Source organism: Saccopteryx bilineata, chromosome 5 (assembly GCF_036850765.1).
Source record: "Saccopteryx bilineata isolate mSacBil1 chromosome 5, mSacBil1_pri_phased_curated, whole genome shotgun sequence".
NCBI classification, from domain to species: domain Eukaryota; kingdom Metazoa; phylum Chordata; class Mammalia; order Chiroptera; family Emballonuridae; genus Saccopteryx; species Saccopteryx bilineata.
In genome coordinates, this window is record NC_089494.1 from 10,444,988 (window position 1) to 10,589,166 (window position 144,179).

The 144,179-nt window shown below is 42.1% G+C and overlaps 1 protein-coding gene and 1 long non-coding RNA gene across 10 annotated transcripts; both read right to left on the reverse strand.

Moving 5' to 3' along the window:
• Nucleotides 1–29,314: 29,314 nt before the first annotated feature.
• Nucleotides 29,315–105,327, reverse strand: AGFG1 (ArfGAP with FG repeats 1). Of its 9 annotated transcripts, none has more exons than XM_066279113.1 (15): nt 104,418–105,327; nt 85,551–85,644; nt 56,215–56,330; nt 51,697–51,859; nt 50,553–50,706; nt 44,716–44,835; nt 43,996–44,067; nt 42,447–42,656; nt 40,952–41,129; nt 38,389–38,465; nt 37,614–37,706; nt 33,752–33,799; nt 31,886–32,044; nt 30,536–30,621; nt 29,315–29,998 (listed from the first exon to the last, which is right to left on the reverse strand). In XM_066279113.1, the coding sequence occupies exons 1-15, from the start codon at nt 104,582–104,584 to the stop codon at nt 29,939–29,941; spliced, it is 1,797 nt and encodes a 598-aa protein (XP_066135210.1). In that variant the 5' UTR covers nt 104,585–105,327; the 3' UTR covers nt 29,315–29,938. The 9 variants fall into 9 exon arrangements, with proteins under 9 accessions (XP_066135210.1, XP_066135209.1, XP_066135212.1 ...); XM_066279112.1 differs by having other exon boundaries at nt 30,536–30,627; nt 104,418–105,323; XM_066279115.1 differs by lacking the exon at nt 33,752–33,799 and having other exon boundaries at nt 104,418–105,320.
• A 9,015-nt stretch (nt 105,328–114,342) lies between these two features.
• LOC136306307 (uncharacterized) lies at nt 114,343–115,429 on the reverse strand. Its single transcript, XR_010725628.1, has 3 exons — nt 115,173–115,429; nt 114,994–115,079; nt 114,343–114,690 (listed from the first exon to the last, which is right to left on the reverse strand). It is a non-coding gene; the product is annotated as an uncharacterized lncRNA (long non-coding RNA).
• Between the last annotated feature and the right edge of the window lie 28,750 nt (nt 115,430–144,179).

The window sequence follows — 144,179 nt, forward strand, 5'->3', positions numbered from 1 at the left end:
AAAGCTCCGCTATCTGCCCTGAAATAACTCCTTATCTCCCGCAGCCGCAGAGCTGAGATTTCTGATAACCAAACCTAGAGACTCATTTTGCAGGTGACGGAGTTACAATGCAAATCGAATCCCTAACCTTGCAGAATGTCCTCTGATAAAGTGAGGACGTTCACCGGGAAGACATGGAATCCCAAACACTGAAATGGAGACAGACCCCAATAAAGCTGGAGGCATCTAGCCTCTCTGTGGAGTCTTCCTTGCTGACGGAGGCCGCCCGCCCAAGGAGGTAGTCCCGCAACGGGCTCCCCTGCGGCAGTCCCTTGCCAGGCATGGGCGCGTCCCACAGAGCCTCGAGACCTTTCCCACCGTGGATGTCACAGGCTGTTTTCAAGACTAGAGATGATTTAGGTCAGTTTGTGCCTGCAGGGCCGTGTCTGTTTCCTGCAGTCTCTCTGGAGCAGAGCAGTTTATAAACCATAGCACCAGGCAGCAAAGAGCAGTACATTTTTTTAAGAGCAAAGGGGCCCCGCCGTGATACCTCACCTCCAAAGTGAGCCTGGCTTCAGCACTCCATCACCCGTGGGACATTTCATTTCTCTTCGTGTATTTCCACTCTCCTATGCCCACAGCTTCCTTTTAGGCCCAGAACCCAGAAAAGCCCAGGCTTCGGCCTCTTCTGTTCTGCATCTCCGTTCTGTGCCTGGTCCACAGAGGTATGTGTCTTGTCTTTGAGCCTAGCTATGTTGATAATTTCATTTATTTTCATATGTTATTTACTATAGCTTTCTCTCTTTCTCTCTCTCTCTCTCTCTCTCTCTCTCTCTCTCTCTCTCATAGAGCAGCTACATCAATGTGTGAAAACATTGAGCCATTGTGTCTAACATTTCCTCAGGCTTCAGCATCTATCTACTGCAAATAAAATAGAATCAAAACAGTCTGCGGCCTAGCGTGCGGAGGACCCGGGTTCGATTCCCGGCCAGGGCACACAGGGGAAGCGCCCATTTGCTTCTCCACCCCTCCGCCGCGCTTTCCTCTCTGTCTCTCTCTTCCCCTCCCGCAGCCAAGGCTCCATTGGAGCAGAGATGGCCCGGGCGCTGGGCATGGCTCTGTGGCCTCTGCCTCAGGCGCTAGAGTGGCTCTGGTCACAATATGGCGACGCCCAGGATGGGCAGAGCATTGCCCCCTGGTGGGCAGAGCGTCGCCCCTGGTGGGCGTGCCGGGTGGATCCCGGTCGGGCACATGCGGGAGTCTGTCTGACTGTCTCTCCCCGTTTCCAGCTTCAGAAAAATGAAAAAATGAAAAAACAGACAAACAAAAAAAAAACCAGTCTGACCAGGCGGTGGCACAGTGGATAGAGCGTCAGACTGGGCTGTGGAGGACCCAGGTTCAATGCCCCCAGGTAACCAGCTTGAGCACGGGTTCATCTAGTTTGAGCAAAGCTCACCAGCTTGGACCCAAGGTCGCTGGCTTGAGCAAGGGGTCAGTCACTCAGTCAGCTGAAGGCCCAGGGTCAAGGCACATATGAGAAAGCAATCAATGAACAACTAAAGTGTCGCAACGAAAAACTGATGATTGATACTTCTCAACTCTCTCCGTTCCGGTCTGTCTGTCCTTATCTATCCCTCTCTCTGACTCTCTCTCTGTCCCTGAAAAAAAAAAAAAAAAAAGAAAGAATCAAAACAGAAAACGCTGTAGAAAATAATCAAGAAAAGCTATAAGGAAGGTAAAAGAAAAGGAGGGAAGAAGAGAGGAAGGAAAACAAAGGGATGGAAAAGGAAAGGGAAGAAAAAAGCAAAGGAGAAGAAAGGAAACGGGGAGAAGAGGTTACTTACCACTTACAATACAGAGGAAGCCATAGAAGAAAAGACGTCCTCCTTCCAAGAGGCACTGAAGACGCCTGGGCCCTGTGCTTCCTTTCATCAGGCCTTAATTTCATTTGCCACCTCTACTGAAGAGAGTTGAGGAGACAGAGGCACTGGGAGAATCTGTGGCAAGCTAATGTGTTTTACAGTCTCGTGCCACGTAAAATGTCTGGTCAACCACAGACCCCTTATACAACAGTGGCCCCATAGGATGACAATGGAGCTGAAAAGTACCTGTCACCTGGTGATACTGTAGCCGTCAGATTGTCCTAGCCCAGTGCACTGCTCACGTGTTTATGGGGATGCTGGCGTAGACACACCTGCTCTGCTACGCATATAAAAGTACAGCACATACAATTATGTACAGTATATGATACTTGATAATGATAACAAACAACTGTGTCACTGGCTTATGTATTTACCATACTATACTTTTTGTTGTTGTTTTTGAGTGTACTCTTCCTGCTTATAGAAAAATAGAAAAACAAGTTTGCTGTAAAACAGTATGTCTTGTTAAACCGGGGGCAGTCCCCTGCATCTTGTGTTTACTAAATGCATCATTCTTTTGGGCTTGATTTAATCTCATATTGTTTTGTAGAGAAACACGCTGTACAGGTTTGTAGCCTAGGAGCAGCAGGTGATGCCAGTAGCCTAATGCACAGCAGGCTGTACCATCCAGGTGTGTGAGAGTGCACTATGATGTTGACACAATGACGAAATCACTGAACGGTGTGTATCTCGGAACATTTTCCTGTGTTAAGTGGAATATGATTGTATTTTTAAATGGTCCACATGTATTTTATTGAATGCTGCAGTGTACCAAAAAAGATGGAAAAAAAAAAAAAAGATGTCCTGGCTGGTGGCACAGTAGATAGAGTGCCATCCCAAAGCTGGGTTGAGCCCGGAGTCGCTGGCTCGATCCTGAGGGCACTGGCTTGATGCCAAGGTTAGTGGGTTCGAGCCCAGTCAGGGCACATATGAAAAGCAATCAATGGCAAAATGATGCAGAACAATAAGTTGATACTTCTCTCCCTCTCTCTCTCATCCCCCCCCTCTCAAAAAAAAAAAAAGAAATTTAAAAAAGAAACTCTTATGCACAAAAAAAGAAAGAAACAGATGGAACTTATCAATAAAATTAACCCATCAAAAGCCCAAATGGTAATCCCATTGATAAACCCTATATTTGGTTGGTAATGGAAATGCCTGTGTTTGGTTTGTGGGCCGTCACTGAAGGGCCACGTCATGTGCATCAGTCATGCAGGGACCGTCACCCCGAGAAGACTGTGCACTTGGGTGTAAGGGAGGGGGTCTCTGAGGCGAAGAGATGTTGCACTGAGGGAAGAGGCTGGTCACCAGAGACCAGGCCAGAGCTTCTCATAGGCCCTTTGTGTGTGATGATACTATTGCAAGTGTTTTAAAGGCTTTGTTCAAAGATAAATTCTCAAGGTTTATAACAGACAAACCAGAATTCCGTGGGCTCAAACACAACAAAGGCAGAAAAAGAATACTTTGTTTATAAGTATGTAGTTTTTATTTTATTAGGAAATTTGGACATTATGTGATAACTAAGAGACATATGCACACAGAAAAGGAAAGAAAACTAAGCACGTGGACAGAGAAAGCAGCACAAGAACAGACCCCTCCCGCCGAGCAGTAGGAGGCACGACCGTGACTCGCACCGTCGCTCAGGTGCTGAGCTGCACTCGTCATGCCCGTGATATGGTGCCCATGAAAACGGTAAGACAGGAAAACTTGCACCAAAGACAGGAAGAGAGTCCAGGACCATCAGGTGGGGAGAGGACACGAGGATGGAAAGGAGGGCAGGCTTACCAAGACCGGGGACAGCATCGCCCCCGCAGGGCCTGTCCCGGCACGGGCCCCTAGCAGCAGCACTGGTTTGGGAAGCAGCAGATCTGGCAGCACTTCCGCTGACAGCAGCCGCAGCTGCCTGAGCCGCAGCCACACGAGCCGCAGCCACCATAGCGGCGGCGGCAGCAGACCACGGGGACGCTGCAGCAGCCCCCGCAGCAGCCGTAGCAGCAGGGGCAGCAGCTGGAGCAGCAGCCCACCCGGTAGCATCTGCAGCCGCCACAGCCGCCGCCGCAGCCGCCACCGCAGCCACCACAGCGACCACCACCACAGCCGCCACAGCGACCACCACAACCACAGCACCCCATGGTGTCAGCAGAGAGGATCAGGAGAGGTGAGCAGGGATTCTCAGGAGGTGAGCAGGTCTGATGCCCCTCCTGCTGGGGGCGCCCTTATATACCGTCCTGGGAAAAGGGAGAGGGAGTGACCCAGGACACATGACCAGTGGTCACTTCCTCGTTGTTGTCACTACAGTTTCCAGCTAGGGTTACCCAGGTTTATTCCTGTTTACATTCTTCTGAACTATATTTGACATTTGCTAATAATTTCAGCTTTTGTTTTTGCAGGTCACGTTAGACACAAGCCAGAGATGCTACCTGTCCGAGGGGGTGTTCGTTGTCATGGAGACTCAGCTGAATCTTTGAAAGGCCATGGAGGCTGCGTCTCCCCTCCCCCCCAGCCCCCGTGGCTGTCTCTCCGTGTGGTCAGTGGAAACCACTCTGCCTACCAGAAATTTCCGAGCTGAGGGAGAGTCCATCGGGACATCCAAAGGCAACATTTTCTTTCACAAGTTTCTACAGCTCCTACTTCCTACTCCTGCGGAACTCATACCTCAGTACCTTGGCTATTTTGGGTCTCGTGAAGTTGTTCTATGTGTTCAGATAGATTTCTAAGGGGATTTGGACCATTTTTAAAATCAATGACCCCTTTCATTATTTTCTTTTTTTTTTTTTTTAGTGTGAGAAAGGAAGGGAGAGAGATGAGACACACCAATTCTTCGTTGCGGCACCTTAGTTGTTCACTGATTGCTTTCTCAGATGTGCCTTGATGGGGGGGGTTGCAGCTGAGTCAGTGACCTCTTGCTAAGCCAGCGACCTTGCGCTTTCATTTTCCTTAAACCCTGACATTGTACGTGAAAGTCTTGATCCTGTGCTGCCTTCTCTCACTGTGCCTCCCTCACCGTGTGCCCACGTCCACACCCGCGGTTTCAGTTTCCACATGTGCGTCCCTAGACTTGCTCTGCAAGGTGTGCCTCCAGCTTAGAGTCCCTCCAGGCTCCAAACCAGGGGTCCCCAAACCACAGCCCCGAGTCGCATGCGGCCCCCTGAGGCCATTTATCCAGCCTCTGCTGCACTTCCAGAAGGGGCACCTCTTTCATTGGTGGTCAGTGAGAGGAGCATAGTTCCCATTGAAATACTGGTCAGTTTGTTTATTTAAATTTACTTGTTCTTTATTTTAAATATTGTATTTGTTCCCGTTTTGTTTTTTACTTTAAAATAAGATATGTGCAGTGTGCATGGGGATGTGTTCATAGTTTTTTTTATAGTCCGGCCCTCCAACGGTCTGAGGGACAGTGAACTGGCCCCCTGTGTAAAAAGTTTGGGGACCCCTGCTCCAAACCTTCAATGGTCATCTGGTGACTCCGTGCTCCCTCTATGAGCAATTCAGTGGCATCCCCAATGTCACAGGCCCCAGACTTGGCGTAATCGTCCCTGCCCAACCACCAACCACCAGGAACACAGGAGAGTTCTCCTCCACTGCGCCTCCCCCATCAAGGTGGAGAAGGTTGTCTTTGAATCCTCCTTTCTCCCAGCCCCATGTCTAGTCTTCCACCAGATGCTGCTGATTCTGTGTCCTTCAAAGCTCTCACATGTACTCACAAATCTCCAGCCCCACGGTGCCCCTCCTCCAGGTTAAGGACCCCCTTCCCCCAGCAGCAGCGGAAGGGCTCTTTCTGGTCCACTCACCCCTCACATGGTTGGGGATCGTCACTAACAATGCCATCAGCCCTAGGGACAGCACAGTATTTGCTCTCACTCAAGTTCCTGAAGAACAATCCCACCAGACGGGGAAGATGGGCTCCGAGCAGCAAGCCTGATACAGGATGAAGCAGGGTGACCTGATGGCCCCCAGATGTCCCGTCCAGGTCCCCTGAGCTCTCAGGGTGGCCAGAGGGGCTCCCACGTCAGCAGGCCTGATAAAGAGCCCACTTTCACTTGCATCGGTTTTTTATTTTTTGCCTTATGTTTTTCAGCGTTAGTATTGGTCACCATCCCTCATACCCGTCAGGATCTGCAGGGCCACACACAGCGCCCTCACCGCTGCAAACTCCTTCCCTGTTCCCGGGCCTCTCCTGTATCTCTGCTCTCAGCCCCTGCAGTTCCTCAAGGGACCTGCCCTGCTCCAATGTCCCGGAGGTCGGGCCACTGGGCACAGGGCTGTTGCTCTCAGACACCAACTGATATCATATAATCAAGGACAAACTATTGTTTCCCACCCAGAGCAAAACAAAGTAAATAGTACATCATGAAAATGCAAGCTTGTGAGAGGACTTATTTCTGTTTCTAAAATGTCATTAGAGTCCAGGAGGGAGAAGACACATCACAGTGCTCAGCTCCGAACGAGGAGGGTAAAAGTAAACACATCCCCCTATCGACACAGCCCGCGATGCATGCGGCCTTGGGAGTGGCCTTTGACCCTGTTGCTGTTGTCACACCCCAGCTCCCAGTGTTCCTTTGTCCTGCAGGCTCGTTGTGGGCTGGGGCTGTGCCTTAACCTCCCTGAGCCCACCCCTCGCAGCTCACAGGTCACCTGGCCCAGCGGCTGCCCATGGTGTGTGGTCTGTGAGTCCCCCGACAGGTCCCCCGTCCCCTGCCCATGAGCACAGAGAAGTCTGCCATGCTGCTGACAGCCTGGTCCCCACACTGCTTCCCTGGAACTTCCAGGCCTTTGTTCCTCACACTGGGACATAGTTTATGAGAACAGAATGAACAAAACTGAAAATGTGTGCTGACATCCAAAAGGGAAGTAAATAGCAGGTGACGACTCTTCCATGTAAACTGAGCCAAAGAACAACAAGGAAGTGGTCATGTGTCCTCCCCCTCCCTCCCCAGGACGGTATATAAGGGCGCCCCCAGCAGGAGGGGCATCAGACCTGCTCACCTCCTGAGAATCCCTGCTCACCTCTCCTGATCCTCTCTGCTGACACCATGGGGTGCTGTGGTTGTGGTGGTCGCTGTGGCGGCTGCGGTGGTGGTCGCTGTGGTGGCTGCGGTGGTGGTTGCGGTGGCGGCTGCGGTGGCGGCTGTGGCGGCTGCAGATGCTACCGGGTGGGCTGCTGCTCCAGCTGCTGCCCCTGCTGCCACGGCTGCTGCGGGGGCTGCTGCAGCGTCCCCGTGGTCTGCTGCCGCCGCTACGGTGGCTGCGGCTCGTGTGGCTGCGGCTGCGGCTGCGGGAAGGGCTGCTGTCAGCGGAAGTGCTGCCAGATCTGCTGCTTCCCGAACTGCTGCTGCTAGGGGGCCCGTGCCTGGATAGGCCCTGCTGGGGGTCCCGGTGTCCGGATAATCACTGCTGGGGGCCCCAGGACAGGCCCTGTTGGGGGCCCCAGTGCCCAGGACAGGCGCTGCTGGGACCCCCGTGTCCGGACAGACGCTGCTGGGGGCCCCCCACAGGTGCTGCAGGTAAGACCTCTCCCCCCGCCCTTCCCGTCTGCTCCTCTATGGCGCGTAAGTCACCAGCGTGACCGAGCCTTATCACCAGCCCACAGGAACCTCGCCTTCTGCAGTTTCTGTGACCATGCCTGCATTTAATGAACACCAAAGTAATAAATGTGTGTCTGCCAATTACCATTACAGTCATGTCCTCAGCAGACTCGAAATAGTTCATGTTCCACCGTCTTAAATGCTTCTTTATTTATGTTCTGTTCTAACCACTGCATTGTCATCTCTGTGTATGCAAAACAACTGTTACAATATTAATAAATTCTATTAGATCAGCTTCAAAGAGCCATTCCATCTTTTCTTTCCGCTCTTTAAACTGCCTGTTCATGGGGGAAAATATGTTTTGATCCCATCAGATGGAGGCAAACATTATCAGAATAAAGGCGTTAATGAGAAAAACTACATAAACTGTTTGCAATCCATGTAGGTGGGGTAAGGAATGACTGATGTTTTGTGGGTTTATGAAGAAGCGGAGGATTTAGAGGCCCATGCTCAGTGTTCCCACTTCAGTGCCATCAACTGAGCTCTCCCCAGTCGCTCCTGTGACAGAGTCTTAGCTACAGAACTCTGAGTCCTGTGACCGCTTGTACAGACCCGCATGGTCATGAGGTCATGCAGGGACGGGCCACTTTTGAGGTTCGTCATTTGTGATGGACACTTCTGTCTGGTGTCCAAAGTTCTCTCCTACTGCGTATTAATCTTGATTGACCCGGCCTCATTGCAGAGAACTACTCCAAAACACAGCACAAACGGAGGCTGGGTCTCATCACACCTCTCTGTCAGCACTACAGTTCCTGCGGGCTTTGCACTCAGACACCACCCTCACGCACTGAGCACCCGTTCCTCCAGTCCGCTGTCCCAGTGCCAGGAGGCCAGGCTGGCTCTAGTCACAGTGTGCACCATGGAAATGTTACCAGCTCCTCCGCACTACAAAATCAGCTTTCACTTGTAACTGGAGAAGGTGAGCGTTAGATTAAAAATAATCATATTATGAACAACTTTCATACCCCCCACCCCAGCCTTCTCTGAAGGCGTCCACATACACAATAAAATGTATCCCCAAATGCCCCTTCTGTTCACTTCCTGTCGTGCTCCCTGGCCGTTTTCTGTGTCGACTCCAGATTCTTGAGCCATCATGGTTAGTTTAGAGCAGCGGTTCTCAACCTGTGTATTTCCGATGGCTTTAGGCGACCCCTGTGTTTTGGTCATTCGACCCCCGCCGGGGTCGCGACCCACAGGTTGAGAACCGCTGGTTTAGAGCAAGGTGAGAAGGCAAGGGGCTGGTGGGATGCCCCTGCACCGGGTAGGGGCCGGGGGCCACAGGCAGCCAAGCCCCTTGGGAGCGTCTCCCAGGAGAAGGCCATTCTTACACCAAACCCACAAGGGCAACTTAGGGGGTTTCCTTGTCACGCCAAGCAGGGCCTGACAAAGATAGATGCTTAAACAGGTGGAACTGACCGCACAGAATGAAACAACCAAAGGAAACATGAGTTGAATCACTATGCTGGATAGAACTCCCGAAGGGGGCCACCCTATGGAATTCAGAAGATAGGGTTTGAGGAGGGGGTATCAGATGAGTCTCCTCAAATTCTACATTGACCAGGGACTTTGGGTGCCCACCTGGCTCTTTTTCTATTTCTTTTACCAACTGCAAGAGTCCAGAGCCTCAGATGCCCACTGGCCACCCAGAGCCCCTTGGTTATTCGTAGCCTCTAGGATTGATCCCCGGGACCCCTCAGAGTTCACCCATGGGACCACATCTTCTCACATGGCTGATCCCAGCCAGGAGGGAGGGCTCAGGAGTGATGCCCTGTCCACCTACCTTACCCAGCTTTTCCTGGACTCTGTGAGGAAGTTTTCCCACAACGTGAGGTTGATTGGCACGGTTCCGGGACACGTGGCCCCGCCTAGCAGAGAAGAGGGAAAATGTCCTAGGTCCTTGCTCTCCATGCCCGACTCACCAGAAACATGAGTTTGTTCTCAGTTCGTGTAAGTGGAAGGCATGGAGCTGTCAGGATTCACTAAGGTACCGTACGGAGTGCTGGCGCTGATCTGTGAGTAAAGGACCCAGGGACCAGGGTGAATCACTGACATTGGCTGAATGTTTATTTGCCCGGTGTTATGCTGGGCCATTTGAGGGATACTGAGACACAGTTCCTACAGTTAGATAGGTGACAACCTGACAGGGAAAAGGAGATAAATATCAATCCATAATGGTTACTGAAATAAATTTAAAAAAGAACATTTTATATTAAACTTAGGTCATCAGCAAAATCACATTAATTAAAGACAAAGCATACAAAAATCTCTGTTCTGTTACTCTTGTTTCCCCCCAAACACATGTTGAAGTCCCAACTCCCAATACTCAGAACGCAGCTATACTTGGAGATAGAGTTTTTTATTTTGTGTGGCAGAGACAGAGTCAGAGAGAGGGACAGATAGGGACAGACAGGAAAGGAGAGAGATGAGAAGCATAAATTCTTCATTGCAGTTCCTTAGTTGTCCATTGATTGATTTCTCATATGTGTCTTGATTAGGGGAGGTACAGCAGACCGAGTAACCCCTTGCTTGAGCCAGCAACGTTGGGTCCAAACTGGTGCGCTTTTTGCTCAAACCAGATGAGCCCGCGCTCAAGCTGGCGACCTCGGGGTCTCGAACCCGGGTCCTCTGCATCCCATACCAACGCTCTATCCACTGTGCCACCACCTGGTCAGGCTGAAGATAGTCTTGAAAGAGATAATTAAGTTAAAAGGAGGTTATTAAGGTGGGTCCTAAACAAATACGACTGGTGTGGGAAGAAGAAGGAAGTTAGGACAGAGACATGTACAGACACGTACAAAGGGAAGTCTGTGTTGAGGGCACAGCGAGAAGGCGGCGAAGGAGAGAGGCTGCCGAGGAAACCAAACCTACCGCCCTCTCGACCTTGGACTTCCGGCCTCCAGAACTGTGAGAACGGTGTGAATTCCTGTCATTGAAGTCGCCCAGTCTGCGTGACTTTGGCATGGCAGCCTTGGAAAATGAGCACGCTCTTCTGGTCATACGCGGTGAGTGTCCACAGTAAACATGCCTGTGGGCGTGCTGAGCTGTGGGCCGGGCGATGCTGCGGCTAAAAGGGGACCTTTGTGATGAGTCACCCGATGTCTGAATGAGAGAAGCTGCTGCTGTTGTACGCACCGTGTGGCACGTGGCTACAGTGTGGCGCCCGGCTTTCCTTGACATCTTGGGCTCTCTCTTCCTCCCGCAGAGCATGACCCATGCAATTCCCACCACAGGAAGCAGCCGTGAAATTCGCAAGGGAGTCAGACAGGACCTGTGTGTGTGTGTGTGTGTGTGTGTGTGTGTGTGTGTGTGGACGGGGCTGAGGGGCGGACTGACGGGTATGGGAGCAGCATTCGGTGTGCACGCGACCTGCCTCTCGCCTCAGTAGGTGAACGATTGTAGGTTCCTCTCTGTAATATGATTTCAAAGTTGGGTCTTCACTGACGTTATCTGAATAATTGGGCACAAACACGGCCCACGGCCCTTAAGGTTGGAAAGTTACAGGCAGGACCTCTGAGGATTTGAAAGCTCAGTGAGAACAACAGCAGACTGAAAAGGAAAAGGATTTGCCGAGTCCGGCTGAGCTACAGACATATTATTGTAGTCAGGACCCGTGTGCCCTTTTCAGTGTTTAGTCCCCCTGAAAAATGCCCTCCTTGTGATGAAGGGATGCGACACTCACGGCAGGAACAGTGACGGTTGAGTGTCGCAGCGCAGTGAGAACAGCCTCGGCCACTCTCTGGCTCTGGTCCGACATAAACCGAATGTGGTGGAGCGATTATACGCCAAAGAAAGCACAGGGAACAGCAAGCCACAAGGTGCAGCGCTACGAAGTCACTCCGCGTGTTTGCAGGAACCATCTTCCCACTCCTGAGGGGAACACCCATGCGAGGGAGCACACTCCGTCCTGGGTCGTAATAATCTGCGCATGCGCATAACCCACCAGGGAAGTTTCTGTTCCGCTTTTGCCCTGGCCTCCCAACCTCAGGCTGCCTTTATATCCTGGCGTTTCTCAATGAAATTCGCCAACAGGAAAGAAAAGACTCTTCTAAAATATTTAAATCCTAAATACTCCTCATGGTCTGAATTATAAAATAGTATTTGTATTTCAGTTTGTATCTTCCAAGCGAATGATCGTTGTCGAGGATGAACCCGGGTCTAGTTTTCTCTCTAGGTATAAGAGAAATAGAGCTTACCCATCTAATGGTCACCCTCCCAGGACTGACTGTCACAGTCTGACAAAAGGACACAGGTTAGAGGACTGCTGTGGGTCCTTCTAGGCTTGGGGAGAAATAAAACAAAAACATGAATGATGGCCCTGGCCGGTTGGCTCAGTGGTAGAGCATCAGCCTGGCATGTGGGAGTTCCGGGTTCGATTTCCGGCCAGGGCACACAGGAGAAGCGCCCATCTGCTTCTCCACCCCCTCCCCTCTCCTTTCTCTCTCTCTCTTCCCTTCCTGCAGCCAAGGCTCCATTGGAGCAAAGATGGCCCGGGCACTGGGGATGGCTCTGTGGCCTCTGCCTCAGGCGCTAGAGTGGCTCTGGTCGCAACATAGCGATGCCCCAGATGGGCAGAGCATCGCCCCCTGGTGGGCATGCCGGGTGGATCCCGGTCGGGCACATGCGGGAGTCTGACTGCCTCCCCCTTTCCAACTTCAGAAAAATACAAAACAAACAAACAAACAAAAAACCTCATGAATGATGGTTGAAGTTACTAAGTAGGATCTGAAATGAATTTGAAGGAAACCCTAAGCCTTAATCTTTTATTTCAGTGTACTGGGGTAACGTTGGTTAATGACATTATATAAATATCAGGTGTACAACTTTATAACACGACACCTGTATACACGATGAAGCTCCCCACCCGAAGTCTAGTCTCTCTCACCAACCTGTCATCTCTTATCTATGAGTTGTTTTGTTCGCTCGTTCGTGGCTTTTTGGTTTATGTCTCAATTTTGAACAAAATCTTAGGGTTCCTACTATCTGGTTGTTTGCTGAAAAATCTCCCCCACACTGGCCTATTTCATGCAGAACATTTAGTTAGGAAGTTTCGAGTGTGAGCACACTGTTTCTGACCCGACACTCTGTGACGAGTGCAATGCAGAGCGAGTCCGACACCCTTGCTCTCTCACCTCCGACACGCCCCAGCTCCCAGGAGCTTTGGCCCTGGACTTCCTCCTTAAGGGGGATCTGTTCTGTTCCCACACCTGCTGTTAGGTGCTTTTCCTACTTAGTCACCAGTCCTTAGGATCCCTGAAGCCTAGACAGGGTGTGAGAAAAACCAATCTGAAGTAGCCATCCTTCCCAACAGATGAATATTATCCCACGTAGACCATCTAAAGCAGCGTAGAAACAGCAGCGGTGGGGTGGGTGGGGGAGATCTGGACCCACGTGCTACCTCTTCCCGTGGCCAGGATTAGGGTGAAGCGAATGAGGCAGTTGCCTGGGGTGCAAAATTTAAGGTGGCACCGAAAACCTCAAGTTACCAAGATAAATATGTATTTTAAAATGCAAAATAGCCAAGATGAGCAAAATAGTAACGTTACAGAAAGACAGGACCAGACTCTGCCCATGCAGCCCTGCTTCTACTTTACACGAGTCCGACGTAGCTTCATACTGACACAGTGTTTCAACCGGACCATGATCCCGCAAATATAAACGCGACTCTACCTCCCCGCCCAGTCAAGGTTGTAGCTGGCGGGAGGATACCTGGGGTTAATAGTAGGGGATCCAAAGAATTTAAGGTCCCACTTTTCCGTGGAGTAGGCTTTCGATTCTATTCACTACAAGAACTATTTTGGGGAGGCTCCACCACGGACACTGTCCAGGGCCTGAGAGGCCACCAAGATGAGCAGGGCTCGCTCCAACACCATCTTCCTCTACGGCCCACGCCACCTGCGAGCGAGGAAAGCGCGCTTGTGCGTCCACTAGACTGGATCTGGATCCTTGCCCCAACACAACATGCCGTGGCTGGTCCTCCTCTTCCTCCTTCCCCCTCATCCTCCTCCCTCTATGCCCCCCCGCCCCTCCCCGCCCCCCAGCACAGGACCTACAATAGCTAAAAGAAGTCCGAAAATAAAAAATAAAGTGAGAACAATTGCTCGACCTGAGGACCAGGATTATACAGACCTGGTCATCATGACAGTGTGGGGTGGGAAGAGGGACAGACACAGAGATCAAGGGAACAGACCAGGGGTCCAGAAGAGGGCCCACACAAATAGGCTTGATTGATTTTTGACAAAGGAGAAAAAGTAATTCAGTAGAAAAAATAATTATGTTTTCAACAGATAATGCTGGAGCAGACATCCATGAAAAAAAAGATCTTAACCTGCACCTTACTTCAAAAGGATCACTGGCCTTGGCTGGTTGGCTCAGTGGTAGAATGTCGGCCTGGCGTGCAGGAGTCCCGGGTTCAATTCCCGGCCAGGGCACACAGGAGAAGCGCCCATCTGCTTCTCCACCCCTCCCCCTCTCCTTCCTCTCTGTCTCTCTCTTCCCCTCCTGCAGCCAAGGCTCCACTGGAGCAAAGTTGGCCCAGGCACTGAGGATGGCCTCTGCCTCAGGTGCTAGAATGGCTCCAGCTGCAGCAGAGCATCACCCCAGATGGGCAGAGCATCGCCCCTTGGTGGGCATATCAGGTGGATCCCAGTTGGGCGCATGCGGGAGTCTGTCTACCTCCCTGCTTCTAACTTTGGAAAAACACACACACACAAAAATATGATAACTGAACAAATAAAAGATCATTCACAGACTTGACTACCCCCTTACTTGTGTGAGCACCTGCCTTTTACATGATCCGACTGGTACATAGACACTATCAGGCATGTCCTTGTTACAGGTTCTTGAAGTTCTTTTTTTTTTTTAAGTGAGAGGAGGGGAGACAGACTCCCACATGCACCCCAACTGGGATTCATCTGGCAACCCCCATCTAAGGCCCATGCTCAAATAAACTGAGCAATCCTCAGTGCCTGGGGCCATGCTCAGACCAACCAAGCCACTGGCTGTGAGAGGGAAGAGAAAGAAGAGGGAGGGGAAGAGGGAGAGAACCAGATGGTAGTTTCTCACATGTGTGCTGACCGGAAATTGAACCCAGGACATTCATACGTTGGGTAGAGGCTCTATTCACTGAACAAACCGGCCAGGGGCCTGAAGTTCTTGAAGGGCAGGATCTACGTGTCTTTGATTTTGAATTTCCAGGTCCTTTCACAGAAGATATCAATTAATATTTAATGAATGAATGACTTCACCCTCTTTCCAGGAGATGACACAGGTGGTCATTTTACCAAGAACCAATTTAAAGCCATTTGCAAGGCCAGCGAGGTTGGGTATTGCACAGTGTCCTCTGTGAGGCCTGTGGGTGGGACACAGAAGACCTGACCCTTCGCATTGCAGCAGAGGAGCAACTCAGCTGAGCCATTGGGCACTGGGCCAGTGACATTCTTCACAGAAAACTCACCGAGCAAAAGAGCAAAGCAGCACACCAAAAGCTCACCGTGTCTTCAGAAGGATTCTGAATTTTATAAAAGGCACCGACCTGAAGCAGCAGGGAAAGGAAGGCCCATCATAACAATACAACAAAGTTGATTCCAAATAAAATCAATGGTCATGAGGGATACAGAGGGGACCTCTGGGGTCCGTCTCCCAAGCTTCTGGAGGTCACCAGAGCAGGTGACAAAAACTCAGTACAGTGATGCCTCAGTTTTCATCAATAATCCTTCCGAAAACAATCAGCGAAATCCAAAACCAACAAAAACCAAGGCAATTACTTCCATATGACTCAATGTAAATCTAACTACTGTATTAGCACTCGCTATCAATAAAAAAGCACAAAAACACTCAAAAGCAAAGGAACTGTTTGGCTAGATGCTCAGGGTGATGGTCACACAACGAGAAACTATGCCATACTGAGCAGAACTTGTGGGTGGCCCTTTGTTTTTGCAAAATTAGCAGCGAGGTCACATGGGCATGCTGACGAAATCCGAGGCAACCAACAAAAACCGAGACAAATTTTTCGCAGAAAAAAAATAGACGAAAACTGAAACCGTTGATAACCAAAGTCAATGAAAACCGAGGCATTACTATAATTAACATCATCTTAAAATCAGACCTTCCTTTCTCTAACGCATACTACCGTGTTTCCCCAAAGACAGTGTCTTATATTAATTTTTTGCTCTTAAAGATGCGCTAGGTCTTATTTTCAGGGGATGTCTTATTTTTCCATGAACAAGAATTCACATTTATTGTTGAACAAAAAATCAACACTTATTAATATACTGTAGTCATGTCATCACAAACATCAGCATAACCGGCCAAACTCTGAATGCCATCAAGAATTTCTGGTGACTCTATTTCCATGTACAACAATCTACCCTGTTTCCCCCAAAATAAAAGTGTCTTATATTAATTTTTGCTTCTACAGACGCATTAGGTCTTATTTTCAGGGAAAGCCTTATATTTCTAAGCTTAAAAAAAATGCCCTCGGTCTTATTTTCGGGGGATGTCTTTTTTTGGGGGGAACAGGGTAGGAAAGGATCAGGCTGACACCTCTTTTTAAAAGCAATTAGAAGGCTCTCCTCATTCATCTAGAGTTGTTGCTGCTATTGTGGTTTTTGTTGCTTGTTACCAAAAATGTGCAGATAGAAGCAAAATGGAGCTACCAGAAAAACATCAATTCAGGCCGAAGAGTTGGGCAATAAAACCTCTGGAGCCAGGCACCTAGTGTTTGATCTAGGAGGGTATTTCCTAAGACCCTCCAGATTTGTCTCTCAAAGTGCTTCAACGGGCTGGAAATGCGGCCTCTGAGAAGACCCACCTGCCCATCTCCCACCCAGACCCCGCCCACTCTAGCTCAGGGGCAGCGCCTCTGCCCATCTCCCACCCAGACCCCGCCCACTCTAGCTCAGGGGCAGCGCCTCTGCCCATCTCCCACCCAGACCCCGCCCACTCTAGCTCAGGGGCAGCGCCTCTGCCCATCTCCCACCCAGACCCCGCCCACTCTAGCTCAGGGGCAGCGCCTCTGTTCCCTCCATCACCAGCCTCTTGATTCTGGGGTAAGAGTTTTGTCAGCAGGACCAGGGCCAGGACAAAGAGACACGCCTATTCCCTGGAACCCAAGGTCTTCAAAATAGCTTTTGACTACTTTTCAGGGAGGATGTTAGTGAATATTCTTTTTGAGTTGTTCTGACACAGAAAAAAGAATTAGAAATGAAGAACTTTTGCAAGGAACATAAAACAGGAGTCTGGCAAATTTGCTCCCCTGCTAGGAGCCAGTCCTCATCAAATACTGCTCCATGGGAGCCTCAGTATATAGGGCTGAGCCTCTGTGCCCAGAAATAACTAGATCTGTCCTTGTTCAGAAGACTGGGAATGCAGTGTGGGAGGGAGGCTGTCACCACCACTGGCAGCTCTCTGAAGCCTTTGAACTTGAAGTCAGAAAAGAATCTGGGTGTCGTCCAGTTGATGAGCTGCTGGGTGGGTCATGAGGACAGGAGAGGGGAGATGCATGTCAGAGTTCAAACAGGTCACTGAAGGGGTAACATACAGCAAACTTCAAAGGCAAGTGACCAGTATCACTATTCGTCTTTTTCTAACTACAGCAGTTGATGCCTTCAAACAAGCATCCGATTGGAGTGGGGGACAGTGCCATCGGGTTTTGTCCATGTCACTGCGCACCTGTAACGTCGCTAAACCTCGCCAAGCAGCCATTTCTTCCCTTGTAAACGCTGAGTTCAGACTCTGCCAACGGTCCTTTCCAGCTAGCTCCCACATTCTTCAGTGAGTGCAGTGATGATACAGAATGGTTCTTTCTCACTAAAAAGTACATCCTAGATCAGCGGTTCTCAACATATTTTCCGATGGCTTTAGGCGACCCCTGTGTTTTGGTCGTTCGACCCCCGCCGGGGTCTCGACCCACAGGTTGAGAACCGCTGCCCTAGATAGACGCTTATTAAGGAAACGACTGATTTGTCCAAAGGAGGCAGGAGTTATTTTTATTTGATCTGGACTAGATTTCATTGTTACAAACTTGGTGTACACAACTAATGTGAGAAATTATTTCAGTCAAGTTTATTTTCATGATGACAGGTTAAGTAGATAATGTTAGCATTGTCGTTTAAATTAATAGAAGGAATATAGACTCATATTCTATTCTTAAATGTCAGGCCTGATCTCCAAAGAAATTTAGATTCAAAACAAAACCCATGACGACAACAATGAGGGCTTTACCACTTACTGAGGGCACACATATGTCATCTAATTTAATTCCAATGACGATTCTGAAAGATCACACCCCCCCTTTTTTCTGTACAAATGGAAAAACTTACATTCGGGGAAATGAAATAAGCTGCCCAACATGTAAGGCTTCCTGAGGTGCGGAGCTGACCCAGGTCTGGGAGGCTCTGTGCCCTACTCGTGGTTCCTGCCCTTCAAACGCCCGCAGTCCAGGCCTAGGGGGTTGCTGCATCAAGGCCAATGCGGGGAGGGGCGGGCAGCTGCCCTCCTAGGGTTTTAGGAGCAAATTCTAGCTAGCATCGTTCCTTCTCTCTGGACGAGAAAAGCCAATGTATCAGGAAATATTTGAAGGACAAGTAAACTCTTGATTTGAACAGGGTCAGTTTTGTATCACTTTAAAAGTAGCAGATGGGCAGGATGGTTTTCCATTTGTTCCTTGGGTACTCCACCTGTCTCCTCTCTTCTTGGCCCCCCCCCATCTCAACCCACACATGACATGGCAAAAGCAGCTGGCTCCTTTACTGCAGAGACATCCCCCATCTGGTTTCTTCACCCTTTCATCACAGCATCCCATATGGAACCTCAGCATAACCGTCCGTTAAGTGCTGGGACAGCACCAGGGGTGTCTAGGCTGTGCGTCACCACTTCCCTGAGCAGGTGGATGACGTTGCGTAAGGGGCTGATGGCAAAGGCTATTCCGTCAAGGGACACAGGCAGCCACGGCATCGCTGGGAAATGAATCACAGGGACCCAGTTCTATCACACCTAGGAAATGAGTCACAGAATTCATTTTAGGCTCACACATGTAGTTCATTCATTTGGCCAATTCCAAAAAAAAAAAAAAAAAAAAAAAAAAAGAGTGCCAACCACTCGCTAGCACTAGTTTGATGTTAGGGATTCAGATGGTCTTCACAGTTCAGTAGGGGAGATGAACAAATTATTCACACACAGTCCTTTTATCTTATTTTTCCATTTTAAATTGAGATATCATTCACATACCATAAAATTTACCTCTGTAAAGTGTGAAACTTGACAGTTTTTAGTAGTTACAAAATTCACTATTTAATTCTAGAGTATTTTTATTGCCCCCAAAGAAACCCTGTATCCATGAATGGTCATTTCCTATGCCCCCTCAACCCCCGCCTTCCAGGTCCTGGAAACCACTAATTTACTTTGTCTCTGTAGACTTGCCCGTGTTGAACATTCCATATAAGTGAATTATGTGTATGTGGTCTTTTCTGGCTTATGTTAGTATCAGGTTTTCAGGTTCATCCATGTTACAGCATCAATCAGTACTTCCCTTCTTTTCCTTATGGCTAACCCACATTTTATTTCTCCATTCACCAGTGAATAGATGCTTGTTTCCACCTATGAACACCATGTGCCGGTTTTTGTGGAGGCCTGCTATTATTTCTTTGGGGCATATATCTCGCAGTGGGATTACTGGGTCACAAACTCTATGTTGAACTTTTCAAGGAACCGCTAAACTGTTCCCAAAGCAACTGCATCATTTTAAATTCCCACCAGCAGTGTATGAAGGTTCCGACTGCTCCACATTCTCGCTAATGCTGGCTATTGTCCATCTTTTTTATAAGAGCCACCTCAGTAGGTATAAATGTGTCCTTTACTTCTCTCTGTACTTTAAAACTTCAAAGCTGAACTCAAATTATGCTGCAAGAGACCCCAGTACTTGCTGTTTCGGCTTCTGATAGAATAAGCGTCATATATCCTTGATTCTTCAATGTCCCATGTGAACTAGGATAGTGTCCAGTTGACATGAAACTCTCTCTAGTATTACTCCTAATAACCATCCAGAGTTCAAAACTTTTATCAACTTTGAACATTTACATAAAAAACTATAAAGCATAGAAACACTATGAAAATGTATAGGTGAATATTGATATAACATCAGTTTAAGGATGTGAGCAGAAATTCAAAGTTAAAAATTATAGAAAAGATCAATAGATTTGACTCTACATAGAACTGCTGCACATTAAAAAAAATAGGAGAAATATTTGCTAAATACGTAAGTAACTTTACTTTATGTCAATACACCAAAGGTTCTAAAACAATTTTTTAAAATAGGAGCCTACCAGAAAAGCGGGTAAATCTCATGAAACGGGGGTTCACAAAGCATCATCAGATGCTCAACCTCCCTAGTAAAACTGGGGAAAATAAATCGCCCCGGTAATTAAAGAACGCAAGACAAGGCAGAACTTCCTATTCTTTAAATTAGCACTTACTAAAAAGAATCCCCAGAGGTTTCCGACAACCGGAGATTGAAGTAAAAATGGCCCACATGCCTTTTTCATATTTGCAAAAATTAAACGGCCCTTTTAGGTAGCAATTTAATCGAGAGAACAAAATGTTAATGCTTACAAGCCAACAGTATGATTTTATAAGAATTTATTCCAAGATGTAATACAACAAAAGGTTACACACAGCAAGGCATTCAACTAACATTTGAATGATGAGAAAATGATTAGTGACCACGAAGGCCACACAGCAATGTAGGAAGTGTGTGGGACGTGCACTGTTCACTCGGCAATCCCATTTCTAGGACATGAGGCCAAACCACAGTGGGCAAAAGCACAGGGAATGTTTCTGCTGTTAAGACACTGGAAACAACCTCAATGTTCATCAGAGAGATGAGAACCGCTTACTTAAACCTCACTGGAAAGGAATGCAGATCTGGGCTGGAAAGTAAAACCTCCGAGACACCGAGGAAAAGGCCACGAGAGCCAGCAGAGTGTGACCCCTTTCTGTAAGAGGGCTCACATTGACCGACTGCACACGAACAGGACCTGCACCTACATTCACACAGGATTCGTTTTTTAAAACATTTTATTTTCAGATTCTTTACAAGCATATATTATTTTCACAATCAGAAAAAAAAATAATTTCCAGTTTGGAAGAAAATTATCAGAGAAAAGAATAATATTATAAGAACTATGTTCACAATGTATAGTTTCCTATGGGCAAAAACAAATATGGAGGAAAACCAAAATTAGATCATTTCAGATAGAAAGGTTGTAAGATTTTTTTAAAACTTCATTATTATTATTATTATTATTAAAACTGTTAGAACCAGGAGCTTCAAAGTAGTAATACAATATCAGTGAGAGAATTTTAAACTCAGAATCCTACTCTGCTACTTGGCTGTGCATCTCTGGCCAAGTAAATACCTACAAGTCAATTTTCCTGTGGCCAATACCAGGAAGGAGCAGGGTTGTAGCCATTAAGTGACATCAATTATATGAAATGCACGTCACAACGTTGGTAATTAATAGTGGTCACAACATTAAACGATAGAATGTTGAAAGCTGGTGTTTTTATCTACAAAATTCCAGATTCATATGTTCAACCTAACAGCCATTATTCTGAAATGTTTAATTGCAAATCCCAAAGCTAATTACTCGCTAATGTAAACATGTATTCCAAAAGGCGGGAGAGGTCACGTTCTTCCATTTGGAGGAGATCTCATTTTAAAGGTGGATTGCTGGAGGCATTGAAATGACCTGCTCCAACACCAACTATAGTGGCAGGACTTACATCTGGAACATGAGATCCTTGCCTTTGGTTTACTACTTTTCAGAGCCTCAATCCTCAAGTTCCGTGAGAACAACATACCATTTAAGAAAAAAAAACTGATAAAAAGAATTTCAATTCTCATTTTAAATAAGAGCCTAAATAAGGGAGATAAAACAACAATTCTAAAAAAAAAAAATGATGGTGGAAATATTGATTCTAAGCACAGCAATTTTTTTTTCTGGATTCTGGTAATGATTCATGAAAATTACTAAAAATCTACAGAATTGGGATGGGTACACAACAAATAATGGTGACCATTACCAGGAAATGACATTAGGAATGTGAAGAACTGAGGGGTAGTTCACTCTTTACCTTTTAAATTTCTACAGGTCAGAGTAGGTATAGTCTAATCACAATTTAATACTGACTTAACACCAACACCAACATGTAAACCTAAAATAAAACTGTCCCAGGATGGGGTGAGAGGGATCAATACTGGAAGTTCAGTAACAAACATATGCTTCTTTTAAAAATAAAGGTTTTGTAATTTAAAAGTAGAGAAGAAAAGTGATAATGCAGTTATTAATGTATAATTAATGGAACAAAAAAGGTTAAGTTAGAAGTAGATAAGCTTTCACAGAAATGCATAATGTGAATGACTAAAGGTTATGCTTCCAATATTCCACACATCTTAGGATTATGTGACAAAGGAAAAGCAGCTCTTCTCAAATGGCACCCAAATTCAGGAGTCTTATTTTGAATAGTTCTTCTAACAATATTTCACCATGAACAAGAACTTATTAAACAAACTTATCTACCATTCTAAAGGGATTTAGAAATGAACATTGAAATCAGCCTTTAAGGTGAATCACCCAATACCTAAAAGCCTCTCCTACACTAAGACTGGTTCTCACATCATCTTGGCACATAAACACAACTTCCAAGACATACACTGCCGACTGAAAGGGCCTCTTCTTTCTCTGCCTTCTCAGGAAGTTCTCTGGCTCCCAATTTTCAGTCTTCAGGTGCTAAGATACTTTTTCTATCTATAATTAAGGTTGATATTATTCCTCATAAACAAACTATTCCAGGAAGCAAACCCTACCCTGGACTAATGGTAAAGAAATGCTGAGAAGCTCTCCAGACTCTAATCTTGTAAGAAATGAAAAGCAGAGCTTTCAGTTATTAACCAAGTCTTTTCTAAAAAAAAAAAAAAAAAAAAAAAAAAAAAAGACTATGGGTCTGGGCCCTGGCCAGCTGGCTCAGCGGCAGAGCATCAGCCTGGCGTGCAGAAGTCCCAGGTTTGATTCCCGGCCAGGACACAACTATCTGCTTCTCCAACCTTCCCCCTCTCCTTCCTCTCTCTCTCTCTCTTTCCCTCCCACAGCCAAAGCTCCATTGGAACAAAGTTGGCCTGACTCCATGGCCTCTGCCTCAGGTACTAGAAGGGCTCTGGTTGCAGCAGAGCAACACCCCAGATGGGCAAAGCATCACCCCCTAGTGGGCATGCTGGGCAGATCCTGGTTGGGCGCATGCGGGAGTCTGTTTGCCTCCCTGCTTCTAACTTCGAGAAAGAAAACAAAAGAATATGGGCCTGGCCAGTTGGTCCAGTGGTAGAACATTGGCCTGACATGTTAGTCCTGGGTTTGATTCACAACCAAGGCACATGGGAAAAGTGGCTACCTGCTTCTCCACCCCTCTCTTTCTTCTCTCTCCTCCCCTCCCTCAGCAAAGTTGGCCTCAGGTGCTAAAAATGTCTCCATGGTCTCATCTCAGGTATTAAAATAGCTTGGTTGCTCAACAACAGAGCAGCAACTTAGCTGGGCAGTGCATCGCCGAAACTGTCATGGTAAATTTATATTGTTCTTTTTAAAATAGTTGATTCTGAAATAATGTATATAAGGCACAATACCAACAAGTACAGTACTGAATTGCTCTGTAGATACTGGAATCATGGGTAGGGGCAATGGGAAAATTAAGGTGCAAAAATGTGGACTAGGACAATCCTTTAACAAACTGACTCAATGCCTACTTAGTTCAAATAAAAAGCAAAGACTTTCCCAAATATTTGAAGATAGAGTGAATTCCCTTAGTGGAAGCACAGTTCACACTTGAACAGCTGGAGAATCTCCAAACAGAGTGTCTAGTTTATTTCCCGTCAGGCAGAATTGAGTCATCTTCATATATGCATAAGGATTTTCTCATTTTAACAATGTTTTTCTTATAAACAAATATTCTTCGAAAGGGACATCCGCATAATGAAATCTTGGAGCCATTAAAATAATGAGTTAGAAATGGATGTGATAACATAGAAAGATAACCACGTTAAAAAGCAATCAACTTATACAATGGCCATCTAAAATGGGGCAGGGAGATAAGAGGCATATATGCGTATACATGTGTGTGTAAAATAAACTTCCTCCAGGGTGTGGGAATGAGGTCACAAGAAGGAGATACACGTTTTTCACTTCTACACTTTGTATACTGCTTATGATTTTTAAAAATCATAAGCATGTTATTATTTTGATAGTATAAAAACCCTTAAAGTCTTTTAAAGGCCTGATTGTATCCATAGTTTTCTATGAAACAGGTTTCTAGTCCTTTGCTGCCTTTCACTTTATGGTCATCTAGTCTTTGCTTCCTCCATTCCTGTGCTCAAGAGGGAAAATGTTGAGAACCTGAGTTTAAACCTTGCTTAAGCTGCCACTTGGGTAACATCTACTCAACATTCCAGAGAATCAATTAAAAAAAGAAAATCAATGGTCATTTAAGTCATCAAATGAAGCCTTCTAGTCAGAACCACTTTCCTTTACACAAAACCCCAAACGGTAACATAATATTGTCATTCAGCTCCACAGTCCTGAGTCGGACAAGCAGATTTCAACTATATAGTGAATTCTTAGCCATTGGCATAAAATAAGCAAAATACACAGAAGTTATCAGGTTTGAAAAGAAATATTCTTGGCAAATCTTCACTGGAAATGATCATAAATTCAACTACTAGAGGACCTACCCCAAAATCAGAATGAGAAGAGGCAAAGAGCCTTTCTATGTCAACTCAGGATTTTCCAATTCAGTGCCTTAAAGTTCATTTGAATGTTTGAGGCTGAGAAAGCTGGGGGTTGTAGACTAGTGGCACACAGTCCTTTAAAGCTATTCCAAATCCCAGTTTTTAAAACCCTGCCAAAACTGCAGAGAGAATTCAGAATGTATGCCATGAATGTACTGCTTTAGCACACAACCATTGGGCTTAAAACATGGTTCACAATACTTGGGTCTTTCCAGATTAAATACCTCAGGCCCCAGTACACTTCTAAAAACGAATCAATGTCCAAATCTTGCTGAACTAAAAATATAAAACAGAAGGCTCTTCAAATATTGGATATAATCAAGTAACCAATAGGTTTAATGAACGAGTTGCAGACCTCTGTCAGCGTGGTCCAGGAGCAGGCTTAGGAAGGCGTGGGAAGGCTGCCGGCATGTTACCTCTAATTCCAAGTTCAATATCGGACTAGCAGGTGAAACCAGTTATGCGACAGTATTTGCACCACAGTACCAATCAGTAAACACTACAAAACAGGGGCACTTCCATGAGAGAAAAAGTTAAACACTTAATTACATTTTGGTCATATGTTTATTTGTTCAAATATAGCACTTAACAGTTTTAATTAATGATATATTTTAAAATATACAAAGAAAAATTTAAAGAGAATGAATCCAACACAATAGGCTAATTTAATAAAATTTTAATAACAGCATATTTACAAACTTAACTGTCTATCTAGGAAACAATCTATATCAATAAAGTTAGAATGTTTCAAAAATAGAAGTCACTGCGATACTTTTAAAGATGTTGCTCCACTAAATACTCCACGAAGTTACTTGTAAAGTTTAAATGAACCTTAAAATAGAAATTATACTGATTTCATCAAATTACAAATGAAACCCAAATTAAGTGATTAAGTTTTATTGGCTATACAGGATATACAAACTCTCTTAGAATTGGGACAGATTTTTTAAAAATCTACTTACACATAAATGTGGTGGCATTTTAATTCAACAATAAAATATTTGCTCCTCAGAGCAAAAGCTGCCTTTAGCTTAACCTTGAGGTATGAGTCCACTTTAAGGACTGAATGAGGCAATACATGAAAAGCATTAAGCAAGTTTCTGATACATGGAAAGGGCTTAATAAACCATACCCCATAATAACATGTTACTTTGAAATAATGGCTTTTTATTTTTTAAGCTAGTGAGAGAGAAAGACAAAGAGAGACAGACACAGACAAGACAGGGAGATATGAGAAGCATCAACTCATACTTGCAGCAGCTTAGTTGTTCATTAATTGCTTTCTCATAAGCCTTGATGGGGGGGAGGTAGGGGGGGCTTTGTCTAAGCCAGTGACCCCTTCCTCAAACCAGAGATCCCAGGGCCTCGAACCTGGGTCTTCAATATCCCAGGCCAACGATCTATCCACTGCGCCACCACCTGATCAGGCAAAGTTGTGACTTTTAAAAAACACATTATCTTCATAATGGTTCCCTAATGATTAATTTTCCAACATAAGTCTGAGGCTGTGAGTGGAGGCAGAGACAAGGCGAGGCTTCTGAACGCGAGCAGGTACAGGCACAAACGTGGGCAGAGAAGGCCCACGCAGCAAGGCACAGGGGATGGAGACAGGAAATCCGAAGAAAGGGGGCTTTACAGCATTCCAACAAGAACCAAGTCGGCAGAGTGTGCTGACTACCGATCTAACCTACTCTGTAAAGTCACGATTCTTCAAAAGAATCCAGAACATTTTGTTTAGGCGAGAGGCAGCAGCAAGCGCCACTTTTATAAAAGGCCGAGTGTGAAAAGGCACTGGGGAAACACCCCCCTTCACTCACACTAGCTCACTTCCTGGAGGGGAAGAAAGGTTGTTAGAGGAATCCACTTTTCATTAAAAATACATACGTGTGTATAGATCTACAGATATGTGCTAAAATGATTACTTATAAGCTATACTTCAGCAAGGTGTTCAATTAAATTTTTTTTTTTTTTTTTGTATTTTTCCTGAAGTTGGAAACAGGGAGGCAGTCAGACAGACTCCTGCATGTGCCCGACCGGGATCCACCCAGTATGCCCATCAGGGGGCGATGCTCTGCCCATCTGGGGCGTTGCTCTGTTGCAACCAGAGCCATTCTAGCGCCTGAGGCAGAGGCCACAGAGCCATCCTCAGCGCCCGGGCCAACCTTGCTCCAATGGAGCCTCGGCTGTGGGAGGGGAAGAGAGAGAGAGAGAGGAAGGAGAGGGGGAGGGGTGGAGAAGCAGATGGGCGCCTCTCCTGTGTGCCTTGACCGGGAATCGAACCCAGGACTCCTGCACGCTAGGCCAACGCTCTACCACTGAGCTAACCAGCCAGGGCCTCAATTAAATTTTTAATAGCTATTTGGTAGTCTCCCAAAAACAACTGTATAACTTCCATAATAATAAATGATTCCAAAATAAACACAAATAACCATGACCCAGAGCTTGAAAAATCCTTTTAAAATGGAGATTTTCACCAATATCATTATCAAAATTCTATCAAAAAATAGAAAAATCCAGAAAAAAATGTTAACATTTGCAATTTCAAGCAGCATCACAAATTTTCCCACCAAGTAAACAAAACACTTATAAATTCAGTTGTTTCAGAAATACACACATTTAAAGTGTGGCGCAGGGGGTTTTAAAGTCTGCTCGGAGGGCCCTTAAAGGCCCCCAAAACCCAAGGTCCAAACTATTTTTACAAAACTACCAAGATGTTGTGTCTGTTTCACTTCCGATTTCACAAGTGCACACTTATGTCGTGCACACAACATAAAAAGAATCACGACAGTTCAACTGGGACTCTTAAGCCAAATATTAAAGAGATGAATGAGCATAATATAAAATAATGTTCTCACTAACTTTCTTAGATAACTTATTTTTATCAAAACAGTATTCCTATTGCCATGTAATGGGTTTATTACTGTTATATTTAAATAAACATAGCTTTTAAGTGACTTAGTACTAATATCTAATACAATACATTCTGAACAACACACCTTAAATAAACAAAAGCTCTCTGTGGGAGCTCACTAATTTTTAAGAGTTACAGTCCTGAGACCACAGTGTTTCAGAACTGCTGGAGTGACGGCGCCCATCTCACCATTTCCCAGGACCGGGGCCCAGACGGCGTGCTGGGGCAGGCCGTGCACGGGCAAAGCACTGACAGCGTCTTCAAAGTGACAGGAGTTACTGGAAAGTAACTGATTATCTGATTCAACCAGTAAACCAGGAAACGTGAAGGTCTTTAGCCTTGTTACCTTTGAGAATTGTCTCTTCAGTACTCAACACAATTTTGATGGTTTATATAAAACCAGACGCAAATCTGAATATGAAAGACTAACTGAAGTTGATTTAAATCCACTATAAAGCTGGATCGCTTCTTAAAACCAAGTATTTCAATTTTATAAGCACTCATTTTGATTAAGGAAATCACCAAGTTCCCATTTAATTACAGACTTTAGAGTATACCCAGAAAAAAATAGTCCTTAAAAATATTTTAATAACAACTGTTTAATTTACTCATTTCTTAGATGGAAAGCCCAAGAGGTTATTTGGGTAATGGCCTACAATTATATATTATAACTTTGTACATGGATTGGAACCCAATACAATCTAAAACATAAACATTCAAAGACATTTCTTATGTATTCTCTCCATGAAAAAGGGGCTGAAGGCAACCCCACAAATGAAGACATTTCAAGTATACAACAACACACACCACAACCTTTGCAGCATTCATTTAATTCTAAAAGAGAGACATACTTTCAGAAAAGGGGCCAAGGTCTCCCAGTCTTCTTATCAAAATCGTTCAGATAAACCACACACTCAGCTGGATATGCAACAAACAGCAATATTTTAACAAGTCTAAAACACTACAGAGGTTGAATATTGTAGGATAACTCATGTAGCCACCACTGAAAAAGGTATTCAACATGAATAAAATGTTTGAGGAAACTGATGTTCACCTCTTTCAATACCAAAGAATTAAAAAAATTTCTAATCATTTTAAGATAAAACTTTATAAACACATCTTACATATCTGTATATGCAATTTCACCTTTTGCAGATGACAGAGTGGTAGGAATGGGCATTATTAGAAGCCGATTAATACGGGGTCTAGGCTGGGCTGGCCACCCCTACACACATGGTCTTCAGCAGGGTACGCTCCTCACAGCTCGCTCTATCTCCTTCCTTTAAGCCATCGCTTCGGAACTGCTAATATGCTATGAGGCAGGGAATCAGATAATCCGAACAGACTTCGTGACTTATGTAGGTTCCTCAAAGGCATTAAAAAAAATGAGTCGAAGTTTCCCACTTATGTTTGTTTTCATGAGACTGCCAGATTATCTCTGGATGAATGAGGAATAATTGTGCATAAATATTTAAACAAGTTCATTTGAATATTAACAAAAAGATACAACTAAACATTAGTATCATTGCCTTTTTAAACAAAGTACTCTATAACTTTAAGGTAACACTGGGCTCCAGTTTCCTTGCCCCAGAGAGGAACAGAAACAAATGTCCTAGTAATATCAGTTTGTCCAAACAAAGAAGGAAAATCTGAGGTGCAATCATGTCACAGTTAACGCATGTCTGCTTCCAATACATTCAGAGACAATAGTTTTAAAATCAATATTTAAAATAGGTCTTTTGCAGTCTAAGAATTTAAGATACTTTTAAAATGTGTAAATACACATACATGCAAATTCTTTATATATACACATTTCACAAAATTAAGATGTTGCAAAGAAATCAGAAGGGTTATGGTGACTCTGACAAGCTACATTTAAATGCTTTACCACTGACATATTCCTGAATATAGCAGTCATAGTAGTTTAGTACATTTTCTACATGGCCTTTTTATAAAATTTTCTGTTTTAGACATAAAAGTTAGTCACTAGAAGTCTGAAATTCTAATTTAAGAAGTCACGATGTTCTCAATTCACTACTCGTATTTAAGGCCACTTTGGTAAAGGCATTGCAGCAAGAACACAAAAACAATAGCATATTTTCTAATATTTATTTTTTTCACCTGCAAACTGTAGCAAAACATGATCAGCTTTATTATGCAGACAGGTATCCTTCGACATCTTTAAAGAATTTAGGCATGTATAAATAGCTCTTTAGAGAGGAAAATTTCAAGACTGAATAAATCCTTCCAATGCTGATTTCATAACTTTCCAGTAGCAATGGTTAAAATTATTTTAGGTCGTTCATTCCAAGATACATGACAGCACCTTAAAGTGGCTGATCTATTCCCCAGTAACATTTTCCACATAACAATGTGTTAAAAGTTACAAATACTGATATGCACAAATAGCTAATTTCTAAGAAAAATATGTACAGTACTGCAGCATAACAAATGTGGTATCTGCAATAACTTAATATTAGCCAATTTTTAATATACATGATACCGCTACCTTTTTCTGCCAATTCACAGGTTAAAAGTTGTTACTGGAGCCCTCTGTTTTGCACGTATTACCTGGTGTTTAATACACAATGCAGGCTTTTTAAAGACTTCTCTTGTGTTTAAAGCTAAGATCAGTGAAACAAGACAACGGTGCAAGAGGCGGAGAGATGTAATGTGACCACGTAAAAGTCTGTTCCAGTAAAATGTCTATATAAGGCTATAAGAAAGGATTGGTGGATGAGCTTCCTGTCGGAAATTGTCCTGTTGGGGCACCGGTCTAAAGGAAAACATAAGACAAAATAAACACTGTGTGCGGAAAAGATAAAATATTGAACAGTATTTAGATTAGGATTAATTACCGACAATCAAATATATTCATTAAAATTGTTAGCAACATACTATGTCTAATAAAACTATTAGTTGCCAGGCACTTTATATACATTATTTCATATAATTCTCAAAATAGATTCTAAAACGGACTCTAAAAAAATGTACATTTATGATTCAAAACAAATTTGACCTCAAGACCCCTCTTTGTAACGTTCACTAAATCTACAGCCTCTCAGTGCTGCCTGACAAGCAGACTGCTTCATGTCATAAAGCAGCTTACTCACTGTCAATGCTTTGATTTCAACTGATTAATTATTTTAAGTCAAAGATAATCGCACACAGTGGTGACCTCAATTTGTATACTCATCTGCAATATCTTATCAGTAGAATACCAAATCGCATCTAAGAGTCACACCCTGTTTTTTCCTAATTCGAAAATAAAATGCAACAACTTATAAAATGCTCAGCATTACATCTCACTCACCATAAAAGGGTTACTAGAGACTCCAGCAGCTGCAACTTGACCAAAAGGGGTTACCACTGGCTTTGTTTGTCCAAAGGCTGCAAAACCTGCACCTTGTGAAAACAGAACCACTAATTATACTCCAGACCTTTGGGAAACAAACTGATGTTTAAAAAGCCTCATAAAGCATTTCAGAAAACTCCTACCACAGCAACAATAAAATATCAGTGTTAAATTGTCAGGTCTCGCATGACCAGGTGGTGGCACAGTAGACGGAAAGTCAGACTGGGGCACAGAGGACCCAGGTTCAAGACTCCAAGGTTGCTGGCTTGAGCGGGGGCTCACTGGCTTGAGCCCAAAGTCACGGGCTTAAGCAAGGGGTCACTCGCTCTGCTGTAGCCCCCCGGTCAAGGCACATACGAGAAAGCAATCAATGAACAACTAGGGTATTGCAACAAAGAACTGATGCTTCCTGTCTCTCTCCCTTCCTGTCTGTCCCTATCTGTCCCTCTGTCTCTGTCACACACATATAAAACAAACAAAAAAAAGAACAAAGAAAACACCGTTAGGTCTCATGCTCTTTCAAATACAAACTCCCCGAGGTGTGTATTTTGTACAGCTCTCCAGAAATGGTTAATTCCAATGTGTCTCAGCTCTGTCAACTGCTGACATTCAAAGGACTTACTAAATAGACGAGCTTCTGACTATTGGAGAGGAGCCATAAGCACCACACAATGGTTTCTCTGAGAATCACCATATTCTTTAGGAAACATCTCACTAGTCTGCCATGGACCCTATTTCCTAACTTTTCCCTAACCACTGACTTTAAAAAAGAAAATATGTAATTCTAAGATTACCTTCGAATCTATGAACTTATAAGGTTAGCCACAAGCAAAAAAGGGAGAAAAAAAAAGAAACCAAAAACAAACTGGTCTCTAGTGGATCTTCTTAAAAACAATTAACAAAATTTTTCCATAATGTAATTACCTATTTAGAAAATTAGTCTACGCCCCACCCCCTCAAATACCTTATACAAATGGCATACAGTTTTCAGATGCAAAACAAACAGAAACACTGTAGGTCCTTAAAGTTTCTTTTCAAAATCAAGAGATGCATCACAACACAGATCAAAGAGGAAGACAGACACAGGGATTCTGAGAAAGTGTGGGTCCCCCTTTGGAGTCTCTGATTTCTCCTAAATCTATTAACCTGGTCACCAAGACTTATTAATTCAGGCTATTTTCTGAGGCCCAAATACACATTCAGTAGACAGTGCTACAGCATTCTCCAGATAAGCCCTTTTGTGCAAACAAGTAACCTATGACATACCAAGGAGACGTAACGCGGACTTGGAGCGAGGTCTGACCTTACCATTGGGCTGCTGGGAAAAAGCCGTCTGCGGAGGGAAGGCCGCCTGGGCCGGGAAGGCCGGCTGCTGGAAGCTGCCGCTGAAGCTGGTGGGGAGGCTGTAGGGGGCGGGGGTCCCGAAGCCTGCCGGCATGCTCATGGACGCCGTGCCGAAGGTCGCCGCTGACGGGAGAGAGGGTTGGTCACTCACAAGGGTACACTTTATTTCTCATACTCAACATTACAGAAGAGACATCAGTTACCTTGAAAAATGTTAAGATGTACATTAAAGGCATTCTAAATTTCAAAACTCAACAAAGTTAAGTTTTAGCACTATGCAGACAAGGTTAACAACCTATAAATTTTCTTTCCTAAAATCTAATACGTAGAATAAAACTAATAAGAAAATTACTCAAGATATATTAAAGTTCAAGTCTAAAGAGCAGTCTACTTTTAAAACCCATCATCATGCAATTCACATGTATACATACGAGTATACTTTCTTTTCATTTTGTTTTGCTACATATAATAAAACAGCCAAATATTTACTTTCCTCTACCAAATTGTGTGCTGTAACATAACATGTGAATTCCTGGAAAAAATTTAAAACCTCTGCAAAGTAGCTCACTAAAAATAACAAGCTGTTCTAGGAGAAATCAGGTGAGAGGCAGGACTCACAAAACCTATGCAGCTTTGTAACCAGACCCAAAAGGGGGGAGGGGACCGTAACAAAAACACTAATACACTCCCAATAAATCAATTCCAAAATAAATATATGGACCCCGCATTCCTTTTTTTGAAGGTGACTCAAGACTGCTTTGGATAAAAGGTTAAGGAAGCTTAGGACTGCTGATATAAAAATTAGGGCAAAATGAACAGAGAGAAAAAGAGTGCAATAAGCATTCTCAGGAGACAAAGCACACGGGGTGGGTGACCACGCTGCTCCACGGCTGCTCCTCCGCGGTGGCCAGGCTCGCCACTGTGACTCCCTGAACAGGCCAGGAGTCTGGGCGTTACTGCCCATGGGAACTGTGGGCCATTGCTCCTCACTGGTGAGCTCCTTATGAACTCTGCTGCGTCACAGAAACACATGCGGCAGCAGGGCAGTGACCACTTATTGCGAGAGAAGAGGATGTATTTATTTATTCTATGGAAGGTTTCGGTGAAAGAGCCAATAATGCTGCTTTCCATACAGAGCACTAGTCATTACAGACTGAAACAGCTGTAGCATGATGCTGTCAAAAAACGTATTATGCTCAACTGCCTGACTGTAAAACACTTATTTGCTGATTTTAAGCACTGAAATTAATACTAAAATGTTACAAATGTTGTCCAAAGTAATCCTCATGACCTTACTGTTTATACCAATGGTCCTCCCTGAGCCTAATTAGAATGTCACAGGTTTTTGATTACTTCCTTGTTACTGAGGAGAGGAGGGGGCACCAGATCCAGGAAGCAGTAGAGGAAGAACAGGAAGCACACCCCGGGAAAGCGACAACACTGAGCCGACAGGACGGGACACGCTGCTCCAGAAGAAAGCACTACAAGCAAAACGCAACTCCATGGCACAGTGTGGCAAAATGGTTTGGTGCACCAAGAAGGGCCAAAGTACTATAAATTCAAACTCAAGAAAAATAAAAGAGCTATTAATATTCTAACACAACTATGGAGGTAAGCAAGAATGCTTTTCAGCATTAAAACATAAGTCACTACAGAAGAATTTCATGTAACTTTAAATATAAGGTAATCCAATGCCACACATTCGTGCCCACTCCTTTTTAAAACGGGAAAAGTGAACTCTGCATGCAGGGACCCAGGACACTAGCAGAAGCTGCCACAAGCAGGTAGACAAACTGCCACACCACCCCAGACATTCGCTGTGGCACCTACCAAACTGCGCGTGGGGGAACACGTGTGCGTGCAGAGCTCCCGAGAGGCCTTATGGAGAGCCGTAAAGAGACCAAGGTCATTAACTTACGGTAACGAGCGTCAAAACCAAAGCAAATCTGTTTCATTAAGGAGTTCTCAAATTAGAAAGTACTGTTCAAAGTGGGTAGCATAATACATGATAAAAACATATCCAGTCTTTTCATTTGAACTGTATTCATGACACTGTAATATGCACACTGTTTGCAATAAAGGGGCATTAGAATAAATACCAAATGAAAAAGCATTCATGAAATCCATCACTGTAAATAAACACTAACATTTTTTTTACGTGAAGGTACAACTATTGCTATAAAAAGACTTGCAGGCCTCATGAGTTACAGCTACAGTCAAATGTTGGAGAGAGCACCTGAATAACGCTTGATCTTTATTTACACCCTGTACATTACCCAGGAACAAAAAAAGGCAACCCAAGCAAACTACTACGAGGGGAAAGGACTCGCTGTAGTTCATCAGAAAGGTGAGCACACTCTAGAACAGGGGTCCCCAAACTTTTTACACAGGGGGCCAGTTCACTGTCCCTCAGACCGTTGGAGGGCTGGACTATAAAAAAAAAAAACTATGAACAAATCCCTATGCATACTGCACATATCTTATTTTAAAGTAAAAAAACAAAACAGGAACAAATACAATATTTAAAATAAAGAACAAGTAAATTTAAATCTACAAACTGACCAGTATTTCAATGGGAACTATGGGCCTGATTTTGGCTAATGAGATGGTCAATGTGCTCCTCTCACTGACCACCAATGAAAGAGGTGCCCCTTCCAGAAGTGCAGCGGGGGCCGGATAAACGGCCTCAGGGGGCCACATGCGGCCCGCGGGCCATAGTTTGGGGACCCCTGCTCTAGAACATACGGCTGAAAGGAGAAAGCACACCGTGTCCTGTGCACGTCTTTTCCCCCTGGCATGACTGAGGTCACAGGTGACACATAAATAAGTGTAATTAATAGAAAACAAATTTAGGTTATTATGTAACATAACCTTTCTGTGTTTAACCATTTGGAGTGGAATGGTTTCTAAAATATTCTGTCTATGCATTTTATTTATTTATTTATTTATTTTTGGTATTTTTCTGAAGTTGGAAACGGGGAGGCAGTCAGATAGACTCCTGCATGCGGCCAACCGGGATCCACCCGGCATGCCCACCAGGGGTGATGCTCTGCCCATCCGAGGCATCGCTCTGTTGCAACCAGAGCCATTCTAGTGCCTGAGGCAGAGCCCACAGAGCCATCCTCAGCGCCCGGGCCAACTCTGCTCCAATGGAGCCTTGGCTGCGGGAGGGGAAGAGAGAGACAGAGAGGAAGGAGAGGGGGAGGGGTGGAGAAGCAGATGGGTGCTTCTCCTGTGTGCCCTGGCCAGGAATTGAACCTGGGACTCCTGCATGCCAGGCCGATGCTCTACCACTGAGCAAACCGGCCAGGGCCTGTCTATGCATTTTAAATGAGCATACTTAACCAATTAAATTTGGGGAAACAGGACTGAGAGACTGGAGTGGTTCTATGTCTTGGTTCTGTCACCATCTAAGTACAAGACGTTATTTAACTTCTATAGGCCCCACTTTCCTTATTGGCAAATGTGGGGTGCAGGTATAGAAACAACAGTACCTACTTTACAAAGCTGCCGTGAAGATGAAATGTAACATGAATTTTAAAAGTGCTATATACCAAATATTCAATGAATGTATTTTTCTTGCCAACTTAAGATGTTTTTGTATACTGTTCTGAATTTACCAAAATGTTAACTGAAGGGGAAGGAGTCTGTGATTAATAAGTTCAGTTACTTTATGTTTATCTCCTTTCTTTAGAATAAAGTAAAGGCTCTGAAAAGTCCTGCATTAATAATACTAGTTTCTATTTCCCATTTATATTTAGACATAGAACCATTTTCCACAGAACATTAACACCTCAGAAAACATCTTTTACAAATATACTTTGACAAAAACTGACTTCTGGTCATCAGTGGCTGTTAACCAATACTAATGACTATCCCTTACTTAGTCTACAACAATGATGCCCTCCTAAGCTCTAGTCTCAGGCTGCCATAAAAGTGTTTGCGATATAAATCACAGATTATATGATCTGTCCACTTAAAATGAGACTTCAAGGTTTTGAGTTCCATTCCCAGTACTGTACAAGCATCATCACAATCTCGGTTTAGAACATTTCCATCCCCCTGGGAGAAATTCCACACCTAGCCGCTGTCACTCTGTATTTGCTCCACCTACTTTTTGAGTCTATAGATTTGTCTATTCTGGATCCATCACATAAATGAAATCATATTATATGATATATTGTGATTTGCATCTTTTAATTAGCTTAATGTTTTCAATGTTCTATGCTGCAGCATATATCAGTACTTCGTTTTATTATCAAATTCCATTGTACGGCTATACCACATTGTATGGCTATACCACGTTTGGTTTAGTCATCAGCTGATGAACATCTGGGTTGTTTCTATTGTTTGGTTATTATGAATGATGCTACTATAAATACTTATGTACAACTTTTTGTGTGGATATGTGTGTTTCCGTTTCCATTTCCCTTGAGTCTATTCCTATGAATTGAATTGCCAGGTCACATTGAAAAACACTATGCTTATCTTCTTAAGAAACTACAAAACTATTTTCAAAGGGAGTTATACTATTTTACATTCCCACCAGCAACACATCAGGCTTCTAATTTCCTTAACATTTATCACTGTCCCTTGTGATTACAACCATCTTAGTGGGTGTAAGCCGGTATCTCACTATGGTTTTGACTTACAACTCCTTGATGACTAAAGATGCTTAACGTCTTTTTGGGTGCTTACTGGCTATTGGCCATCTGTATATCTTCTTTGGAGTAACATCTATTCAAGTCCTTTGCCCATTTTTAACTGAGTTGTGTTATTAAGTTGTAAGAGTTCTTTATATATTCTGGTTAAGCTCCTTATGAGATATATGATTTGCAACTATTTTCTCTAAACTGCTGTAAGTTTAATTCTTCATTATGTTAGCTTTCAAAGCTTCACTGTCTCTATTGGCTGCCTACAGTGCTGGCTGCAGACTATAATTAAATGCTCTATGAAGAATATGTGGAAGGTAAGACCATGGGGAACATACATCATGTCCTACATAAGCCATGTAATTCAGTTAAGAATTTTTTCTTTGCTTTTCCTCACCCATGACTGTCCCATTTTTGTATTACTCCTCATTTCTGGTATATACCAGACAGAGTACGTGGGCCTACTGAGCATTTACACATAAAAAAAGAATAGCACATAATGCTGATTTCTATGTGTTTCATCAGAGCAAAACTATAACTACGGAGGCTTTCTGTTCTGTCGGCATGGAAATACTACGGGTTTAGAAGAGTTCTGGGTGCCAACATTAGATTCAGTTTTTCCTATTGTGACTGACTGAGCTAGAACCAGCAATCCTGAATGCAGTGCAGCGGATCCGCCAGAATACTGCGTTCACGCCGTCTCTGCATGACCTGGCTTTGGCTCAGAGTGCATCTCCGTGCCCGGGCGCCCTCCCCTGGAACAAGGCTCAGAGTGTATCTCGGTGCCAGGGTGCCCTCCCCTGGAAAATGAGAACTCTCACTGTGGAGTGGTGGGTGCCAGTGACCATCTAAGGTCCTTCTCAATACTAAGTTCCAGGGCTTTATAAACTGTCAACTAGTATCTGTCTTTATGAACAAACTCTTCCATCTACTTCCCATTCATTTCAGTAAGAAAGAATCTTAATTTTCTACTGTTTTTCACATGGTTTTTTGCACTAACTGCCTTCCCCAAGCGTGCTGTTCTGGGCCGGTGTTCTTACCTGCTGCCCCCCGGGCACTGGTCTGAAACGGGTTTGTAGACGATGCCACGGACGGACCAGCAGCCGCAACAAATGGGTTTGTGGAAGGTGGAGCTTTAAAAAATTATAAAATCCCAATACATTTATATTCAAATATTTAAAATATTTGTTCATATATTTATGTAGAAAACTAGAGCTTTCTGATAATAAACTATTACTCTGTCTTCTGTCTCTCCTAGAAAATGCTACACAATATACATCTGGCTCTTTATTAAAGCCAGTGTATACCTTAGTCTCCCCATCCACGAGTCCACTTTCTGTGGTCTCAGTTACTAACAGTCAGTAGCAATCCAAAAGTACTACATAGGAAATTTCAGAAATAAACCACTGATAAGTTCTAACCTGTGCACTAACATGAGTAACACATAAAATCTTGCTCAGTGCTGCTCGACTTTCACCTAATACTGGCCCCAAAGCAGAAGAGTAGTGATGCTGGCAATTTAGGTATGCCAAAGAGAGGCTCGGACATGCTCTCTTTAAGTGGGAAGGTGAAAGTTCTCAACTTAATGAGAAAACAAAAAATAGTATGCTGAGGCTGCTTAGCTCTATAGTAGCAATGAATCTTCATGAAATCGCCAAATTTTATAAATAAAACTTTATCTTATCAAAGGTATGTATTCACGGGAAAAACATGGACCGCATGGGGGCGGGCAGTGTCCACCGGGTCTCAGACACGCCCTGGGTCCTGGCACGTGTCTCCACAGATGGGAGGGGCCGGCGCAGCAAGAGCACGTACCTCCGAAGGGCGCAGGCACGCTGGAAGCAGCAGGCTGTGTCTGTGCGGCGGCTCCCACTGGCACTGTTCCAAAAACACTGACCAAAACAAAGGGGGAAATGTTCATTTTCTTATAAAGAGCAAGGACATTCTATCTACAGTGGCCATAAAAATGTGAAAAGAGATCATTACAAACGTATCAGGTATCACTAAAGGTCTTAAACTTTAAGTCTCAGAACTCATTTACAATCTGAAAAACTACTGAGAGACCCAAAGAGTCTCTGTTTCAGTGTGCTGTATTTACCAATATACACATAATACAGACATTAACATAAATTTAGAATAATTTTTTCATTTAAAAGTAACAATAAAGCCATTACCAGCTAACACAAATAGGATTTTATGACAACTATATTTTCCAAAACAAAAGAAATACACTAAGAAGATAACACCAGTATTTTCTGCAAATCCCTTTAATGGCTGACTTAACAGAAGATCCATCTAGTGTGATGTATTGTTTAGGCTGAAGGACAAGAAAGAAACACTGGCCTCACAGAGATACAGAGTAGAACAAAACAGGAGTATTTTAATAGCTTTTTCAGATAATTGTGGATATTTTCTTTGTTATCCTACCAAAAATAGCGACCATGTCTTAAGATTAGTGGCAATATGGAATCTGAAACATTATCCATGAACTTTACTATACTCAATCAACATTCACTAGTCTATTTTGCACTTTACACGAATCTTTTACCAATGTTATATCACCTGGGAAATACTTGATGCCAAGCTTCCAAATGTCAACACATTTCTTTATGGAAAATAAAAAAACACATTTATTAATATTACCATCCACTTCATCAGAAAAGTAATGGGAAGCTGTCAAGTTCATGGTGGAGTCACTAAATTTTCCAAAATTCTAATATTTGCTTGAATGTATGAATACTGTCAGTTATTTTCCTTAGAGTAGCAGGCTTGAATACTTTATTTTTTAGAAAACATTGCCAAAATATCCAAATCTGAATAATCATGGTTTGCCTATCAGTCATCTTTCCAGGAAAAATGGTGTTCCCTAAGTCAAGTGGCTGGTTTATTCCCACAACAACCAAACAAGCTCATCTTCCTCATGACAGACCTCGCACCTCAACACGCAGCATACCCAACTGACGCATACCGTACTCAACACACAGAAAGTAGACGTGTTTAAGGATCAAGACTTAATAAATTAATTTTTACTGCTTCATCATGAATATTCCTAAAAAAATTAAATCAAGAATATTCAGGCCCTGGCCAGTTGGTTCAGTGGTAAAGTGTCGGCCTGGTGTGTGGAAGTCCTGGGTTCAATTCCCAGTCAGAGCACATAGAAATGACCACCTCTCCTCCACCCATTCTCCCTCTCTCTCTCTTTCCCCCCACAGCCATGGCTTGATTGGTTTGAGAACATTGGCCCCGGGCGCTGACGCTGGCTTCCACCTCAGGTGCTAAAAATAGTGCAGCTGAGAACATCAGCCTAAGATTGGGATTGTCAGGTGTATCCTGGATGGAGCATATGCAGGAGTCTGTCTACCTCCACTGCTCTCACTTGGAAAAGAAGAATAAAAATAAAATATTCATAAGTAAAACTGAATGTGCAGTGACAACAGAAATATGACTCTTTGATGACTACTTGTACAGTTTGGTGCCAACAACCTTCATTCAGGCTAAGGTGCCAGCAAGTTTCACCAGCCACTAATTTTGGTCCATCAATACAAATGTCAACTAGTGAAACACATGACTTGCTCTAAATTACTATAAATAATCTTTTGGATTTACTTTTTCCCACCCAGCATATAGAAAATTTATTACTGGAGACCCCAAGTAGTTAAGTGTTACAATCCTACCATTCTCTCTTGATAAGGTGCTCAAGGAAAAGAAAAAGCTTCTAGAATAACAGAGACAATCCGCAAGGATGAAAAAGAGAGGTGGATAAACAATGGATGGGGAGTCACCTATACTACTATGCACCGTAGCTCTAAAATGAAGAAGTCAAAACTGTAAGTTTTTGAAGATCTAATGTTAAAATTTTTGTTAGGCTTCCTGTTGCCAAGAATTCCTTTATACCAAACAGATTTGAACACAGGAACAGATACGTCTATCCATAAATACCAGTATGAGACTGAAGAGATACAGAATCAGTATGGGGTTCTGGTGCAAGCATTTCTAAACATGTGTATTTACCACTAAGACTACAACATGTTCCGGTCCGTGTTTAGTCTTCATGACTAAACACTGTACCTTAAAACTATATAATTTGCTAAATGGACTCAATGCTGAGTATAATTAAACCTGTGTATAGCTGTTCATATTGAGATGTATACAAACTCTTAGTTACATTCTAGTGTTCAAGAAAGTAACAAAACATTTGATTAAATAAAAAAAGTTAGGCAATTATTCAAGGATGATATTTAAATTACAAAAACTCTTAACTAAAATTTATAAAAACATTCAATAACTTTAAGGTTGTGCCGCAGTCATTACTGAACAACACTGTTACTCAGAGATGAAGAAAGAACTTCTGCCTGAAGCAGAGCACCTGGTCCCGTACCTGCTGGCGTTGCTGGTGGACGTGTAAGCGTTGCTGGAAGTGGCGGCAGAGCTGAAGACGCTGTCCAGCTCCGCCAGCGCCGCGTACTTGTCTGAGGACACGCTCGGCTGGCTGGGGACCGGGACCACAGAACCCACAGGTGCTTTACCTGCGGTCCCAAAGCTTCCCTGATCACCGCCTGCGAACAAATCATACCAAAAATGTAAAGGTATACTTCCAACTGATCAAGCACATCTGCCATGCAACACATGTCAATTTAAAACTGACTTGGAGCTAAGCAAATAAATGGACAGGATTCTAGGGTCTTATTTAATAATCTAGAAGATACTGGACAAGATTAGTTGCGATACATACCACTGTGGTAAAGACAGGATACTGATTTAACAACAAAAACTAGGACTCTGTACCAACAGCATATCTAGATTGTGCGTAAAGAAGAAATTCTCAAAGTGCTACTTAACATCTCTAAGACAGGCACATTTCATTCAAGTAAACATATAACAAATTCATAAAATGCAGGACTCTGATGTGAACAATCTAATATCATTTTCCCAGGGCTGTCCATGAATAATTAGAGATGGTAAGGACATGAGCACTTACAATGCGCCAAGCACTGTTCTACAATGCCTTACACTCAGTAATACATACACTACACCTACACAGGCCCAAAGCTGTGCCCTGCCCTGCTGTCAGAGATGAGAGCAGGCCCTCGCTCCTCCCACTGCGCTGGGTGGCAAGACACTGGCCTACGACCAACACTTAGTATAAAAATAGTCTTAAAAAAATCATCAAGGCCCTGGCCGGTTGGGTCAGTGGTAGAGCATCAGCCTGACATGTGGAAGTCCCGGGTTCGGTTCCAAGTCGGCACCCATCTGCTTCTCCACTTTTCCCCCTCTCCTTTCTCTCTATCTCTCTCTCTTTCCCTCCCAAGCCAAGGCTCCATTGGAGCAAAGTTGGCCCAGGCGCTGAGGATGGCTCCATGGCCTCTGCCTCAGACACTAGAATGGCTCCGGTTGCAATGGAGCAACGCCCCACAGGGGCCGAGCATCACCCCCTGGTGGGCATGCAGGTGTCAGGCGTATGCGGGAGTCTGTCTGTCTGCCTCTCCCTGCTTTCACTTTGGAAAAAAAAATCTTAAAAAATTACCAGGATGTCAATAAAAAATAGTTCAAAATGAATTTACAATAGAAACCACCATAACCTTCCAACAATTCTATTAATAAGATTCCGAACCCTGTATGGGCCTTAGAACAGAAAAGTTTGGTTTCTAAGACAAAAATTTGTCAATTATTTTCTTTTAAAACTAGCAGTATGCAAATTTGTTTCTATACCTTCAGTTTTATAGTTACTTCAGATCCTAAAAGTCTTGAACATTTAATGTAAACAAAATTTCTATACAACCACTAAGAAAAGCATGGTATCCTCAGATTTTATTAAATACAATCAAATTTCAAGGGCTGTGTAATATGTAAGTCTGTATTTGTTATTTGATTACCTTGCCCAGCACTGAAGATGTTGTCTAAATTAGCCAGTGCTGCGTATTTGTCTGCAGTCTGATGACCAGCTCTACTTGCTGAAACTTTACTAACAGTGGCTGCTGTTTGGTGACTCTGGGAAGTATTGAAGGTTCCAAAATCAGCACTGGAGGATTTGGGGAAGTTATCAAAATGAGCAAAATTAGCATTTACTGATCCAGCACTTCCACCTGTAACAGAATAGACAGAACACTTGAAATTTCTAGACTTTCCCCAATATCCTGTGGTAGAACTTATGAATATTTCTTCCAAAATTAAGTGTTCTATAAGCAATCCTGCATTTCTAAAAATAACAAATAGCATCCAACTTTTACCATGAACACGTGACATTTTATAATTTGACAAACAAGATCTCCAAAGGCCCTGGCAACATGAAGATTGCAAATTTCTATGTGTAACTGTCTACCCTGGAATAAAGAATATAATTCACCTGGTTTGAGACTCATTACTTTATACAACATTCAGTTATAGCCTATAACCTTTTACTAGTTCTGCTAACAAGATGCAAAGAAGTATCGGATGCTACAAGCTTTTGTAGCTCTAATCAACACTTGGCTGAAACAAATCCCAGTGAAGAAATTGAAAATGACTAAGATGTACTATTTTGATCCAGAATTTCTTATAAGGTAGTCTTTGAGTTCTAGACTTACTTTATTTGAAGAGCTATTATTTAACTCCGCCTAATAATTTAATATGCATATAACACCATGGTATCCTCATTAAAATCATGCCCTATTACATATAGTTCAAGGGATAAAAATTACAGTATATTATATAAAAACAATTTAAATATTATAGCAAATTTTTACTTTATAGAACATAATTCACCCAATGGTCACTATATATATATATATATATACACACACACACACACACACATACACATATACATATATATATCTCCTAAGAGTTGAAAGTCTGTTCTGTAATCTAGAAACTTCTTGAAAATACTAACAGAAAATTAAAGCCAATATATTTCATTCTATGCTTTTGATCCTGCACTTCAGATCCATTTCTTTATACCTACAACTTAATTTCAAAACAGCATATATTTAATATAGTTTTATAATCAAGTAATAGCAAAGTACCCACATACATTTTAAAGTATCTATTTAAAAAAAATACTTGCCATCAATTTGTTTTTAAAACAACATGTAACAATAAAATTTCTCTAGAATTGAAACTCGTTTCCAACTAAAAATTAAGTAAGGTGTGCATTTAAAAGACTGCGATCTGTGCTACAAGGAGCTGGTGAAAAAAGTGCAATACTAAAGCTCTCAAAGTTTGTATGAAAACATTTATTTCAAATTTTTAAAAATAGAATTATTAAATCAACTATCTTATTACATACACTTGTGTTCTCCGAGTTTAGTTACGGAGAAGGGAAGGTAAAAGTGAGAACTTAGGAAGACTATTAAAAGCTAATTAACATTCTATAATTGAAAAGCCCAGGAGAGACAGCATAAAACACACAAATTGGTAACAGAGCCTACGTGACCACAGACTTACTGTTGGTAGCCTGGAGAGGAAAAGCTGAGGTAAACTCCCCAAAACTGCAGCTAGGTGAAAGCATTCTAAATGCTGGACAGCCAGAAATTATGGAAATGATGAAAGTTAAGGGAAAAAAAAAAAGAAAATTGAAAGAAAAAACTTTAAGACAATACACAGAGTTCAAGCTGAAAGCAATCACCAAAGATCTAAACAAGGATTCAGTGAGTTTCTGAAAACAACAGTTTACAGAGCAGTGCTGAATGTTTAAAACCCAATTCCTGCACAGAAAACTATTTCCAAGTTTGATTCAAGTGATCTTTAAATAACCTACTATTGATGAATAACATTTATTTTTTCAAGTTCGTTGCCCTGAAAATTACTTACACTTTTAGTTCTATGGAAGCAATTTATTAGCTTCCTTTATTTAGAGTCTAAATCAATGTGTTCCGTGAACCTAAAAAACTTTATACTTTAAGTCCTCCTCGCAAAGAAGTTTGAGGAAGATTCCCATGCAGGAAAAGGAGAACGGATGTTGTGACTGTGACAACATACCCAAGAGTTCAGGAAAATAAATGAACACAGAAAATAATAAAGATTTCAGGTTTCCCCAGAGCTTTGTAAGATAAAACTATTTTAAAGTCAGAGAATTCGAGAAGTTGAATTTTGAAAACTACATCCAGAGAGTTTTACTCTGTCTCTGAAAGTGACCGTTCACGCGGAAGGCTGGCGCAGCTCTACCTGTGGTCTGGGGCTGAAAGGGAGAGTGACTCGCTGTGGGGAAACCTCCAGAGTGACTCGAGCCACTAGACTGTCCAAACGCATCAAAGTTTGCAAAATCTGCATGTGCAGAATTCTGAGCTGTGAATGGCAAGGAACAATATATGTTAATGAGTATGAAAACAATAAATAAAAAACATGACAAATGAATTTAAGAATTTTATGAGAGGTTTCTATGGCTCAGAACTCACTTTAGACATTTAGAAATCAGATTTTAAATCCTACCAGTGTTTACTGAGCCCAATTTCAAATAGTTTATTAAAGAGTATCCAGAAATTTCCAAAAACATTTTATACAATCATAAATTTGTACATAATACCCTTTGAGTGACCTCAGGAAGTGTACCATAAATATAACTCTATTAAAAAGAAAACTGAATTAAGAGCACTAAACATATGAGTTACAGTAAAGCAGACATTTAAGATATAGAATACATTCTGGAAAATTCAGATTTAAAATGACAATGAGTAATTCATTGGCTGGATGATCTAAAATATTGACATAAAGATGGTTTAATTACATTAATATTCCCTTTTTTAAGTTCACAACTTTGTCATAGCATGTCATATAAAAATAAAAAACTTGAATGCCAAACACAAAGAAGATATTCACATTCTGTTAGAAGCCTGACAGTCTCAAACACATTAAAATGTAAACTAGTAAAACATGTAAGTGCATCTCATACTCTGAAAAATCCCCACCAGTCACTGACCTAAGAGGAAAATTCTAGGTTTCTCCAAATTATGTAACTAAATAATTCGAGACATGTTTTTTACTATTATTAAGTGAGTGGCGGGGGGCAGAGACAGACTCCTGTATGCACCCTGACTGGGATCCACACGGCAGGTTCTGGGGCCATTGCTCTGTTGCTCAGCAACTAAGCTATTTTAGTGCCTCAGGCGAGGGGCCACAGAGCCATCCTCAGCACCCAGGGTCATCTTACTTGTTCAAACCTTTTGTGCCATGGCTGTGGTGGGGTGAGGAGGGAGAGAGAGAAAGAAATAAAGAGAGAGAAGGGGGAGAGGTGGAGAAGCAGATGGTCGCGTCTACTGTGTGCCCTGACCAGGAACCAAACCCCAGACTTCTACACGCCGGGCCGATGCTCTAAACGGGCCAAGAGATTTTTTTAAGGGCTAAAACAGATTCTGTAAGATTTCTATAGAGGACATGATGCGAATAAGAAGCGGCTGATACGAGGGAAAGGGAATGCTAAGTGGTAAGAATGAAAACAATGTCCAAAAGACAGACATCAACATGAAACCAGCCACTTGAAATCCTCCATAGGCATTTGTACTTCTACGAAGTTTTTGTAAAGAAATAATGTTGCAAATGAGTATGGCTGTAAGTAATCACTAAGCAATGTGTTTTTTTTTTTATGATGAAATATTAGAAACTCAAATAACCAGCAATGAGGGAATTGCTGAAATATATTATGAAAAATCATTTGATGGATATAATGCAGCCAATAAAAAAATCATGTCCTGATTGGTGGTGATGCAGTGGATAGTGTCGACCTGGGGCGCTGAGGTCCCGGGTTCAAATCCCTGAGATCGTCACCTTGAGTGCAGGCTCACCAGTTTGAGTGCAGCGTTGCCAGCCTGAGCATGGGATCATCGACATGATCTCATAGGCGCTAGCTTGAGCCCAAAGGTTACTGGCTTGAAGCCTAAAGTTGCTGGCTTGAGCCCAAGGTTGCTGGCTAGATCCCAAGGTCACGGGCTTGGGCAAGGGGTCACTGGGTTGGCTGGAGCCCCAGTCAAGGCACATATGAGAAGCAATCAATGAACAACTAAAGTGACACAACTACAAGTTGATGCTTCTCGTCTCTCTCCTTTACTGTCTCCATTGCTAAAAAGAAAAAAAAAGTTAAAATATTCAATCCTATACAAAAATGTTTATGACAAAGGTAAACAGGTTAATAAATTTCAGATACATTTTCACCTGCCACTTTTTAGGCATTATATACATAGAAAATCTGTATTTTAATTAGCTGGAAGTAGGAAGATTTCAGACAGGTAACATTTCCTTCTTTGTTTGCCTGAGTTTACCAAGCTTTTGTAATAAATATGTATTCTACTTGTAAAAAAAACAAGAAAAGTTATTAAATAACATTTTCCATTAACAGAGCAGAATATATTACAGAAAGAAACCCAGGAAAAGCACAGCACTTGCTGTAACTGCTGCTCTGCCCGTGCCCGTAGGGGAGGGACGGACCTACGCAGGCCTTTCTCTAGGCCCTTCCCAGGGTGCTCGCTCACAGCCTCTGAGATGTAGGTGCTGTCTCCCACGCCACCAGGCTCACACACACTCTGTGCTTGGAAACCCTATTTAAACATGTCTGTCCTCACTCTCAAACACTACACAGAAGTACCTAATTTAAAAGGCCGCTTATTGGTTAACTTAATAAATTCTGTTATTTGCTGGATACTTCAATCTTTTGTCATTAGGTTTACTTAAAATTCAATTTCTTTATAGGTTGAAATTTTATTTTCCCAAAAATAAATATAATGGAAAAAATACAAACAAATAAGTAACAAATTTTAAAATTAATTTCTTGAAAATATTTTGGAATGTCTGCACAAGTTTAAACAATAAATATACTACAGGTTTAAAGAGCATTCCCACCAAGTACCGCTGAGAACAGCAGTGAGCATGCTCAGTGTGGTTGGTGCACAGGCACCCGAGATAAGACCCAGAGGATTCCACCCCCACACGAGTCACTGCGGGGTCTTCGCCCAGTCCCTCCACTGCGCAGCTCCACCTGTTTCCTCACTAGCAAAGTGGAAGATTCACCAGGTGGTCTCTCCTTACAAACCCAGCTCGATTCTACAACTTATGAGGCAACAGAAATTCCTTAAGAGCTTTGAAATACCAGGACAAAAACAAAAAAAAAAAAAATTCTAAAAGGCCAAATAAATTTATATGTCCAAAATGCATAATATACATATAGACAATGCAACTATAAGCCAAACGAAGAGACGACACAATACAGGTTTTCAAATTTAGAGTGAGCTATATTCCAAAAGGTAAGTTTCTAAGTTTCTTAAATAATTTAGTCATATATTTGAGAACAAATGAAACACATCTGTCCCTTATAGAAATAGGACTTAGGTCCCTAAACTAGTCTGCCACTTATAACCTCAAATATATATGAATATACAGTATACACTGATATATATTCTACATTTATCTTATACTTAGAACATTATAAGGAGAAAAATATTTACATTTAACATGTTTCGATCGTTATCACAGGAAAATAATCAGTTCAATACAATCCATTTAGTCAAGTCTACTTCATCATTTTTACATTTTACCACTGATTTCTGACCAGAACATAGCACACATTAATCAAATACCTATTGTTATGAAAACACAGGGCTCTGTGGCATTTCTATCAGTTTTTATTTTTAGACCCTACATCTATTCATTGTCTTCAACAACTGGTTATCGTAACTTTTAAAATTTCTCAGTGCTAACTTTGATAAACACATTTCAGAAATTAAATTCTAATAAATTTAATAATACGAAAATTACTATCTGGAACCTGAAGCAATCTTTACACAAAGAAATCCAAACTAAAAAAACTGACAAAACAGTAAAGATGTGTTTTAAATAACCTATGTCATAAAGTCCAAAGGAGTCAACCAAGTTTAAAATTTAAGGTAGCATATGAATGAGTCTGAATCTCGCTGAGAGCTGTTTCCTCTTCAATGAGAAATAGGTTCCATGTGAAAGAAAGACAAGGACCAGAGGATGGAAACTGACAACCCTCATCAAATTCAGTTGACAGATACAGTTTGTTTCATCTATGAAAAAATTTAAAAATTTTTCATCAATTTCCAACATTTAAAAGAGAACACTTTGCTTTAAATAAGACTGCTTGCTTCTCTTAGAAGAAAATTAATATATTAGTAACCCTGGCCCTGAACCTGTGTTTTCATGTGGCAACAGGAGATCAGAACATCCCCCTTAAATAGGGCCCCGTGGCTCCTTACACACTGCATTATGTTACTACTCATTTGTGTTGAACTGGGTACCAATGCAACTGAGTTTGATATCCCTAATCTAAGATGTGACAAAATTAAGTTCAGTTTACAGTTTGTAGGTTTTGTGATATATCTATTACCGAGAAAAAGAACTATTAAATTCTGTAGGTAAATTATATTTCTAACTACATGCATATTCTGTAGAAGATCAAGTTTTCTAAAGTACTTCAGCTGATAAGAATATCATAATTTTGCCCTGGCCGGTTGGCTCAGTGGTAGAGCGTCGGCCTGGCGTGAAGTCCCCGGGTTCGATTCCCGGCCAGGGCACACAGGAGAAGTGCCCATCTGCTTCTCCACCCCTCCCCCTCTCCTTCCTCTCTGTCTCTCTCTTCCCCTCCCGCAGCCGAGGCTCCATTGGAGCAAAGATGGCCCGGGCGCTGGGGATGGCTCCTTGGCCTCTGCCCCAGGCGCTAGAGTGGCTCTGGTCACAAAAGAGCGACGCCCCGGAGGGGCAGAGCATCGCCCCCGGTGGGCAGAACATCACCCCTTGGTGGGCATGCCGGGTGGATCCCAGTCGGGCGCATGCGGGAGTCTATCTGACTGTCTCTCCCCGTTTCAAGCTTTGGAAAAATGCAAAAAAAAAAAAAAAAAAGAATATCATAATTTTGCATACCAGATCCTGGCATTTGGCATCAACACTAACATTACCAAAACAGACAATCAATAGTAAGTGCTTCTTAAACGTTTAGTAGGCTTGCCCCCTCTGCCACCACCCTCGCTCCAAAAAAAGTACCTGTAACAGATCAGAGAAACCTGGTAAAGGACCCCACAGTGGTGCAATCAACAAATTTAGACTGCTTAGAACTCAACAGGACAAATAACCTAGTTTCTTTAGCAAATATTACAAAGAAGAAAAAAGGGGTAGATGGAGGGAGGAAGAAGAGCCTACAGGCTGAGAGACATACCTCACCACTGCAATGCGCTGACCTTATCTGAAATCTGATCTAAACAAACTCTGTGTGTGTGTGGTTAAGCTGGAATGAAAATTTGAGTACAAATGAGTTATTATTACTACAGTGGTACCTTGAGATACGAACAAATACCTTGAGACCAACAAACAATTTTTTTAAGATACGAGCTGCGACTTAGTCTGTATTTTTGTTCGAGATCCCAGCAAAATTCCGAGATACAAGTCGTGATTCGGGAAGGTGATTCGGGAAGCTGACGCTAGTTGGCGTATTGGTGCACCGGATTCAGAATCGGCAGTTTGATATACGAGTTGACTAATTTACCAGCTCGGTTACAAAACGAATTAAACTCGTATCTCAAGGTACCACTGTATTATTTAGGGAGCAATACTACCATGATCATGTGATCATGTTTTAAAAAGAAAATCCTATTTCATAAATATATATAAAATAGGTTATTTAAAGATAAACTAATATGCCTAAAATTTGCTTCAAAACAACTTGAAAAGGAAATGACGAGAAAGAAATCACACCGGATTTGCCATTAGTGATGAGTACATAAAGGTTATATTTACTTACTTCTGAATATTTGAAATTGTCCATATCAAAGGGTTAAAAGAATATTTAATAGTCTTTTCCCATTTTTCTATGGAAAGAGGTCGTGTCAATACCTGACATTAAGTATAGTCTCTTTTGGGATTACGCATATACCTCAACAGGTTTGAAAGACCAAACATTCTCAATGGAGTATGGCTATTGGTACTTTTAAAAAAAAATGGTTATTTTTTTCTTGGTGTCTTACATCCATCTCTGGTAAAAGTTCTTGAAAACAAACATTTACCTGTATGACTATTGAAATGTGCAAAGTTAGCAAAATTGGCGGTAGCGGTTGACTGAGGAGCTGGAGCAGCAAATATGTCTGAGCCAAGGTCACTTAAAAGGTCAAATTGCTTCTTTTCCTGCTGTTGTCCTTGAGAGCGACCTACAACAGGAGACTGTAAACCACATATTAGCTATTGTAACACGTTTCCAGTGAGAGCTGCTAAATTCTTATTACATTATTCCCAAATGACCAAGCTTAAAACATAGTTTAAAGATTACAAAATTGTGTTTTTGAGTACTTTGACATTTTTAGGAAAGCACCAATTTTCAACATGTATTCCTAAATTATTTCTCAATTTTAAGTAGGGTCAAAAGCAAAGAATGCTAATTACGTAGTTGTCACAACTCACAACACAACAAAGTCGGACCTGCGGCTGAGGTGACATAGGAAGTTACAGTGCTCTTAGTAACCCTGCTCTTCATTTTTCACTCAGACTTTTTGTAAAAACAGAGCAATTTATCCAGATGCATAATAATAGTATGCATTATTAAAAAGAGTGAGGTTTAATTCAAATAGTTTCATGTCTCAAAAACAGTTCTGGTCCAGGGTAGATGCAATGCCACACAGTAGCATATCTGTCACAGCTCAGTACACTGTAACAAAGTAGAGAAATGTAAACTTGAGGCAGTGACATATGAACAGCCTACCGGCTGCTCAGTTTTTCAAATCAGGTCTATAAGTGCAAAGCCACCTGCATTCCCACACACATGCTCTACAAGTCAGGCACAAAGGAACATCTACTGCTTGGGAGAGCCTTTCTGGTGTAAGCCCATCACAGAGGCTCCGCTGTTCTGACCCTGCTGGCTCTCAGACTCAGGTTTCACTAAGTATATGTTATAGGGCAGACAGCTATGGCAGCGTTCTCGTATACCTTTACAAGACTGTGGAAGATTCAAAGAAACTCATATTAGCAACAGCAAAAAGAGCAAATACATACACATTCCAACCACTTAACCAACAATCCTTTAATGAATTATACAAACCATTGGTACAGAACCCTACTGGCATACAAGGTTATACCACTATCTTAAAAAACCCTCAAGTTCATGGTATTCGGTCCTCCTGAAGTTGAAGCCTCTACAAAGACTTCATGACTGCTCACCTGACTAGGTGTGCCCTTATTTAAGTGCAGGGCTGGTGCTGAATCTCCTAGCAGAGATTTCAGTGGTTTGACCTCAGGTGTGCTGCTTGTGCTGCTGGCAGACGACCCTGAAATAGACGCGTGAACTGAGGCCACCACTTTGGCCTGCTCTGGCGGGACATACCTAAAACACACGGAAAGTTGACAGGCAGTTAACAAAGCAAAAAACAGGAAACGTTACACTCAAAAACAGTAAGCATAATTCCAATTCTGTACAAGACTATTTTTTTTAATTTATTGATTTTATAGAGAGAGGAGAGAGAGAGAGAGAGAGAGAAAGAAAGAAAGAGAGGGTAGAGGGGGAGGAGCAGGAAGCATCAACTCCCAATGTGCCTTGACCAGGCAAGCCCGGGTTTTGAACATGCGACCTCAGCGTTCCAGGTCAACACTTTATCCACAGCGCCACCACAGGTCAGGCTCCTGTATAAGACTATTAATCTTCAAAACCCTCCTGGAATTGATAACTGAAGACTACACTTAACTGAAAAACTCAGTGAAAAGGGTAATAAAGACTAATACAAAACTTGGTTCAATTATTTACTTAGTTTTTCTAAGATAAATACAATTGATTAAAAAAAAGTGGACTTATCATGATGAATAGTTAATACCATAATTTTTAAAAACGGAAGTATCATAAGATAAGTAACAATTAGAAACAGAAAGGAAAACATTTATTATTACATTCCAGTTAAATTAGTAGCTCTAAAATATAAAGACCTACTACAAATCCAGTTAAGATCAACAGCCCAATTTTTAAATGGGCAGAAGCAATTCACAAAGGAAGACATAAAAATGAAAACACTTGTAGCCTGATTCATTCACATCTGACTTAAGTGTAAACATTACAAATTTTGTTACCATTTATTCAAATACATATATAAGTATGCTCTGTGCTCCAGAAGTATCACCTGCAGAAACTCCTCCTTAGGAATTAACAGAGTAAGTGTACACAGTACATGTACATATAGGTTACCACAGCACTCTGAAATCTGTTTAATAGAATATTACACAGCTATTCTTCTGACACAGGAAGATGTCCATATTACTCTGTGAGTCTTTCACGTTTGGTCCCAGCCACATAAATATAGGATTCACAGGAGGAAGGGAGTATTGGAAGGAGGAAAGGCAGGAAGGCTATTATGCCCAACGTTGGCAGTGCTGACCTCTAGGCCTGGGACTGTGTGAGTGTTCGCTCTCTGTATTTCTGGGTTTTGTACTTCCTCCCCACCGCCACACCATTTTAAGTAGGTGGACAAAGCAGGAAAACAGAATGGTTAAGAGCACTTGTCTGTTCTAGAGACAGTTCAAATCCCAGCTCCAGTACTCAACAGCTGTGAAACCTAAGGCAAACTACTTCAACTCTCTGTGCCTACGATTGTTCAGCTATAAAACAAAGACACAGTTGCTGTGAAGTATAAATGGGCTAACATTTATAAGGTACTTCAAACAGTTCCTGGTACAGGTGTTAGCTACATAAGTGTGAGCTATTATCAAATTACATAATAATCACAAACAATAGAAATGCTTTGCTTTTTCCAGTAAATGGGAGATGATGGAGTGTGACAATGAATACAGGAAGTTACATCTTCCCATAATTTGGCCTATCATTGATGCTATCAACTTTGAGAACAGCAACATCTTAGCAAAGGATAAAACCAGATCACAGTATTCAGTTCAAAAGACTCATCTGACTATAAGTAAGCTAAACTTAGGAAACAGGCTTAAAAACTGGTCTAAAAACCACTTTTAAAATCCCTTTAGACCAGTGGTCCTCAACCCCCAGGCTGCGGACCGGTACCGGTCCGTGGGCCATTTGGTACCAGTCTGCAGAGAAAGAATAAATAACTTACATTATTTCCGTTTTATTTATATTTAAGTCTGAATGATGTTTTATTTTTAAAAAATGACCAGATTCCCTCTGTTACATCCGTCTAAGACTCACTCTTGACGCTTGTCTCGGTCACGTGATACATTTATCTGTCCCACCCTAAAGGCCGGTCCGTGAAAATATTTTCTGACATTAAACCGGTCTGTGGCTCAAAAAAGGTTGGGGACCACTGCTTTAAACGACAATATTCTCACTGCTTTAAGGATAGTTGCTCAAAGTAGGCGTCCTTAGGGCGAGTCAATTTGGAGAGTTCCTAGGCCATATGAAAAACCAGCCAGCCCGCTCTCCACTCACGTCACAGGTGTGCAGGAGAGCGGGTTTAAACGCACAGGTCCTGGCCCTCCTGAATGGTCACTCCCCTCTTTCCACCCATATTTCTTATTACTCTTGTTACTTCCACCTTGTTTCTCAGGACAGAAAAAAATAACAAAAATTATAATTATTTATAAGAGGTTTACAGTTACTTGGGTTATGGTTTGAATGGATAGGTTTTATTATAGTTTATTATAATAATATTATAAACATGAGAGGATATGTGGTTTTAATTATATCAACTCTTATTCACAAAAACTTCTCTTGTTAACTGAAGCTAAAGTATCTCAAAATCAAGCTAAGTCCTATCCAAACTAACACACTAAGTTGGTAACGGTAAAACTGTTGGGAAAATAAAAAATTAAGCTGGGGCAATGTCACCTCATTAAATTTAATTTTCTAAATAAAATTAAAAAAAAAATTAAGCGAGCCCTGTTGGCTCAGTGGTAGAGCATCAGCTTGGTATGTGGATGTTCCGCATTCAATTCCTGGCCAGGGCACTCAGGAGAAGAGCCCATCTGCTTCTCCACCCTTCCACTTCTCCTTCCTCTCTATCTCTCTTCCCCTCCCGCAGCCAAGGCTCCATTGGAGCAAAGTTGGCCCGGGCGCTGAGGACAGCTCTTTGGCCTCTGCCTCAGGCCCTAGAATGGCTCCCGTTGCAAAGGAGTAACACCCTAGATGGGCAGAGCATCGCCCCCCCTGGTGGGCATGCTGGGTGGATCCCGATTAGGCACATGCGGGAGTCTGTCTCTGCCTCCCCAATTCTCACTTCAGAAAAATACAAAAAATACAAAAAAAAAAAAAAAATTAAGCCAGGGCTATATAAGAAGAGAGGTCTTAACTATGGAGTGGAAGATCTATGGCAAACTCATTAGTCAACAGAGCCAAATATCAAAAGTACAACAATTAAAATTTCTTTTGAGAGGCAAATTTTTTAAACTTAAACTATATAGGTAGGTACATTGTTATTAACTTAATTAGGGTACTCCTGAGCTGGCCAAAGAGCCACATGTGGCTTGTAAGCCGTGGTTTGCTGACCACTGGTCTAGGAAATTAAAATGATAAAAAGATAATTATATACTCATTTTAAAGAAATCATTTATTGACACCATGTTTTTACTCTCACCCCTTCTAAAAATTTCCTCTTAAACTAAAATGTTGCTGGTATGTTTTTATCTATATTCAGACCTAATGTATCTAGTGTGGCTGAATATAGCCCAGGCTAATCTTGCCTTGCAAAGAGCAGTCTCCTCGAGAGAACAGTCAGAATACAAAGTTTGCAGAGCACAAAACTCAGAGCTACTTCTTTCTAATGTGCTCAGTGAGTGAAGGTAGAGAGAGTTCACAAACCACAGCAAGTACTCTCTCAGGACCAAAAGAGGCTCCTGACTCTGTAATTCTCTGGGTGAGAATAGAGTTGTTTTCCTCGGGAAACAACAGGGCATGCGCTTCTTCAGGATCTATTCTGTCTGTGACTCTCTCCTTCATCTTCGTACCCCCCCCCCAAAGGAAATATACTATTGAAGGTGGATAAAGAAACAACCAAGGGTTCATCATTAATGAGTCTTCGTAAAAAGACTTAGGTTGTGCTCATATACTAAAAATTAAGAGCCCCACGTAGTAAAACACTAGCTCTAAGTATATAGTCCCTGTTCTGCTTTTAAAGGGTTTACTAACCACATGTCCAACCTACTTTATTTCTTTATTAAAATTACCATCTGATAGATCTAGTTAGGGGAGTATACATGTTTCCTTCTTAACCAGGTAGTGAAATGTTTTCTTGGATGGGAAGTGAGGGATATTCCGAGCAAAGAGTTACTGCAAGATGGAATTAAGCAGCTGGACTGAGGGTGGACTAAACGAGAGTTTAAAATAGTGCCTAGTATTTAAAAGATACTATATAAATACTTGCTAAATGAATAAGTATTTTAGGAAAGAAGGCTTGTAAGACTAAGACTGTCTAAAGAAGCTATCAGGGCTAGAGAAGGATTCAAAGGAAGGATCCCTAACTTTCCAATAAAGGGTGGGAGGCCTGGTAATTATAAGGAACAGGCTGCTGAATTAAGATAAAGCAGAAGTAAAGGTTTTTAGAAAACAAAACCAATAAAAAGCCAAAGTACAATGGGTATCTATCTTCCTACCTACTTCTTTATTTCCTATCTACCTGACCTGCCTACTCCCTTGCTCTCTCCCTCCCACCTTCCTTACGTCAGACTAATCTTAACCACAATTACTGTGATTTGGGGATCCTTTGCTCTAAATACAAACTATTCACTCACCATCTTTTCTTTTCATATTTTTCTTGTAGGAACTCTTTCACTTTTTGTGGATCCCTGAAGTCTGGAATTGCTGAAGATCTATCATCAAATAATCCTAGCCAAATCTGTTTACAGACCTTTGAAAAGAATTAAAAAAAAAAGTGTTAAAAATCAACATCTTCACTTAATGAAATGTTAAGGGAAAATTATGATCTCTCAGAAAACTAACCTACTTAATTGTATTCATACTGCTTTCAATAAGGATATTTATCACAATGAGAAATAAAGATGCAACAAATGAACTAAATTTATTCAAATATGTTACAGTACGCAGTAAAATATTGGCAACAGCACCATAAAAAATTGTACCTCATAGGGAAACAAATAGCGAAATGGGATTTGAGAGGACCTGGAATTTTTTGGTGTTGGAATGATCAAAACTGTACTCCCTTAGCAACGCCATGCAACTTTTATGAGCCTCAGTTACCTCACCCCATAAACCAGAGAAAACTAGGCCAGCAGCAATTTCACAAACCCTTGACAGGTTCAAAAAAATCAGCCAAAAACAACAAACAAAAATTACTAGAATCATAAACAATTTACTATTGAAGTGTAACAGTAACAAAAATATAAGGCAGATACAACTCTAACTTTATAGTTGCCTCCTTTTTTCTCGCCCTAATGGCTAAAATAGTAGAACTGGAGATATTTAACTTTTTAAATAAATCAAAGAAATGAAATTATGCAGAACTCAAATAAGACGCAACATAAAGCAAACAATAAATAAAATTTGATAAAGTGGCCATCAAAATTAAAAACTGCTGCCCTTCATAAAACTTAAAAAATAAAAAGGCAAGCTACTAGCTGATAAAAAGTACTTGCAAAACACGTAAGAACTTGAAAAAAGCTGAATCCAGAATATATTATAAAATTCTTAAACCTCAATTATAATAAAGACAAAAAACACTTTTAAAGAATGGGCAGAAAATTTTATAGCCACTTTGCCAAATACACCGCCCAGCATCATTAGTCAAATGGAAAAAAACAAATTAAAACAACATGGAGACTCAACTACATAGGATAACCATAGATATCATTAGAACGGCTTAAAAAAAATGAAGACTGACCATATCATGTGTAATAATGTAGGACAGTTAACTCAAGAATGTAAAATGGTACAACCACTTTGGAAGAGAACAGGCATTAAATATACACCTACCATATGACCCTGCCATCCCATTTCTAAATAGCTACCCCAAAAAATAAAAGCATATGTCCACAACTCAGATTTGTACATAAATGTTTGCACCAGCTTTATTGATAATAGCTCCAAACAGGAAAACACCCATTAACAGTTAAATGGATAAATTTGGAATACCCAAGAAGGAGACTCATCAGCAATAAAAAATTAAAAACAAAAATAAAAAAAACCTATTGATACAAGCAACTACATAAACCTTACAATAATTATGTTGACAAAATCAGACATCCACCCCCAAAAGTACATACTATATGATTCCATTCACTTCAACTTTTAGAAGATACAAACTTATCTATAGTGATGGAAAGCAGAGCAAATGGATGCACTACAAAGGGACATAAGAAAACTCCGGGGGACAAATAAAATGTGTGCTAGGCTTATTATTGTAGTGATGATGGCTTCATATATGTCAAACTCATCAAATTAGACACAAGACCACAAGTTTCCAAAATTACATTATTTTAAAGACGAATTGTAACACTGTGAAAAGAACACAGTATCTAGCTTCAAAACTCTTGACAGAAACTTGAGAAATCAGGGAAGCAAAGCATCACCCTTCTCGATCTTACCTGCTCATGGAAGCAGAGAAGGGAGGACAGGAAAAAGAACCTACCCTTTTCCTCTCCTATCACAGTCCCAAGCATGTTTCAAAGCATTTCTTGTGGCTCCTCCTAATCCAGGCTCACTACAGAAACTACACGGTCATAAAAGCAGAAACAGCCGGCATGTCCCCCGCGAGGCGCAAACTAAGACAGAGTCTCATTATAAACACATTACAGAGGCAAAGCCAGAAAAGTGCAGTCACCCAGTGATGGTAGAGCAGCTTACTGCCAGAAATACTATATACCCTCTAGGGACCCTGTTTCTGCAATAAATATTTAGTTACTTAAAAAGAACCACATAGGACTATCCTTAGGCAGAAAGCTGCCTAATAATTCTCCCAAAATGTAATTTTAAAAGATTCTTTGGCTTGACAATTACATTCATAAAGGAAAAATTAGAAGTTTTCTAATTCTTCTATTTTAAAAATTCCCAAACAAAAAAACAAGAGACATGAAAATCATTTGTCCAAAGCCAAAGAATTAACTGTAACTGACAAAATCAGTCAAGGATACTAAATACTATAAACATTTAAGGCTTTACATTCCAAAACCCCTATTAACTACCACATACAAAATTTTAAAGTAAGAGCAATTAATGAATAATAAATAATAATCGACATACAAATAAAAAGAAGATGTGTTGAAGACAGGTCATAAAACTACTGTCCTGGCATTAGCATGAGACTATAAAGCAAGACGGAGCGTTTGATGGTAACATTTATAAATATTTGACATCAGCAGCCTGTAGGATTCATTCAAATTCTAACAGCAATGGTTCTGCTCCTGGTCTTGGACAGGCCAATCTACTAGGGAAAAATCACAAAACCAGCTGCGTGGGCCCACTACAAATAATGCTGTCTCTCTATCCCAGTTCCTTGATGTTCTAAGTCCGCTTTTGTCTGACCTGTGGTGGTGCAGTGGATAAAGGGTCTACCTGGAATGCTGAGGTTGCTGGTTCTAAGTCCGCTCTTATTTCTAGCAATGTTACCCCACAAGGGCTATTTCCTCGGTTGCTCACAATCCTACACCTACTTGCCACTCTTGGCAGTTGAGGTTTTTGTTTGTTTTTTTAACAGAGACAGAGAGAGAGGGATAGACAGGGACAGACAGACAAGAATGGAGAGATGAGAAGCATCAATCATTAGTTTTTCGTTGCGCATTGCAACACCTTAGTTGTTCATTGATTGCTTTCTCATACATGCCTTGACTGCGGGCCTTCAGCAGACCGAGTAACCCCTTGCTCAAGTCAGCGACCTTGGGCTCAAGCTGGTGAGCTTTTGCTCAAACCAGATGAGCCCTCACTCAAGCTGGCGACCTCGAGGCCTCGAACCTGGGTTCTCTGCATCCCAGTCTGATGCTCTATCCACTGCGCCACTGCGCCACTGCCCAGTCAGGCTGGCAGTTGAGTTCTTACTCAAGTGAAGTGGCTTTCAAAATGGGATTCCTCAATTCTCTAGACTGACAGCATATGGGTCACCTAAAAATTTGACATAATGCACATTTTTAGGAGCTACACCAAGGCCCAGAAAATCAGAACCCCTGGAGGCAGTGTCCAGCGGTCTGCTTTAGTAAGCCCTCCATGAATTTCTGAAACCAATGCTTTAGTCAAATCTGGACCAGCAAATGGAATCTTCCTCTCCATATATATGCTATACACAGCTTGCAGCATTTCTCAAATCTGCTTAGCCACTAACCCTGTCATTGGGCAAGGCTCATTTAACAGAGATAATGTTCCAGGGACACATCTGGGATAACCTCCCAGTCTCTGTAACTCCTTGTGACACATTCATATTATAGTCCTTGAAAAGTTGACTTCTATTCCCACTATTCTACTAAAATTGCTCCTTCAAGTTTGCAGATTTACTGATAGGAAAGTATTAAGTTCTGTTTTCTGCTCATTTTACTTTATTTTTTATTATGTTTTAGCAAAATAGTAAACATCACCAACTGGAAAGGGAGAGCTTTCCGAGGCTGAAGGACAGCATGACTCCACTAAAACCGCAGGCGGCGCTCGGGACCTGTGGCCAGGAGTCCTTAATGTCACTAGTCACTGCAGTGGTTTCCTCCAGTCTCACCTAGCTGTTTAGGTACAAAGTGAGGGTTGGCTTTCATCAAGTAAAATAGGGCACGAGTTAAAAGGGAGAGGTGAGAACACACCACGGAATCCAAGGTAGGCTAAGAAAAACAAAAACATGATGAAAATGATGGACAATAAGAAGTTTTGCTTCAGTGGACTGGAGGTGCTGACAGTCACCCTAAACTGCTGGAGTTAGAAAAATTAGAGGGAGTAAGCTGGGAAGGGGAAGCAGTCGTGGTCAGAGAACAGGACGCTTGACCTTGAAATCTGAGGTGATCTAGTTATTGATAAAGTCTGAAAAAGAATTAACACTCATTAGAAATAAGAGGTCAGGAACTGAGGAAACAATTATTATGATACTCATGCGGCGTGTACAGACACTGGGATGGGCAGGCGTGATTAAGACCAGTGGAAAGAGTGTGCACGGTGCTAACATCTACACGAATGAGGGGAGCTGACTGGTATGACTGCAGCAAAGCATGCAAGTGATCACATCTCCTGACGAGCAGCATGGGACTGCGGACTAGAAAGACACTGAGGACCCGGTCCCTATATGCCAGCAGCTGGAAGGGCTGTCCACATACTGGAATTAGTTGGGATGGCCTCTTGGGAAAGGGGGTCGTCAGTCCGAACTCTGGTATTATGCAGGGTTGTGGTAGTTACGAGCCTAGACTGGGGAACCAGACTGCAAGAGTTCAAACTCCAACTCTGCTTAATGACAGTACCTGCGCTTCACAGGACTGTTGGAAGGACTGAGTTACTACCTATTTTATCCTCAGAAAGGCAGACAGCATGAACCTGAAATACTACCAGTCCTTATTCCTTTTGGGCCTGGTCTTTAAGTGGGCTGCAGTGGGTGTGCAGTGGTGGTGAAGTGAGCAGGTCCTGGGACGCAGAGGTGTCACCGGGAACACGGGCGCAGGGTCCCCCTTCACTCCTGCTGCAGCCAGGGCCACAGTGACCCTGAGGGCTCCCTCCCTCCTCTGAGCCTCCGCAGCACTTGGACCTCTCACAGCAAACTCATTACAAACAGCCCCTATTATGATGACTGAGCATGTATCTCATTTCCTTTCTAAGTCCCCACAATGCTTAAAACAATGGTTAGTGCCATATTAATTGTTTAGTCAAGAGACTGATAATCCTCAAAAACAGATCTTTCAGAGGAATTAAAAATAAAATCACATAGCAGCCAAGAAAATACATTCATAAAAATTGTCAGAATTTTTTTTTCTTCATCAAGGGCTAATCTACTTTAGAATTGCAATTGTAACAGTCACTGATAGAATCTAAAATATTTTAAAGTATATTTATCAGTCAGGACTTCCATAGGAAACAGAGAAACAGTTCAGGCAGTTAATAGATTATTTACAATGTGTTCAGTAGGCTGTGAGGAAATGACAAGTGAAGTGACAAGTGACAGACTAGTGCCCCAGGGCTGTGACAGGGCTGAACCCCGCCACTGGCAGTGCTGGGGATGAGAGGAGGTCGGCAGACCCTCACACTGAAGGGCCACTTGGTGGAACAGCACCCGTCAATGGACGGAGATGCCAGGCTCTCCCACAGGGAACAAGTGAAAGAAAGCACTCCAAACCCTCTCTCCTTCCGTCCTTGGATCTGCTGACACCATCCCACTCAGGTGGACCCAACCAGAAGCCGGGCCAGACAAACAGCTGCCCAGAGCCGGAGCATGGTCAAGACTCAAGCTAGAAGAACAGACGGAGATATCCCGACACAGTGCCCAAATCATGTAATCAATACATGCAGTGCCAGCATTTTAACCAACTCAGTTATTCACATCTGAAGTAGGAAACAACCATACCGATTCTTAACTGCTCGTATAAAAGGTAGAAAACAGCGTTGTATCAAGTTGGAGACAGAAAACAGATAAGGATGGTGGTAATATAGCTTTGTAATCCTCTCAGGGACAGCAAAATAAAGCAGAAAATTGCTGGGATGATGTTGACGTTTATTCAGGCAAACCCTTATTTTCGCAAAAAGGACACAATGAATAAACGATGTGGCACGGCTTCTTGCAACCTCGAGGTAGAAGGATGTAAACATGGAGAGAGATGCGTGGATCTATGTATATACTAGATTTCATACTCTCTCTTTTGTCCTTTCTCTCCTTGGTGGAAAGACTGAGAATGACTGCCTCCTCCTGTGTGTGAGATAGAATTACACTATTTCATAATACAGCCCGAAAATACAGGAATAAATAGAACACTTAAAGAATTTGAGGCCCTGGCCGGTTGGCTCAGCGGTAGAGCATCGGCCTAGCGTGCGGAGGACCCGGGTTCGATTCCCGGCCAGGGCACACAGGAGAAGCGCCCATTTGCTACTCCACCCCTCCGCCGCGCTTTCCTCTCTGTCTCTCTCTTCCCCTCCCGCAGCCAGGGCTCCATTGGAGCGGAGATGGCCCGGGCGCTGGGGATGGCTCTGTGGCCTCTGCCTCAGGCGCTGGAGTGGCTCTGGTCGCAATATGGCGGCGCCCAGGATGGGCAGAGCATCGCCCCCTGGTGGGCAGAGCGTCGCCCCTGGTGGGTGTGCCGGGTGGATCCCGGTCGGGCACATGCGGGAGTCTGTCTGACTGTCTCTCCCCGTTTCCAGCTTCAGAAAAATGAAAAAATAAAAAAAAAAAAAAAAAAAAAAAAAAAAGAATTTGAACAACTGACAGATACGTGAATTCCAAACTGCCCTCTTGATGTTCTGCTTCTCTGTCACTATCCCTTACTGGACTATCCCCCGGGGACAAAGGAATTCAAGGAGCTGGCAAGTCACCCCTAGGAGGAGCATTCCAGACATACTAGGACTTCTGAGTCAACATCCACATACTTGAAATTCTTCCTTACCCTATAACATTCGTCCTCCTGGCTTGTACCGGTGCCCTTCTCCCTGGAGAAGTGCCTGGCAGGGTTCCTTTCTTCCTTTCAATAAAGTCTGTTACGCTGGTCTTTTCGGACTCCCATGGATTCCAACACTAACAACTAACTAATAGACACTTTTTGGAGGAAAAAAAAGGGAACTGATATAAACATTAAAACATAGGAAATACCATTAGAAGCCCTCTAGAGATCTCCCATGAATTTATACAGAATTCTATCACCAATATTATTATTTTGCCCTGAAAATAAGAAACAAGTTTTGCCTAACTTTTCCCCCCCAAAATTACACCATCAGGAAGCTATCTCAAATATATGTCAAGACTCAAGTTAAATATTGAAAAAACAAGGACATTTTTAACATTTCCTACACTCAGCCAGCCTATATTTATACAGTATATTAGTATGACTAAGCTAACAGTCATAAGTATTTCTCAGTAACAAGCTAAAGAATATATACTCATTATATGCTTGCAGAAACACCACTATCCACATGCCTTATGCAAGAGAAACGGATAGTCATGCATTTATCTTTTTAAGTGTGTGTTATGTGCCCTGGAAATGGCTCTGACCAACCCCTGGTGACTATGAATGAGTGATGTCCACCGTGTCCTGTCCTCAGCAGCCCTGCTCAGCTCCTGGGGGCTCACGCCTATAGCTTCTTCTCTGGAGTCCCTCCATCTCATACTTGGTCTTCCCTTTTCTCACTGCCTTCTGTTTCTCCAGCCTTGCTGTCGTTTCCCAAGTCCCCTGCCTTCTCATGGTGTGCCCCCGGCGATGTTTCAGGCCTAAGTGGCTCTAGGACACACCTGTTTCCTCTCTGGCGTCCAAGGTCTGTACAGAGCACTCCTCTAGCACATTTCATATGAATTTTTTTTTCCTATCAGCCTTCTTCACTGTCCAATTTTTGTATCCATACGTAGTAACAGGAAATCTTTTTAGGACTGTGAAGGGGACCAAAATTTTTCCCTTTGGGATACTGAATTTAAGCTGGTTAAGAAACAACTGACCCTCCCCCTTACCTGCTCAAATGAATTGAGAAAAACCTGAGATCACCTTTGCATCATACCATAAATTCAACAGAGCAGACAGGGAGAAATCTGGCAAAGCCTGTTCTGAGACTTCCTTCCCTCTGTGTCTCACTGTTTCTGGTGGCTCAATAAGAACTGGTTTACACCCTGTTTGCTCTTTCTTCTCTACCTGTGAATTGCCTACTTTCCCTTTGAAATCCTGGACCCCTGTTTGTTCTTCTCCTTAACCCAGAAATGGCATATAAGCTTTAACTGCCCAGTGGGCTCCGGGCCTGACATCCTTACTGCACCCCATCTGTGTGTACATCCCTAATACCTTTTAGACATTTTCTCCTGTTAATCTGTCTCATATGCATTTATTAGCCCAGTCAGAAGAACCTGAAAAGGTGGGAGGAAATTATTTTTTTGCATTCCACAACTGTATGGTGTATTCCATCTTAAAATTTGGTTTTATAAAAATGTTCCAGTAAGAACTGGAAAATATGCACCCAAGTCACTGAAAACATGCACAGACAAGCTAAATGTGCAGATCACGGAGACTCCAGAGCCACTGTGAATCAGAAACAAACTAAATATGTGAAAGATTGTATCAGATTCATGAAATATCAAATTCAATTAATTTAATCGTGGTGCTGTATTTATTTACTTATTGGTGACAGAGACAGAGAGAGGGACAGATAGGGACAGGCAGGCAGGAAGGGAGAGAGATGAGAAGTATCAATTCTTTGTTGCAACTCCTTAGTCGTTCATTGATTGCTTTCTCATATGTGCCTTGACGGGAGGTTACCACAGAGCGAGTGACCCTTTGCTTTAAGCCAGTGACCTTGGGCTTCAAGCCAGTGACCTTTGGGATCAAGCCAGAGACCATGGGGTCATGTCTATGATCCCACACTCAAGCCGGCGACCTCAGAGTTTTGATCCTGGGTCCTCTGAGTCCCAGTCCGATGCTCTATCCACTGCGCCACTGACTGGTCAGGCTTTTTAGTTATTTTTTACTATAAACACAAACTACCTATCTAATGGCTTCCCTATTACCATAAGAATTAAATTCTTTAACATAGCCAATGTGGGTCCCACAGGATTCTGGCCCCTTCTAAATCTCCAAACTCATCCTGTGTCATCACCATTCCTTCCAGCCGCATAAGCCTCCTCAGAAAGTCCTCCCTGACCAACGGACCCAGAGGGGCAACATCCCCCACCCCAAACTTCAGATTCAAATGATCACAACTACAATTTACTTTCATGCCCTTTATATCACAGTTTCTGAATGAAAATTTAACAAAGCAGTAACCTTCTCTCTCTGATTCACCACTATTTGCATTCTCAATGCCTGACACAGCAGACTCTAAATAAATATCGGGTGCATGAGAGAAAGCAATTTCCTAACAGTCCTGTATATATGTAAGTGCAAATTATGTTTTTTTCCTTTGTTTTTTCTGAAATATACATGCTGACATACAATATTTAGTTTACCAACTTACTCATGCAGAAGTAATAAATTAACTGATCTAAATTCTAATCCTATATAGGCCAGAGGTTAGCAAACTGCACCTCACAGATTCAATCTGGCCGAAGGCCTATGTTTGCAGCTCAGGTTCCACTGGCACACAGCCACACACATGTTCATCCTTTGTCCGGGGCTGCTTTGCTGGGCAGTTACAACAGAGACCATGGGCCGCAAACCTCAGAGTTGCTATCTGACTCTTTATAGAAAAAGTTTTCTTACCCAACTTCCCTGCAAGCATGGACTTAGTGCAGGGGTTGGGAACCTTTCTGGCTGAGAGAGCCATGAATGCCACATATTTTAAAATGTAATTCCATGAGAGCCATACAACAACCCGTGTATGTTACACATTATCCAATAAAAATTTGGTGTTGTCCCGGAGGACAGCTGTGATTGGCTCCAGCCACCCGCAACCATGAACAGCAGCAGTAGGAAATGAATGGATTGTAATACATAAGAATGTTTTATATTTTTAACGGGTTTTTTTTGTTTTGTTTTGTTTTAGATTTGTCTGCGAGCCAGATGCAGCCATCAAAAGAGCCACATCTGGCTCACAAGCCATAGATTCCTGACCCCTGACTTAGTATGATGTCATCTCAGCATCCAAGAATACGTACTAACAAATTTAAACAGGATAATAAATAAAAGCCTGTTTTACAGGCCGGTTATAAAAGGTACAGGGGGAATGACAGAGAGAGAAGCATAAAGGAAGAAAGCCTCTCTGCAGGAAGAACTTTCCAGGAGTGAGGAATTTCTAAGGGACAATTTATTGGGTATACCTATTCCCTTGAGAACACAAGAGAAAAAGTACCAGAGTAAGTTTCAGGGGAGAGTAATAGATATTTACACTTGTTTTCTAAATAACTGATAAGTACAAAAAGATAGAAAAGACAAAGGAAGCAAATATTTAGAACATAAGAAAAATTTAGTGAAAATAGCAATAAAACTTACTTGCAAGTGTCTGTGGACTGTGAAGGAGACCAGTCACTCTAATTCAGACACCTACTGTGGACACTCAGTAGAAGGCAGTATACACAACTCAGCATATCCCCCTGCCTTATTTCACTAATATCTTTAGTGTCAGAGCTGTGTTCCAGTCAGGCTGCAAAGAACCAAAATCCAGCCAAACCAGGTTGGATAAAACAAGTTGAGGGAAGCATACAGCAACGCCTGAAAACAAGACGGAAACTTGATGGGAACCTGGGTTGCAAACAGGAAGCCACTGGGGACCTAGGTAGTCTGAGTATCTGTTAGCAAAGCCTTCTGCATGCCCCCTCCCAAATACATAGATTACCACTTCTGTCTCTCATACTGAATCTAATCCCTGCTCTTGCTATCTTAGTACAATTTTTCTGTTTATTCATAGCCGGCACATGGCCCAACTACATACGCACTGCCTTCGGCTCAAGTGATTCACTCTGAAGTCAGTCTCTATGAGCCTTAATTCAGTTTCTTAAGGGAGGTTCTGATTAGCCACTGGCCCTTAAGGTTAGGTGTCCATTTCTGGTCCGATCAGCAGTGTGGTGGTTTTCTAGGGTAGGGAGTCCTCCCCCTTTCTTCCTTGAGCGAGGAGCATGAGCTTAGTAAGTACCTTTCACCCCTAAATACACACATTTATTCATGAATGTGCTTTGTAAACTATAAAGTTTTATAAATGTAAACTTTATTTTATTTTTGAAGTCAGAGTAATTTAGAGAAAAACTATCAATTGCCCTACTTTTGCAAACTAATGTCACATGTAAATTGCCCTGGATGGTAACAAAACAATTGCTCTGCTTTTTCATTTTATTAGCTATGTCTTTCCCAAGTTTCCATGTTTTAGCTAGTTGCACCTATCAATTCACTTTTTTTAATTTCTTCCAGTGCTTTTAGTCTAGACTGGAGTCCTTACACATTTACATGTTAAATACAGCAAGCTATATTTCCTACTAATTTTTATATAATCACTTCTTTGTGTTTATTACTGTCTACCCCAAGTGTATATATATCCTTAAACACTACAATATTGTTTTGACTGGTTTTTCTTATGAAATGTTTCTCAGAAAAGTTGCAAGAGTAATAGGAAGAACTCCTATACAATCTCTACTCAGTCTCTAGCACTGCATCATCCTCTCAAAATAGATAAAATATTTTCAGATCCATTTAGAGACATGAATAAATGCATGTCTCCTAAAAATAAGGACTCTTTTATATACCACAGCTAAATGATCAAAATCAGGAAATCAACATTTTATATTATCCAATCTCTGGACTATTATCTAATCCACAGCCTATTTTAATAATGTCCATTACAGCAAAAGGAAAGGGTCCTCCTAAGTGCAGAATCCGTAACTGTCCTGACCCTCATTTAATCTGGAAAAGTTCCTTAATCTTCTTTGTCTTTCATGACTTTGCTCTCTTTGAAGAGTCCAAACCAGTTATTTTGTACTTTCTTCTTTCTTTCTTTCCTTTCCCTCTTTTCCTTCCTTCTTTCTTCCTTCTTTCCCTTTTCTTCTTTCCTCTTCCCTCCCTCCCTCCTTCCTTCTTTCTTTTTCTCTTTCCCTCCCTTCCCCCCTCCCCCCTTCTCTCTCTCTCTTCTCTCTCCTTCTTTCTTTTTTTCTGACAAAGAGACAGAGAGAGGGACAGACAAGAAGGGAGACAGATGAGAAGCATCAATTCTTCGTAGCAACACATTACTTGTTCATTGATTGCTTTCTCATATGTGGTTTGACCAGCGGGGTACAGCCGAGCAAGTGACCCCTTGCTCAAGCCAGCAAACGTATGCTCAAGCTAGATGAGCCCGTGCTCAAACCGGAGACCTCAGGGTTTCAAACCTGGGTCCTCCGTGTCACAGTCTGATGCTCTATCCACTACACTACCGCCTGGTTAGGCTGTACTGTTTCTTAATTTAGGCTTCCTCATGATTAAATTGACATTATGCATTTTGGGAAAATATATCACATAAGTTGATGGTGTATGCTTCTCAGTGCATCATGTCAGAATGCACATAATATCAATTTGCCCCATTCTTGGTGATGGTCCAACTTTGATAACTTAGTTAAAATGATATATGCCAGATTCCTCCAGAGTAGAGTCACTAATTTTCCCTTAAGCATTAATAAGAATCTTATAGGGAAATATTTTGAAACTATTTTCTATATTTTTATGGCTTTAAATTTTTAACTTTCCAGTTTTCCTAAAATTTATTTTGGTATACACATTGGTTAACATTCTGTTCTATTCTCCATTTGTTGAAAAAGCAATTCCTCCCACAATGGACTGCTGACCTTCAGTTATTTTATAATAATGTCATATACATTTAATATATATAAAGATTACAGTATATCTCAGGATCTAGTCTATAGATCTGTGCCTATTCTTTCACTAATTTCAGATTGTAATTACTGCAAGTTTATATTGCACATTATTATCTATAAATATAGAAATATATTTAGTATCAAAGTAGAGCCAATCCTATTTACTCTTCATTTTGCAAATTCTTCCCAGTTAAGTTTTATTCCATTCTTTTGGATGAAATTTAGAATCATTTCCTCTAAAAAAAACATTCTGCCACCAGTGTTTTGGTTCCAACTGGTCTGTGAAGCCTCCCCAAGCAAAACATCCTTATTCCCAAAGACAGTCTGAATCTGATAGGAAAGCTTGCCAAGGACAAATTAACCAGAGGTTTTTACACTTCTTTCTTGCCACAGAGTATTAAGTTTTTTACATTTTCCAGAACACAACCAGAATGAAAGAGGAGCTGAGCAAGGAAACAGAACAGTCAAGCTGGTCTGATCATCTTTCCTGCAGAACTGCGTATTAAGAACAGTTCTACTTATTTGTCTTGATATGAAATAACTGTTTGTGTATTAGTCATGGTTTAGGGATGGCATTAATACCAGTGTACCACCTCTAACATGAACACTACTCATTCATTGTTTAGGTCAATCTAAGGCTCAATGAGAATGATTGATCTGCAGTGACAGTCTATTGTCCGGTTGTCCTGGTAACTAAACACATTCATTTGCCAGGCAACTGACTAAGGTTGGGAATGCAGCCTTCTGGCTGAAAAACAGAGACTAACTGGCCCAAACGCAGAACAAGCCTCTGAGACATAAACCTGGTATGTACCATATTCTGTGCAAAACAATGAGAAGATCATTTAATTTTCTTTGAACAACTGCAAATATATGGGTGGCTTACAGGTTAATTTAAAAAAAAAAAAAGAAAAAGAAATATGCAGGCAAAGCTCTTCTAACTAAAAAATGAGATTTGCAGAAGAGGTGAATTTTTAAGAAGGTTTCCAAAACATTATCTCAGTGTCTAAAGGGGACAATTTGAGCATCAATAACAGTAACTGCAATGGACTGAAACATATCAAATACTAAATAACTTTATTATTTTGAGAACAGTTAAATACTGAGGACCACAAATGGCTTTGTTTATGTGCACTATATCTACTGATAGTTGGGAAGCAGTTTTAATGTACTTACATAGCAATAAAACAGCTGCGTATTAAATTCACTTAGCATAATACCCTGTAGGTTCATCCATGTTATTGCGAATGATAAAAATTCAGTCTTTTTTTATGGCCAAGTAATATTCCAGGTGAGGGCAAAAGTAGGTTTACAGTTGTTTGTATGGAAAATAATAAAATAAGTAATAAATAATAATAGAAGAATAAACTCTGGGCTTTGCATATTCACAACTGTAAACCTACTTTCACCCCACTCTGTATGTACCACATCTTCTTTATATAATCATTTATCAATGGACACTTAGGTCTTGTTTTCTTATCCATTCAACCACTCAGTATCTTTGGATTGGCATATTACTTACATTTAATATAATTATTAATAAGCATATAGTTTCTGCCATTTAATTATTCATATTTTTCTTTTTCTTCTTAAAGAAGTTCCTTTAACATTTCTTGTACTAGAGGTTTGTTGGTGATGAACTCCTTTGCTCTTTCTTGTCTGGAAAGCTCTTTATCTCTTCTTTGATTCTAAATGACAGCCTTGCTAGACAAGTCATCTTGGTTGTAGGTTCTTCCTTTAATTGCTGTGACTGTTTCATGCCAATCCCTCTGGCCTGCAGTGTTTGTTGAGAAATCAGCTGACTGTCTTATAGGAGCTAACTTGCAGGAAACTGATTTTCTCTTGCTGCTTTTAACATTCTCTGTCTTTAACCTTTGCCATTTTAATTATGATGTGTCTTGGTGTGGGCCTCTGGGGGTTTATCTTGTTTGGGACTCTCTGTGCTTCCTGGGTTTGTATGTCTGTTTCCTTTGCCCAGATAGGAAAGTTTTCTGTTGTTTTTTCTTCATATAGGTTTTCAACCCTTTGCTCTCTCCCCTTTCCTTCTGGTGCCTGATATGATGCAAATGTTGTTACACTTGAGGTTGTGCCAGCAGTCCCTAAACTATCCTTATTTATTTTAAAATTCTTTGTTCCTTTTACCTGTTCTGACTGGGTGTTTTCTTGACCTCCAGGTGGTTCTGAAGGGCGCTGTCCTATAATCTGGCTGTAATATTGGTGTGGTCATGAGAGCACAGCACTTACCTACTCTGCCATCTTGACGGGAAGGCTCAAAAATAGCTGTATTTTCTAAAACAAAAATATTAATGAAAGCAGTGGCACTGTTTTACATTTCTCAAATTTCATTAATACCTGGATAAAGAGAAGACAAGTGATTTCTCATCTGCTTCTGTATATTTATGTAATGTCTCTGGAAAATACTGTATACTCATAAAAATGGGAGCAAAACCAGCAAATCGAATCTCAGAATTGTTAAAATTTTCTGACTTCATGAAACTCCTAAAAAGGTCTTGAGGATCCCCCACAGGTTCCCAGACTACACTTGAAAAGTCACTAAATTAGAATATCACAATTTTCCAATTTCTAATGAATGAACATAGGCATAGAGTTAGTATTAGCAGCTAATATAACCCTTGTCACCCCCGTAAAAATGTTTCTCCATAAAAAAACACACCCAACCTATAAAACAGTAGTACTTCCCCCTTCCTCAAATTAACTGTGGATCTTAAGAAGCTATTAAATCCGCCTGACCTGTGGTGGCGCAGTGGATCAAGTGTCGACCTGGAACGCTGAGGTCACCGGTTCAAAACCCTGGGCTTACCTGGTCAAGGCACATGTGGGAGTTGATGCTTCCTGCCCCCCCTTCTCTCTCTCTCTTCTCTAAAATGAATAAATAAAAATAATTTTTAAAAAAACAAAAAGAAGAAGCTATTCGATCCAACTATCAGTTTACAGGTAACTGAGATGACAGTGACTCTGATCTGACACTACACAGAAGCAGCTGGGGAACCCGCAACAAGTGGCTGGGCTTGGAGAGGGAAGAGGGAAACAGGGGAGAGGAAGGAGGAAGACAGGATGGACAGGAGTAAAAAACTGGAAGTGAAACATATAGAATAAAAAAAGACTTAAAAGATAAGTAGAATACACTCTGTAAATATTGTCAGATTCAGTAGTGTCAGAGCGGCTCAAATTAAAACCCAGCTCTCCAGCAGATAAAAACTCTGGACACATTATAAAATCTCTCAAAAGATTCTAGAAAGCAACCACAAGCAAACTGGAGTAGAGTTGTAAGAAAGCAACAACAGCACTATGTATTTACTGTCTCAGCACTTGAAAGCAAGTCCCAGTGAGTGCCAAGCAGAGATGCTAACACTCAGTAGAAATTCATAATGCTTAAAGACAGACTTCATCACCACCACAGCAACCAGAAAAGAGGGGTAAATCCTAAAGGAGAGAGAACCCGAGAGTAAGAGCTGTAACCCTTGTATATCAACTTTGCCCGAATCTCTGGCTCCCTCTTTGACCTACATGCGAGTGCCAGACTGACTCCCAGCAGTTCAATAAGAGAGTAAAAGAACTGAGTGGGAGTTTCAGCTTGCACACACCAGGAGGAGCAGAGTTTGTAAAGTAAACATTGAATAAAACAAGCATAACCAACTTTTTGGAAAAACAAAAATGTTTCTCCATAAAAAAACACACCCAACCTTTAAAACAGTAGTTCTTCCCCCTTCCTCAAATTAACTGTGGATCAGAGGCTCAAATTAACACAATACAGAGGCTCTATTCCCTAGCATTTCCAATATTCTGAATATAATCCAAAATCACTAGATACTGATAAACAGGAAAGAATGACCGATAATCAAAAGCAAAAGCAATCAGTAGTGACATCGGAGATGATAGAGACTTTGGAATTAGCAGACAATTGTTTAAAGCAAATAGAACACTCATATTCAAGAGCATAGAAGAAAACTGTACAAAGTGTCAGCAGGGAACATCAACTATAGAAAAGACCCAAATGTAAATTCTACTACTGGAAAATATATCAAATTAACTCCAAATTAAAAACTGGGGTTTGCAAGAACAAAAGAGTCAGGTTGGGATAAACAGAAATTATTCAATCTGATGATGGGACAGTGGAGATTTTAAAAAGTATAAATTAATAAAATCTGACTAGAAAGATTGAGAAAAAAATTAACATGCCCCAGGGAACTGTGGAACAACAGCAAAATGTCTATACAGTTGAAGCTTCAGATGTAGAGTTAAGGGACAATGAAGCAAAACAATTTTTTTGAAGGAAAAAAATGGTCAAAAAATTTTCAGCTTGATGAGAAACAAATTTACAGATTAAGAAGCAAGCCTGACCTGTGATGGCTGGCGCAGTGGAGAAAGCGTAGACCTGGAACACTGAGGTCGCTGGTTCGAAACCCTGGGCTTGCCCGGTCAAGGCACATATGACAGTCAACAAACAGCTAAGTAAAGCAACTATGAGTGGATGCTTCTCACACCTCCCAACCCAGAAAAGCAATAAATAAATTCTTAAAAGGAAAAAAGCTCAGCAAACCCTAAGAGGGATAAATATACACACACACCTGACACATGAGTACATCAAAGAGATACTTTGAAAGTTAAAAAACTCCATAATGCCATAGCACTAAGAACACAATTAACAGATAATACTCTATATTTTGCACTGAATAAAATATAACAACATTTTTGCTAAGCAGTTAAAGCAGAGCTTAGAGAGAAATTTACTGCGTTACAATAATATTAAAAAACAAAGTTCTCAAGTCAAGGACCTCAGGCTCCATCTTACAAGGGGAAGCAAATAACCCAAAGTAAAGAGATTAAGAACAAAATTATTATAGACCCTATATACATTATAAAATAGAGACCACTATGAATAACTTTACAGCAATAGATACAACTTGCACAAAACAGGCAAATTCCCTAAAAAATACACTCATCAAGAAACAGATCATCTGAATAACCATCCTGGGTCACTGTCCTTCCCTGTCCCAGTGGCTCTCAGATCCCACTGCTCCTTTCTGTCCTCCCAGAGAGCCCAGTCACCCCCATTTGAGCATCTGACCATAGGTGACTGGGTCATCAACTCCCAAACAAGACTACACCGTTTGGTACCAGCAGCTGACAACAGAGGAAGGAGGTAACAAGGACAGAAAGGGACAACAGAACTTGCTCTCCCTGTCAAACAGCGGTAGATCATTCAAGTGGCCATATATCCATTTGACTTTGCCAGCCCTGACCCAGAACTTGTAAAGTCAACTTTTAAAAAACGAAACTGGAGGACCTGCACTACGTGACTTCAAGATCTCAAGACTTCCTCTAGCACAACGTGGGACTGGTATAAAGACCAGGGAATTAATAAATGACACTGAACAGAGTGTGTGTGACACATACCAATCTGTATAAAGTCATTTCCATTTGACCGAGGCTCCAAGTAGTCCACTAAAGAAAGCGTTCTGAACAAACGTAGCTAAAACAACTACATAGATTCATGGAAAAATAAGAACCAGGCCTCAATCATACACACACTAAAATTAATTTCAGATAAATCATAGATGTAAACATAAAAGCTAAAGCTTTCAAAGCTCCTAAAATATAAAATGAGATTATTTTCATAATTTTCAGAGAACTCTTAAGAGCAGGCAGAGATTTCTTAAGCTAGAACAGAAAAAGCAGTAATTATAAAATTACCAACTAATACATTTTAATCAAAAAGACAATCCACTTATCAAGACACCAATAAAAAAGTAAATAAAAAAGCCAGTCTAGGAGAAAACATTTGCTAAACACAGATCTGACAAAAAAGAATAAATTCTGATATATTCATGTAACAGAATAGTACTCAGTAATAAAAAGAGCTACAGGCAACCACATGTACAACTCTCAAAAGAAGTTTAAACAAAAAGCACATTCTTTATTAGTTTACTTATATGAATATGAATAAAAATCAAAACAGTGGTTGTCTCTGGAAGAGAGAGCTTAGGAAGAAATGGCAGGGAACTTTCTGGGACAATGGTCAGGTTCTGTATCTTAAGAGGGCTTTGGGTTACCAAACTAGATCCACTTATCAAAACTCTTCCAAAGGTACGCTTAAGATTTTTACATTTCACTGCATTTATACCTCAAAATATTATACTTTGCCTGACTGTGGAGGTGACGAGGATAGAGCATTGGCAGGGTCACTGGCTTGGGCACGGGACCACTGATATGATCCCATGGTTGCTGGCCTGAGCAAGGGGTCAGTGGCCCAGCTGGAGCCCCCCAGTCAAGGCATGCACAAGAAGCAATCGATGAACTAAGGTGCCGCAACTACAGTTGATCCTTCTCATCACTCTCCCTTCCTGTCTCTCTCTCTCACTTAAAAAAATATATATACCCCAAAAATTACCATCAAAAATATTAACAGCCTGACCAGGCGGTGGCGCAGTGGACAGCGCGTCGGACTGGGATGCAGAAGGACCCACGTTCGAGACCCCGGGGTTGCCAGCTTGAGCGCGGGCTCATCTGGCTTGAGCAAAAAAAAAAAAAGCTCACCAGCTTGGACCCAGGGTCACTGGCTCGAGCAAGGGGTTACTGAGTCTGTTGAAGGCCCGCGGTCATGGCACATATGAGAAAGCAATCAATGAACAACTACGGTGTCGCAACGAAAAACTGATGATTGATGCTTCTCATCTCTCTCCGTTCCTGTCTGTCTGTCCCTGTCTATCTCTCTATCTGACTCTATGTCCCTGTAAAAAAAAAATTTTTTTTAAATATTAAATAATGAATTGTAATTAATGCTATACTAAAGATTCTAGGCATGATGTGCACTGTTTGCAACTTACTCTGAAGTGCAAAAAATAAGATAAATAACAAATGGATAGGTATTTGCTAAATACAGCAGAATATTTACTATACCTGCATGATTTTTCAACTTTTATGTAGATCTGAGTAGTTCGTAGTAAAATGTTGGGAGGTGGGGAGGAGAACAGGCAGATCTGGCTGCTGAGCCGAGCGTCTTGCCACGGCGCCACGGCCGCCACGGCAGGGCCCTGAGACACGGCCGCAGGTCCCCGGGCACACAGCACCCACACTAGCGGGACAGCCTGCCCTGCACTGGCACCTCCGGCACAAGGGAGAGTAGATTCTGATGGCAGGAGATGACTGCTCACAGCCCCCCACCCCACCTCCCACCTTGTCCCAGGGGAGCAGTGGGACCCTGGTCCAGTAGAAGACTGACAAATCACATCTCCATCTTCTAGAAGTGCCTGCGGAACCCGGCCCCTGGCTGCTATCCACGCTGACCCCACCAGTGCAGGACGGCTTGAGTTCCACGGAACAACAAGAACGTCACCACCAAGTGCTCAAAAATCTACTACAGGCCAAAGCCTCTTTCAAGTTTCTTCTTACCAGCTCATAAAGCACCCTACAACCAGATGATCCTCCGCTGCCAAGATGAATACCAGTCGCCATCTGAGGAGCCAACAGGCTCCCCACTCTGTAGTAAGAAGCCAGCAGCAGTTTTCAGGAGCCTCAGCAGCACTGCTGAGGAGCTGCAGCAACGGAAAAGACACAGGCGGAGGACTATAATTCAGATGTGTAGTATGGGGCCTTTGTGCTACGAGTGTGCTGCAAGGCCTGGAAGTCACCCGAGTGGTGGTGTTTCCCAGGGACATAAAGCGGCAGGATTCCCGGGTTACAGAGCATCCAGACCAACCATAGTCACGTGGTCTGAGCTCAGTCCCTCCCCATCTTGACACAAAGCTGGCTGTACCCCACAAAGCAAGTGGCTTAAGCCCCAAGAATTTGCCTGGTCCCAGCCAGGCCTATGCAGGTCACACCATGATCTAGCAAGCCTCTAATGCTTTATCAGCAGTCGTCTTAAAACCCACTGTTTCCGCCCTGGCCAGATAGCTCAGTAGTTAGAGCACCATCCTGAAGCACAGACACAGCTGGTTTGATCCCAGTCAGCGCACATACAGGAACAGCTCAAAGTTCCTCTCTCTCTCTCTCCCCCCTTCCTCTCCTGCTAAAATGAATAAAAATAAATAAATAAAACCCATCACTTCCACTCATAACATGTAGGCCTTACTTGCATCTTGATTCCAATAGACTTTTAAGGAAAAGATAAAAAGGAAATGTATACAACTAAAGGAAATTTGAACACTAACTAGATTAGTGTTAACTTCTACATACACAAAAATAGTATTGTGGGTTTTTTTTTAATCCTTGCTTTTTAGAGGTAACATCATTTGATGAATTTACAGATGAAATTATATTGACTTGGATTCGCTTCAAAATAATAAAAAAGGAACAAGACTACATGTTGATGGAAGTTTATTATGTTATTCTGTCTACTTGTAGATATATGAGCATCTCTATAATAAAGAATTTTAATGACAAGAAAGAAAGAAAAGCTGAGAGAATGTCTGAGAGAAATGTATACCTAAAAGGAAATTATAATCTGACCTGGGATAGCAACGCAACAAAAGGTTAAACATTCAGAATAGTTACAAACTAGCACCTAGCTCCTTCTACAATAAGGTACTAGGTTAAATATTCAGCATAGTTACAAACTAGCACCTAGCTCCTTCTACAAGAAGGTACTAGGTTAAACATTCAGGTTTTTTTTAATTATTTATTCACTTTAGAGAGGAGAGGGAGAGACAGAGAGAGAGAGGAGAGACAGAGAGAGAGAAGGGGGGGGAGAAGCAGGAAGCATCAACTCCCATATGTGCCTTGACCAGGCAAGCCCAGGGTTTCGAACCGGCAACCTCAGCATTTCTAGGTCGACGCTTTATCTACTGCGCCACCACAGTTCAGGCCGGTTAAACATTCAGAATAGTTACAAACTAGCACCTAGCTCCTTCTACAATAAGGTACTAGGTTAAACATTCAGCATAGTTACAAACTAACACCTAGCTCCTTCTACAATAAGGTACTCTGGTTTGGCAGTCATCATTCAATAATATCCACATGTTACAACATGTACAAAACAAAGATAACATTCCCTACATTCTTGTTTGTTAAGTCTTCTCTGAAAGCCAATAACTATATAAAAGTATACACTCTGGCCCAGCATATGGATGTCCTGGTTTTGATTTCCAGTCGGGGCACACAGGAGAAGCGACCATCTGCTTCCTTTTCCCACCCTCTCCCCTTCTTTCTCTTGCCCTCTTACAATCAGTGGCTCCATTGGTTCAAGCGTAGCCCCCAAGTGCTAAAAACAGCTTGGTTGATTCAAGCATTGACCCCAGACAGGAGTTGCTGGGTGTATATCAGTCAGGGTGCACACGGGAGTCTGTCTTGCTATCTCCCCTCCTCTCACTTGGAAAAAAGAAAAAGGAAAAAAAATTCACCCTATATATTATAAAGATTATAGTTACTACTGATTAGATTCAGCTAATCTAAAATTAAAAAGCCTCTAACTCCATGCTTTTCTTTCAAAATACATATGTGCTTTCTTCATAAATATTCAGATAACCTCTTAATTCAACAGTATGACTCAATATTTTGATTAGATGGTTTTAAACCTCAAATATCGCACTAGGAAAAGTTAATACTTTTCATATTTATTAATACCATCATATTGATGGAGAATTACAAAATTTCTCTCTATACTAAAAATGAAATTCAGCTCAAAGCGCACCATTTTCCTATATAATACTTTTCCTGCCTGAGCTTAGGAATCAATTATAAAAGTATCTTTGTACATAAAACTAACAGCTTACATTTACATAATCCATCAGTTTCAAAACATTTTCACATACATTATCTTCAAATCAACCTCATGACACAGGCAGGACTAGTCCACCCTATGGTGACAAAGGAAGACAAAGTCCAGGAAAAGAAGTCTGCGGACAGTGACAAGGTTCACGAGGCGGTGCTGCTAAAACCAAACAGATGAGTCCGGTCTGGGGCCTTTAGCTACTACACCAGCCTTCTCCAGTGGCGGTCCACTGCAGGCAGCATCAGAAGCACATGGGTTTCTGGCTGAAAATGGAGACGAGACAGACATTCCTGCACCTCAATCCACATCCAGGGTCAGAATCTCTAGGAAGTAAAACCCAGGACTTTTTACCAAAAACTTTTAAAAAATTAAAATTTTGCTCTGGGTATAATAAAAAAAGTATGAAAGATTATGCTATTAAATGTCTATAATGTTTTGAGGATAATAAGACCACTACATAAGAAACTATGAGCAAAAAAAAATGTGCAAAATCTTATAGTGAATGCTACTTAAAAAGATAGTTTAAAATATGAGTGGAGGTTTTCGTCCCTGTGGGCTAAATCACTCCTAGAGGATTTGACAAAAGAGAACAAATTCTGATAGAAAGAAACTTCAGTGTAAATAAAACAAAATGGCAACAAGACTGGTTTAAAGGGAGCCTATGTGGAAAACATAACCTGAGGTTGCTGTAATTAAACATTTCTGCTGGGAATAAGCAAGAAAGAGATAAACTAGAAAAGGCAGCCAGATTATAAGAGGATGCACCCTGAGAACTGAAAGCTGGAACCCCACAGACCAGGAGTCTTCAATCCACCACCTACAGCGCAAACTGGACCCTGGCCTGTTTCTGTACTCTTCCTGACCTAAGAACAGTTTCACATGTTTAAAGGTGTATAATTTCAAACAAGAACGTGTAACAGAGACTATAGGTGGCCTGCAACCTACAATATTTACTATCTGGCTCTTTACAGAAAACGTCTGTTCACTTATGCTATAAGCAACAAGGTACATATTTGTAAATCCTGGAGTAATAACTATGTAACCTAACTCTTCCTCTCAATGATGACACTGAAATGTAAAGTAACTACCAGTTTATATTATTATTTAAGCTCACAATAATTCAGTTAAAATGCACCAAGAGTGCCCTGGCCAGGTAGCTCAGTCAATTAGAGCATTACCCTAACACACCAAGGTTGCAGGTTCAATTCCTAGTGAGGACACATACATTAAGTAAAAATAAAATAAAATACTCTAAGAGTTTAAATACATAATCCAAATATTAATGTAAATGACACTATTGTATTTTATGAAAACGGAAAAATCCTGCTAACCAAACTACTGAGCAAAAAGTAAAGAAAATATCAATAATCCTTCTCCTATTATATCTTCTTAGATTCTGATTCAATAATCATCAGAATATCTATTAATCAACAAGAAATATGCTGGGAATTTTCACAGGCTGCCTGAGTTCAAAACATTTTCACCTTCATACATAAAGATGTTATTGTTACTATTTCACACTTGCAGAAATTTAGACTCAGACTTAACCTGCCAAATCCAATCTAATGCTTTATGAATGAAACCACTACACTTCAAGAAATATTTAACAAGCCCCGCTCAACTTGATCAATTTCCCCATAGAAAAGCAATTTGAGTTAAGAGTGTTTAGTTTTTAATCAAATTTAAAAGAAATGTTAGTTCCATGCATTGACTTAGGATTCATTCAAAAGCTCGTTGTCTTTGCCCTGATCATGTCCTGCGGGCTCTAACACTGACCTTCCACTTTCCAGAGCCTACCACTCTGTGCCAAGAATGACCAGCCCTTACTACAGTTTACAGAGAAAGGATGATCTATTGATAGAATCAGCTACAGTATCCTGTTTAAGCTTCTAATAAATTGTGAGTATGACACATCATAAATGATACCCGGACTTTTAAATTGTCACAGCATGTCAATTTGGAGTTTCAATTTTTTTAGAAATGAAAAATATTTTTGTGGCAGTGCTTGTTTCTGATTTTAATAAAAAAAGCTCCAATCTTTCCCAAAATGCAATTTAACTGCCTAAAAGGACTAACCAGCAGTTTCATAAAACAAGGTCTATTTAAACCTTCTAGGTATAAATGTTTGAAGAACACTGTGTATCCACACTCCCAAGCACCTTCAACTCCAAACTGAAGTCTTTTCTTTCTTATACCAAAATGGAATTGAAAAAGATAAAAATGTGTACTGTTTCTCTCCCCTACCAGACTGTAAGCTTTACATACGGGCACGAATCATGTCTGGGTTGGCTCATCACTGTACCCCAAGCACCCAAGGACACAATGTAGGTGATTAATAAACCTCAGCTTCAAGAATGAAAATGAATCCATCATGAAGGTTAGCAGAGGAAAAGTGCATCTTACCTTACTGGTCTACTGTTTTAGAAGGATTTTTTTAAAAGCAATAGTTGGTGTTTAGGTTATCTTTATAATCTAGCATAAAGATCACATACTGTCAATCAATGCATGACTGACTGCCTTTCTATGTGTAGTTGACGTGCCTGCGAAGCGTCAGCATAAGTAAAGTAAGCCCTTTGCCAATCGGGAAGGTTCATTTGCTACTGGAACAGAAAAGCTGTATGTTTCAAAATAAAATTACTTCTTTGTTTTCTTTTTGTTGTTCACCAGCCCTCCTTCCATTAAGTGATAATCAGGAGTTAACTGAATACTGAAATTTCTTCAACTACAGGACTATGATTTACCTACAGTATTACAGAAAAGGACATACAGAGGAACCCCCCGTGCGCGCTCGCTCTCTCTCTCTCACACACACACACACACACACACACACTTTAAAGTACTTTCTAATACAAAGGAAAACATTACAAGATATGTGGAAATATTTTACTTTTGGAAAAAATGTCAAATCCATTTCAGCAAATGATAAATGCAAAGTGCTTTGCTGCAGAATATTTTACTAACATCTGGCATACTATATTCTATAACCTAAAAATGTACATATCTCCTCCCCTGAACAATACTGTAGAAGTTTGAGAATACTAACATTAATATTCGAGTCATTTGTAAGCTGTATCTATAGAAACTAATACTATACTGTTATAAATATCATGTTTCCTTGATACATATTTATAAATAATAATAACATTATTTATCAGGGCTACCAACACAGACTAAAACAGATGTACACTGTGACCCAAATATCATCAGTTGTGTTGTGATCAGTGTTGTGATTTTCCAAACAGTAAACCATTCTTAAAGTTCTGAAAGATAAGTGAAATCATTCCCAGACGCTCACCGTGCTAATCCACTGCACAGCCAGTCTCGTCTACGCCCTCTGCCAGGTCACTTGGCAGCCCCCTCCCCACTCTAATTCTGGATTTGGCAGCATGACTTTCTTTGGCATTGAGCTGTTTACAACTGTAATGCAAGCCTGTAACAGATTTGAGTTATACATGCAGATGATGGTAAACAGGCTTCTCCCATATAAAAAATGTCTGGAGTAACATGAAAAGCATGGCCGACACACTGTGGATCACGCAGCCACATGGAACCTACCTGCTGAAGCCAGCAGCAGCCCACGCGTGACAAGCAAACATGCCCCTCAGAACACTAAAACTCCCCATGGGGGCAGGAGATCTAAGGCTGCCCCCAAGTCAGTAATCCTCATCCTTTCACTTCAGAAACACTCATCTTCAGGTGTGAATCCATTCACAATCAAGATGCATGAGAGTGGATTTTTAATCCAAAACTTTATGTAACTGAGTATGGTTACTAATAAACAATCAAAATATTTCAAAATAAATATCAATCTTCACATTCTACAGTTCTTTTTAAAGAACAAAGATACTGCCTGACCATGTAATGGAGCAGTGGATAGAGCATCAGACTAGGATGCAGAGGACCAGGTTCGAAACCCTGAGGTCACCAACTTGAGCAGGGGCTCATCCAGTTTGAGCCCAAGGTCGCTGGCTTGAGCAAGGGGTTACTCCAGTTAAGGCACATATGAGAAAGCAATCAATGAACAACTAAGGTGTCTCAACGATGAATAGATGCTTCCCATCTCTCTCCCTTCCTGCCTGTCTGTCCCTATCTGTTCTTCTCTCTGTCTCTATCACAAAAAAATAAAAAATTAAAATTGAAATAAAAAAAAAACAGAAATAGTGCTAGTATTATAAAAAATCAAATATACCTACCTGAATATTTTGGTTCTAGGATGTTCTTCGGGACACAGGAAGGTAGGCCTATCTTCCTTAATAAGTATTTAAAAGGTTGGTATATTTCCCATCAGTAAGAACCATTGCAAATTTCCTCTTTTCTTTGTGCACTGTGTTTGCTCTGCCTTCAATGTCTTTTCCTGCCAGATTAAGTCCTAGTAACCCTCAAAAACCAGCATATTCTGAAACTTCTTACCCATCTTCCTCACCTAACACGTGATAGCACACTCCATAGCCGTCTCCCCTGACCAGATTGTGAGCTCTGTCGGCTAAGCCCACGGGACACACCGGGACCTGCATCCGTGGTACAAGCACAGTGACTGTCACGGGGAATGTTTTAAGTGGCCTATCAATTTGCACGATTCTTCTTAGCATTTAAGATCTATGAACCCATTCATTCATCTTTCATGTTTATATCTTGTTTCTACTTTTTGACATGATGGGTTGTCTAAAGTCAAGCATTTCCTTTCATATATTCTAAATTTATTTTGATATTAGTCTTAAAAAATGTTCCTTCAGAAATCTTGCCATACATGAAAACATCGATAAATCCTGAAGACTTTTGACTGAAGTGAGTAAGGCAGTCACAGCAGGACAAGCACTGCTGAGGTCTAAAGTAGTCACACTCCCAGCAGCAGGAAGTGGCCCGCTGCTGCCAAGGGCTGGGCGGGGAATCAGGGAGGCGCTGCCCAGGGGGTGAGAGCCGATCTCCGGGTAAGTGGTGCCACTACAATCCAAAGAGTCTTGGTAGTGTACTCTGGGACCAGTCTCCACCTAACTTTATCTACTGACAGGTCTGGATATTCTCACTCATTTTCCCAATAAACTGTTATCTTTCAGGTTCTGTCACTCTGACTTGATCTACTGTCATTAGACTTTTAATCTAAAAACAGATTAATTTTTTTTTATTTCTGATTTCATTTTGATGTTGAAAATTTTGCACACTAAGCCAACATTCTAAGAAAGCAATTTACAGTTTGCATTACTAGACTAAGTCCAAACTTTATACAACCTAAATTGTATTTTAATCCATAAATGTATTATTCTATATATATTAAACTGGCATTACAAACCTTCTGACCTTTCATCTAGCTTTAGATTTTCCTATAAGGTACCACTATCAGTCTGGAAATTGATTACTCAAAATAATTTTTAATATATATTTTTAAACATTTATTGATTTTTAGCGAGCGAGGAAAGGAGAGAGAGGGGGAGACGGAAAGAGAGACAGTAACATAAATCTGTTATTATTTGTGCCCTGACCGGGGATTGAACTGGCAACCTCTGTGCTTCAGGACGACACTCTAACCAACCAAGCTATCTGACCAAGGTTCAAAATATTTTTTTTTGTATTTTTCTGAAGTTGGAAACGGAGAGGCAGTCAGACAGACTCCCGCATGCGCCCAACCAGTATCCACCTGGCATGCACTAGGGGGCGATGCTCTGCCATCGGGGGCGTCATTCTGTTGCAATCAGAGCCATTCTAGCGCCTGAGGCAGAGGCCATAGAGCCGTCCTCAGCGCCCAGGCCAACCCTGCTCCAATGAAGCCTTGGCTGCAAGAGGGGAAGAGAGAGACAGAGAAGAAGGAGAGGGAGAGGGGTGGAGAAGCAGATGGGTGCTTCTCCTGTGTGCCCTGGCCAGGAATTGAACCCGGGACTCCTGCAAGCCAGGCCAACGCTCTACCCCTAAGCCAACTGGCCAGGTTCTCAAAATAATGTTTTATCAGTAAAATTTAGAGACTAGAAACTGCTCACTTCTATAAATCAGGTATTTAAAAATATATAATCTTGAATTTGTATTTCACTCTTTTAGAACCAAAAGCACGTGGACCACAAGTAGGCTAGCAAGTTTAAGATATGACTATCAAAGTGTTAGAGAAAAAAGAAAAACAGAGTACAAAATACCTGTATACATCTTCTGAAGATGAAAGACTGAAACTAATAAAATCTTAACACTTAACTTCTTTTCTGTCTCTTGTATCAAAAATATGCGAACAGAACAGTACAAACTATTATTGCCTTCCTAGGAAGTCATAAGCGTTACCTACAAAATTATAATGGCTATTATTAGTCAACTGGGTGACTGGCTCATCCTTACTCCAGATTACAAAATGTGCTCACTTTATTAATTTTATAGTTTTTTAAAAATACTAGATTACCAACTTTGACTAACGCAAAACATAAAACGAAAAACAAAAAAGCAAACAAACCGAATGGAATTACTGGAAGCCAATAAAGCAACATAGAAGGACAACGGTCCCCTCCAAGTCTTTACATGGGTGGGGTTCCCATGACCCTGGGCTGCGCCCTCAGACTCCCAACCTCTTCCCTTTGAGCACCTGCGACATTGAGCATCACACATACACAGAAGTTCAAAAGGTAGTAAAATGCAAGGAGATCTCAAGTGAAACTTGATTCACAACAGCCTAACACAAGTTCACGATGGTAGCACACAGTTCATTTTTTTAAAAATCTTTTAAATCAAAAAATTAGTTTTTCTAATACTACATGTCCTTCAAAACTACTTTTTCAGTCATCATTGATGAGTTTTAAATATATGTATTTCACTCACCACAGTTTTAAGGCAAAGTACTTAGAAAGTAAACATTAATTCTAATAAACATTAAATATATTTTAAAATACCTAAATAAAAAATACAAAAATCTTTTTTTAGACAGTGAAATTCGCCCTTCTAAACAACTTATTAAATCTTATTAAAATGACTGCCAACAAAAAAGTTGAAATTGTAAAAACACTTACTTCATTTCCATGTTTTTGCAGGAATTCAATTTCCTGTTGTGTGAATGTTGTCATGGAGATAGATTTCACTCTGTGTGGTGGATTTAACCCTCGCCTAAGAGAGAAAATATTTTACAAATTTACTATTATATTCCATATTTTTAAAATTACACATCAGTGCAAAACATTTTTAGCACATTTAAACGTAGAACAGTACTTTTATTTAATAAAAATAAAAGTATGTATGTATTTAAAAACTATTTTAAGCTATTAATTCCAACAATAGATATGTCAAGGTAAGTTTGGCTAGACCCACACTAAATAATATATTTAAAGATAAATTCAAGTAACCACCTAGTTAGAAACACACAGTTCCTGTAACACATGAGCTTCTAGGAAGTACAGATACTGCTTTAGTGTGTTTTTGATGGACGGAGAAGGCAATATATGTGAAGAACTCCATGGTAAAAAGTTTGAAAAGTAATTGATTATTTAAATATTTTCATACTTTAAAGAAAATATGATGTGTTAAGTATGGAGCTACACAAATATTGTAATCAAATAGCTACTACCTTTAAGTTTGAGGCTAATTTAGAAAATTAAAACTAACCTAAGGAAACAAAGTTATTAACGATAAGAATAAAATTCCATCTCTCCATCAGTTCAAATAAAGACTGATAATAAGAACTAGAGGCAGTAAGTGTTCAAGAGGAAACAGCAGGGCCCTGGCGAAGGGATTCGAGAAATTGGTAGATACACAATTAAATGAGTTTTAAGGTCCTTTACATCAGTGGTCCCCAACCTTTTTTGAGCCATGGACCGGTTTAATGTCAGAAAATATTTTCACGGACCGGCCTTTAGAGCGGGATAGATAAATGTATCACGTGACCGAGACAAGCCTCAAGAGTGAGTCTTAGACGGATGTAACAGAGGGAATCTGGTCATTTTTTAAAAATAAAACATCGTTCAGACTTAAATATAAATAAAACAGAAATAATGTAAGTTATTTATTCTTTCTCTGAGGACCGGTACCAAATGGCCCACGGACCTGTATCGGTCCGCGGCCCAGGGGTTGGGGACTACTGCTTTACAACGTTGAAGCCTTTTCTGTATAGATGGCTTTAAGAAGACTATCTCTGTTTCTTGATGTTTTATCATGCGGACAGAAAAGTGAACAGAAATGCACTCAGAGAGAGTCAGAACTATGTACCTTTTGTCCAAATATCACAAAGTAACTAATCCACCCAGAAAAGGAAGGATTCAATATACAAAGTAATATATACAAAACTTCATAAAATTACTTCTGGAGTTATCCTCCAGTAAAAGTATCACTTGGAATCCATGTTCTAGAATACATTATTAGTATTTTTACAGAATTTGTTATAGTCATCTTGCAATCATCCATGCTGAGATTGAACAATGCTGTCAAAACCAGGAGTCTTTCAAAACTTTTCTGGAAACATTTTTGGATCTTCACATATGGTGGGTAATATTTTAAATCAAAACAATAAGGAGGATTCAAAATTAACAGAAGCTCCTCAAGCTTCATATCTTGCTGCTTCTCACTTTCCCTTCTGTCAGCGAGGTGGCCCTTTTCAGATCATGTTTTGAATTATGATAAGCTACACATTATCTGTTTCACATTTAAAAGTAGAGAACTCTACATAAGTTAGGTTTTGTTTAAATTTTAAATTAACAAATTATTTCCTTCTAGCTCTTGATAAGTCACACGACAGCAATAAAAACTGCACAATAGGAGAAACAGAACACGGCAACTTCATCCTAGTAAAACTTCAACCTTAACTAGGAAGAAGAAACGACAGTATGGATTACTTTCAAGTACCCATACAACTTGAAATAACAAATTAGAGAAAGCTTTAAAGATAGAACTTACTCCTGTTCTCTCAAATTCCTCTACTCTCCATTCTCAATTAGCCACCTGGTCCTCTGTGTTCCCTAACACCTCTCCTCCTCAATCCCAGCCAATCCCTTGCCTTTCCACCTCCCTCACAGTAACCTTCTTAAAAACAGAAAAGGAAAAATTACCTTCTAATGTGAAAATGTCAAACATGTACAAGGGTGCACGTTTTGGACAGAAATGTTGGAGCAAAGAACAACAACCCTATACTTCTCAAATCATTAGATGAGAAATCTTTGACTCTTATTAAGTTATTTATACAGACGTACTCTCCTGAGAGCAGTACAATGTACAGCTTATTCACTCATAAATCTCAAGTCTCTACCATATCACAGGGTCTATTTATGCATAAAGAAGGTATTCAGTATTTAAATATGTAAACACAATTTCAAATTTATGAAACAAATGCAGCCAGAATGTACTCATAACCAAAGTATTAAAGGATATTTTTTTTTGCACCTATCAAAAATTTATTACTGGGCTTTTATTTTCTTTCTTTTCAATTACAGTTTACATTCTAGATTATTTTCCTTTTACAACTGCAACAAAAATATAAAGTAAAATACATAGGAATAAATTTAACAAAGGATGTGAAAGACCTATACACTAAAAACTACAAACCATTATTGAAAGGAATTGAAAGAGACACAATGAAATGGAAAAATATTTCATATTCAGGGATCAGAAAACTCAACATAGTTAAAATGCCCATGTTACCCAAAGCAATATATAAATTTAATGTAATCCCCATTAAAATCTCAGTATCACTTATTATTTTATTTATTTATTTTTTAAGCAAGGGAGACAGACAGACAGACAGGGAGATAAAAACCATCAATGCAGCACCTCAGTTGTTCATTGATTGCTTTCCCATATGTGCCTTGACCAGGAGCTAGAGCTGAACCAGTGATTCCTTGCCCAAGCCAGAAACCTTGGGTTCAAGCCAGCCACCTCGGACTTCAAGCCAGTGATTTTTGGGCTCAAGCCAGTAACCATGGGCTCATGTGTATGATCCCACACTCAAGTCGGCGACCTCAGGCTTTTGAACCTGGGTCCTCAGCATCCCAGGTCAACACTCTATCCACTGCACCATCCAGTATCATTTTTTTTAAAAGAAAGAGAACAAAAAAATCATCAGATTTGTATGGAACCATATAAAACCCTGAATAGCCAAAGCAATCCTGAGAAAAAAGAATGAAACCAGAGGTATCACACTCCTGACTTCAAATTGTACTAGAGTCATAATAATCAAAACAGCCTGGTATTGGCAGAAAAATAAAAAGACATACAAACCAATGGAACAAAATCAAGAGCCAAGAAATAAAACCATATATATGTGACAAATAATCTTCAACAAAGGAGTCAAAAACACACAATAGAGAAACGAAAGCCTTTTCAATACATGGTCCTGGTAAAACTGGAAAGCCACATGCAAAAGAGTAAAACTTGATTAAACCTTGTCCCATTCACAAAAATTAAGATCTGAAACAATAAATTACATAGAAGAAAACATAGGTACTAAACGTATGGACCTTGGCCATAAAGAACATTTTATTAATTTGACCAAACGCAAAGTATGTAAAGGCAAAACTACATGGATATAGATAAGTGAAGTGGTTACCAGGAAAGGGGGTGGGAAGGTGACAGAAGATGATTTGACTTTGGGCAATGGGTACACAACACAATCAACAGTTTCAATGTTACAGAAATATTTACCTAAAAACTATGTACACTTACTGATCAATGTCACCCCATTAAATTTAATTTCTAAATATAAAAGTAAAATTTCAAACTTATGAAAGAAATGTAACCAGAAGGTACTCATAACCAAAGTATGAAAGGACATTTTTTTTCACACCTATCAAGAATTTATTACAGGGTTGTATTTTTTTCTTTTCAGTTCCAGTTTACATTTGATATTATTTTTATTAGTTTCAGGTGTACAGCATAGCAGTTAGACAATACTATACTATTTGGAAAGTGATCCCCCTGATATTTACAGTACCCATGTAGCATAATACATAGTTAGTACAATATTATTGACTGTATTTCCTATGCTGTACTTTACAATGTTCTCAGTGCACTTACAAGATGATTTAATTTATAAAACGAGTAGATGCAATTTTGCAAGGCCACATTAATCACATGAATTGAGTAACTTCAAGAAGTATGATATGTGTTCATGTTGATTTCCCTAATTGTTTTTTTATATCCCATTTACTCAAGCAGACGAACTATACACTCAATGCAAGGATATACAAGTATTTTCTTCTTTCAGCCTCCAAAAGCTTTGTACGTTTATATTATGTGCTTATAAAACAGTTTGAAAACTGGTGAGTTTGCAGTATAAATGGGAATGTCATATACTGATGGCAGGATGAATTTACCAGTTAATATCAAGAACCTCATTCATGCCTTCTGACCCAGTAACAGCCTTTTGGCAATCTATTCTCTAAAAGTAATCTGAAACATAGCTAACTATGAGTAAGATGGAGTCATAATTCATAATCAGAAGACAAAAGAAATATTTTGATATCAAAGGGGAAGTGGTTAAAAAGTGACGATAAAACTATAACATTATGACCCTGGCCGGTTGGCTCAGCAGTGGAGCGTCGGCCTGGCGCTCCACCCAGGTTCGATTCCCGGCCAGGGCACATAGGAAAAGCGCCCATTTGCTTCTCCATCCCCCCTTCCTTCCTCTCTGTCTCTCTCTTCCCCTCCCGCAGTCAAGGCTCCATTGGAGCAAAGATGGCCCGGGCGCTGGGGATGGCTCCTTGGCCTCTGCCCCAGGCACTAGAGTGGCTCTGGTCATGGGGACGCCCCGGAGGGGCAGAGCATCGCCCCCTGGTGGGTGTGCCGGGTGGATCCCGGTCGGGTGCATGCGGGAGTCTGTCTGACTGTCTCTCCCCGTTTCTAGCTTCAGAAAAATACAAAAAAAAAAAAAAAAAAAAAGAATCACTGTTCTAAACACACTAAAAAAGTTAATTACCAACCAAAAAAAACTAGTTTAATTCTTTTGGATTTCATCTGAGATATAAATTCTAGCTAGGTTTAATCTTATACAAAATATGGTCTGCATTCACTTCATACACAATAAAAATTCAAAATTTCCCATACCTTTCTATGAAATGATATATAACAAAATAAATATACAAGTTTAAAATTTCTATAGAACATATATTAAAATTTAAATTAGAAAAGACTAAGGAGTATCCACAAACAATAACCAAGAATGAAAAATATGATATTGAACATGCTTATACATATAAGTTAATACAACAAAAAGAAATTAACATTCATAAAAGACCTACACTGGCACTTTGCATATTTAATTTCATTCATTTGTTTCCTATTGCATGTAAGATTAGATATTATGAAAAAGACACTTCTGCTAAAATATGATTGATATTCCATAAATTACAGATAAAAAAGTTAATGTACTGCTGGGTTTTCTACATAGCAAGGGAAATCTCTAATTCCTTCAAAGGAAAAAAAAGACAAAACCATTAAAAACTTGGGTGAAACCAGAAGAGTGGCCAATGTTATACACAAAATGCAGTGTTGCTCAGAAGGCAAATACCAACAATAGCAAAGACAAGATTAGAGCTGAACCTATAATATCTCTGTTAACCTTAAAGTAGCTTCAATTTAGTAGTATCCTTAGATCCCAGAATCATATGTAAATCCTCAACAAAAATGCATTTTCAATTCAATCTATCATGATTCGGAAATACGGAGTTCAATAATGTGAAGTTGTAATATAAATCATCACACAACAAAACAAACCACTGAGCTTTAATCAGTAGAAACAAGGTTTATACCAACTCTCCCTAAGACTTTAAATATTGGAATTAGCAAGTACAAAAATATAAAATAAACGTAGATAAGGAAATAAAAGATAAAATAAAAATGAACAAAAAAATGTAGTTATTGAAACAACCAGGCAAATTTAAAAGTCAAAACTACTAGAAATAAAAAATTATATATGTGGAAATAAAAGATTCAAAAAATCAGTTTAAAGAACTCAACACATCAATAGAAAGAATCAGTGAATTAAAAGACATAAAGAAATAACTTAAAGGGTAATGCAAACATGTCAGGAGAGAGAAAAGACAAGGGAATTCATAGCAATACAAGCGTACCTCAAGAAACAAGAAAAATCTCAAATAAAAAACCTAATTTTACACTTAAGGGAACTTGAAAAAGAAAAACAAAGCCCAAGGTGAGCAGAAGGAAAATAATAAAGATCAGAGCAAAAATAAATGACAAAATCTTAAAAAACAAAATCAAAAGATCAATGAAACCAAGAACTGGTTCTTTGAAAAGTTAAACAAGATTGACAAACTTTTATCCAGAACCATCGAGGAAAAAATGAAAGAGGATCCAAATAAATAAAATCAGAAATGAAACAGAAAAAGAACTGACACCAAAGAAATACAAAAAAGATAAATTCCTAGAAACACGCAATCTTCCAAAACTGAATCAGGAAGAATCAGAGAATCTGAATAGACAGATTATAACTGGTGAAACTGAAGCAATAGTAATAATAATAATAATAATAAATCCCAACAAAAAATTCTAGACCAGATAGTTTCACAGGTGAAATTAACCCAACATTCAAAGAACACGTTTCAAACTTTTCCAAAATATTCAAAAAAAGGGAAGACTCCCAAACTCATTTCACAAGGCCATAATTATCCTAATTCCAAAACCAAATAAAGACACTACAAAAAATAAAATTGTCCTGACCGGTTGGCTCAGTAGTAGAGTCAACCTGGCTTGTGGAAGTCCCAGGTTTGATTCCACCAGGGCAAACAGAAGAAGTGATCACCTGCTTCTCCACCTCTCCCTATCTCCCTTCTCTCTATTTCTCTCTTCCACTCTCACAACCATGGCTCAGATGGAGCAAGTTGGCCCCAGGTGCTGAGTATGGTTCCACTGCCTCGACTCAGGCACTAAAGTAGCTTGGTTGCCAAGCAACAGCCACAGATAGGCAGAGCATTGCCCCATAAGGGGCTTGCTGGCTGGATCCCAGTAGAGGCACATGCGGAGTCTGTCTCTCAGCCTCTCTGCTTCTCACTTAGGAAAAATAAAAATAAAAATAATTATAGGCCACATCCCTAATGAACATAAAAGGAAAGGAAGAAGTAAGCCTGTCATTATTTGAAGATGACATGATACTGAAATATCATAGAGAACCCTAAAGATTCCACCGAAACACTACCAGAACTGATTAATGAATTCAATAAAGTAGGAAGATACAAAGTAAGTATTCAGAAATCAGTTGCATTTTTATATACCAATAATGAATTATCAGAAACAGAAACTAAAAACACAATCTCATTCACAATTGCTTCAAAAAGAATATAATACCTAGGAACAAATTTAACCAAGATGAAAGATACCTATACTCAGAAAATAAACACTGAGGAAAGAAATTAAAGAAAGATACAAAAAAAAAGAAGCATGTACCATGTTCATGGATAGGAAGAATTAAAATCTCAATACTACACAAAACTACCTATAGATTTAATGCAATTCCTGTCAAGATATCAATGGCCTATTTCACAGAACTAGAACAAGTTTCAAAAATTTACATGGAACCATAAAAGACTCCAAATAGCAAATGATCTTGAGCAAGAAAAGCAAAGGCAGAGGAATCATACTACCTGGTATCGGACTACACTACAGGACCATAGTAATCAAAACAGCATGGTACTGGCGTAAAAAGACATATTGATCAATGGAACAGAATAGAGAGCCCAGAAATAAATCCATACATTTACAGTCAATATTTGACTAAGGAGGTAAGAACATACAATCAGGTAACAGTAGTCTATTTAATAAATGGTGTTGGAAAAATTGAACAGGTGTATACAAAAAAGTAATAAAGAGAAGAAAAAGAAACCAGATCACCTCCTTCTATCACACACAAGAATAAACTAAAACTGGATTAAAGACTTAAAAGGTTAGGCTCAAACCATAGAAATTCTAGAAGAAAACGTAGGCTTGTTTCTCCACCTTTTGGCTAAAGTCAAGCAAAGAAGAAAACACAGGCAGGGACCCTGGCCACAAGGCTCCATGAATAAAGTATCATCCCAGTACCCAAGGTTATGGGATCAATCCCCAGTTAGGGCATATAGGAGAAGCAATCAATGAATATACAACTAAGTGGAAAAACTAAGTGGAACAGCAAATCGATGCTTCTCTCTCTTCTCCCCCTTCCTTCTCTCTCTCTCAAATGAATAGAAAAAATTTTCAAAAATAGGCAGTAAAATCTCAAACATTTCTCATAGCAATATTTCTTCTGATACATCACCTTGGGCAAGGGAAATAAAAGAAAAAACAAATGGAGCTATATGAAACTAAAAATTTTTTGCACAGCAAAGGAAACCATCAAAAAATGAAAAGAAAACCTACTAAATGGGAGAACATATTTGCCAATACATCTGATAAGTTTTATGTTACAAGGATAAAACAACACCAAATTAACAATCCAACTAAGAAATGGGCAAAAGACTTGAAAAGACATTTCTCCAAAGAAGACATACAGATGGCCAACAGACACATGCAAAGATCTTCAACGTCACTAACGTTAGAGAACTGCAAATTAAAACCACAATGAGATATCACCTCACGCCTGTCAGAATGGCTATCATCAATAACTCATCAAACAAGTGTTGATGAGGATGTGGAGAAAGGGGAACCCTTGTGCACTGTTGGTAGGAATGCAGATTGGTGCAGTCACTGTGGAAAGCAGTATGGAGTTATCTCAAAAAATTAAAAATGGAACTGCTTTATAAACCAGCAATTCCACTTCCAGGAATATATCTGAAGAAATGCAAAACACTAATTGGAAAGAATATCTGCACCCCTATGTTCATTACAGCGTTATATACAATAGCCAAGATTTGGAAGCAGCCAAGTACCCATGAGTAGATGAGTAGATAAAGAAGCTGTGGTACAGTCACACATGGAATACTATTCATCTGTATAAAAGAAGGAAATCTTACCTTTTCTGACAGCACAGATAAACCTGGAAATTATTATGTTAAGTTAAATAAGCCAGTCAGGGAAAGACAAGTACCACGTCCTTTCATTTATATGTGGAATCAAATGAACAAAATAAAGAAAACAGAAACAGACTCGGGCCCTGGCAGGTTGGCTCAGTGGTAGAGCATCGGCCTGGCGTGCGGGAGTCCCGGGTTCAATTCCCGGCCAGGGCACACAGGAGAAGCGCCCATCTGCTTCTCCACCCCTCCCCCTCTCCTTCCTCTCTGTCTCTCTCTTCCCCTCCCACAACTGAGGCTCCATTGGAGCAAAGATGGCCCGGATTCTGAGGATGGCTCTGTGGCCTCTCCCTCAGGCGCTAGAATGGCTCTGGTCGCAACAGAGCGGCGCCTCGGATGGGCAGAGCATCGCCCCCTGGTGGGCATGCCAGGTGGATCCCAGTCGGGCACATGCGGGAGTCTGACTGCCTCCCCGTTTCCAGCTTCAGAAAAATACAAAAAAAAAAAGGAAAGAAACAGACTCGTAGATACAGAAAAGAGACTGACATCTGCCAGAGGAAATAGGGGTGGGAATACACAATGCAATATACAAATGATGTATTGTGGAACTGTGCACCTGAAACCTGTTAATATTGTTAGCCAATATCAACCCAATAAATTCAATAAAGTATTTTTTGAAAAGAAAAAAAAGATGATAGTGTTGGAGAATAGATCAGTAATTGCCAGCAATTAGGAAAGACAAGATTTAAGGAGAGTCTTGAGGTGTGGCGGGACAGCTCCATGTTCTGACTGAGGGGGTAGTTACATGAACCCACATATGTCAAGACTCATAGAACTGTGCCCTGAAAAAGTTAATTTAATGTATGGCAACTTAAGAAATAGAATACCGTAGTCCTGACTCCATGCTACTATATTAACCACAATTTTTACAATAATCAAAATAATTTTTTTCTCATTAGCAGAACATCTCCATCTATCAGATTTGATCATTTAAATGAACAAAATTCTCAACTAACCAAAACTGAAATTTTATTTATCTAGTTATTTTTAAGGTATATTCCTGGAAGCTGGTGCCACTTCCCTTTTTAATTAAGCCTAGTCTAGCTGTCATGTGAATTTAGGTTTATAAAACACTTTACTATAATGACATTAGTCATAACTACTGAATAAAAGTGTTGATCAAGTACACCACATCATTTTTACAGTGCCAGTATTGAAGTACCACCCATTCTGGATCCTAAAAAACACTTTTTAAGCCTCCAGTTTACGGCAAAAATAAATAAATTAATTAAATTAAATAATGACTCATTTAATAACAGCAGTTTTGATATTTTGAAAGCCTGTTGCCAGTTAATTCGTTTCAAGAAGTTCCAAAGTCACCTACTGGTGGAGTCCAACATGTTTCTGCAGTACAATTTAGTCATATGCAGCTCCCCAGGAGTTTTAGTTTTAACGACCACCACCCAGGTATGACTGCAACCAGATGGTGTGACTCACTCCGTATGTCCACCAGTATGCTGCTCCTCAACTCTGCCTCAAACAATCTTGCTAACAGCCATTTGTTCAACTCAAATAACAGTGTTTGCTGGATGAATAAGTAAAAAGCTTAGTTTTATTCATTGTTTTTCTCCTGTTGAGGGAGAAGCTGGTTAAAATATTGAAACAGGCTGTGGAAATTTATGGGGTTGCTAATGTTGGCACAAGTAGTAAAGTTAATTTGACATTTAGATCTATTCCAATACTAGTTATTTAATATGATCCAGAACCCAACTTCAAAGCACTGAAAGTAGACAGACACACTATAGTGTAAAACACAACTGTTATTTTGAGTTTTTCTCTTGAAAGTCACAATATTACACTATAAGTTCCTTGTAACACTCAGGACAAGCATCTAGAAAATAACTCAAGTAACAATTTAAACTAATTAAGGTATTCCAGTTAAAAGCAGATGAATGTCTTCACTATCTCTTCAAACCCCACTGAACTGACAGCAAAGGCATAAAAAGGCATCAACCCAGAAAGAGAGAGGAGGATACAGAACAAGGGAGGAGCACAAAAGCATACTAAGGTTCTCTAATAACAAAATTCAGAAGCAAAAACATGAACAGACCAGCAGTAACTGACTTTATAGAGTACAGAGAGCCCAAATGGAGCTCCTGCAGAGGGGAAAGAAGCCAGCTCGAGGCGGACTCCCACCACAGAACCCTTGAAGGCTGGGGGGAGTCATGTAAGGTCAAACAGGCCCCAGTCTCCCTAGAGCCACAAGACCACCCCTACCAGGCCTCAGGCAGTCATCTGAAGGAAAATTTAATCTGGAGAGATTTAACCAAATAGACTCTGGACTCAGGTGGTCCTAAGGACTGTTGTTAGTACCATGCTAAAAACTAGGGCCTTATCTGAGACTCCACATACTGAGTGATAAACTCTCTGCCTCCTGTCCCCTCTCCCAACATGGGTCCTGGAAGAGTGGTAGCCAGGCTTTCCCCCAACAAGAAGATTGAAGAAAACATCTCTGAAATAAATATAAAAAAAAATAAAAATAAATATAAAACAAAAACTATGAGTTTCCAAACCTAAACAAAAAACCTATACAAAATAATTCAATAAAAAGTTCAACAGGATTTTTAAAAAGATAAGAGGATCGTTCATGTGTGTGTGCGTGTGTGTGTGTGCGCGTGCGCGCAAGCATGTGTGTATACTCCAAAAGAGGAAGGGGGAAATGGGGCATAAAGACCCAGCTATAAGAATACCATCACAGGCCTGACCTGTGGTGGCGCAGTGGGATCAAGCATCGACCTGGAACACTGAGGTTGCTGGTTCGAAACCCTGGGCTTGCCTGGTCAAGGCACATATGGGAGTTGATGCTTCCTGCTCCTTCTCTCTCACTCTCTCTCTCTCTCCCTCTCCCCTCACTCTAAAAATCAATAAATAAAATATTTAAAAAAAAAAAAAAAAAAAAAAAGAATACCATCACAGGCCCTGGCTGGTGGGCTCAGTGGAAGGGCATCGGTCCGATGTGTGGAAGTCCTGGGTTCGATTCCCGGTCAGGGCACACAGGAGAAGCGCCCATCTGCTTCTCGACCCCTCACCTTCCCCTCTCTCTTTCTCTTCCCCTCCCACAGCCAAGGCTCCACTGGAACAAAGTTGGCCCGGGCACTGAGGATGGCTCCATGGACTCCACCTCAGGTGCTAGAATGGCTCAGGTTACAAAGAGCAATGGCCAGATGGGCAGAGCATCGCCCCCTGGAGGGCTTGCCGGTTGGATCCCGGTCAGGCACATGTGGGAGTCTGTCTCTCTGCTTCCCCGCTTCTCACTTCAGAAAAATTAAAAAAAAATAATAATAATAATACCAGACTTCTCAACAGCAATACTGAAAGTAGAAAGCCATTTCTAAGCAATGGCTTAAAAATTCCTAGGGTAAAGTATTTCCATCCTTGTGAATGTAGACAAACTGCTAAGTTAAAATGAGGTCAGACAGAATAAGACATTCTCAGTCATAAAGCTCTCGAAAATGATCTCCCATTATTTAATCAGAAGGCAAATGAAGATGTGGGGGTCCTGGGAAGAGAAAGTGGGACACAGACAGGCATTAAGGAAATTTCCAGAATGAAGGCAGAAGAAAAGTCTTAGGATGACAGCGGCATAGCAGGCCTAGAGAACATCACTTCCACACCAGAGAATGACAAAGTACCCAGAAAAGATTTATCAAAATAGAAAAAAAATCTTGATGTGTCAGAGTATACTGAAAAGAAATTTTATGCCTCAGAGACAGACAATTTATCTGGGAACATATTAATGATACATACACAGAAAACAAAATGAGGCAGTTATAAACTTCAGGGAGGAAAGGGTTGTGCAAGAAGAAAAATATATGTAGTAGTAATATATTCCACTACAGCTGCGCATAAATATGTACAGTCGCAATAAGGCAAACACTAATAATGATTTAACCATTAATTGTGATAGAATTTTACCAAAGGGAAAGAAGCAACATGTCAGTAGAGAGAGTAAAAAAAAAATGTTAAGAGTCACATCCTTACATTCCTCCTTGTACAATGGGAGTCAAGAGATAAAGGCCAAAACTGAAGTACCAAAAAAATAGTTACCGGTACATTGTAAGCATGTCAGAAATACTGGGGTAAATATGGAAAGGGGACCCAAACAGGAGTCCGACAGTACTGTCTCTGGCAATACAAAATACGGGAGAGGGGCAGAGGCTGCTTTTGTTTGCTACAAGTCTTTCCTTTTATTTGCATGTATCCTTTTTATAAAAATTAAAATTAGGCCCTGGCCGGTTGGCTCAGTGGTGGAGCGTCGGCCTGGCGTGCAGGAGTCCCGGGTTCGATTCCCGGCCAGGGCACACAGGGGGGGCGCCCGTCTGCTTCTCCACCCCTCCCCCTCTCCTTCCTCTCTGTCTCTCTCTTCCCCTCCAGCAGCCGAGGCTCCATTGGAGCAAAAGATGGCCCGGGCGCTGGGGATGGCTCCTTGGCCTCTGCCCCAGGCGCTAGAGTGGCTCTGGTCGCGACAGAGCGACGCCCTGGATGGGCAGAGCATCGCCCCCTGGTGGGCGTGCCAGGTGGATCCCAGTCGGGCGCATGGGGGAGTCTGTCTGGCTGCCTCCCTATTTCCAGCTTCAGGAATAAAAAAAAATTACACACACACACACACACACACACACAAATTAAAATTAAATTTTAAATTAAACATAAAAAAGAATTAAAATTAAACGTTTTTTGTCAAAACTAAACCTGACATACTTATAGGTTTTTTTTAATGAAAAAGGGATTCCTAGAAAAGTTGAGTAATCTTTTGCATTTCAAAAACACCAAGTTTCTTTACTAGACACTTGCAATCTACTTAAAGTACATACCTACTGAACACAACTGTTCCAAGTTAGTATTCCAAGTTAGAGCCTCCAAGATTTATTAAGAGATAAAAGTTTGAAGAGAGAAATGAGGAAGAGTTTCCACATCTTCCTACATTATTAGTTGTACTGATTTTTATATCTCCCCCCAAAGAGTTTGCAAATTTTAGCAATGGAAAATGTATCAAATAGTTTCCCAATTAAAGTGACACTGTACTATAGTGTCAAACTATCTCTCTGAATGTACCCATGTTAGAGTACTAAAAAAAAGTAGAAACAGAATTAAGGACATAAATCACTGCCCATTGTGACCTCAGAGGTCCTACATACTGTAAGCAGAGCTCCTAAAGGGTATTTGATTGCAATCCACTCTAATGCTAATAACTGTATAAAAACAAATTAAACGTGTCATCTGTCCAACTTTAATTTTAAAAAGTTAATATTCTTGCAAGTTTCACCATAAGTCAAACTACATTCATCCACCTGTGAGATTCCAAGATTAAACACATTGTCCACGTAAAATAGCTGGTATCAAGAGAAAAAAAGTATGTCTCAGATGTTTTTATTTTACCTAAACCCTCTCTGAAAAATTATAAATCGTTTTTTAAGGCTAGAATAATTCTTACATCATTCATTGATTACACTAATGTTAGTCTACACAAAACAAACAATTTGGCCTAAAGTCAGTCTTTAACAGGAAGGCAATAAATGTTTTATTGTTGGCTGTAATAGAGTGTCCATTCAGAATTTTAAGTATTTCTGTCAACAGAACCTCAAAGTGACAAATACATCGCCCTCATTCTGCCTCAATAAAAAAGATTAACTACATCTAAATCTAAAGTCTTTTAAAGTTTCTACTAAATTCAGTTATGCACTCTTAATGAACATCATAGAAGCATAAAAGACAGCCCTTTGAAAAAAAGGAAAAGATTAGCTGAGTCTAGTCATATTAACATTTAATATATTTAAACAAAAATATTGCTAAATGGATGATAAAAGATACGTGACTATCCTAAAATTTAGAATTCTGATTTACTTGTATTGGCATTTTCTAGGCACATCAAGGTTTCTGAATGGCAGCTAACATGCCTTATTTAACATACAGGGGTGGACAAAAGTAGGTTTCGGGTTGTGAGAACACGAAAATCTATTCTTGTATTATTATTTATTAATTATTGCATTATTTTTCATACAACTATAAGCCTATTTTTTGTGTGTGTGTGTTTTTCTGAAGCTGGAAATGGGGAGAGACAGACAGACTCCCACATGCGCTGGACCGGGATCCACCGGGCACGCCCACCAGGGGGCCACGCTCTGCCCACCAGGGGGCGATGCTCTGCCCCTCCGGGGCGTCGCTCTGTTGCGACCAGAGCCACTCTAGCGCCTGGGGCAGGGGCCAAGGAACCATCCCCAGCGCCCAGGCCATCTTTGCTCCAATGGAGCCTTGGCTGTGGGAGGGGAAGAGAGAGACAGAGAGGAAGGAGAGGGGGAGGGGTGGAGAAGCAGATGGGCGCTTCTCCTGTGTGCCCTGGCCGGGAATCAAACCCAGGATTTCTGCACGCCAGGCCGACGCTCTACCACTGAGCCAACCGGCCAGGGCCCATAAGCCTACTTTTGTCCACCTCTGGTATGTATATCCACTGCTTAGCCCATCTACATTTAGTACGTGTTCAAAAATATTCATGGAATTGTACCATTTAATCCTCATAGCAACCTTGTTATCATCTTCTTATCACAAATAAAGAAACTGAGCTGAGAGGATGGCTCCAGGCCAATCTGCACTTTATGCCCTGGCTAATACCTTGCCCTAAATCATAAGGCTGGTGGCAGTGACAAAATCTGGCTTCAAAATTCATCTTCTTTCAATTATGCCGTATGATCTAAGTCAGTGGTTTTCAACCGTTTTACACTCGGGAGACCAGTGAAGGTAGAATTATTTCAGGAACTGCTAAACAGAAATCACCATGAACATAAGCAAATTCAACTTAGATCTTTGGGTCTATAATCCTCATACACCATCAGGGTGGTTAACTCTTTCATGGACTGGCACCAGTCTGCAGACCAGCAGTTGAGAAACACTGATCTAAATAATAAATATTTTATTACTATTATTAAACTTGATAGCTATGTAATTCCTACATTACTGCTTTTCAAAGGATAAAAAAAATCCTCAGGAGCTATTGTCCCTTCAATATTTTGGCAGCAGATATCTGATCCAGCATCCGTTCCTTTTTTCCCCAAGAATCCTAGATTTCTGATTTGGGAATTCTATTTGGGGGTCCTTGTTCCAATGAAGTCAGCCTAGAACATGTGTCCAATAACGGCACTGATTCAAGCTAACCAGGAGTGAACTATAGAACTTCTGGAAAAGTTGGAATGACAGTAATGTAGATCTGGGAACTAGAGGCTGCCATCTTTGCACAGGGGAAATCTAGGCAACATCCTTAAGGCATTGGATAAAGTCTTACTTCAAACAATAAATTCCATTCATATTTTCAAACCAATTTGAGTCAGGTTTTGAGTTACATCTAAAAAATCAAAATAGATTTCTGTAAAGTTGCTTCTCATTTTGCTATCTTTCACATACTGTTCCCTACTTGGGAAATGTCCTCTCTACCTTACTAACAATAATACCTCATGTCTACTGAGCATCCAGCATGAACCAGGAATTGCACGAGATGCTACACACACACTCTCTCAAATAGTATTAAAAACTAACCTATATCAAAAATCTACAAGGTAAACCTTATCCTCATCACATCACAAATGAGAAAACTCAAGTTCAAAGAGACGGAGTGACATTCTCGATACCACATAGCTAAGAAGTGGAGCCAGGATTCAAAACCAGGTTTATCAGCTCATAAATACCTGTTCTTTCAACTACATGAACCTGCCTGCTATATGGATCTTGTCTTTAAAGATCTTTGTTCAGGCATCAAATCCTCTGTGAAACTTGCCCTACCATTCATATACAGTATATAATTCATGGTAGCCCCTTCAAAGAAAGGAAATGTTATACTGTATTGTAACTATGTTTATACACTTAAGAATGCAAGCTCCTTAAGGATAGGAAGACCCAAGTAACACCAGTGCCTCCCAGTGTATGACAAAGGCCAAGTGATCAATATTTGTGGAGTCACAACTAAAGAGATATGAAGCCTTATCTAGTATAGATTCAACCCTATTAAAATAAATAATTGTCATCATACTGAGGTATGCTTTTATATAGCATGTTTCTGAAATATGGAATCTAGGAAGAAATTTGTAAATATTTCTTGATATTATGTATTTGCTGTCCTGAATTAAATGTTGCCCACTATATATGTTTACAAAAAGCTACACAGAAATGCCAGAAACCCAAAATAGTAAATAACAGTTTTTTTTCAAATCAAATACTTTAAAATATTATCAAAAGACCTTGTGTTCAGTAAAAACAGGGCATTATTATTAACATAATAAATGTTAAGTACATGTAAAAAAGACTGGACTATTGGCTTCATTTTAGAACCACGGGTGCCCAACATAAATCACTTAACCCTATTTGTACATGAAAACCATGAACCAGAAAAATTCTAAGATACCACCTATCTCCATGATCCTATATAGCACTAATTCAATAATATCCCTGCACCAATCTAAAAGTAATTCTCAGAGGAGGTCTCTATCATACTATTTTAGTGCATACTTAGCCCTGACATTTTCCACATTCAAATACCACTTCCCTCACTGAATGTGAGCACCAAGAGAACAAGAACTCTGCTGTATTGATCGGAACATTCCACCAATTATCACCGAACCTACTAGACACTGAATAAATGTCGAAGAAATAACAATCATGGAAGACTAATAATGTCTCTTTTTGCACAACTTCAAAAAAAAATCATACACTACTACTGGGCATGTCCTTCATTTTCCAAATATGAGTTTTCTCATACTTAATACTTTGTCTCAGTATTAATCTTACAAAGGTTTTTTATTTTATTTTTTTAATTTGGGAAAGGGGGAGGGTAACGAAATTATATGAAAGAATGGTACGAACAAAAGAACTTAATTAGATGTTTTGGAACAATAAAGCTCTTAAAAATATTTAGTAATCACCACTTCGTCAATAACAAGCTTAGAATCTATGATGATTAGTGCATAAAAGCAACATCAGTGCATAAAAGCAAAATCATTTGCAAACTTTCCAAAAGAAATCTCACAGAAACCAAAAATCTTATCAAAATAAAGCTTAATGAAGCAAAGATGACTAAATACAAAACCGTCCCAGTAATTCCAGACCTACGTTGTTCTGAAACCACGCTCTCCCCATTTCTGCATACAGCAGGACCCTTGGGTATTGATAGCGAAATCTTTCCGATACCACCACCATATTTAGGACGACACAGCTCCTAGTCCGTACCTTATTTCCATTAAAACTTTCCCCAAACTCCCCAAGACAGTCTTTGGGTCATAAAGTGAAAACCCCTTTGAGCCCCACATCTGCTTCTCCCCTTAACTCGCCCGAAATTAATCCTCTCGAACTTTTCCCTTGGAATTCACATCATCCCTACCATCACGACGTTATAATCCTGTTAACCACGTATGTCTAGGTGTCTGCTTTCTCCCAGGACTCGGGTACTACCGACCCGAGGGGGCAAAGCCCCGGCCAGGGGTCGTCCGAGCCCTCTCCCACCCCGGCTCCTCCCCAGCCCACTCGGCCGGCGCCCAGCAGGTGCCTCGCCGGGGTCGCCCGTCCCGGGCGCCGAGGGACGGGGCGCACAAAGGACGCGCACGGCAGTCGCCAGCCTCGGCGGTCTCGCCCCTCCGGCCGCGCCGGCGGCCCCGGGCCCCAGGGAGGCGGCGCCGGCTCCGCGCGCGGGCACCGGAGAGGCTCGGCTCGCCCCGGGCGCCGGGTCCCGACCCCAGGCCCGCCCACGCCCCACCCGCGGAGGCTGCCCGGCCCCGGCCCCGCGAAACCGAAAGCGCATCCCCTGCCCCGCGGCCGGGGCCGAGCGCATCCCGGCCGCCCAGCGCGCCGGCCCGCGTCCAGACGGCCGCCCCGGCCCCGGCCCCGCGCCCCCGGCCCCGGCCCCCGGCCCCGGCCCTCACTCACAGGCTGCCGGAGCAGGAGGTGCACACGAACGAGCCGACCGTCATGTTCACGTAGGTGGGGCCGCGCTGGTCGCAGTCGAAGCACTTTCGGTTGTGCGGCAGGCCGGTCATGTCCCGCAGCATCTTCAGGTGCTTCTCCTCCTGCTTCCGCTTCGCGCTGGCCGCCATGGCCGCGGCGCCGAGGGACGAGGCCGGCAGGCCGGGAGCCGGGCAGCGCTCCGCCCGGGGCCCGCGCTCCCGCGGGCCGCCCTGGCCGCGGCCGCCGCCCTCCGTCAGCGCGCGCAGCCCGCGCCGGACTGGCCGCCGACGCTCCGCTCGACCGCCTGGGCGCGGCGCGGGCTGCGGAGGGCGGACCGACCGGCCTCACCAACAGACCCGGCCGGGACAACCGCCGCCGCCGCCGCCGCCACCTTCCCGACTTCTCCAGAGGGGAAAAGACGAGAGAAGGGGACGGCAAGAGGAGGCCCGCCCCGGGGCGGCCGGAGGCCAAGTGCCTGCCCGCGCCCCCTGCTGGCCAGGAGGAGTCACTGCGGCCGCGCTGAAACCCGAGTTCTTGCTGGGGCCAAGTAGGGAACCTAGAAAGGTGATGATTATAATAAACAGTATTTATTTGAGCTCTTAGATGGGTGTAGCGCGTTGCCCGGCTTACCTTCCTCCCCTGCATAAAACTCTCCAAGGACTGCCCACTGTTTTGGAGATAAGTCGAGGCCCAGCCCCCCTCACTTCATCCTTGCTTGCTCAGCCACGCTGGAATTCCGTTAGCAACCTGACCACAGCAAGCTGCCTTCTGGCTCAGGACCCCTGCGCATGTTGTTCTTTCTATACCAGGGTTTCCAAACTTGTCACTATTGACATTTCCGACTAGACCAGGGGTCGGGAACCTTTTTGGCTGAGAGAGCCATGAACGCCACATATTTTATAATGTAATTCCGTGAGAGCCATACGATATGTTTAACACTAAATACAAGTAAATGCGTGCATTTTATGTAAGAACAATACTTTTAAAGTGCAATAAGTCTCTGAATTCTTTTTAATAACGTTGTTATGCTGTTGCTAACCAATGATGAATAAAGTACTTCTTACCATTAATGTGACTTCTGGTGCTGCATGGTTTTGCTGATGGCTTTGTAGTCTGGTTGATACGTGGTGAAGTTAAGCTTCATGGAGGCGTTGAGACTTCCATCCGTTAAACGTGATCATAGGTTGGTCTTAACGTTCTTTAGATGTGAGAAAGACTGCTCACATGCATATGTAGAGCCAAACATTGTCAGGACAGCAATACTTACACACTGCAGTGTGTGGTATGTGACAGGAAGCGCATTCCAAGTTCTGACAATCAGCTGCTCCGCGGGTTGAAGCTTTTTCATTTCTCCCCACTTGTTTTTGCTCACCAACTCTGCTTGCTGTCATGCAAGTCTTCCCAAATCTTTACTCAGTGACTTCAACTTATTCACCCACATGTCTGAGGCCTTCAGGTCAGCAGCTTGTAGCTCAAAATCTCTGACGGAGACACCGGGGATGTAACTGAGGTCGGTGCTGTCCACTGCGCACTCGTGTGGATGGGTGATGAACTTAAAAAGACAAGTGCACTCACAAAATTCTCCAAAGCACGCTTTGAATGACTACAGATTAGATGTGAAGCCCGCTAGGTGCTGGAGATCAAGATGTTGAGCAGGGTCACTTGCTGTGCATGCATCTTTAAATTCTCCCAGTTTTTCAAACTGTAGTAAATGACCTGTTTCAATGTCTGCGATGAAGAGTTCCAACTTGTTTTCAAATGCAAACACTGCTTGTTGAAGGGATAAGACTGTATTTCCAATGCCTTGCATTTTCACATTGAGCTGGTTCAGATGTTCAGTCATGTCCACGAGATAGTAGAACTTCAGGAGCAGTGTTAGCTAACTCAGGATGCTCGACATTTTTCATTTCAAGAAAAGTCCAGATTTCGCTCAGACAAGCCGCGAGACGGCTGAGCACCTTCCCTCTTGACAACCAACGCACATTGCTGTGCAGAAGCAGACCAGGATAATTATTCCCAGCTTCATCCAGCAGTGTTTTAAACTGGCCATCTTTTAAAGCTCGGGCAACAATAAAGTTGACCACCCAAATGGCCAGTGACATCACCTCACCAAGCTGCTCGCCACACATCTGAGCACAAAGCGCTTCCTGATGTAGGATGCAGTGAAAACTTCGGATGGGTCTCTTTTCATGTTTACGAAGAAGTGCTACGAATCCTCTGTTTTTCCCCACCATGCACGGAGCATCATCAGTACACACCGAAACAAGTTTATCCATCGGTAGATTTTTTTCTTTAGTGAACTCAGTAAAAGACTTGAATAAATCCTCCCCTCTTGTTGTCTCTCTCATAGGCAAAACAGCAAAGCTTTCCTCATGTAGTGTGTCACCGACAGCATACCTTGCAATCACGCTGAACTGGGATAAATGGCTTACGTCTGTTGATTCATCCAAAGCGAGAGAAAAGAATGGTGCTGCATTTATGTCCTTCACTTGTGTTGCCTCAATTTGATTTGCCATCATGATGGTACACGATCGTGAACAGTTCTTGCCGACAGAGGCATGTCTTTCATTCGTTTGATTATCTTGTCTTTATCCAAAAAGTCGTCCAAAAGTTCATTGGCAACATCAAGCATGAATGTTTTGGCATACTCCCCATCTGTGAATGGCTTTCCGTTTCTCACAATTGCTAAAGCACCAGCAAAGCTAGCCAAATTCCAGTCACTTTGTTGGGTCCAAACACGGAGTTGCTGCTGACTAGCTTGCACTCTGCACAATAGCTCTTGACATGCTTTCTTCATGCTGTCCCCTGCTAGATATTTCTATGCAAATGTAGTATGACATGTGTCGAAGTGCCACTTTATATTTGACCATTTCCATTTCATCGATGCGATTTTATCATTGCATATTAGACACACTGCAGAACCTGCTCTCTCCACAAAGGTGAATTCCTCTGTCCATTCCTGCTGAAAAGTACAATACTCCTCATCTTTTTTTCTTTTAGCCATCTTCTTCATCAAAAGGGTTTCTGGAATTAGCTAGCTGATTACTTGATTAAAAGGAGGGAAGTTTACATCCTGACCTCACAACAACCCGTGTATATTATGCATTGTCCAATAAAAATTTGGTGTTGTCCTGGAGGACAGCTGTGATTGGCTCCAGCCACCCGCAACCATGAACATGAGCGGTAGGAAATGGATGGATTGTAATACATGGGAATGTTTTATATTTTTAACATTATTTTTTTATTATTAAAGATTTGTCTGCGAGCCAGGTGCAACCATCAAAGAGCCACATCTGGCTCTCAAGCCATAGGTTCCTGGCCCCTGGACTAGACCGTTTTTGGTGTGCGGGTCCTGTGCATTGTAGGGTACTAAGCAGAGTGCCTGTCCTTTACCCACAAGATGCCAGAATGGCCTTTCCCATAGTTGTAGCAACCCAAACCCCCCAGACACTGCCCGACGGGGAGCCGTGGCGGAGGGAGAGGAAAGCAGACAGGCTGACACCCTCTGACTACACTTGGAAGGCCATGTCATCCATGCCTTCGTGCAGGCAGCTTCCCTCAGCCCAATCAACCCATTCAATGTCGCAGCCCACCTTCCTGGAATCCGCTCTCCGTGAATCACCTGGGAGGCATTTTCTTCATAGCGCTCACAGTTGGAAATACTGCTTTGTATTGCGTGTCGGCTACATGTTGTCTGGGGTCTTCCTGTAGGCTCCGAAAGACCCCGCCTGTCCGGTGCCAGAGGCTAGGTGCTCAATGTTTATGGAAGGAATGGATGCGTTCAGTTTCTCATTTAATTCCCACAGAAACCCTTAGAAGTAAGTGTTCCGGTTCTTTCCATTTTTCAAAACCTAGAAGCTGGACCTCTGGTGGGATTAAGTCAATAGACCCAAAAACATCTGGTGGGATTAAGTCAATATTCCCAAAACCACATATGGGAAGACTGGCCTTCCAACCCGCCAGTCAGGCTGCAGGGCCCGGATCTCTTCATCACAGCGAGAACGCACAGCCAGCAAGCAGGAGGCTGGACACCCTTCCTGCCCCTCATTTCCCCAAAGAACAGAAGGGCATTCAGAGGGAAATTTCAGTCACTCGGCTGGTGAACGGGAACGTAGGATTAGAATCCAGGTTTCCTGTTTGCGGAGATCCCCCCATAAAAGTGACTGCAGGAATCCTCCAAGTGAGGCTTCACATTAACATGATCAATAATAATGTTCTTAATATTAAATGAAAGGACAGACAGATGTTGAATTGGCCAGTGTATATTTTTAAACTTTCTATTATTGAAAATATCAAACTCTCATGAGCTCACGGCCCATCTTCTGCAATTACCAGCTCGTGATTAATCTATATCACCCATCCTCCCCTTCTCGCTCCTGTGATTTTGAAGCAAACCATATATAGCCTATCATTCATCTGCACATATTTTAGTTTATGCTAAAAAACAAGAGGAACTTTCTTTTTTAAAAATTCACCACAATACCAATGACACACCTAAAAAGTTAATAATTCCTTAAAATCATCAAAAATCCCATCAGTGTTCAATTGTCCAATTATCTTGTCAATGTGAAAAAAGAATTTTACAGTTTGTGTGAATCCACACATTGCGATTGGGTAGCATGTCTCATAAAGTTTCTTTTAGTCTATGGGTTTCCCTCCCTCTTCCTTTCTCCTTGCGATGCTTTTCTTTTAGGAACTGGACCTTTTGTCAGCTTGTTTCCCATAGTCTGTGTCATTTGACATTTTTCTCTAGCCTCTCTATTTCCAAAACATGTTGTTGGTTCTAGTTCACTTATATCCAGTTTCTTTTTTTCTTTTTTTGGCAAAATCTTCTTTCTTTGTGTTCTTCCATCAGGAGGCACATGACAGGGAAGGGAAGAATCTTTCTATAAAAGAAAACTTCCTCGCATCTATTTGGTGTGGTTCATGTCAGAAAGGCAGGACATGCCTGACCAGGTGGTGGCGCAGTGGATAGAGCGTCCAACTGGGATGCTGAGGACCCAGGTTTGAAACCCCGAGGTCGCTAGCTTGAGCGCAGGCTCACCAGCTTGAGTGTTTGATCATAGACATGACCCCATGGTCTCTGGCTTGAGCCCAAGGTTGCTGGCTTGAATAAGGGGTCGCTCACTTTGTTGGACACCCCCCCCAATCAAGGCACATATGGGAAAGCAATCAATGAACAACTAAGGTGCCACAATGAAGAATTGCTGCTTCCCATCTCTCTCCTTTTCTGTCTGTCCCTCTCGCTCTCACTAAAAAACAAAAAGAGAGAGAGAAAGAAAGAAAAACAGGATAAATGTTTGTTTCTTTTATTTACATTATTCAGTTTCAAAATAACATATTGGTTTTGTATTGCCTTGTAATGGTGATAAATTTTTTTTTCAATGTCATTATAAGCTCGAGAATTTCAACGTATGATGTGTTTCATATCTTTGGCGCTCATACTGTCTCATCACTGGCCAATGAGAGCCTCTTAAAGTTGGCTATGGAGTCTTTTGGGCAACACCTTTGACTTAAGGTCAACTATAGTACCACTGTAGCAGGGCTCTGGGCTGTTTAGAAGATGAGAAATGTTTAATTCTGGACTGACCTACCAGCCCCACTCTGGCGAAATGTAAGACACCAGCAGTCTCTCATTCATCCCAACAAATCCACTCACCCAGCAGCCCATGGCTGACTTCTTAGTTTCTATATTTGTAAAGCTCTCTTGTCATTTGTAGGATTTCTGCCCGTACATCTCTCCATGGTCTATCATCTGATAGATGCCCAGACCAGAAGGGCTGACTCCAGCACCTTGTACACACAGTTTAATAAGCTGTTGTTTGGTTATCTCAGTGTTGTTGTTTCAAAGAGGCAAGAGAAGGTATTTCCAGAGGGTATTTCGTTTTGTAAGAAGGATCAAGATGTTTTTTCTCTGAGTAAAGCTGAAAGTCCATGTGACCTGCTGAGTTTTGGTTGTTTTATACTGCATAGAATATCGCAGTCGTTTTCTACTGTTAAAAATCCCAAGAAGAGTTTTCGGTGTGTCAAGCAAGACTATTTATTAACTTTAATATCTTTACCCTCACAACAATATGGAAAGAGGTATTATTATCCCATTTTATATCAAGTTAACTGAGGCCCTAAAGGCTGGCTTGCTCATGGCCACGCCGGAAATAAAGCATGAAGCTGGGATTCAAACACAGGTCTGGCTGTCAGGCACCAACTTTTGTGTCCGGTAACTGAATATTAACCCTAGTTTTTGGACTTGCAAAGCTGAAATTACTTTCAGAGAGGAAAGCACCGCAGCCAGTGACCTTTCAAAATACAAATGTGATTCAGGCATCCCCAGTCTCCTACCCCTGCTTAAAGCCTTTCAGTGACTTTCATTTGCTCTTAAAATGAAAGAAAACCTAGGAGGCCCAGAAGCCCAACACAAGGGCTTGCTTCCTGCCTACTCTGTGAGGTCTCCCTGACCCTGTCCCAGCCCCATTTGCCCCAGGTGTCCACCCCATGTCTCTTCCATTCTGTCCCAGTTCTCTCAGTTTGTTATATTCCATTCTCTTCCACCTCAGGGCCTTTGCACATGCCAATGTTCCTTCCAAAAACAGTCTTCCTCTCCTTACTTTCTCATCCCTCAGATCCAATTCAATATTTGTTTTTCAGAGATGCTTTGCTGTCTTGCCTAATCCAGTGGGCCCCATATGTGCTCATAGTACCACGTGTACCTCTCTTCTAGAATACTCACTGCAATGGCTGCTCACACTGCTTCGTGGTGTTCAGTTAGGCCTGCGCTGCTGACTTCGTCTGGGGAGTGGGCCACCTCTATGTTTGCTCACCATTATTTCTCCAGCACTTGGTGTGGTGCTGGTACTGAAAGGGTCTCAGTAAATACTGGTCGGGTGAATAAATAAATGCAGCAATGGGGGGCCAGAGACCAAAGCTCCCTCAGTCTGATGCAGGAGGCTCAGCATTGTGTTTATCTAGGTCTCCTTTGCCTTGGCTCCCAGAATGACGGCAGTTCTGTCAAAGCTGCAATAGTTTTGTTGAGGAAACTGCAAATTCTGAACTTAAACCTTCGAGGGTAAGAATCTAAATTCCAGCTCGCTTAGAGGCTCCTGCCAGTCTTATCACCAGGGGTGACTCAGAGCAAATGTCCTGAACAAACCCTGGTGTTTGGAGAGGCCCTATGGAGCCTGCCACCTAGCTGCAGACTCATCCTGGGCGGCGCCACCCTCCGCTCCTGCAGGGAGGGCCGGAGAGGAGGCCGTCCGTCTGCTCTGGAGCAGAGCAGGACCTGCAGTGACAAATATGGCAGGATGGCCCACAGTGGCTTTGTACTCTGAGTTACGTGAGCGAGGAAAGAAGGGCTCCCTCTGCATTCATGAAAGACTCAAACTTAGATATTTCAAAAAAAATCTTTTATGTCTGACCTGCAGTGGCACAGTGGATAAAGCATCACCTGAAATGCTGAGGTCGCCGGTTCGAAACCCCAGGCTTGTCAGGTCAAGGCACATATGGGGGGTGATACTTCTTGCTCCTCCCCACCTTCTCTCTCTCTCTCTCTCTCTCTCTCTCTCTCTCTTTCTCCTCCCTCCTCTCTCCTCTCTAAAATGAATAAATTAATTTTTATTTAATTTATATGGGGTGACATTGGTTATTAAATTATGTAGGGTTCGGGTGTACCATTCCCTAATACGTCATCTATACACTGCATCACGGGATCACCATCCAAAGTCAAGTCCCCTCCCACCCCCTCTATCCCTCCTTCACCTTTTCTACATCCCCCTCCCTTTCCCTGTCAGACTTTTGACAACATCCCTAACTGACCTACTCACAATACCTAGAAGAGAGAGATGTGGCCAGACACACACGCGTGTCCCATGCCCATCCTTGCCACCGGCAATGCCCTGGGACCTCATACTTTTAATAAGTCCTGGATCAAGCCCAATTGACTTTTGTTGTTGTTGTTGTTTATTTGTTTGTGTCTGAAAAGGGCTAATTTTTTACGTGTATAATATATGTATCCGTTTTCGTGGCCCCGTTTTGACATCTTTTCAGGTTTTAATATTCTGAGAACCTTGACAAAACTGAAGTGGTGGGCCAGGCACCTTCTCAGAGTTGAGCCCCGGTATTCTCCAAGCCCCCAGACCCCAGCGGCTCTGTCTGACCCCCACCCTGGCGGCGCAGAGCCTCTCAGAAGCCCCACCACCACTGCCACCAACCCTCCCTAGGCACCCAGTTTCAAGCGAGTGAGTCTGGGTTGTGGGGGAGCTTCGATTCTCTGTTCCTGGTGTGCTGAGATCTTTCCCTCAGGCCCCCCAAGGCCTGAGGCTGATTGTGATTAGAGGAGAGGGGCGGCCCCACATCAGTGACCCTTGACGGAGGAGGCAAACTCTTCTGTGGGCTTGCCTCTCTTTTATTAACATTCTTCTCTCCACAAAGCGTGACTTTTTCCAGAGAAGCCGGTGCTCATTTTTATGGCCGGTCACAGTGATGCAGAAGGAAAGTCCTGTGTGCCCCGCGAGCGCCCCCGCCCGCCCCCGGCCCCCGCAGATTTCCGAGGGAGTGAGTCATCGCCGCGCCGCCCTATGAAGCCTGCAGAATAATGTTCAGCTCAAGTTTTCCCCCTTTCTTCTTTTGACGGCGCCTTCCCTTGGCTGTAGTTTGATTATTTTTAACATTGCTTCCTGGCTTGCTTTTTAATTTGTAAGAAGCAGCGAGATGGGAAAGGAAGGTGGGGTGGGGGGACCTACAGAGCCCGGCAGGTGGGGCGGGCTTCCTGGGAACCCTGGCGTGGTTTCTGGGTACACTCTCAGAGCCCCGACCCTGGACAGCCGAAGGGCCCCGGGGTCACCGGGCTGCCCGCTCCCCGCAGGAGCCAGGACGGAGGGGGCGCTGCACACCTGCCTCCCAGCTCCCCTGGGTCTAAGACCCGCGCGCTTTCCGCCCCGGGTTCCTTTCACGCTGTCCTGGGGAACTGGGTCTCAGCAGCCGAATCCTGTGGGCTCGGGACCAGGAGCTCGACCCTAACCTACGCCAGCCCGTAGACGGATCCTGCCGGCCGGCTGGCTGATCCAAGCCCCCGCCGGTTAGGAAACACAGAACAGTGGCCACGAGACTTCAGCTCTCCGGTCATCAGAAAGGCATCTTCTGAGTTTTAGAGGGAATGCAGAAGTAGCTCTCAGCCTTCATTCACTCACTCAAATAATGACGGAGTATCTGCTATCCGCCAGACCCTGGGGGTCGGCCGTGAACAAGCCTGTGCCCCCGGCCCGGGCAGGCAAACAGTCAACAGGCGCACAGAGCGCAGCAAAGGGCCCGGTGCTGAGAACCCCCTGGAAGATGACGCCGGGAAGGGCGGGCGGAGAGAAAGGAGGGGTGGCTGCCGGAGGTCAGCACCGGCCCAGAGGGAGGGGAAGCCAGGACCAGGACGGCGCTGAGCCTGGCACAGGTCAGGGGTCTCCGGGGGGGGGGGGGGAAGGCCGGGCATGGAGACCCTGCCACCGAGCGGCCCCCCTCCCTGGTCAGTCTGCACCGGAATCAGGAATCCCGGGCGGCCCTGCCCTGCCCGCCCGCCCGGAGGGAACGTGAACCACCCTCCTCAGAGGCCAGGGAGAGAGAACGGTCCCTGCTGCTGCAGCAGGAGGAGTCCCCGGGGAAGAAACGCTCCATTCACGTCGTCAATGGGACGTTGTTCTTGCCGGTCGCTGGAAAGAGAAAAGGGACCTTCCCTTCTGGTTCAGGGCAAAGAAAGGGACCCCTGTGGGGAGAGAAACCTGCTCCAGTTATCAGGAGAAAAAAAAAAAAAATCAACAGGGCTTGCAGGCTCTACAGAAAGGGAAAATGCGCTCTACCCGTCCGCCCTCTGTGTTGAAGGGTTCGGAGGGAGACGCCTCAAAAGTGGGTCTCTAAAGAAATTCTCATCTTTTTCCTTTTTAAATTTCTCCCCAAATGCTGGCAGATAGCTAATGGCTCATTATACCACATGGGGTGAACTGAGCAGAGAGAAAAATCTCTTGAGCCCAATGAATGACGTTGCCATAGCACCCCAGCTCCTGAGAAGGGAAGCAATGGCCCGGGACTCCAGGGTTGACAGCCCGGGGAGGGTGACTCACGTTTACTGGGACTGAGCACCAGCACTGCAGAGAACATCGCGTAGTGTAATTCCGTTAGCCCTCACACCAGCCTTCGGCAGTAGGTTTTAACGTCATGCCCATTTCCCAGATGAAGAAACCAAGGCTCCCCAGTTGAGGACTTGGCCCAGGTCTGAAGGCTGGGACGTAAGGAAGCTGAGATTGAAGGTCGGCAGTGTGACTTCAGAACTCATAAATTCATCTCTACAGTCAGTTAGATGCTCTTGTGCATCAAAGCTGGCCCTACCTGACAGACAGTAGGGAAAGCTTAGGGGGGTGTAGGCCTTCCTAGTATGTGGCGGGTGTCTGGGGGACAAACCCAGAGGGATACAGCTGGACTGGCGGGGCCAGAGGTTTCTGCTTTGCGAGGATGTTGCCCTGCCCCCAGCACTACTTGAAAGGCCTGTTTTTACTCAGGAAGTTCTTCAGATGAGGGAAATTACCTGAAAAGTTACACACACCATGCTCCCACAGGGAAAATGTCTTCGATATTCATTTAGGTGATTTTTGCCAGGTAGAGTCATCCGCCCTGATGGTGCAGAAAATCATGAAGCAAAGTCCACTTTACAAGTGGGGCAGCCGCTGAGGCAAGTTACAGGAAGAAGCCCATACCCCTCTTTACCATGAGGATGACCTGCTGATCGGTTATCAGTTCCCATTCCAGCCCTGCGGCTCTGCGTGATTCAGAAGGTTGTGGTAAGCAGCAAAGATACTCAGCGCAGCGCCGGGCACATAGGCAAGCACTTCGATCCTTCTTTTAGTACTGCAAATACGCCAACTAATATTCCCTCTTCTCAGCTCGGTGTGCGCTGCTTCAAGCCCACAGCTGCAGTTTCGTTGTGGTTTTACTACAAGCTGCTGTGAGGGAAGACTGCTGCGTCTGTCTGTGCTCTGGCCAGAGTGCTGCTGCACTCCGATCGGCTGGACTCGCTTGTGGTCTGAGTGGTCTACAAAACAGTGAGCGATGCATAGGAACAACTGTGGTTGACTCAGTTCACACAAGTTCTTATTTGTCCTCTAAGTATCTGACAATAGATTCTGCAGATGAAATGCTCCAAACACGTCTAACCACAGAAGCTGCATGTTCAGTTAGTGCTGTTCTGTTTCGAGGGGCAGAGGGGAGGACGTGTGTCTTCATGTGTATAGGAAAGGGTGACAAGTTTCCTTCATTGGGCCCCTGTCTCCTAGGTGCACCTGCGCAAGGAGAGACGGTGCAGCAGGGGCAGGTATGAGCCCGGTTTCTGAGGCAGACTCCAATCCCGGCTCTCCCCGAGGGGCGTGAGCAAGTCGCTTCAACTTCTGTGCCTCTGTTTTCCCACCTGTAAAATGGGGATGATGATGTCACCAACCTCACAAGGTTGCCGTAAGGATGAAGTGATTTCATATATCAAAAGCTCCGAAAACAGTGTCTGGCAGATAGTGAGTGCTCTGTAAGGGTTAGCTATTTTCATTACATTTCCTGCTCTTCTTACTAACCACCTCCCCTGCAGTCCAGTCAGAGTGAGCAAGGACACGCGTGTGTAGGTGCGCACGTGTGTGTGCTGGTTTCTCCTACAGCACCCTGTTTTTAGTTTTATTTTATTTCTTAATATCCAACATTAAACACGTATACAATCTCATTTTTAAAACTTCAAACAGGGTTGGTGTGGGTTGAGTAGTGTCCCCCCAAATTCCCATTCCCCGGGAACCTCGAGGTGTGACCTTATTGGGAAGCAGGGTCTTTGGAGACGTCATTAGTTGGGGATCTGGAGGCTGAGAGGGTCCTGATTGGGAATAGGCCTTAAGTACAGTGACTGGTGTCTTTTCAGAAGAGGAGAGGACACACCAAGACACACAGGGAAGAAGGCCGTGTGGCAATGGGGGCAGAGGTCGGAGTGATGCTGCCACAAGGAACACCTGAGACCACCCGAAACCGGAAGAAGCGAGGAAGGATTCTAGAAACTTCAGCGGGGGTGTGGCCCTGCCGATCCCTTTATTTTGGACTTCTCTTTCCCAGAACGGTGAAAGAATCAATTCCTGATGTCTTCCACCCAGTTGGTGAAAATGTTGCAATAGTCCTGGGAAGCACATACAGCTAGTAAAGCCACAGTTCAGCCATTCATGTCCTCTCTCCCGGCAGCAGAGAGTCACTTTGTTACCCTTCCAGACCTCCTTCTGTTCTCTTACACACTCTTCTGACTTATTCCACTTAGATGACAACAACCACATTTGCTGGACATAGATAGCTAAACTGTTTTCATTACAGCGACCAAACGTGTCGCGACCTTGGTGGCAGCATGTGACTGTTGACCACTGCCAGGACGAGGGCTGCTGCTGCCTCTCCCAAAGGACCATGGGGACCAGAGTATTGCCTCTGATTTAAAACCATTCAAAGACAAGGAAATCCTCTAGAACAGTGTTTCCTTTTTCATAACTTGTGGGCTTACCAAGTAATTTCAACAACCCTGCTTCCTCTTTTGTATGCATTTTTGGTTGTATGTTAGTCATCTTCTAAAACCCGGGTTCATTCATAGTAATGTGTCCATTCTCTGTAAGAACTGGAAGTTACCATTTGAAAATACTTTTCTGCCCCCCCTCCCCCGGGGGTGACAATGATACATACCTAATGATTATACTGAAAGGGAGCTTCACCTACAAAGTTTCAGGTTGAAAGGATATTAGAAATCACCTAGGCTGATGACTCTCAGCAGTTGAGGAGTAATAGCCCCTTTTGAGAACCTGATAAAAGATGCCAACCGTCCCCTTCCTCAACTTTGCACTGAACATAGAAAATATCATCTCAGGCCAGTCCTTATACCCTGGCCTAGCCCACTCCTTCTTGCTTGACGGAATGAGGGAGCTCAGGCTCGAAAAAATACAGCAAAAAAAGGTCTCAGAAAGGTCTGGTGACAGAGCCAGGACAAGAACCCAGATTCTCCATGGCCAGCCATCTCCCTGAAGCTCCCTCTGTCCCAGTCTAAAGACCCAAGTTTGCCAACACTGGTGACCAAAGTGGGGAAGGGAACACTGAGAAATGGGAAGACCGGATGGATAGAGCTCATGGCCAGCGGAAGGGGACAGCTGTGTCTAAGGCACAGCTGGTGGCCTGGACACCACAGTGGATCCCCCTGTGCTCTAGACTCCCCTAAAGCCAACTTAAGAAAGAAGAACATGACATTTCATCAACAAGGTCTTCAATCATGCAAGGAGAACTTGTTTCAAGCAGCAATCTTTGGATTTCTGAAAGAAGTTTATATGTCTTCTTCAGACTTCTTAAAAATAGACTCCCATCTCATCTTGCTGAGATCGTTTGAATGTAGACAGCTATGAAGCCAAGAGGACCGCTAGTCAGGAATGTTAAATATGTGGTCTGTGTGCACCATCCCTGCTTCCGTGGTCTAGGGTAGGCATCACTCATCCGTGTTGTACTATTTCTAAACCAACACCAGGTGTGGCCTCAGAATTCTTCACAACTCAGCACTCCAGAAGTTACTCCCAGTTGGCAATGAGGTCTGCAACCTACGTATTTGCCATTCTACAGCTAAATGACCTGCCAACATTGTTCTAGTTTCTCGTGATTAGGTCTTTTCCTGTGGTTTCATTTAAACCTTCTGCTGGCTTTACTTGGTTCAGCCGAGGCCTAGAGACCTCCCTTTCTAGGGCAGTAATCCCTCCTAGGATTTCTTCTACTAGCTGTTCTCCTACAGCCTCAGTCATGTGAAATGATTGACAGCCTGTTTACATAGACTACGAAGACTGCTCTTTAGACGTTTCCAGTTCAATCTTATTGCCCGTAGTTCTTGTGTCTTGATTTTTGACACCCTCTTTTGTAGCAGGGAACTTAATAGATGCTCAACTAATATGTGATAAGTAAATGGTTGAATGAATGAATAAATAAATGAATAAAGCCTTTGTTCTGGAACGACTACTGATCAGTAGCAAGAAACATCACCGCTGAAGGGTTTCTTAGGTAGCGGAGGGAAAATCAACATGGTGAGAAAGGCTGTGTGGATGACAGCATCGGCTTACAAAAACTTCAGCAGGTAGTCTTTATAGTAATTTTATTTTAAACAAAAAGGAGTGGCAGCAGTTCTTAGGGTGTTTCTGACCAAACAAACAAACAAACAAACAAAAAAAACCCCCACCAAAAAAACAAAGGGTCGACTAAATTACTTAGCAGGCTAGGTTTTCCTTCATTGGGTAGGGAGCCAGAATGAGTGGACAAAGAAGTGACTTAAGAGTCATGAATATTTTTGCCAAAAGAAAGATGTTTTTGTGGTTGAAGCATGGAATAACTTATGCTCGCTACCTTCCAGGGGCTCTAATTTTGCATGCGGAGGTGAGCTCATGTGATTAAGAGCCAGAAAGCCGGAGTGAGACATGCTCTCTGGACTGTAATGAGATGAGAAACCCCAGGGTAACACGAAGGCGGTGTAATGCATTATCACTGAAAAACCGTCCTCCCGTCCAATTAACTTGTGCAGAGGAAGCAACCTTGAATCTGAATGCTAACACTATCAGGCTGTATGAAGATGTCATGATTCTACTGAAAAGAAAGTCTGACACTCGAGGCCCAGTGAACTTGTGTCCATAAAACTCTGAATTTGAAAAAACAGAGGAAATGCCATGCCAAATAGCATTGCAAAGTAAATGTACTGTGGGCCTTTATGCTTCTTAAGGGAAATGTGCATTTTTGTGGTCGTTTGTGTTTTAAAGATTGAAGGGTGTCTATTGTTCCCTTCAATATGCGTTGCAGAATGCTTTTCCTGATCTAGATGCCGACATGATTGAACACACCCAACGACCTTCTGTGCAAGCTTAAGGAAATTCCACGTCTAAGCTTTTTTATGTGTCTAACACATAATTGCTAAGGCCTCGGGAGGGCGATGCATCTCTGCTGAGAGTCAAAGGTCAGCAGCCCTTTGTGGACAGAGCCGGTGATAACCTTGAGATCTTAGACAAGATAACCTTGTAAGCACACCCAGGTCCCACGTTTCACTCTGGCCTGGCTTTGCACGGTCCAGAACCCTCCCTCTTCCTGTGGTCACAGTCCGCAGGTATTAACTGGGCTCCATGGCAGGCCACTCTCTGTGACATCTCTGTGACCACTGTGACAACCCTGTCCCTCTTGCCTTTTCATCCCTAAGTACTGTACCCCACACACAGTTTCTTTCTGACCATGCTCCTTCTCCTCTTTATGCCACTTCTCAGGAGAGAAAGACCCTCAGACGCTCAGGTTTTCATTCATCTTCTCTGCTCCTGTCTACTTCCTACCCCTCCCCCATTCTCCCCACCACCACCACCAAACTGTGCTGCACACAAGCTGCAGCTCAGAATCCAGACTGCTGTGTGTCCAGTCCCTGCTCAGCTCCCAGCCCTCTGCGGGACTTTGGGTTAGTCTTTGCAGCTGTCTGTGCCTCAGTCTTCTCATCTGCCAAATGGGGATGACAACACTAACCATGTTTGGGTGAGTATGAAATGAGATAATACATGTAAGATGCTTGCCTTGGCTAGGCAGCTCAGCTGATTAGAGCGTCATTTTAACACACCAAGGTTGCTGGTTCAATCCCTGGCCAGGGCACGTACAAGAGTCACTCAAGGCCTGACCTGTGGTGGTGCAGTGGATAAAGCGTCGACCTGGAAACTCTGAGGTCACCGGTTCAAAACCCTGGGCTTGCCTGGTCAAGGCACATATGGGAGTTAATGCATCCTGCTCCTCCCTCCTCTCTCTCTCTCTCTCTCTCTCTCTTTCTCAGTCCCTCTCTCTCCTCTCTAAAAATTAATAATAATAAAAAAGTCAAATGAATGCATAAGTAGAACAACAAATTGCTGCTTCTTTCTCTCTCTCTCTCTCTCTCTCTCTCTCTCAAATCACTAAACTAAATAAAATTTTAAAGTGCTTTGAACAGTGTGTGACACATAAGCTGTTGCTACCGTAATCTTCAAATACAGAGTCCTATTTAACCTTTAAGCTGCAGGTCAGATTTTAATGTTCAACAAAGCCTTTCAAGATTTTCCCACCCAGATATAATGTTTCTTGCTTGTGAATTTAAACCCTTGTAATATGACATTGGCCCTTTTCCTTATCTCTCGGAAAGATGCTATTTACTGAGCAACTAGACGTGTCATGGCCTGGGCTCAAGACTTCATGCTTGCTTGCTTGTTTTCAAAAAAGATTCCTACTTCCAGTTAACAGATGAGGAGGCCAACACACATAAAATAAGCCGCTTTTCCAGATCCACAGAGTAAGCACGAAGGAATTCATTTGTCTATTTAACTTCGCTTCTAGATGAAATACTCCAGGAGAGAAAGTTCAGCATCTCGGACTCTGCTGCCTATCTCCGCTACCTCGTACGGAGAAGGTGTTCATAGACACCAAGGGTGGCTGATCTGAATGAGTGTACGGCCTGGATACCAGAGAGTCTGCTGATATGAGAAGGATTGGCGCTGATGTAACATCCTACAGTTTCCAATGCACGTTCGCACGCATCATCTCGTAAACTTCCATCACAGTTCCGGAAGGAAGCCGTAGATTGTGGTCGTCTCCGCTTCTCACACTGGAGACTGGAAGGCGGACTGGCTCCTCCCCAAACCAAACTGCCAAGAGTGGCAGGGCCAGCACTCCCGCTGGCTGTCCTTCCCGAGACTGGCACTGCAGCACCACCACCCTGTCCCCGGTACCATCTGAGACCCAGCCAATGGCACAGTATCTTTGGAGACAAAACAAACTTTACGTAAATCTCAAATACTAGAAAAAAAGGGGAGGGGAATGGCCACCAATTAGCAGAACCCATAAGACCGTTTTCCTAGAGTTCAACTCTTCAGAAGGTGGGCGACGAACAGACCCAGGACCAGGCCACGTTCAAGAAATCTAATTCCACACTGACCAGGAAGTGGCACAGTGGATAGAGCATTGGACTGGGACACGGAGGACCCAAGTTCGAGACCCCGAGGTCACCAGCTTGAGTGCGGGTTCATTTGGTTTGAGCAAAAGTTCACCACCTTAGACCCAAGGTCACTGGCTTGAGCAAGGGGTCACTCACTCTGCTGAAGGCCCACGGTCAAGGCACATATGAGAAAGCAATCAATGAACAACTAAGGTGTTGCAATGAAGAACTGATGCTTCTCATCTCTCTCCCTTCCTGTCTGTCTGTCCTTATCTATCCTTTTTTGACTCTCTCTCTGTTTCTGTCAAAAAAAAAAAAAAAAAAAAGGAATCTAATTCTCGTTCTGTGGGAGGGAAATATTCATCCCTGATAGTTCCTCTAATCCAGACATGGGTTTATATAAAGGAACAAGCCAACAGATTGTTAGGAGCTCCAAAGGTTGACCATCCTCACTTACAAACAAGGATTCGCTTGTGCGACATTCTCCCTTTCCCTTCTGAAAGGCCAGTCTCATGTCAACATCTCTCTGGAGGTGCCACCCCGCCCCCCACAAAGGAGTTCGACTGGGTGATGTAATTGCTCTCACGTTTCTAAATCTGAGAGGACAGGTCGCCATGGCATCCAACAGAGATAGAGAAAGAATGAGGGGTCTTTAGTAACATGCCCATTTCAAGAAGCAGCCAGACTTTCCTGGGCAGTGTGCTCACCACAGATATGTAGAAAGAATGAGGGCACAAATGCTGACTCACACGTGCAAAGGGAATGATTGCAACAGCAGCCCAGAGAGTTGCACCAACACCGGCCTTTGCCTTCCCTCATCTGATGGGGCAGGAGCGCGGCCCTGTGGGCGGCGGAGTTATCTCGCCCTCCGGGCAGCCTGCTCTGGGTGGAACACGTATCAGGCACGGACGCGGGATCGAAAGGGCTGTTTATCTTCTGAGCACAGTGTAGAGTCCTGAGCCACGTGCTAGAGGGAAGAGCACAGGGAACGAGAAGCAGATCCCTTGGTCCAGGGGTTTCTACATAACAGGAAAGGGAACGTAAATGACCTCAAAACAATACAGAAAGTGAAGTGTTGTAGAAGCCGTGAAATAATGGGCTGAGGCCATTCAGAGGTGGGCAGGATTTTTTCGGGAGACTTCACGGAGGTGGTGGCAGTTTGGGTGGGAAAGATTTGGAGAGCACGTGGCCCTGGGAAGAAAGAACACCCCAGGCAGAGGAGGAAACAGTCTGGCTGACACTGGAAAGGAGGAAAGACAGCAGCTGGATGAAGAAGACAGAATTCAGTTTGTTTATAGTGCAGGACGCTTGAGGGTCAGGGCTTTGAACCATCATTTTTATTACTGGGGCTTACAAAGCATGAGGAAGGGTGTCTCTCAATAACATGACACCCTTTGGGTGAGCCGGTCACTTTTCAGACCCCATCTCCCCTCTCCTAGCAGAAGATGTTTTCAGGCATCTGAAGCCATCTGGCCAGTGCAGCCAGTGGGCCATGCTTCCACCGGGAAGCGGTTCCTTGAATCCTTTTCCCTTTTGCAACTAAAGACCTGTCCTTGGTTCTGCAATGCAAGCAACGGCAAAGCTAGTAAAATCCACACTCCCCTCTTAACAGAGCTTGCTAAGGCAGCTGCTGGATTTTAAATGTGCGATTGAGTATTAACAGCACGCAATACTTGTACTGACATATCATGCCTCGTGCCTGATTTCACAATCCAGATGTGTTGAATCAACTTCTCTTACATGTGTGAACAATGTAATAAAAAAAAATTTTTTTTTTAAAAAGGAAGGTAAGAGAGAAGAAAGGAAAATAGGAGAAGGGGACAAATGGCATTTTTTTTCTGTCCCCAGTCTCAATTTCTGCATTTCATAATTCAGCTGAATCCAGGAAGCATACTGTAATATTTTCTTTTTCCAAAAAGGAAAGAAGGTGTTTTACTGCCAAACTCAGTATATAGATTTGGCTGTGAGTCTTAAGCCACCTGTTAACAAGTTCTTTAAGATTTCTCCTTTTATACTTACCCAGCAGGGGTGGGGGGGAAGATCTCTCCTTTAGTGACTATAATCTTAAGCTCCGTCTATGTACGAGGTGTAGTGAAATACAGTAAAAAAGGCTGAGGTTTGGATTTTGCCTTAAACTTCTAATGTTTTCTACTTTATGAAAAACCTACCCTGTGATGTTGTGATTGGCCCAGGGTAGGTTTTTCTAAAAAACACACACACACACATACAAAGAAACAATCTTCCTTCAGGAAAATCTGACCCTGTCCTGTTGTTTTCTCAGCATGTTTCCAACATCAGCACATTGATTATGTTATGTTGTCATCAGCCAGCACACTGAGAAGGCAGAAAGACCTCCGAGGTCATCCAAGCCTCTCCCGTAGTGGGCCTCGTTTCCCTGGGAGCGACTGCGACACACCTTCTTGACAAACGACCAAGGAAAATGCAGAGGCGTGTAAAAATTTACCCTGCTACAGTGTTTAGTTCTTGAAAGTCTCTGAAATAACTCCCGAAGGTTGTTCCTAAAACAGTTACACTGCTGAATGCAGGCCTGTGGTTCCCAAGTGGGGCCAATTTCACCTCCTCCCTCCTCGCTTCCCCTACTGAGACTTCTCATTGGCAACACTTGGAGACATTTCTGTTGTCACAGTGTCAGGGAGGGAGGATGCCACTGGCACCCACTGTGAGGCCAGGGATGCTGCTGACAGCCCCACATTGCAGGAGGTGGTGCCACACCCCTGACAAAGAATTCTCCAGCCCAAATGTCAATAGTGCTGAGGTTGGCAAACCCTGGTTTTGGTCTTTTTCTAAGCTTTTTTTCACCCCTGCTGTTTATTCACTCAGCTGCACACAAAGCAGATTCCATGGCTTTGAGGAGCACACATTATTCTGAAATAAGCAATTTCAAATAAAGTTCCTACTAATTCTAGTTCTTAGGCTGAACATCAACACAGTATTAATAACACAGAGAGAAACAAAAGCAACTTTTCCAGTTATTTTAAGAGTTAAACTGTGTTAAATCTAATAAGACTAGATCAAGTAAAATATATACTAGAGACTTAAGGAGAAAGAACCATTAAATGCTTAAGAAAAAAAAAAATCCAGCTTGCCTATCTCATTAGAGCCTTGTTGTTAATCCAGAAGCTTACACTTTTGTTTCTGCATATCTTTCTAGTATAAGTTTTAATAAGCAGAGTAGATTTTTGTTTGTTTGTTTTTGTTTTCCAGGGTAGCTCTTTAAAGTCAGGGCCTTCAATGGAAAACTTTTAGGAGAAGGCAAACCTCCCAAGTGATACCTTATCCTCCGACCACCCCCAAGTTCACCATTCATTTCTTTAGGAAGTCAAGAAAGGAAAAGAGAATACAAGGTAGAATGGAGAAATAGAATAATGGCAAAGTAAGGAAAGGAAAGGAAAGGAAAGGAGAGAGTTAGACCGAAGTGTTTCTGTAGGTCTGAGAGGACCCTGGCTGACAGCCGTCTGTGGCATTTAGCCAGGGTGTTGGTCCCCTCTGTAATGTGGGTTTCAGTGCTTACAGGTGTGTGAGTGGGGGGGGGGGAGAGGTTATAACAAGGAAAGAAAAGGGATAAAACAATTTATTTTATGAACTATTTTACTGGAATGCTGACATCAAAAAGGGAAACAGTATCACAAATACATCGGGTGAAGTTTATCACGTGTCATAATATTTTTGCTTGCTTAGAATTTCTAGTTTGGGGAATCTAATTCGAGTTAGTATCTGTTGTTCCAAACTTCAGCTTGCTTCAGAAAGTGTGAGGAGCAAGCCTGATCCGCTTCAGATCCCTGTGAAATATAGGGGTTCAATTCTTTGGTATCAGTAGCAGAATAATAACTGTTGGTTTGAAACATTAAAGACATTTACACTTTAGCCTATTAAGGAGTTATCCTTCCCCTGAAATTGGGCTTTGATGATGACATTCTTCTCCCTCCCCAGCCCCAAAGAGAATCAAGGTTGGATTTTTTTCCTGCACGGTTGAGCTAACTGGAGTTAAAATCTGTCACTTGCATTCAGCTACAAGTCTGTTCCGTTTCCTAATGAACTGTGTCTGATCTTCAGGCGTGTCCTGGGGTATTTCCGGGAACAGTGCAGCCCAAGCTTGGTGGTGTCTTCATGGTGATCTTCCACACGTGAAGCTTTTTGCAAAGCATACAGTCTAGAATTTTTGTTCTTTATTGTTATGAAAATCACTGGTACACATTCCTACCCGACTGAGGGAGGCTGCCCAGGATAACTCAAACTCAAATTCTTTACCAGGAAGACCGTCCCACCGATCAGAACAGAACCCAGAACAGATAAACCAGGTCCTCACGTTTTGTTATGAGCCGGAGTACTAATAAACTCTTCTCCTTTATTTTTATTTTACGGAACTTGTACAAGTTGCAATAATCATATAAGCTCGTGATGAATGAAGAAAATGCCTACCACACAGAATGGAAGTGAAAGTTTCCTCTCCCAACCTTCAGCTCTATTGCTCCAAAATAAACACTATTAATAGTAACTCATGCTCTCCTAGCCTTTTTCAGAGAGAATAGAGAAAAAATTATTTTTATGTGCCCCAATCTTTCCCTTCCTTCCTTCCTTCCTTTCTCCCTTTCTTTCTTTCTTTCTTTTTCTTTCTTTTTCTCTCTCTCTCTTTCCTTCCTTCCTCCCTCCCTCCCTCCTTCCCTCCTTCCTTCCTTCCTTCCTTCCTTCCTTCCTTCCTTCCTTCCTTCCTTCCTTCCTTCCTTCATTCCTTCCTTTCTTTCTTTTTCTTTCTTCTTTCTTTCTTTCTTTCTTTCTTTCTTTCTTTCTTTCTTTCTTTATCTCTCTCTTTTCTTCCTCCCTCCCTCCTCCCCTCCCTCCCTCCTTCCCTCCTTCCTTCCTTTTTTCCTTTCTTTTCTTTCTTTCTTTCTTTCTTTCTTTCTTTCTTTCTTTCTTTCTGTCTTTCTTTCTTTCTTTCATTCTTCTTTCCAGAGCTCACAGTACTTTATATCACCCCTAAATCTTTACTGCGGCAGTCCCATACATATTTCAAACTCTTCCAAATGAATTAGAGACAATTAGAGAGAACAATCTCTTAGTATTTCTCAGAAGACATTAAATAACATTTGCCCCAGTCTTCGGCATTTCTATATTTACCTGCTTTTAATCCAAGTTCCCAAGTTCATTTTGAATTTTGTAGCTTTTTTTTTAATTACCGAAAGGGTTTCATTTAGTGAAATTAAGTGGAGCTTTAAACTAACATTGATCCTGCAAATTAAGTGGAACTATAAACTAACATTGATCGTGCATAAGACAATAGGATATTCAGTAGCAGACGCACAGACCCAGTGTGGTGGCCCAATATCCTTGAATATCTTGCTGATATTCCCTTGAAATCCTAAAACAGGAAGGCATCCCTCTCCTGGGCTGTGTTACCAGCTGGTTCCCTGTTCTCCTTGGACCTACCTTTAACCCTTGTGCTTTTCAAACACGAGCCAGGAATGCACTACTGTATCTGGGTCTGCCTCCCCTCCCAGGCTCTCTGTGGAGTCATCCTGACCTCCTCCAGTCTGCTTTTAGGGAAACACACCAACTTCCCCCCAGCCACGAAGGGGCTCCCACCGGGTGACAGCCTCCTGCCTTCCTTTTACCGGCTGGGCACTCTCGGGCTCTCTGCCCACTTGGAATTGGGGCTCCTCCTGAGTCATCCCTCCACCAGCCTGTAGATCACCTCCTTGGGTGACAGCCTCCTGCCTTCCTTTTATCGGCTGGGCACTCTCGGGCTCTCTACTCACTTGGAATTGGGGCTCCTCCTGAGTCATCCCTCCACAAGCCTGTAGATCGCCTCCTTGGGACTTTGTAGTCAGTAACATGCCCCATCTGGCTCTAGCCGAGGCCTATGAGCATAGATCATTGTAGACAGAAAGCATGTGGAAGAAAGTTTCTCTTTTCTTAATTCAAGTCAGCCCAGTTTTTTTTAACCCCCTGGTATGACCTCATTAATAGAAATGAAACAATAAACGTGCAGGAATAGAGAGGTATGAACAAAAGGCACAGCGTGAGTGAGGGCGGACAGGGAGAGCAGGGTGGGCTTGGTTACCAGTCTCTATCACCAGCCCCTGACCCCCACTTTGGCTCAGGACAACTCTCAGGTGCTCAGGAAGAGCAGAGCCCCCATGATGGGAAGGGGACCTAGCCGGTCTGTCCTGAGTCCCAGGCCTGCTGCTAGCAGTTGGTTCGGGGGTGGGCGAGGCAGCCAATGAGATGAGAAGGGCATTCTGATCAGATCTCCTGACTCTAAGGAGGAAGCAACTGGAAGAGAGGGTCTTTCTCTTCCCCTGCACATCGTCATGTGAGGATAGGAGGCTCAGAATTCCTTGACATTAACCTGCAGAAGCCATCCCAGGGGAGACTGCAGAGCTCAGGGAAATGGAACTGGAGCGTGAGGATTCCATCAACCTTGACCATGCCCTAGCAACAATCTGGTTGTGTGAGCCAAGCTCATTCCTCATTATTCAAGCAGCTAAGTTCAATATCTGTTACTTGACACCAAAGGCATTTTAAATGATACAAAGAGAGAGAAGCCAGCATCAAAGGAACAAAAACAATTTCTACTGCACAAACTATATTTTGTCCTCTTGGGCAAAGTAACTGCTTTGGAAAAAAGTGTACTTTGGGCACTTTTCAATGTTCTTATGGTTTCTTTGAATTTCTATAACTTATATTTGTTTTGGCCTTTTTAAAAAAAATTTATGGAATGAAGACTCAAATTGTGTGGTTTATTTTTCCTTCAAGTTAGAATTCTAGGACACAGCTAAATGTATAAACATAATAGTACCAATTAGAAGAGCAACTGCCTTCAAGGCACTAGACTAGACTAAGTATTGGATTATGGTAAGAGATGTAAAGAAAGATGAATAACATGGCATTAGTCTTATGATGCTCTCACTCTGAGTCTATCCCCATCCAATCATGGAGAAAGCAATTAATGTAATTCTAACTGGCAGTAGCCTTGAGTGGAGGCGACATTTGACCAGAGTCATAAAGCATTTCTCTTTAAGTAAAGGAACTTCAAACATAAAAAGTACAGAAAAATATACAGCAAGCACTTATATACTCACCAAACTATTTTTTATAAATACTAACATGTTGTCATTTCGGCTTCAGATCTATTTGGTAGATTAAACTTCTTGTTTTGAGATAATGATAGATTCACAATAATACTGAGAGATCCCTGCAATATTTCTCCAGTTTCCCACAGAGATAAATCTTGTAGAACTATAATACAATATCACAACAAAGATGCTGACATTGATATATATACACTGGGATATCTCCCCAGGGATCTGTTATATCTTATTACACTCACACTAACAGCACTCCCACCATGACCTTCTCTTTTTTTTTTTTTTAAGATTTTATTTATTCATTTTAGAGAGAGGAGAGAGAAAAAGAGAGAAAGAAGGGGGGGGAGGAGCAGGAAGCATCAACTCCCACATGTGCCTTGACCAGGCAAGCCCAGGATTTGAACCGGTGACCTCAGCGTTTCAGGTCTACTCCCTACCCACTGGGCCACCACAGGTCAGGCCCATGACCCTCTCTTTAAAACCTGGAAACCACTAATCTGTTCTTTGTTTCTTTACTTTTATCATTTATTGGATGTCATGTAAGTGGAACCGTACATTATGCGACCATTGGGATTTCCTTTTTTGCTCCAACTAATTTTCTGGCAATTCATCGAGCTGTTGTGTTCAGTATTAGTAAATCATGTCTTTTAATTGTTGAGTAGTATTCATGGTATGAACACACTACAGTTTGCTTAGCCAGTCATCCATTGAAGGACGTCTGGATTGTTCCCAGTTTGAGGCTATTATTGATAAACATTATTATTATTATTGCCACAAACATTCCTGTACAGGTTTGTGTGTGAATGGAACTATTTCTATCCTAGGGATAAATGCCCATGACTTCAATTGCTAGGTCATGGGAGTTACATGTTTAATTTTTTAAGAAACTGCCAAACTGTTTTTCCAGAGCGTTTGTACCATATTAGGTTTCCAGTGCATGAGGGATCAAGTTTCTCTGCAACCCCGCTGGTCTGCTGGTCATGACTATTTTCTAGTTCTGTCATTCTGATAGGTATTTAATGACATCTCACTGTGGTTTAATTTGTATCTCACTAAGGAATAATGATGGTGAACATCTTTTTATATGCTTATTTGCCATGAGTATCTCCCCTTCTGTGAACTGTTTCTTCATATCTTTTGCCTAGTCTCTGCTTTTGGTTGTTTTGTCTGTTTTATTGTTGAGTTTTGAGAGCTCTTTATATATTCTAGATCAGGGGTCAGGAACCTATGGCTTGCGAGCCAGATGTGGCTCTTTTGATAGTTGCATCTGGCTTGCAGACAAATCTTTAATAAAAATAATAATAACATTAAAAATATAAAACATTCTCATGTATTACAATCCATCCATTTCCTACCACTCATGTTCATGGTTGCAGGTGGCTAGAGCCAATCGCAGCTGTTCTCCAGGACAACACCAAAATTTATTGGATAATGCATAATATACACAGGTCATTGTGAGGTCAGGAAGTAAACTTCCCTCCTTTTAATCAAGTAGTCAGCTAGCTAATTGCAGAAACCCTTTTGACGAAGAAGATGGCTTAAAGAAAAAAAGATGAGAAGTATTGTACTTTTCAGCAGGAATGGACAGAGGAATTTGCCTTTGTGGAGAGAGCAGGTTCTGCAGTGTGTCTAATATGCAATGATAAAGTCGCATCGATGAAATGGTCAAATATAAAGCGGCACTTCAACACACGCCATACTACATTTGCATAGAAATATCCAGTGGGGACAGCAGGAAGAAAGCATGTCAAGAGCTACTGTGCAGAGTGCAGGCTAGTCAGCAGCAACTCCGTGTTTGGACCCAAGAAGGTGACTGGAATTTGGCTAGCTTTGCTGGTGTTTTAGCAATTGTGAGAAACGGAAAGCCATTCACAGATGGGGAGTATGCCAAAACATTCATGCTTGATGTTGCCAATGAACTTTTGGACGACTTTTTGGATAAAGACAAGATAATCAAACGAATAAAAGACATGCCTCTGTCGGCAAGAACTGTTCACAATCATACCATCATGATGACAAATTAAATTGAGGCAACACAAGTGAAGGACATAAATGCAGCACCATTCTTTTCTCTCACTTTGAATGAGTCAACAGACGTAAGCCATTTATCCCAGTTCAGCGTGATTGCAAGGTATGCTGTCGATGACACACTACGTGAAGAAAGTCTTGCTGTTTTGCCTATGAAAGAGACAACAAGAGGGGAGGATTTATTCAAGTCTTTTACTGAGTTCGCTAAAGAAAAAATCTACCTACCGATGGATAAACCTGTTTTGGTGTGTACTGATGGTGCTCCGTGCATGGTGGGGAAAAACAGAGTATTCGTAGCACTTCTTCGTAAACATGAAAAGAGACCCATCCGAAGTTTTCACTGCATCCTACATCAGGAGGAGATTTGTGTTCAGATGTGTGGTGAGCAGCTTGGTGAAGTGATGTCGCTGGCCATTCGGGTCGTCAACTTGATTGTTGCCGAGCTTTAAATGATCGCCAGTTTAAAACACTGCTGGATGAAGTTGGGAATAATTATCCTGGTCTGCTTCTGCACAGCAATGTGCGTTGTCAAGAGGGAAGGTGCTCAGCCATTTTGCGGCTTGTCTTAGTGAAACCAGACTTTTCTTGAAATGAAAAACGTCAAGCATACTGAGTTAGCTAACACTGAGTGGCTCCTGAAGTTCTACTATCTCATGGGCATGACTGAACATCTGAACCAGCTCAATGTGAAAATGCAAGGCATTGGAAATACTGTCTTATCCCCTCAACAAGCAGTATTTGCATTTGAAAACAAACTGGAACTCTTCATCGCTGACATTGAAACAGGTCATTTAGTACAGTGGTCCCCAACCCCCGGGCCACGGACCAGTACAGGTCTGTGGGTCATTTGGTGCCGGTCCGCACAGAAAGAATAAATAATTTACATTATTTTTGTTTTATTTATATTTAAGTCTTAATGATGTTTTATTTTTTAAAAATGACCACATTCCTTCTGTTACATCTAAGACTCACTTTTGACGCTTGTCTTGGTCACATGATACATTTATCCGTCCTACCCTAAAGGCCGATCCGTGAAAATATTTTCTGACATTAAACTGGTCCGTGGCCCAAAAAAGGTTGGGGACCACTGGTTTACTACATTTTGAGAAACTGGGAGAGTTTAAAGATGCATGCACAGCAAGTGACCCTGCTCAACATCTTGATCTCCAGCAGCTAGCGGGCTTCACATCTAATCTCCTGCAGTCATTCAAAGTGCACTTTGGAGATTTTGATGAGCGCACTCATCTTTTTAAGTTCATCACCCATCCACACAAGTGTGCAGTGGACAGCACCGACCTCAGTTACATCCCCGGTGTCTCCGTCAGAGATTTTGAGCTACAAGCTGCTGACCTGAAGGCCTCAGACATGTGGGTGAATAAGTTGAAGTCACTGAATGAGGTTTTGGAAAGATTTGCACGAAAGCAAGCAGAGTTGGTGAGCAAACACAAGTGGGGAGAAATGAAAAAACTTCAACCCGCGGACCAGCTGATTGTCAAAACTTGGAATGTGCTTCCTGTCACATACCATACACTGCAGCATGTGAATATTGTACTGACAATGTTTGGCTCTACATATGCATGTGAGCAGTCTTTCTCACATCTAAAGAATGTTAAGACCAACCTACGATCACGTTTAACGGATGGAAGTCTCAATGCCTGCATGAAGCTTAACCTCACCACGTATCAACCAGACTACAAAGCCATCAGCAAAACCATGCAGCACCAGAAGTCACATTAATGGTAAGAAGTACTTTATTCATCATTGGTTAGCAACAGCATAACAATGTTATTAAAAAGAATTCAGAGTCTTATTGTACTTTAAAAATGTTGGTCTTACATAAAATGCACACATTCACTTGTATTTAGTGTTAAACATATTGTATGGCTCTCACGGAATTACATTTTAAAATATGTGGCGTTCATGGCTCTCTCAGCCAAAAAGATTCTCAAACCCTGTTCTAGATACTAGTTCTTTGTCAGATATCTGGTTTGCAAATGTTTTGTCCCATTCTGTAACTTGTCCTTTCATCCTCTTTACAGGATGAAAAGGTTTTTTTTTTATTGTATAAAATTCAATTTTCTATTTATCCCTTTTAGAGGTTGTGCTTCTGTTGTCAAATTAAGAACTCTCCCTGATTTTAGATCTTGAAATTTTTCTCCTGTTTTCTTTTAAAAAGTTTTATCATTTTATGTTTTACATTATGTCCATGATCTACATGGGGGTAATATTTTATAAGGTTTGAAATTTAGGTGGGAGTTCATAGTTTTGCCTGTGGATGGTTGTCCCTGTGTTCTATCTAGCACCATTGGTTGAAAGGGGTCTATTTCTTCCACTGAATTGCTTTGCACTCTTGTCAAACATTAGTCCCATTGATCTATGCGTGTATCCTTTCACCAGCACCACACAATCTTGACAACTGTAGCTATGTAATTAGACTTAAAATTGGAATGACTGCTTCTCCTACTGCTTTATTCTTTTGTTTTTCAAAATTGTTTTAGCTATTTTAGTTCCTTTCCTTATCCATATAAATTTTAGAATAATCTTGCCTATGTCTACCACAATAAAATTCTGCTGGTTTTTTTTATAGGAATGATGTAAAAACTGTATAGAAATTTTGAAAGCATTGACATCGATATTATATTGAGTACACCAATCCATGCACACAGTATGTCTTTCAAAGATATAGATCACAGCAGCTCACACGAATCATCAATCAACACTGTGCAGTTTTCCACATACATGTTCTACACATGTTCTGTTAGATTTACATTTAAGTATTTCATCTTTAAGCTATTGTGAATGATGTTGTATTTTTCATCTCAGTGTACACATGTTTATTGCTAGTACATAAACACACAATTGATTGTTGTATATGTTTCTTGGATCCTAAGACCTTGCTAAACACACTTATTAATTCTATGAGTATTGTTTCCTCTTGGGATTTACTGTATAAACAATCATATAATCTTCATGGGGTCAAATTTTGAAATGTATTTCCATTTTTATGAGGTCATTGTATTTTTTAATTTCCTTTGAGACTTTTTTTTTTTAATCATCTAGCAGTATATTGTTTAATTTCCAAGTATTTAAAAATGTTCATGTTATCTTTCCATTTTGTATTTCTAGTTTGATTCCACTGTGGTTGGAAAACACACCCGGTACGATTTTAATTCTTTTAAATTTTCTGAGGTTTGTTTTGTGGCCTAAGGTCTGATCTATCTTTGTATATATTCCACTGATACTTGGAAAGAATGTCTTATGATATTTTAGGTAGAGCATTCTATAAATGTCAGTCAGATCCGGTTGACTATTGGTATTGAGTTCCATACCGTGGAAGTTTTTCTGTTTAGTTGTTTTACCATTTGTTGAGAGAAGCGGAAGTCTCCAGCTACAACTGTGGATTTGTCTATTCCTTATTTTAATTCTAACACTTTTTGTCTCACATATTCTGCAGTTTTACTGTTTGGTGTGTACACATTTAGGACTGTTCTGTTTATATAAAATCATTATGTAATGCATGTAATGCCCGTCTTTGTCTCTGCTGATTTGTTTTGTTCTGAAGTCTGTGTAATCTGAGCTTGCTATTGCCACGCCTGCCTTCCTCTGATGACTGTCTGCATGATGTCTTTCTCCATCCTTCTACTTTCAATGCCTACATCATTATATTTGAAGTAAGTTTCTGGTATGAGCATGAATCATGTTCCTCAGCACAGTCTACCATCTTTGTCTTTAAAGTAGTACATTCAGACCATTTTTTATTTATTTATTATTTATTTATTGTATTTTTCTGAAGCTGGAAACGGGGAGAGACAGTCAGACAGACTCCCGCATGCGCCCAACCGGGATCCACCCGGCACGCCCACCAGGGGGCTACCCTCTGCCCACCAGGGGGTGATGCTCTGCCCCTCTGGGGGGTCGCTCTGCCATGACCAGAGCCACTCTAGCACCTGGGGCAGAGGCCAAGGAGCCATCCCCAGCACCCGGGCCATCTTTGCTCCAATGGAGCCTTGGCTGCGGGAGGGGAAGAGAGAGACAGAGAGGAAGGAGAGGGGGAGGGGTGGAGAAGCAGATGGGCGCTTCTCCTGTGTGCCCCGGCCGGGAATTGAACCCGGGACTTCTGCACGCCAGGCCGACGCTCTACCACTGAGCCAACCGGCCAGGGCCAGACCATTTATTGATATGTTAAATCTTCGGTCGGGTGTTTTGTTGTTGTTTTCTGTTTGTTCTCTCTGGTTTTTGTGTTCCTGTTTCCCTTTTCCCCCGTGCTTTCTTGTGGGCTGCTTAAACCTTTTTTACAGTCACTAATGAAAACGGCTTCGCAGTTTCTTACAGAGTTAAACACATACTAACTATCCAACCCAGCGAACCTTCGTCTACATTTTTACCCAAGTAAAATGAAAATCTATGTTCATACAAAAATACTTGTACACAAGTGTTAGGAACAGCGTTACGTGTAATGGGCAAAATGCAAAACAACCTAAATGTCTCTCAATTTGGAATTGGATAAACACATCAGGGTCTAGCCTCAGAATGGAATACTATTCACAATGAAAAAAAAACTATTGTCCCCATTGCCTGATCAACCAACACCCCCGCGCGTACCTGTGCACTTGCATGTGGTATTTTGTGGAAGAGCCACACTCCAGGGGCCAAAAAGCCACATGTGGCTCATGAGCCGCAGTTTGCCAACCATTGTCTTAGCCCAGTAGTTCAGTTGATTAGAGCATTGTCCAAACATGACAGTAGGGACACATACAAGAATCAACCAATGAATGCATATATAAGTGGAAGAACAAGTCCATTTTTTTCTCTCTCTCCTTCCTCTCTCTCTAAAAATTAATAAATAAATATGTTTAGAAAAGGAAAACAAAAAAAAGAAAAAAAGAAAAAAGAGCTATTGACACACACTCAGCAACTGGGCCAAATCTCAAGGGCATTACGTTGAGTGAAAAAAGCCAGTCTCAACAGGTTACATTCCATATGATTCCACTTATAGGACATTATGGAGCAGGCCCCGATGACAGCTTATACAGATCAGTGGCTGCCAGACTGCTGGGGTCTGGGGAACAAGGTGAGATTGACTATCAAGAGATTCCACAGGGAATTTCATATGTGTGTGATAAAATGGTCCTGTACCTTGATGTGGTGATAGTAACATAACCATAGGCATTTGTCAAAATTCATAGAACTGTACACCAAAAAAGGGTCAGTTTTGCTTTACGTATCTAAAAAGCAGAGAACAAAATTTACATGAATGTTGTCATACCATATGCATCCTTCTGCAACTTTCTTATTCATGCAACAATTTTTTTTTTTCTAGATCTATCCGTGTCTTAAAAAACTTTCAGTAGGTAGAAGAATGCATTTCTAGGGCGGGACTATTAGGAACAAAGATTCAGAATTGATATGACCCTAGATTCATTCGTGCACTGGATTCTAAAATGGAAAGTGGTCTACGGCCATACCACCCTGAACGCGCCCGATCTCATCTAAAATGGAAAATGTCACTAAATGGAGCAGGTTCCCGATCATTTCCCTGGAGGACATCGCTTTGACATGAAGGTTGACAGAGGTTATCCACCACAGGGCATTGACTCTGACCGGCAAGGCTCTTATTTTCAAAACATGAATTTTTCGAGGGACCTCAGCTACACCAACATTAAGTAAAGAACATGGGATAAACTAGTCTCTGTATTCTGTCTAATTTGTTTTTGTCCAAACCTGTATGAAACTTATTTCCACATCCTGCTTTGGGAAAACAGCCAGATCAGTTCTAGTCCTGTTCTTTCAATGCAGCAGTCAGCAAATCACTTAACTATTACTCACAGTCACTCAGCGTCCTAGTCGCATGGATTATTTAAATCTCTTTCCACCTATAAAATCTTCTATGATATTAATCAAGCCTCTGAAGCATTCAATTGTCCATTCAATGGCCTAGCATCTCTCAGGAACTTATCTAGGTGCCAGAGTTACAAATAAGAGTAAAAAAGAGTTCCCAGGTTAGTGGGTACCACAGCACAGCCATACCTCACTGGGTTGCTGGGTCAAGGCCTCAAAGGAAGACCAAAAGAGAGCAGTTCACAGCCAACGGGGAGTCCAGGAAGGACAGAAAGGATGAGAATCCAAGTGCGCAGCCAACGGGGAGTCCAGGAAGGATAGAAAGGATGAGAATCCAAGTGCGCAGCCAAATATCCTCCCTCCCCCGATGCACGGGTGCTTCTTTGCTTCCTTTCCTCTGCTTCCACTGGCCTGTCAGTGGATGACAGGAAGCTGCAGATTTATTCTTAATGCCATGATGTGTATCTTCTCAAGTTTTCATTTTTTTTTTTCCTTAAGTGAGAAGCAGGGAGGCAGAAAGATAGACTTCTGCATGTGCCCTGACTAGGATCCACCCAGCAAGCCCCCTATGGGGTGATACTCTGCCCATCTAGGGCATTGCTCTGTTGCTCTGCAACAGAGCTATTTTAGCACCTGAGGTGAGGCCATGGAGCCATCCTCAGCAGCTGGGGTCAATTTGTTCCAACTGAACCATGGCTGCAGGAGGAGAAGAGAGAGATCATGAGAGAGAAGGGAGAAGGGGAGGAGTAGAGAAGCAGATGGTCACTTCTGCTGTGCGGTGTGTCCTGACCAGAGTCAAACCCAGGACATCCACACGCCGAGCCAAAGCTCTACCACTGAGCCAAATGACCAGGACAAGCTTTCATTTCTTATTCAACAAAATGTGAAACAAGGCATCTGAAGCCAGAGGGCCCAGTGTCTCAGTACATATAAAGCCACGAAAGCCTTCCTGGTGGTGAGGCTGCATTTAGAATCTGGTCACTTGGGTTTTTGTTTTTTTTTTTAAGTGGTAACAGCCTAGCTTTGAGAAATGCATGTAGCACATTTTCCCACACTCCTTCTAAAGAAACAACAAAATAAATAAATATTCTAAGAGATGATTTTAGACAATGAGCACAATTCATGCCCATGAATTGACACATGATTTGATGCCAGGAATGTTCATTAAAAAAAAAACAACAACAGTGAACCCAGAAGATTAAATGGCAAAGGGAAATTATTGTGGTAAAAATCTAATGGTCTATTAATACATGCTCACATGTATATGGAAAAACATTAAAAATATCAAGTATGGACTAAATATTATATTTGCCTTAAGAATGTATTTGTCGAAGGTGGAACAAGGACTTTGTAAATATATGCTAGAGAAACTCAATCAGAATTTTTTCACTCAAGTTCAAATAGGAAATGGAAAATGTTTTTATTTAGGACTTTAATATCATTGTTGAAACTCCTACAAAAACATATAAGCTTTCCTGACTTTCTTAGCGCAGAAGAATGGTCACAGTTGAGTTTGCCCTTGAAGACTAATGCATCAAAACATCTGGATAATGGCTGGCCATGTTGGTGCCAGTGTTGAATACCAGTGTTCAGACCCCAGGTGAACCCTCAAGAATCCCTGTGGAGAGAAAAATTCTTGATGCTCAGTGTGACACAGTAAGTTTCTCCTTTCACCAGGTTGTAGGGAGCATAGCCAAGGACCACTTCTACCCCATTCACTCTGGGATTGTTCCGTATTCAGAGAACAATGCTCATGAGCATAGACATTAAATAAGCTAGTGGCTCCCAGGGAATACTCCTCCCAAATATTATACTTTTAGGTACAAAGGGGTAAAACAGTAACTTTACAGTGGGGACACCTGGCAGGCACCACCTTGACCAAATGACCAAAGATGACCTTGTAGCCGTGGCACTGATCAACAGCACCTGTCTCCTGATAGGACAGTCTGAGAAGAACTCAGCCATCCCCCGTGGTATTCCTGCCCAAAGCATATAGTCTGAGTTTAGTCATGAGGAAACAGCCAACAAAGCCGACCCGAGGGACAGCCTACAAAACAGCCAGTCTGTACTCTTCAAAAATGCCGGTGTCGGGAGAAAGAAAGACTCGGGAAACTTCCAGATCAGAGGAGACTGAGGCAACAAGATGACTGAATCCAAATTTTGGGTTGTTTTTGTTTTAAAAGGCATTGTTGGGACAATTGACAGAGCTTAAAAAGGTCTGTAGATTGGATGAGTAGCATTGTTTCGGTGTTAATTGCCTGATTTTCATCACTGTCTTGTAGTCAAGCAAGAGAATTGATGTATATTAGGAAAGACAAATATTTAGGGAGTAGAAGGTCATCCTATCTGTAACTTACTCTTAGATGAGCAACAGAGATCCTTTTGCCTGTTGATAAGATCCCACAGCTTGACCGTGGTGTTGATTATAAGGTGAGGTGAATGCATATATTTGTCAAAAGTCATAAAACTTAAGCGCATGAATTTTATTGTTTGGAACCATACCTCAATAAATAAAGCTGATTTTTTAAAAAAATGTTGTTCATACTGATATCATGTGCTGTTGTTTTGCAAGTGAGCTACTAAAATAATAAGTCATATAAACTAATTTTCTAGGTTTTCAAACATTTTTGCCAGCCTGACCAGACAATGGCACAGTGGATAGAGCGTCAGAGTGGGACACGTTGGATCCAGGTTCAAAACCCCAAGGTCGCTGGCTTGAGCGCAGACTCATCTGGTTCAAGCAAGGCTCACCAGCTTGAGCCCAAGGTCGCTGGCTTGAGCAAGGGGTCACTCATTCTGCTGGAGCCCCTGGTCAAGGCACATATGAGAAAGCAATCAATGAACAACTAAGGAACTGCAACAAAGAATTGATGCTTCTCATCTCTCTCCCTTCCTGTCTGTCTATCCTGATCAGTCCCTCTTTCTGTCTCTCTCTGTCTCTGTCACACACACAAAAATATTTTTTTTCCATTGACTTGAAAGGGGGGGGGGAGACAGAGAGAGAGAGGGAGAGAGAGAAGCATCAACTCATTGTTTCACTTAATTGTTTCATTTAGTTGTACAGTCATGTGTACCAGGTTGGTGCTTTGAGCCATCTGGCCAGGGTTTAATTTTTTGGCTTTTATGGGTATGGTTTTATATTGGTTGATTGATGATTGCCTAATCTGATATATGAAATTCAATAGATGGTCACTGCACTGTTACAGGCTCACTCACTTCGTCGTGTCATTCGATCTCATCTATTTTGAGTAGTTTGAAACTAACTAGGCATGTAAATTCTCATTAAATCTGGCTTGCTTTTGAAAGAGCTGCAAATATTATCTATCTAAAAACATTTCTTCTCACTAAGAAAATGTATTTCTGGCATGAAACAATCCCTATATTTTGTATTATATAAAAAGGAAGAAAGTAAAAGGGAAGAAAGCATGCTGGCTGCTTCAAAGGAAAGGAAAAAATAGGACTAGGGCCATTTCTGATCACTAAATAATAGGATTGCGGTGGCTCTGTGTCCCACAGGAGTTTAGCTATTAACTCGGTTTAGAAAAAGATTGCAAAATGGAGTGTTTCCTGTGGTGAAGCGATCCTGGTGCCTTTGCATTGCATTACCAAAGACTTGAAGGAAGGTGAGCGGCCGGGTCAGCAAATGCCACAGAAATCGGCTCCCACGCCTCAGGAGTGAAAGTCTGTCAGTACAGACAGAAGCAATTCTGGCCGACCTATGGATCTGAATCTGACCCACATTAGCCAGGCAGAATGAGGCTGTAGGCTGCCTCCAGGGGCTGGGGCTTAACAGAGAAATAAGCTGAAAATGTGGCAGCTTTTCTTCATCCTGGTTTTGCCAGATTCACCAGGTGTCCTTGTCCAAGTTCCTTCCCTGTGGCTCGGCTTTCTGGTCTGCACCATGAAAAGTTGCACCAAGAGGTTCATCCATAGCACTAGCACCCGGTGATTCCTAATGTTGGCGCCCTTGGTATAAACCACAGGCGTCTGACCTACCCTCCCAATCCCTGCTATTTCTCTCCCTTCCCTTCTCAAAGCTGGCGGTATGTCATATTCACTGTCTATAGCGCTACATGGAACATTTTTTTTTTTTTAATAAAAGGAAGGGTTTTCATTATGGCTTTTGCTAATCAGGAGATCAAAAATGTTTTCCCCCAACTGATTCCTGGGATTATGTATAAAACTCTTCACTGGTACGTACAGTAACAGGGCACAGGTAGAAATACTTTGTTTGCTAAATTTACATTCCTGGGAATGTCTAAGTAATTAGATTAAGAGGAGGTAGTAATCATATCTGTATGACTAAGCTTGTAGATTCTCTTATCTTTCACTAATTAACAGATCCTGGATTTAAAAACGAGTTGCTTAACGTGGGAACATTCTCTTTCATGTAATCAAAAAATGTACAGAATGAACCACTCCAGACAAAGTATGAGACCAGATCACGCCCACAGCTTTACTTTATGGTGAAAATGGCTGGTTTAAAGCCGCCCAAGTTGTGAAGTAACAAAGCGCATGAAGGGTCCCAGAATCTGTCCCCCGCCCCCCAAATCTGCCTCTTCGGTGTATGGATGATTTTGAGAACCACCAGACACAGGAAGAACTTTAAAAACAGAACACACATTTTCCTTTTATAAAGGAAATTTCCTTTTGCAGATTTGTCTCCTTCTCCTGTACCAAGAAGAGGAGGACTCTTAGCAATTCTACCCATGGTGAAGGCACTATAAAAAATGTTATTTCACAAGCCTTGTTTACCCTATTTTTCCTTGTGCTTTCCCATAGCCTGTTTCCCTGCTCGGAAACCCAACACCTCTTTCCTTCTCATTTAACTATTGTACTTATGGTAGATAAGCCCAAGTTCTAACCTCTTCTTTGAGTTACTCATCGCTGGTGCCCTCACGTGTTTGCCTGATGCATATGTTAATACATTTCCGTTTGTTTTCTCTTGTTAATCTGTGTTTGACCAGGTTAATGCACAGGGCTTCAGCTGGAGAATCTAAGGCAGGTAGAGGAAAAGATTATTTTCCCTTCCTTTCATTATCAAGTATTAGGCTAAACAATTAGAATAAACATTGTATTTTTTATCTCAAAGAAGAGAAATATGCCCAAACTGATGGAAGAAGCCACTTTTCATCAACCTTTGAGGTTACCCTGGGGCACTGTATGTCAAAGTGTTTTCCTGACAATAGTCATAAAAGATAGATGTGGACAAAAAAAGAGGTTCTGAAGTCAAGTGCGTGGAGAAGTGTTATATGCTTCAGCCTCTGTGCGAGAGTCACAGTCCACACTGGCCCATTCAGGGCTCTAAGAGGTCCTGCATCCATTAGAACACATTTCACGTGATCATTACTGTAAGGCCAGGAGCCACCATCGTGGCCATTCACATGCAGGTTCCCATTGGATTCGGACAGACAGTAAAGAAATGGCAGAGTCGGAGGATGGTGGGCTATTCTGTTTATTGTTGTCTCACCAAGACAGGAAGCCACAAGAGAAGACAAGGGAAAAGCAAGCTCCCGGTCTGCCCCACTTTATAGTATAGAAATCAAAACCTTTAATCCAATATACAAACAAGGAAGTCTCTGATACAAAGTCCTTATCTGAGGCATAATGGGATTCCTCATGAGAGTGCACCACCCCCCATCATGCAATCATGTGTGGGGAAAAGCTTAGTCTTAAAACTAAGCCTTAGGTTATAATGACTGGGCCTGCTTACAGCCTGTCTCCCACACCCAATACAAACTATAAACGAGCAAACATATATATCATATTTACAAGCTTACTTGACCAACAATTACCTTTATTTAACTTGGAGCATTTCACCTAAGTGACCTCAGAACCTCCACCCATTCCTCCCTCTCAAACTCTTCTTTTTCTGCATAATGCACTTTGGGAAATCAAGCACCATAGCTCTTTTTATTGACGAATGGTCCAGAATGGATGTAACTCCCAGTTGAGCCTGTTTCCTGAGCTGGTCACACCAATACCCCTAAACTCCCTTGGCAGGTCAGGGGTCAACCCCAGACACCAAACACAAGACAGCAGGCTCCAGGCTCCCTGGGAGCGCGGCGGAAGGAGGGACAGAAGAAAAGGTCTAAGCTGTTTGGATGCCTAAACGTAGGAAATGGGTGTAGGGCAGAAATGATGAAAGAGAGAGATTGAGAGAGAGAGAGAGAGAATAATCCCCAATTCTTATGACCAGCAATCTCCAGAGTGCTCAAACTGAAAGTGAAGAAGACCAAAGTTTTACCACTCAAAAATATGCCTTTTGGAATACGGATTTTAGGCTGATTATTAACTAAGAAACAGAAGACACAGAAAGAAACTTTGACCCTCCTTCTTACCTGCCTAAAAGAATTCAGATTTAAAAAACTTTATAAAAAAAGCTGCTTAAAGGAAGAAAATATCGCCATATTATCATAATATGAACTAAATGTGGCAGACACACCTGCCTTAGAAGGGAAGAAAAAGTTACCTTTCCGACCTTCACAGAAGTCTGCTCTGAAGCTTTTACCCGGAAATCTGACCCAGGAGGCAAAGTAGGTTCGTGATGAAGATCCCAAACCCCAGGGTCCAAATTTGGTAGGGCCCCTTGGTAGTCATGTGACCCTTGGCAATTGACTTAATACTAGGGGTCCTCAAACTATGGCCCGCGGGCCGCATGCGGCCCCCTGAGGCTATTTATCCGGCTCCTACTGCACTTCCAGAAGGGGCACCTCTTTCATTGGTGGTCAGTGAGAGGAGCATAGTTCCCATTGAAATACCGGTCAGTTTGTTGATTTAATTTATTTGTTCTTTATTTTAAATATTGTATTTGTTCCCGTTTTGTTTTTTTACTTTAAAATAAGATATGAAGCCCTGGCCGGTTGGCTCAGCGGTAGAGCGTCGGCCTAGCGTGCGGAGGACCCGGGTTCGATTCCCGGCCAGGGCACATAGGAGAAGCGCCCATTTGCTTCTCCACCCCTCCGCCGCGCTTTCCTCTCTGTCTCTCTCTTCCCCTCCCGCAGCCGAGGCTCCATTGGAGCAAAGATGGCCCGGGCGCTGGGCATGGCTCTGTGGCCTCTGCCTCAGGCGCTAGAGTGGCTCTGGTCGCAATATGGCGACGCCCAGGATGGGCAGAGCATCGCCCCCTGGGGGGCAGAGCACCGCCCCCGGTGGGCGTGCCGGGTGGATCCTGGTCGGGTGCATGTGGGAGTCTGTCTGACTGTCTCTCCCTGTTTCCAGCTTCAGAAAAATTAAAACAAAAAAAAAAAAAAAAAAAAAAAGATATGTGCAGTGTCCATAGGGATTTGTTCATAGTTTTTTTTTATAGTCCGGCCCTCCAACGGTCTGAGGGACAGTGAACTGGCCCCCTGTGTAAAAAGTTTGGGGACCCCTGCTCTATACCTTTGTGTCCTTGTCATAAAATAGGAATAGAGATGGGACACTTATCTCTTTACCTTGTTGTGAGGATTAAATGAAACATTACAGCAGTGGTCCTCAACCTGGTCCCTACCGCCCACTAGTGGGTGTTCCAGCTTTCATGGTGGGCGGTAGTGGAGCAGCCAAAGTATAAATAAAAAGATAGATTTAACTATAGTAAGTTGTTTTATAAAGATTTATTCTGCCAAACTTAGCGAGAATCCGACATAAAGTACTTGGTAAGTAATTATTATTATATGCTTTAACTTGCTGTAACTCTGCTTTATAAATTTTATAAAGTAAAGTGACTCCCCTACTTTATAAATCACCATTACTGTGGAACCGGTGGGCAGTTAGAAAATTTTACTACTAACAGAGATACAAAAGTGGGCG

What these genes read in the sequence shown, in the direction of transcription:
- AGFG1 (XM_066279112.1), bottom strand. Translation starts at nt 104,584, where the DNA reads ATGGCGGCCAGCGCGAAGCGGAAGCAGGAGGAGAAGCACCTGAAGATG. An exon ending in CTTTCAGCCCCAGACCACAG is followed by an intron (nt 44,068 to 44,715) that starts GTAGAGCTGCGC and finishes CTGGCTGTCCAG; the next exon opens with CATTTAGAATGCTTTCACCT. An exon ending in TCCTCTCCAGGCTACCAACA is followed by an intron (nt 42,657 to 43,995) that starts GTAAGTCTGTGG and finishes ATTCTGTTACAG; the next exon opens with GTGGAAGTGCTGGATCAGTA.